Consider the following 144,179-nt stretch of genomic DNA (forward strand, 5'->3'; position numbering starts at 1 on the left):
TTGATCACCATACAACATATTCTGCAAATCCTTTGCAACTTAGCATTATGGTTTTCGGCCATTCTGAAAGATCAAAATAAAAGCAAATCAATTTTACAGAGGTAATTTAAAAATAAAATTAAATGTAACCAAAATTTTTGCAATAAGTAATTTTTGTTATTATTTTGAAACTAGAAGTCACTTTCAAGTCAAGCTAGCTGTTGGGTATAGCCTGGTTTTCTCATGGAAATAGTTGAGCCCAAACCTGGGCGGCTACAGTACCCTAGAAACTCATAAAGAAAAACAAGTTAAATGGTTGCTATTGGATTGGGCAAGGGCAATAATTGCTCACTGCTTTGTCCTCACTCAGAAAAGCTCTTCTCAAATTAGGAACAGCTAATAGAATTGGCTTTGTTGAGAAAAAAATGTCTCTTTTCAGAGGACATTTTACAATAAAATTATAACAAACGTGGCCATTTTTAGCAAATTATTCAAATAGAACATTACTTTGAATCCAAAGTAAATCTTTTAGAAAATGAAACCAGAATCAAGTGAGTACCTTTCAGAATAATCCTTGATCCTTAGAGTTTTGTATTATATGACCAGGATGTATTTAAAAGAGAAAAGCTCAGGCAATGTGCAGATCACCCCTAAATTACAGAGCAAAATAATAGCCAATTTCTCCAAAATCCTGTAAGTTCCTGCAAATTAAACTGATATAAGTGTGTTCTAGCTATATTCATGAGTGGCCACAGAAAAAATCATAAAAAAAGGAAATGTATTTCAGAAGATATTGAAAAATCAAAACTCACCTAAGTTCTCTCTAACTTGTGTCTCCTCGTGCAACTACCACAAAAACAAATTTGAATACTTTTGAATAAACGAGTCCAATCTGTCAAATTTCAAAGGGAAACCCCAAAGGGGTAGACAATCTTTGAAATAAAGCCTCACTGGGTTTTCCAATGCGATGAAATCAATCAAAATATGAAAAAATTCCCGCGTCACCAAAAAAAGTGGAGGAACTAATCAGTGTAAGAAAATCGCCATTTTGAACTTCCCGCTAGAATTCGCGCCGACGAAGTGTGCGCATGCGAAGACATTGTTAAGAACAATGCAAAACAATGACCATTGTTCGGACTTTAGATTCCATATATCCTATGTTTCTTGCAGTAAGTAATGCCTTCGTTTCAATGTCGAAGAACTCCCGGACCTCTTGAAACCGTTGTTACTAAAAGAGGTAACGAGTGGTAAAGGATGTGGTAACGAGGTGGTAACGAGTGATAACGAGGTGGCAACGAGGTAACGAGTGGTAACCAGTTGAAAACGGTGGCCCTTAGTCTCCAAATTTGAATTTCTCGATTCTGGTGTTTTTGCAACAGATGCTGATGGCTCTTGAGGTTCTGCAGCAGGACCTGGCAGATCTGGTGGATGTGCAGTAGGAATTGGAGATTTAGGCGAATGTTATGGTGGAGTTGATAGATCTGGTGAATGTGATGGTAAAGTTGGTTGTTTGGGTGAATGAAATGGTGGAATTGATGGTTCTGGTGAATGTGAATCAAAGATTGATGGTTCTGGAGGTTCTGCATCAGGAGTTGGTGATTCTGGTGAATGTGCATCAGGAGTTGGTGCTTCTGGTGAATATAATGCTTGTGTTGATGGATCTGATGAATCCAATGGTGGAGTTGTTGATTTTGGTGAATGTGCATCAGGAGTTGATGCTTCTGGTGAATGCACAGCAGGAGTTGGTGGTTCTGGTGAATGTACAGTAGGAGTTGGTGGTCCTGGTGAATGTGCAATAGGAGTTGATGTTTCTGGAGAATGTGCAGCAGGAGTTGGTGGTTCTGGTGAATGTGCAGTAGGAGTTGGTGGTTCTGGTGAATGGGCAGCAGGAGTTGTTGATTCTGGCGAATGTGCAGCAGGAGTTAGTAATTCTGGTGAATGCAATGGTGCAGTTGGTGGTTCTAGTGAATGTACAGCAGGAGTTGGTGATTCTGGTGAATGTGCAGCAAAAGTTGGTGGTTCTGTTGAATGCAATGGTGGAGTTGGTGGTTCTGGTGAATGTGCAGCAGGAGTTGGTGGTTCTGATGAAACCAATGGTGGAGTTGGTGATTTTGGTGAATGTGAATCAGGAGTCGATGTTTCTGGTGAATGTACAGCAGGAGTTGGTGGTTCTGGTGAATGTACAGCAGGAGTTGATGGTTCTGGTGAATGTACAGCAGGAGTTGGTGGTTCTGGTGAATGTACAGCAGGAATTGGCGATTCTGGTGAATGTATAGCAGGAGTTGTTGATTCTGGTGAATGTGCAACAGGAGTTGGTGATTCTGGTGAATGTACAGCAGGAGTTGGTGGTTCTGGTGAATGTACAGCAGGAGTTGATGGTTCTGGTGAATGTACAGCAGGAGTTGGTGGTTCTGATGAATGTACAGCAGGAATTGGTGATTCTGGTGAATGTATAGCAGGAGTTGGTGATTCTGGTGAATGTACAGCAGGAGTTGGTGGTTCTGGTGAATGTGCATTAGGAGTTGGTGGTTCTGGTGAATGTGCAGCAGGAGTTGATGGTTCTGGTGAATGTGATGGTAAAGTTGGTTATTTTGGAGAATGCAATGGTGGAGTTGATGGTTCTAGTGAATGTACAGCAGGAGTTGGTGATTCTGGTGAATGTATAGCAGGAGTTGGTGGTTCTGATGAAACCAATGGTGGAGTTGGTGATTTTGGTGAATGTGAATCAGGAGTCGATGTTTCTGGTGAATGTACAGCAGGAGTTGGTGGTTCTGGTGAATGTACAGCAGGAGTTGGTGGTTCTGGTGAATGTACAGCAGGAGTTGGTGGTTCTGGTGAATGTGCAGCAGGAGTTGGTGGTTCTGATGAAACCAATGGTGGAGTTGGTGATTTTGGTGAATGTGAATCAGGAGTCGATGTTTCTGGTGAATGTACAGCAGGAGTTGGTGGTTCTGGTGAATGTACAGCAGGAGTTGATGGTTCTGGTGAATGTACAGCAGGAGTTGGTGGTTCTGGTGAATGTACAGCAGGAATTGGTGATTCTGGTGAATGTATAGCAGGAGTTGGTGATTTTGGTGAATGTGAATCAGGAGTCGATGTTTCTGGTGAATGTACAGCAGGAGTTGGTGGTTCTGGTGAATGTACAGCAGGAGTTGATGGTTCTGGTGAATGTACAGCAGGAGTTGGTGGTTCTGGTGAATGTACAGCAGGAATTGGTGATTCTGGTGAATGTATAGCAGGAGTTGGTGGTTCTGGTGAATGTACAGCAGGAATTGGTGGTTCTGGTGAATGCAATGGTGAAGTTGGTGGTTCTGGTGAATGTGCAGCAGGAGTTGGTGGTTCTGGTGAACGTGTAGTAGGAGTTGATGGTTCTTGTGAATGTGATGGTAAAGTTGGTTATTTTGGTGAATGCAATGGTGGAGTTGATGTTTTTGGTGAATGTGCATCAGGAGTTGATGGTTCTCATGAATGCGATGCTAAAGTTGGTTGTTTTGGTGAATGCAATGGTGGAGTTGGTTGTTTTGGTGAATGCAATGGTGGAGTTGCTGGTTTTGGTGAATGTGCGGCAGTATTTGTAGTTCTGGTGATTTCAAAGCTTTACTTTGGCCCAACCAAAATTTTATATCAGAATTTAGATGATAGAAGTCTTATGATAACCTCATCCAAATAACATCATTGTTTATAACCTGTTCAGATTTTGTTTCCATTTCTTCCGAGTATTGATGTTTAATGTGATGAACAACAGCATCCTTGAATACTTCTTGCATGGATGGTATCTGCTTTACAATAACCCTTGCGGCAAGGACTATAAAATCCTTCTCAAGTTTATCCAGGTCATTGTTTGTCGGCAAGAATCCTTCTGGGGAAACATCCTTCATTTCTCTTTTCCTCTTGTTGTTCAAATGACTCCCGTTGACCTTGAAATATATAAAAAAAAACTCATTTAACTTTGTGTTTGTCAAAGTCTGGTGTTTTGGTTGGGTTTCTCCATCCAAATTGTCTCCAACTACAAGGGGATCAAAACCGCATTCACCTTTTCTTACTGCTTCCTCTTTCTGTAAAGAGAGAACATAGAGTTTATGTTAAAAACAAATTCTTCTTTTATTTTGAACTGCATAGATCTATATATAGTACTTTACGTTAGTATATACATGTGGAAAATAATATTCAAGTTATATACACACTAAGAATTATTGAAAGATGAAATTTTTCAGAAGTTACCCACATTTCTGCATTAGTACAAATATTTATGTTGGTTTACCTCTCTTTTCCAGTCCTTTACTTTAGAATCATGATTTTCGCCCATTTGAATTAGTTTTTTTCTGATTTCTGTTGGATGTGTGGACATTTTGGACTGGCATAACACCTCTTGTCCCTAAGATGGATTTTGAAAGAAAGTGAAAAATAATTTTTGTAATGCATTCACAAAAGACAAAAAATTTAGCAATGAAATATTCTCACAATGAAAGATTAATGGCAAAAAATTTCCAATATTTCATGCATATTAATAATAATCAATGAATTTTAGAAAAATGACTGTAAAATGTTTACTTCTGTTTTAGCTTAATGTAATCAGATGTAGTAAAATAAATGTCTGAAATATATTATAAATCAACTTTTTTGATTACATTTGACCTTAAAATTTGTTGGTTCATTTTACTGTTTATTGTATTTGTATATATTGTATATCAACTTTTAAATATCATTTATACCTTTCTTAGTAAGCCACATTGTCTGAAAAACAAACCATTCTTGTATCTCAGAGCACTTAGATGTTCATTGTGTGCAGAGACAATCGAATTGCAAATCTGTGTGGTAGAATAATATTTGTTGTCCTTGGTTAGTTTCTTGATGACTTTGGTAATTGTTGGAATTTTTGTTGTAAATTCTTTAAATACAGTATCAACTTTCAATTGTTTTATTGATTGTGCATCAGTTTTGCGCAGAATTGAATTTGTGGACATCGAAGACAAATCTGTTAGTTCTTCTAGACAACATTTCATCAGCGACTCAATGAGGTGATTTTTATACTCTGGGAGTTTCAACAAAGTTGCCATTACTTCTAAAGGTGATGGTTATAGAATATTGTAATTTTTATAAAGCAATGGCAAAAAAAGTAAAGCCCTGATAGTCTAATGATATGATAATCAAACACTAATGTTATGATTGCTCCAGGTTCGATTCCTGGTCAGGGCAAATCGTTATGCAATAAATTTGTTTTCAAAAGTTTTCAAAAATACTAATTGTTCTAAAATCAAAGTACTAAAGAGTTCTATGATAAGTTAAAGTTTAGTTTTCAAAGCACTAACCTTTTTTCATGTTTAAGGAAATTAATTTAACAGCAATAGCTTCAAGTCCATTGACAATCTTTGTTTTTATTGACCCATTCTCTATGGTTTCAATGGTTACCTAAAATATTATTAGTTAGGAACTAAAAAATATCATAAATTATTTGTCTTGTTCTGATATTTTTGAAAATGTAATCTAAATTCACAAACTTTTCTACCTCAATTTCTACTAAAATATTGTACCCAAGGACTAGGAGAATTAAAGATCAATAATCTTTTTGTCGATGTAAATATTAAAAATGATTTATGGCACTTTAGTTCACCAAAAGTTTTAAATTACCTTTACTTGCTTATAACCAATCCTAGTGTGAGATTAGCTTAAAGTCTTTGGAGCCATTTCTTTCTTTGTCTTTGATTTCTTAGAATTGGTTTGCTTTGATGTAGCAGTCTTTGATTCAGTTGTTATTTTTTCAGGATTTTTCTAAAATAAAATAAAATACTGCTTTAATAATAGTAGCGATACTTTCAGTCACCTTATTAATATATGGAAAAATCAAATAATTCCTTTAAAACCCTTCAACAACCATCATTTATGCCCTTTTATTATTAGGAATTGAATTTTTACGATAATATTGATTTTTAGCAATAAAATACAAAAATTAGGTAAAATTCTGCATTTTTGAAAAACATTATGTATTTTTGTCATCTTTTAAAACTGAAACTTAATTTTAAATATTTCTTTTTCTCAATGGCACTACATATTGAATTTTTAAAAGTAACTATTAAGAGCTTATTTGGCAATAGTTAGTTTCAATTTTTTTTATTGAAACTCGGTGAAGCGTGATGCTGCAGATCGACTCTGTGTTTTGACTGGACACACCAACCTTTTTAAAGGTACAGTATGTCTATTGCAACAGCTACTTTCAATTCAAAGTGTGTTAATATAACTTCCTCCTATATATTTGAATTAGCTTGCAAGCCTGATGATGATAAACAACTTAAAGCTTTTGTCTGCATTGACAAATCATAACACTATTTTAATGTGTAACAACTTTGAGTATTTTACAGGGGTTGCCAATACCAAAATGCTCCTCGAATCTCTTTTCTCACTGACAGCACAGCTAAAAAACACTTCTAAATCTATATTTTGTCACTACATAGTACATCAACCACAGAAATATTAATGCTTTTATATTTTCAACAACGTCAAAACAATGATTAATATTTTTTATACATGAAAGTCAAATTGACAAGACACAAGTACTAAGGACTTACTTTGGCCTCAGTGTTTAGAACATTTTTTCTAGAAACCCTGTTATTAGTTTCTCCTAAATGAACCACTTCACATGAATCTTGTTATTATTTCCACTCAAACCCTTCCTAAGAATATAAGTGAAAAAAAGTCCATTCAAAGGATGTGTTTCATTTATTTACCATTTTCCAAAGCATGTTAGGATCTTTAAACAATTTTTTTTATATAAATCAAATAAATAATTGATCTTACAATAAATTCTTAAATTTTGGCATTACCCTTAACTATCTCTTTTAAAATAACCTGTAAATTTTTGTCAATGCTTGCCTTTTCTATTCCTTTGGCACTTTGAGCCTGAAAATTTAGTATTCCAGGCTTTAAGATTGTTCTTATTCTTTGGGATTTTCGATTCTCATTGATCTTCCAAAATAGTTGTTTAAAGAGAATAAGGCAACAGTCTATTAAATAAAAATTACTCCAACATACATTTACTTTCCCTTTAGCCAGTAAAAACAGGATAAATCATCTTGTCTCTATAAGTAACAGTTTTGTTGTTGTTATAGAATCGAAGAATAGATTTGTTAGTGTTTTAGTTGGATAAGGTTTTTGTTTGCCTGAAAGATATAAAGTAAGAATATATATAACACTTTCCCCTAGTAAATAAAATATGACAGTATAGCTAAAAATATAAACCTAAGAATAAACATATAACACTTTCCCCTAGTAAATAAAATAAAATGTATATAGACCTAAAATCAAGTGAAAAGAAAATAACCAAAAGCAAAGGTTACTTCATAACAAAGTCATCAAAACGTTTTGGGGTTTTAGAAACCCTTGTGCTTCTACGTGAGCTTGGCGATTCATCAACAACAGTGCCCTCTTGAGTATTCATATTGTTCTCAGGCTCAAGAGGGGGTGTAATGTGTGGAACAGTTTGTGTTTCAGGAGAGGACTCTTCAGCGAGTACCTCAGAGTTCAAGATGTCCGTTCGTGTGTTCTGAACTGGTTCAAAGTCCCTTAATGTTTCTGGGTGTTGGGCAATATCTCGAAGATTTACAGTCGTTTCAACTCCAGATTGAAGGCGAACGTGTGCATACTCTGGATTAGCATGAATGAGAGTAGCTGACGTGACAATGGGATCATTTTTACTCTTTCTTGGTTGATTTCGAATGTAGATGGGTCCTGGCTTAACCCATGATGGAATTGAGCGTCCTGAAGTTGATTTGCGAGTGTAATTAAACATTCTCTCATGGGGTGTTTCGTTGGTGGTGGTGCAAAGTAGCGATCGGATTGAGTGTAGTGCGTCGGGAAGAACGTCTTCCCAATCTGACTGTTTTAAGTTGCGAGAATCTAAGGTTACTTGTATAGCTTTCCATAACGTCCCGTTCAGTCTCTCAACTTGACCGTTACCTTTTGGATTGTAGCGGCTAGTTTTCGAGGTGGCAATTGATTTACTCAGCAAGTACGATTGCGTTTCCTCGGATAAGAAATCTGTTCCTCGGTCATTGTGAACTATCTCGGGCATACCGAACATGGAGAAGAGGTTGTTGAAGCACTGATTGACAGTTGAACTTTTGGTGTCTTTGCACGGAAATGCGTATGGAAAACGAGAGTACTCATCAATCAATGTTAGAAGAAAACGATTTCCCCTTTTCGAAGGTGGGAGTGGTCCTTTAAAATCGATGTTCAGTTTTTGAAAAGGTGCTGTAGCGTTGATTAATGTTCCTTGAGAATTTAAGAACTTTGGTTTGTGGAACATACATGATTTACAAGTATTTGTGACTGTCTTAATTTGTTCCTGGGAGAATGGTAGGTTTCGCTGACGAACGAAGTGTGATAATCTTGTGATGCCAGGATGACAGAGTTGTTCATGAAGATTACGTAGTTCTTGGAGGGGGTGACACATTGCGGCTATCCTGGAAAAGGTATCAGCTACGAGATTCTCACTTCCTGGTCTGTACGATATGTCGTATTTGTACTGAGATAGTTCTAGACGCCATCTAGCAATTTTGGCGTTTTTAATCTTGGATCGTCTACGGTTATCAAACATGAAACTAATACTTCTTTGGTCAGTTATAAGCTTGAATTTGCGTCCAATTAAGAAATGTCTCCAATCACGAATGGATTCTACGATGGCTGCGGCTTCCTTTCAACAGAGTGGTGTTTAATTTCATTGTTTTTAAGTGTCCGTGAAAAGAAAGCAACTGGACGGCCGTTTTGGTTTAGCGTAGCAGCAATACAAAAGTCACTTGCATCTGTCTCTACGACGAAGAGTGTTTCTGGATCGATAGGTTGAAGAGTTGCATTTTTCAAGTCCTCCTTGAGTACATTGAATGCGTCTAAAACTGGTTTTGGAACTGGAAATATTGTATTCTTGTTGAGTGTACGAATTTTCTCTGAAAATTTATCAATGAATTTACTGTAGTACGAGAACATTCCTATGACGCGTTTCTGTGACTTTAGATTAGTAGGTGGTGGCATATCAAGTAAAGGTTGAAGGCGACGTTCATCTGGAGATATCGAGTTATTACTAACAATGTATCCAAGGAGCGTAATTGACTGGGTACTTGAGATAGTTTTATCTGGGTTCAACGTAAGGTTGTACTTTTCTCTAGCGGCATGAAAATTCTTGACGTTTTGATCATGCTCTTCTTTGGATCGACCGGCAATAGTAATGTTATCAACGTAAACAAAAGTATCTTTTAGATTCTCAGTTTGGACGACCTTATCCATTGTACGCTGGAAGGCGCTAACACCGTTGGTGACTCCAAAAGGTATACGGGTGAACTCCCAAAGTTGTCCATCAGCCTCGAATGCAGTGTATTTCCGGTCTGATTGTTGGATTGGTACTTGATGGTAGGCTGATTTAAGATCAAATGTGGAATAGTACTGGTATTGTGATAGTTCTTGTACCATATCGACTGAGTTTGGCATAGGGTAAGCGTCTAGTTCTGTAAAGAGATTTATAGTTTCACTGTAATCAACTACCATTCTACGTTTATGGTTACTTGTTTCTTTTGTGACGAAAGCTTGAGCTCTCCAGGGAGATATGGAGGGTTTGATGATTCCTTGCTTTTGTAATCGTAAGATTTCTGTTTTGATGAATTGACGATCAGCTGGGGATTGACGGCGAGACTTGGTAGCAACTGGCTTAGTCTTCTTTGAGAGGTATGTGAATAATGGTGGACTAGGGATACCAACTGTACAGAATGGGAGGGATGCAGCATTACTCGGTACATCTTTGGGATTGGATCGATTGCTCCGAGGACGAGGTCTTCTTTTGACCCATTGAAGTTAAAGATAACCCGTTTGTGTTTCTTAAGAGTATCTTTTCCGATGATAATGTCTCTGCATAAGTCCTTTATGACTTCTGCAACCACGCCCCTGTGTTCTCTACCGTTGAATTCAATGTTAATCACAACTTCACCTACTATTTTGGCAACGAGGTTATTGTCAGCTAGGGGTATTGTTCTGTTTTTCGGAATAACAAAAAGTTTCAATTTCTTTGCGACGGATTGTTTGATGAATGTCGATGAGCTTCCAGAATCAATCATGGCTTTAATATCTGATGCACCATCGATACGACAAGTTGTATACGAAATGTCACTGTTGCCTAGTCAGGTAAGGTATGAATCATTGAAGCCGGCTGCTCCCAGGGTATTCGGTGAGGTAGATCTACAAACTTTCGCCCAATGTCCTTTCTTTTTACAGTTTCTGCACTCAGATTCCTTGGCTGGACAATTGGATCTGGCGTGTCTCGAGTTACCACAAAAATAGCAAAGTTCCTTTGATTTCAGTTGATTTTGTTTGGTAGTATCAGAATTATCTGAAAATGAATTTTTGTTTCGATTGATGGCGCCAAGTGATGCTTCTTCACCAATTGGTAAGGCAGCAATGGTACTGTTCTCGTAGGCTGCAGATTGGCTTTGAGCTTGCTCTAGGGCTCTTGCTTGTGCGAATGCATCATCTAAAGATAATTCTCCGATATTCTCAAGGAGTCGTTGACGGATATGGGCTGATGATATGCCGTTGATAAATGCGTCTCGAACATATTGCTGTCGATACTCTTCAGCTGTAATTTGTTGAAAATTACAGTTTTTCGATAGTCGTTGTAGTTCTTGTTTAAAAGTGTCGATGGTTTGGGATGGTCCCTGTTTACATGTGATGAGCTTGTGTCTGTTGTAGACTACACTTGCTGGTTTGATGTAAGCTGCATCAAGTAACTGAATGGCATTGTCATAGTTTGCTGCTTCACTTACGATGTCGAAGATGTCAGCGGATATGTTATTGAATAACGCAAAAAGTTTCTTACGTTCAATGTTTGCAAGTTGATTTACTGCATTTTCTGCTCCCTCCGGAATGGCTGGGATAGATGTTTCAATATAGTTAGCGAATGTCATTTTCCAATGTCGATAAAGTTTTTCTGCATTTGGGTCATTTGAGTCGGTTTCAAATACTTTTGGGCGTAACAGTTTATCCATGATGATGAGGAGGCAAACAAAATTGTTATAGAATCGAAGAATAGATTTGTTAGTGTTTTAGTTGGATAAGGTTTTTGTTTGCCTGAAAGATATAAAGTAAGAATATATATAACAGTTGTAAAAGACAAATCAATTATATTGCGTTATCATTTTAACAAAATTTATGCTAGAGTAATTAGTTACTCAAAAGACTATCGTATTCTCCAAATAAACCATAAGTGTAGTTTTTACATGCTAGAACATTGATCTTTAAAGAAAAAAAGGAAAAATATAGTTCATAATAGCTCTGGAAAGCTGTCAATGGTAAAAGAACTTCAATGTACTATAGCACTTTTGTCTTTTTTCTCTATCCCTGAGGAATCAAAAATGATCCTAAACTCTGATTCCATTAACAACTAAGGAATTATACTGATTCCTAAGGAGATTCTAAGAGTAATGTATATATAATAAAAGTTCATTCAATCCTGAAAATCTAAAAAGAAATAACAACAATCATAGCCAATAGCCTTGACCAAAATGCACTAAAAAATCAATTCTTACCATCATAGGTATCTTGGTAGGGATGAGATTTTCTTTTTCAGATGAAATTTTCTCCAAAATATTTTTCCTACTTTGTGGGTGCTGCTGTAGCTGTACGTCAACAGTATTGTTTGGTGACAAGCAAAGTCTTTTTCTACTATTACCGACAACAGTGGATGAAGATGGACTTTTGCCAGGGGATTGATTCTTTGGTAAACGCTTGACTGAAAAATCTGTGAGATTCAATTTAGATGTCTTATCAAAGTTTTCAATGAGAAACTTCTTATCGTCCAAACGTTTTTGGAGATGTTTCGTAACATTTTCAGCTTTTGTAAAGCACTGTGAACACACTCTACGGACATTCTTAAACTGAGTGATGTCTATGATTTTACTCAATGTTTCTTTTGTCCTGACGGCAGCAAGGGTTGAGTATCGTCGTCCAAGAATCAAAATGTCATTTCCACAAATCAAACAATGCCTGACTGAATTTCCTTTTGGGTAGCTTTTTGTAGGAGTTCTGTGTAGTTCTCCTTTAAATTTATCGTTCATACTTATAGAAGACTTTACCAGTAGTGCATTATTTCATCAACATGTCCAGCATGTGTAGAAGAAGAAATGAAAAGGAGGCTCATTGTAGTGGGAATGACATTTTGGGCTTGGGTTGGGTATTAAAATCTAGACCCGACTTAAAATTTTTATATGAAAATATAATAATAAAAGGACATACCTTTCTTAACCAAATGTCAAGTTATGTGATAATCTGGACATATTTAATAACAAACTTAAGTTACATACAAGTCAAAGATTAATAAAATTGGAAGTGAAAACCTCTCTAACTATACTACTGAAGCCACCCTTGGTAAACAAACGCAGTAGAAGGGCCAACAACCATTCCCTCAATTCCCACACAGCACCATAACCATACAATTTCTTTAGGATAAATGGTAAATCACAGCTGATTTGTTTATATTCGCGGGAAATAATATTCCTCAGAAATCTTCGACGACAATCATTTTTGTCCAGCACGGTGGGCGACTAATGAACCCAGGATAGAACTCAGACTCCTTAGACAAAGTCAGTAACGCGGTCAGGCCAAATTCCATAATGCAAACCTTCCAGATGTTAAAATATGTCCGACCTTCAGAGCAAAGCGTGTCGTAGCATATTTCCACATCTGGTACCAGATAAGACTTAAAATACCCAGTTCAAAGGCCGGCGAAGTGAGTGAACTGGCTAGACCGTTGTATAGTGCACCCAGTGTTACTAAACTTCAACGCAAAATGGTTTATTGTACTGAATGTGTGAGTTTGATAAATGATGCCATGGCAATATTTTGTCCTAATTGTGGAACCAAAACCTATTGTCACCAGACGAGACTAAAGCAAGGTGTGACTGATGAACGTGAAATAATTGAACGCTATTTTAATGAAGGTTTATTGCCTTTATTGAAATACAACCAAAAAGTCATCATGTTAAGAATATCATGGTATCGAGATGAGCTTAAGAACACTGAAACGTCGTTTAAAGACATATAAACCTGTCAAGAAGTTTTACAGGCATCCCAGTACCTGCTTTATCTGCCTTAATATTACGTGAAATGGAAGGGCCTGGCCAAAACAAGGGATATCGAAGTATGTGTAACCACCTAAAACATTCTTTTGGTATTAGTGTAAAAAGGGATTTAGTGATGAATTTAATGAAGAAGCTTGATCCTGAGGGTGTTATGATCAGACGAAACCGACGAGCATATTCTTCCCCTGGTGCCAACCATTGCTGGCCCGGGGGGGGGGGCACTCGATCTGAAGACTACCATACGTTCGGCCCAAAATTTGGCTTCTAAAATCGGACTCTTACAGTGCAGTGAATTTCCATGAAAAATCATACCCTTACAGTGCACTTTTTCAAAAATTTTGCAATTTTCCAAGAAAATGTGGAATTTTTCCTCCAAAATTGACCAATTTTGTGCCTTTTACAAATTATCCATAAATGTGTATAATCAAGAGTATCTAAAACTTTTTTCGTTTAAGTAAATTAGACAAAAATAATTAGAGACAATATAACTTAATTTTACTCAATCATTCGCCCTTAACCCTTTCGTTTTCGGTGTACTCTAGGGAGTCCGTACGCACACGAGTCCTGTCAACGGGGGGAGGGGGCAAGAGGGTCATGGTAAAATATTGGCCTCCTCACCTCAAACCCAATGGAAATAATTCTTGCAGGAATTGATTTTCTTCGTGTTTTTCCCGCAAAATATGATTTTTTTTGAAAATTTTGTTAAAACTTTTAGGAAAATGAAAGAAATTCATCTAAAAAAGGCCAAAACCGCAAAATGTAATTTTTTCGAATTCATATTTCGACCGGTAAAACTTTTTTCAAAAGTCTGCAAGATTTTAAATATTTTTGAATTATCCATCTTAGGAAAGACCAATTTAATTTATTGTTCTACGGGCCTAAATGACTTATTTTTGGTAAAATCGAAAAATTAATAATATTGAAATTATCTGAAATTCAACTACAATAAATTTTTCACGCTAGTTATTTGTAATAATTACATTTGAAAAAAGCTTAAATTTCATTCCACAAACTGGACAAGTCTAGAATCATGCATTCCATGCGTTAAGAAATCATTTTGAACTTCATCAGATGACGAAAAAGATGAATTCATGATCCAGATATTTTTTGGAAAAAACTTTCGGTACATTACCGTACCGACCTTGCTTGATTAATGAAAATTGTATTCTTATTTTACCGACTATTGGTCTATCTCACCCCCCGTCTCGCCTTAGAACGCTTCAATAGTTTAAGGTTTCAGACATTACTTCCAACAATTTAGAGCCTTCGGTCGGCGGGGCATTTTTGGAGTAATTACGCCGGGAGGAAAAAACATCCAACCTTTTATTAATGGTTAAAAATGGTGCAATCGACACGAAACTTGGTAGGATTGTAGATACTCATACAAGGTTTGAAACAAAAAAAATGGTCACATGACTCATTTTCTGATGACGCCATAGCACTTTTTGACAAACAGTTGTCAAAATTTCGCAGAATATGGTCTGTCTTTGAGGATCTATATTTAAAGAAGATTTTTAAATTCTGTTTTGATATCCTGAATATGTCATCAGTTTTACGAAACTTTCTTTTGGTAAATCTCCATGGAGCGCCAAAATTGCCAAAAATAATTTTTTCGATTTGTTCACGTCATTCTATAGCTATGGCGTCATCAGAGAATTCATTTGAATTGTCAGGAGGTACATGTTTTTTCTTTTATAAGCATAACGTTTATAAGCATATGCAGGCTCAGTTTTGGTACCTAAACAATGGCTCTATTGTTTGAGAACAATAGAATGCTAAGCATAATGCGAGCCTGATGTAGGGGCAGACACTTCCTTATAAAAAAACAACATGTATGGGAGATAAAAAACAGGAGTATCAACAATGATTTATTAGTGAGATATTTATTGTCTTAATCTAAAGAGACTGACGGGTGATACGAAGTGCCAAATTGGATCGAGGATATCTCAGTGACTAAAATGTGCTAGTGTGATTTGCAAAAAATGTTTCTTTTTGGAAATCAAACCATGCTAAGTTTTGGGCATCCCTATTAAAAACCTTTTTCTGTAAAGAAATAGTTGAATAAGTTATTCCATCACCCCATCCCTCTTGAGATATATGCCAAAAAACCACCTTTAACCGGACTTCATGAACTATGATCATCGAATCATCCATCGCAAAACTTAATCTATAGGTCCAAAGAAAGCTGAAAATTCGTTCACAAAATCCGATTAAAGGTGGACATTTGGGCATTTCTTTCTGGACTAAGTATAAATAGAAAAGTCATCATAAATATAAACAGGATAAAAATCTAGGTGAAAAAAGGATAATGATAAACAAGTTACCTAACATGATACTAAATATCTTTCAGTGATCTAAAGTGATTATCTGATCTCTTTGAAACCGTTGCCAAACAAGTAGCACTACACTTCAAATTTCTTCAACATTTTCCAAAGGTTTTTTTTCATGAAGCAAAAATTTAAATATTCACAAAAGAATAAATACAACAGAAAGAACCTAGCATTGAAATAGATCAGAAATCTACTTGGAAAACACTTCCACGAAGAAAACAGGTTTCAGAAGAAGTGTAAAAATATAAATCTCTCTCTCTCTCTTAAAATCCTGGTATACATAGGTTGATATATAATATTTTAACAATAAAAAATAAAGAAAATCTTGATTAGCCTCTACTATCAATAATGTACTCTCAGGTGCTGAATAAACGCCCCCTCCCTGCTTGTTAATTTTTCGATTTTTTCCCAAATCCCCAGCTACTAAAGGAAAAGTTCCTTGTTTTGCTCTAATAAGCCTAAACTTAGTCTATTTTCATTTTCAGTCTATTGACACCTGAGAGTAATGTTAATAAAGAACAAGGAAGAACTAAATATATCAACTAAAATATCGGCTAATATCCAATAAAAACTTCTAACATTGATCATCTTTTCAAAAAGCAAAATTTTCAAGGGTCCCAAAAGAATAAAAGTTTAAAAAAAAAACACCGAAAAGAATCTATATTTTGAAAATCAGATGATGGTATCATATAGTGAAAATGTTTCAAAAAGGTCATTGAGAACAAAAGTAAGCCATATTGATTAACTTAAGATTCAACAATAAATAACAAAAATTTTAACATAAAAAATAAGTCTCATTCTTTACCGAAACCTGGAGAATCACATATATCCTCTAATAGGGCTTTATTAAAGTCTTCAGTACTCTACACAATATCTCTCATTTAATGGTATTTTGAACAACAGTTGACATATACTGATAAAGACACGTTCACCTTTTTCACATTCATGTGGCATTGCAAACTTCAATTTACAATTTCCAATCATTGACGGCAACACAAAACGAGATCCTGAAATAAATTTTACAAAGTCAGAGAGTGTTAGTTCTTTTTTCTGACTGATTTCCTTTTCTCCGTCAATATTTAGGACTGATAAAATGAATGGCTCGTCCTCAATCGATTGGACAAAGTTTGTAATGTTATAGTAAAAATCTTCCTGCAATTTTCTGATTTCCTCAGATTCTTTATGATAATCAATTTCTGAAAATATTTTGATAACGTCCTCTGAAGAAGGTTTTGATTTTTCCCCAAGATTTCCAAAAATTCACTAAACACTTCCTCTGAATGACATAAAAGAACAGAATGCAAATCATGAATATACATTCCACTGGCTACATCGAGAATTTCTTCTGAGCATCTACAAATAATGAAATGTTCAATAAGATTTTGAATGAAGCTATTTTTCTCTTCAATCTTGACTGATGATTTTGATACAGCATCAAATTGTTCCGGGAATTCATCAACATTAATGGCTTTTTGAAAGTCACTTTCAGTTTTTGAATTGTCAACTTTGATTTTTGCTGAATTTCGAAATCTGGCACATCATGGATAAAGAGTTGAAATTAGATTTTTTGAAAAAATATTTTTGAAACCACTGCTGGCATCAGATATCTTGGACCAGCACAACCATATAAAATGGCTAACCCAAGTAAATTTCCAAGGACATAGAATTCCTTTCTCTTTAAGCGTTCCATGTCATGCTTGAATGTAGATCCGTCACCAGCACCAGTACAAAGGAGATACTTTTTGATGTCCTCAAAAATAACAGTGAAGAATTCTCTTATAAGTCCACCTCTGTCTCTAGCGTCTTCCCCGATAAATGTTACATCAAAGGGTCTTACCGACTTTTTGAAAGCACGTTTAAGTTTCTGAAAGGTGTCAGGCCAAGCCTTATTTCTTCTGATTTCAAGTTTGAAAGAACTTGTTTGATTTAAAGTTTCATTGATTGATGTAAGTTTACTATCAAGAGTATCATCTTCTGGCGTTGTTGTATTTGTGCTAGAATGAGTTGTTTTTCTCTCTTGGGTGGTTTCTGCACATGCACTAGAAGAATTCAAATTGGATGATGGAGTTGTTTCTGCAAAATCGTTGGTTTTCACCTCATGTGGAACAGCAGAACTATATGTATGGAGGAGTGGTGGGGTTGCGTTAGAAAGGTGGTCATTATTCAATATTTCATCATCCCCGTCTATGATAATGGGATTATATCCACCGCTATTATAGAGTTCATCATTAGCATCATCAAAAAGTCATTTTGGTAAGTTTTATCTCTAGCATTAGAAGTAGCTCCAGAAATCATGTCATCATCATCATTTTCTTGTTTCTCGTCATCATCATTTTCTTGGTTCTCGTTATCATCATTTCCTTGGCTCTCTTCAGCACTTTCTGATCCTGATGTTGATAATCTTTTGAATAAAGTGTACTCTTCAAAGTCTCAGTTTCTTGGACTAAGAAGAAAACTATTTTAGAGTACGGATCTTTATAGTCGGTTAAGATAAACGCTTTCATTGTGCCAGGTATATACATCATCTCAGAATAATCATGATAAAGGAGTGTGTAGTCCTCTGTCGAACAAAAGTTTTGATCATGCTCTGCAAACCCCGGGGGGGGGGTACTAGGGCAAAATGGGTTACGGGGATGCTCCGCTGGTCAGGGTACCTTTTTTAACCTCCACGAGTCCCTGGTAGGGTCGCTAAAACACTAAAATAGAAAAATCAGTCCCTCGTAGGGTGCCTATTCTTTGGTAATCTGGGGAAAAAGTAGAAAATTTGAGAAAATTTTGGAATTTCAGTCCCATTCAGGGTCACTTTTTTCGCAAATCTCGAGTCCCACGTAGGGTCCATTTTTCGAACCTCGGCGGAGCACCCCCGTCGGTCGACAAGGGTAGTACCCCCCCTCCGGGCTGCAAACTTAGCTGCTTTCGATTTTAGTTCTGCTGCGTTTACACGGTCTAGAACCAATACAGGCAATCTTCTTCCTTGCCTTTTCCATTTTCCATCTTTAAATGTTAGCAAACCAATATTAACAGATACTTCGTTTAATTTTGCTTTTTTCGTTTTTGCTGGTTGTTTGTTGGCCAGCTTACTTTTTCTGAAACTGGTAAATTCTGAAACTGTTTTTGTTGAAGTACCTTCTGATTCTGATTCTGTAAGTTTTACCTTGGTTTTAGTTCCTTGTTCTCGTCTTTGAGGAGCACCACATGTTCTACAAAATTTGCAATCCTCAAAAGAAAGAGGGACACCACATTCAGTGCAGTGCGCCGCCATATTTATTTATTATGATTTTGAAAGTGAAAGTTTCTGACGCATTTCATAACCTAGCCTGGGAATCCATGCTATGATTTCTTCTTTGATAAACTGATGGCGAAATGTATAGCATGGTATGGGTTGCCAATTTGAATTTCCCAACTCCAAAAGACAGTTGATAACACAGCCAATCACTTTTCTCCCTATTGTTTTGAGATTATGCAAAAAATCGTAATTTATGCAAAAATCCGTAATTTATGCATCAAAACAAATCACTTTAAAAATGGCAGCCAAAAAAATATGTAAAAAGTGTTGCTTGGTGAAAAAAAAGCTCAACCAACAACAAAGTAAAGAGTGAAACTGAGTGGGAAAACACAGAAAACTACCCAGAATTTTACAATAAAAGTAAATCCAAATCAAACAGTAGGACAGAGCGATAAATATATCCTTATAATACGAGGAAAGTCGATAAAATTTAGTAGAAAACAAACATAAATGACAACCGTGAACAGTAAAAACCAACGCCTGTATATTTTCTTCGTCTTTTCTACAGCAAATCCCCCATTATGAATCCCTTTGCTACCCCTCCAAAACAGATTTGTTTACATACACTTGGCCTAACTCTTAGTTAACTCCCCAATTACAAATATAGGAAGAATGTATAGTCATAGTGGTATAGTGTGGCCAAGGAAAACATTGTTTCAAGGAGTCCCTTTTAGTCAATAAAAAGCAAAATAGAGGTTAAAATATCCTCTCGATAAATTTAGACTCTATTTGATCGACAAATCCAGAAAAGAATTGCATTCATTTAAAAGTATTTAAGCTATTATACCCAAATTAAGACAACAACGAGGAAAAACAAGTTTTAAATTTCCTAATTCAATCCCAATTTTTTGACACTGACTACTATGACGATGGCGGGAGCGTCTCGAAGAAATAAAAAACGAAAGTGAAAGTTATGTAATGACAAAAAAAATTTTTTTGACGCGTAACAATGGCGTACGAGTCTCATTGCAGACTTTGCAAAACGATATATAAAGAAGGTACAAAAGATACAGCAAATAAAGAAAATGAGTGTATTATTCTTGCCTCTAATAATGCTAATGGCAAGAAGAAAAAAAGGGAACAATTAAAACGCAGCACCAGGTATAATCTATTCAAAATCAAAAATTCTGCAGCAGAAAGTCTAAATGAACTTGGTGTTGAAATAAACGTGACCAGTAGTAGTTCCAATGAAATCATCTCAGACACTATTTGTAAATCGTGCAAGAAAAAAATAGACGCTCTGAAAAAAGCTGAGCAGATTAAAAAAGAATGGAATAATCTTCTTCAAAAAGAAAGGCATGGAGTGAAAAGAAAATCAAGTGAAAATATTGAGAATGTAGCGAAAAAATCTAAGTCGGTGAGTGACAGTACTGAGGACAATGCAATGGAAGTGGAAGAAAGTGGAGATCAAGGTGATGGTGTAATTGAACGTGAAAATCAAAGTGCTGATGGTGCAATGGAACAAGTTGAAAACGGGGTCATTACTTTTCCGTTTTATGAGGTATTTTTCAGAGCTTTCACAACTCTGTTGTGCTTAATTTATAGAGGTATCATTATTTACGATCTTTTGGAAAAATTACGCAAAAAATACATTCTCTTGGACTATTTTTACTCCTACGATTAAGCACAAAAGAGCAAGGTAATTCATTTTTGGCTTGTACAAATTTTTAATAAGTGGCTCACCCCTGAAAAAGGCAATTTGGCTTAACAACCCTAGACCTGAAATTGAAAAATTAACCAAACATATTAAAAAGTGGTATTTTAGACATTATCTGGCATCTAAAGCCTATTTTAGGGTCTAATGAAATAGGGGTCATACCTTTCCCCTATCAACCATTACAGCTACTTGAAGAGACTGGATAAGAGTTAAGTAGGGATGAGATGGCGTCAAATGTCTGAAGTCGTTGCATTTTTGCTCTTACAGATACATAACATTTGCTTGATGTCATTCCTAGTTCTTTTCCAGTCTCCTCAAGCTTTGGTGGTTTAATAGGTGTATTACGCATCTAGCATAAAAAATACAATAGGGTTCGTTGTTGTCTCTTCAAAGCATCCAGCCTCTGAACATGACCAAGACGTAAAAAGGGCTTGCTATCTTGAGATGCAAAGTGTCGAAAGAAACTCTAAAATGAAACACACCAAAGTTGAAGACATTATGAAGTTCAATGATGTGACATTTTGTGAAGAGATTAACGAACTTTGTCCGGTGCTATCAGAATCATTAAAAGGTGCACTTGGGTCGATCAATGAGGATTCTTCAAGGGCTAAAATTTGTCGGACAACAGTTTATGGTGCATTATTCAAAACACGGTAAAATGTTTTGTAAGAATCTCTCATACCAAAAATTAGTATACAAAGCAAGAGTTATCAAATTATGTCTTCATCAATTTCTCAAAAAAAATTTTGCTTTATTTTTATGTGGCAAATAAACGCCCCCCCCCCGCTTGTTATTTTTTCGAACATTTTCCAAAACCCCAAATTTACAGGGGAACATTTTTGATCAAAGTATCAATTTACTTCTTATACCCTATAGGCTCTATGTAGATATACACTTTTTTTATAAGAAAATTATGGTTGAAATATGTACCAAAGCATATAGCAAAGGTGAATTGCTAAGATCTTGCAGATTTTTCGTATGCTTATAAAGAACAGTGTAGTTTCTTGTATTAGGTATTCTAAAGGCGGTCGTGGTTGTATTGTTGCGTCAAGAAATGGCCAGTTGTGTATGGCTGCGGGTATGAAAAAGAGAGCATTTGCATGGTTTAATAGGATGGGGCTGACGAACGCTTATGGCACAGGCTTACTACGCGACAATGATTTTGCCAAAGACCATGATAAGAAAACGAAAGAATGGAGAGACGCTATTGTGGCAGTAATTCTTGGAGATGAGACCATCTTAAAGCAATTACTATTGTATCAGGTATATTTTAGAAATTGTCGGCACTAGGTAAAGACGTCAATGAAATTAAAAAGTTAAGAGGGGCTAATTCTTCTTTTTCCAAGAAATCTATTTCACTAATTTTCAAGCCTTATGCGTGTCGAAAAAGGGAGAAATTGTTTTTAGCTAATAAAATTGAAGTGATGATGCTAAGGCCATGTTTTAATCAGATCACAGATCAGAAGTTTGATTGATATGTCTGTTGTTTTATTTGTAGATCATTGGAGATAATCTTGATTTTGAAATCACAGTCGTCAAAATCGAAACAAATCGAAACAAATCGATTCACTGGTTCCATTCAATGGCGGTCCGGTTTCGGTTAACACTTTCACAAGGTAAGTCAGGGTAATAAAAAGACTAGCCTTTTGTTCACAAAATGCTATCACATTTCTTTTCACAATCTTAAAATGTTCAATTGTCACTTTTTTCCTCAGCAAATAGATCAATTGAAGAATATCAAAAATTCGAAATTCTACCCTCAGAAGATAAGCTGCTGGAAAGTTTCAAAATTTTGGTGGCAAGAATCATTGTCCAGACCCTTCCTGCTTTCAAGTTTTTGAGACCCCAAGTGTGTGGACACATCCCACACCCATTCGCAAAGGAAATGAGTCAGAAGTCTGAAGTAGTAAGGAAAAGAATTGTGTTTTTAATATAAATGTTGAGAAAGCTATGTCTACTTAAAATAATCAAATGCTTATCAGAAAATATAAGGTAAAATACACTACCATATCGAAGTAAATACCGTCCTATCCAACTACAAAATACAAGATTTAACATGAAATAAAAACATGAAAATATATAACACTTTCCTTGCAACACCTTCGTTTTAGGAACCTCTTGGCCTTCTGTTCAAGTCTGAAAACACGACGAGCGAAATCATTTCAATTGTCCAAGAACTTCAAGAGAAATATGTACCTATCGTCAAGAAAGATGACCAAACTAACGAGGTACCTATGGGTTTCATCACATTTCCACTAAGTCAAATTTGAATACAAAATGTTTGAGAAATCTATGTATACTTAAATAAATTTCCTGATACAACCTTTACCTTAGATTGTCGCACAAATCATGTTTGGTGGTGACCAGCTCACCGAGGAGCGTGCTTCGAACGCTCAAAAAGGGTTCCTAGATGGCAAAGACCAATATGACAAACTACAAGGCCTTATACCCAAATTCGAAGATTGGCATTGCAAGAGGACTCTATATGAGGTAAAATGCTGAAAATACTTACTTATATTATTATATACTACTTACTTATATAAAACTTTTAAAACCATAACATAGATTTATGCACAAAATCTATAGTAACGAAATAATAATATTATCAAAATAAAACTTTTAAAACAGATAAAATAGATTAATATGCAAAATCTACATTTCTGCATTGACACAAGAAATAATTCCTCTTTAACCCTAAGAAAATTTCAAGCAAAATTTCATTTAATTTCATAATTTCATCGTCAGGTCAAAGAAAAGATAATTCGGAATAGAAATTCAGGATCCGAAACTGGCACCACTCAATGGTCTATGAATGTCACAGATAATTCCAACGCACAGATAATTCCAACGCAAAGAAAGGGCCTCATAAATCCTTTAATGCCTATAAAGAATTCTGCGACATCGAATTGGACGCACAAGTTGCTGTTTGTACCATGACATATTTTGGGATGTCAAACATTGATGGTAAATCTATGATTCTTATTCTCAAAAACAAAAGCTTAAAAAAGTAAATTATGGTGACCTTAAAAATGGTGACTATTCCAAATTATCTACAAAACTGATAAAAAGTCTGATAACATAACATAATAAATTACATATGTTATTTGTTTTTTATCTCCAGATGACCCAATCCCTGCAGACATCAAATCAAGTACAGATCCCAAAACAAAATTCAATTGGATATATGGGCACATCGAAAAAATTCTGGAAAGGTATGGGAAATTCTCAAGTAACTTGTTCAACTTTTTCTTGCTGCTTTCTGTAAAACAATATTTTCTGAGAATGGAAATGAAAATTCAAAAATGTTACTTTTACAGGTTTACTATCAATTACGAAAACCTCATTGGCACAGTTCAGCAAAAACAAACGAGTAGGACAGCTGAAGAGCATCACTCTTTCTTTCATATGAAGCTCTTCCGATGCACCAAAGGATGTACCGGTAAAAAGACATCAGCATTCTTCACCGAAAAGGAGAGAGACGATCACGAATTTAAAATTCATAATCATGATAGGTAAGTCAATTTTAAATAAAATGAACGAAAATATAAGATAGTAAAAAAAAATCTAAAAAACTGTAAAATTTCCAAATTTTCGTAATGATCTACAATACAAAACAAGTTGTTTATTAGAAAAGTGTACTTTGGCTGAGGATGAGCATACTTTTATTTTTCTATTGTTCTAAACAATAGGCCTATTGTTCTAAATCCGAAATCCACCCTGATATTATTATAAAGGTTATTCTTATAAAACAAGGAGCGTGTAATTCAGCCACAAGAATTTTCTTTTTTTCTTATAGAAATGTCGACCAAAACTACAGACCCAAGTACCAAAAAGCATTGCTATCCATGAATCTATTACTGCGAAACATCAACGATTCTATCAAAGAGGGAGATGGCGAACGGCTACTAGAATGTTACAAACTAGCACTTTTGTTTTTTCGGTGTTATGGAAACTTCAAATATGCCCTCTCTGTCCTGAAGCTGTTATTGGCAATCAAGATATTTCCGGAAAGAGCCTTTTTTTTAATTTGGGGGCGCTTTGTCAACACCACGGGTATCAAGGGTCGAAATATTTCACTTGATCTGCACCTTGAACACCTGAACAATTTTCTGAAGGAGCTTTTGAAGGTGCTAAGGAGTAATATGAATGAAACAAATGCTGCAAGAATTTCAAGTGCTTTGAATAATATGAAAAAGCTCGTTGAAAATACAGAGCAAAACTTCGAGATCACACGAAGAAAGTCGTCTCCAAACAAGGCTAAAATCCTGGACTCAGTGCGTCACTTGGCAAAGGGGATGATGAAAGACAATCCTTTTGCAACTATTGGTCAGAGCAGTTACGATTCATTTCCAAGATTTAGTGGAGAGGTTCTGGAGGACTTAAAGATCACCCCTTTCTTGAAATGGGTCAAAAGGATCAAAACTGGAATGGAACAATTATCTCAGATTTAATCTTTGAAATTTATTTATTTATTTATTTTATTATTTTTTATTTATTCTTGTGTTTTTTTTAATGATAAAAATGACTGATGTCTAAAAGCTTGTAATGATTTTGCAATTAGCTGTTTGTTATACTGGAGAGAAAGGGCAAAACTTTTGTTTAGTTTTAAAACTCTTAGAATTAATGTGCATTCTTTATCAAGAAAATAATTATGTTATTATATAATTAACATTTTTTAGCAGACATTTTGTTATTTGTGTTCCATCTCACATCTTCCTAATTTACACACTTTTTGTTTTATAAGAATAATAAGAGTGAGATTTTGGGTTTAGAAGAAGACCTATTGCTTTGAAGAATAGAAAAATAGGAATGGTGCTCACCCTCAGCTAAGGTATGCTATTCTTATAAAAGGGTACGTCTACTTAAAGTATATTTTAATTAAAAACTATTTTTCTAGAAGGAACTCACTTCAAAACAAAAAATGAAGTCCACATTAAAAAAACTGCAATATAAAACATGTTTAAAACGAAAGATCAACTATTGTACATTATGTTTTCTTAATCAAATGATTTTAAAAGCCACACCAGTAAATAAATTTTCAAGGATTTTTCAAAATGCAATTCAAATGATGAGATAATATGAAATAAGAGTATGTTTTTATACTCAAAGATCATCATCAAAACATCACTGCCCCATGAAAAATCTGAGAAAACATATTTAGCACTATCACTTTCTGAACCAGTATATGAAGAACTATCATCATGTTCAACAGTTGAATCCACCTCTTTAAAATGTTTTACAATAATGTGAAAAACATCTTTTGCTGTAGGAAGCTCCATGTAAACTGACAAAATTTCTGTCAAACATTCTGGAGAGGAAATGAAGGGAAGATTGTAAACAATCTCTTCGATTACATCAATTGTTAAGCCGGTAGCAATTCCAGAAGGCACGGTACGGTTTTTGAAAGAGCTTTGATGAAAATTGGTAAAGATTTCTTTAATGGTTTCTTCGTCCTCTGATGTTACATTTCTGATTGAGGGCAAAGAAGGAAGTGAAAGTGTGGTTTGTATGCTGACAGTTTCAAAGGGAAAATTATCTGGACAGTCAGAACAATCACAAATTTTAGCACAATAAGAACAACAGTTATGTCCTGGAACAATTGATGGAACGACTTTGTTATTCTCATTAAATGGTGAAAACAATTCTTTCCTTAAACAAGAGGTGCTAGCATTTGAAACATAATCTTTTATTTCTTGAGCCACATTTCTAAGACTTTGTGAGTAAGTGTAGAGGACAGCATGGCAGATGTTTTGAGTGTCACGACCAGCACGACCTATCTGTTGGCAGTATTCTATACATGTAGTATGTAGTTGAGTTGGATGGACCAAAGTGAAAAACGTAAGACAAGTTTTTACAATCGATACCACAACCAAGAGAGCTTGTAGCAAAAACAACACGGATGTTACCTTCATTCTTAGTTAGAGAGTTTAAAACTAATGCCTTGTTCGGATCAAGGGTATTTGAATGGTACATCCCAACCAAACAATTCTCTGGAGTCTTCTCAACATCATCAATGTATGCAAAGCCTTTCAATAAAAATCTAACTTGAGCATACAGCCAAAAAAGCAAGGATTGAGTCCGACAGTAAATCAATATTTTAGGACAAGATCTTCTATACTCCCTTAATTGATCAACAACCCATTGAAAACATAGTGGGGATTTCTCTGGAAGGGAGACATGCGATAGACGTATATTAGGTCTGTCGCTACATGAATGAACAATCTTCAGGTTCCGTAATTTACACGTTGCAATGATTAGTTCTGTGAAGTCGATGTTCACTGTAGCACTGAGAGCCAAAATTGGTACTTTTTTCATTGCAAAACGATCGCAGGTCTCCAATTCGACTAAATGCCTCACGAAATATGTCTCCAGTTTCTGATGATGGTAGGCCCCAAGTAATTTTATGAGCTTCATCAACGACAATAGCGAGAAGATTTTTTCGAAAAATTGTAGATGACAACATATCCTTCCACTTCTTATCTTCGAGCCACATTTCTGGAGTGTCGCTGATAATATTGAATCTCCCACTGGAGAGAGTGTTATATGTTGAAGTCGCTAGAGAAGATGCCTTTAAATTCAAAGGACTCAAATCATTAGCTGAAGAAACCTGGTCATTGATTAGGGCTCTGAGGGGAGAAATAACAATTACAATCCCATTGCTGGATCTATTTGGTAGCATGGAGCAAACTGAAGTATCCGTATCCTGTAGGTAAAATAGCCAAAGTGTCTCTTCCTCGTAAGATGTGGTCAATGGCTTCAAATTGTTTTGGCTTAAAAGAGTAATGATCTCCCAATTTTTTTATGCATTGGTCATCAACTTCGGCATATAAATTGGCCATCTCCCTTTCAAGTTTTACATTTGAGTAAATATTTTTTTCTTCACTATTAATGAGAGCAGAAAAATCATTCACATTTTAGTGGTAATCAATATGTAGATCCTCTATATATACATTTAGTTTAATTGTTCTTTCTTTGTTCATTTGTTTTGTTTTTTCCCGTTACAGTAGGTGTTTAAAAATAATTTTGAGCTCAAATTTTCAAAAATCAATTTTATAAGTAAGAAGTGTGTAATTTTTTAACATTTATTAGCTGATGATTCGTGAAAGGTGAAACTGACAGTTCTAAATTGATTTATTTTTCTCAAATCATATGATCCTCTATACATAATGCTGTCTAGCAAGGCTGGAAAACTTGATCATAAAACACATTTCTTCCTTAAGACAACAAGTTTTTATACAACAAAAGAATTATTCAGCGTACAAAATTAAAACTGACCCTCGTTCTTATGTACTTATGGCGTTCCAAGTTAGGAAGGATTTTCTCAAGTTTGAGCAGTGACGGTTAAAGGCATAAAAATAGGAAAGTATCTAACAAATATATAGCTATAAACTTAACACATAAGTAGGTAAAAATTATACAAAATATCTAATAAATCCTAATCCATTTTTGTTTCATTTCACCAACTGATATTAACAAAAATTTTAGCCCACAAGTTTCATCAAAATTATCAAAATTTCCATTGTAAACGAGAAAAACTTGAGATAGATTTGAGCTTTTCGCTTTACCACACAGTACTAACTCGTTACCATATTATGTGCAACAAGCACTGCCAAACGACATCAACATTAGCATATGGTAGGTAGGTATTAACTTTTTTACATTAAATTCCAATATATTGTACCACTGTAAATACACATGAAATTTGCATCTTATTTACTTCAATCCAGCACAATTAAAAAAAACAATAAGTCCAATATTGGACTCACAACTCGAACCCGTCTTGTGTACATCAAATTATAAAAAAACACACGACGGTTCCCCTGTCTATTCATAACCTGGCTGGTTGTTGGCGAAAAAAAAAACGCGCTGCGAAAAAAAAAGTGCTGTCCCCTCTCGGCCACCGAGTCTGCTTCTAATTAAACCTTGCTTTCTGATGAATTGAGCTTCCAGGTACGATGGCCCCTAAGGCTCACCACCCACTTCCAGTTCTTATAAAATTTGTGAACTAGAACTGTCTAGGGTCATGGCCCAGAAGGCTCACAAGACACACTGCGCACTTCCGAGTTTTTTTGTGACAACACTACGCACTTCTAAAAATATTTTAGAGACGCAAAAGTCCCCTCGAAAGATAGCCGTTCTGGTCAGAAAAATAGATACCGAGTTGTAATAAATGAGTTAATGATAATAGAAAAGAGGCTCGGAAATCCCGAGTTATTTTTCTCGAGTTAAAAAAACTGAGTTACGAAAAAACCGAGTTATGACGTCATTTTTCGGAAATTTTGACGTCATTTTGTACCTTTTATATGACGTCATTCTCAATTTTGTAGGTCGTTTTTTTCCCGTGACTTTAAAATCTCGAGTTATCTCTGATGGTATCTTAACTCATTTAAATTTTCGAATCATCTCTCGTTTTTTAACTCGGTTTCGTTTCTTTTAAATTTTCGAGTTATTTTCCTTCCTGTAGATTCTCAGATTCTCGAGCTATTTTGGCGTTCACAGCAGAAGACTCAAAACACACCCACACACTTTCTAGCTTTCATGCACTAGGGTGGTCCAATGGCGGAAAATGCTAGCGGCGTTGGGCAAAAAAGAGAGTTATAATGGTGGGTTCTGGGACACTCACGCACACGCGCACGCGAACGCACATACAGAAAGTGAGTAAAAGGGCGAAATTATCCTAAAAAATAGCGATAAAATCACGCTCTCATTTAACTAAAGAGGGTATGAGTTTACCCCTCGGGTTCTGGGACACTCACACGCACGCGCACGCGAACGCACATACAGAAAGTGAGTAAAAGGGAAATTCCCGTACAGAAAGTGAGTAAAAGGGAAATCCCCGTACAGAAAGTGAGTCCGTTCAATGACGTCATCGACACTCCCGCACACGCGACCAAAAAAATTTCCGCGCGACAAAAATGATCCGCGCGATCGAAATAAATTTAAAGAAATTTTAAAAGCTGGGACAAATTTGAAAAAAATGCTGAGTCATCAAAAAAAAGTTGCCGAAAATTTGAAAAGTGAAATTTCAAATTTTGTTGAATACTTTGATGATTTGAAAATTTGGAAAGTCCTCAAAAGCAATGAGTAGAACATAAAACCGAGTAGAACCGATAAAATGTCGGTTTATTGAATTGATATATATATATTTTTGGTTGATTAGAAATTTGGAAAGTATGTGGCTAATGAGTATAAGGGAAATTCTCTGAAAAAGTTGTTAATTGGAGGTTGTACTTATATAATAAAAGATGAGTTTAGAGCTTATTAAAAAAATGTACGAGAGAATTGTTGAAACAGAGCCAGAGGTTCCAGATCGATTTAAAACACAAGAAATGTATGACAAAATTGTTGATGAAGACTATTATATGTTAGAATATGTGCCAGATCGATTTAAAACGGAGAAAATGTGTGACAAAATTGTTAATGAAGACTATTATATGCTGAAACATGTGCCAGATCGATTTAAAACGCAAGAAATGTGTGACAAAGCTGTCAAAGAAGACCCTTATATATTGAAACATGTGCCAGATCGATTTAAAACGGAGAAAATGTGTGATAAAATTGTTGATGAAGGCTTTTATATGTTGGAATATGTACCAGATCGATTTAAAACGCAAAAAATGTGTGATAAAGTTGTTGACGAATACATATTGTGGTATGTTGAAATATGTACCAGATCGATTTAAAACGGAGAAAACATGGAGAAAATGTGTGACAAAATTGTTAATGAAGACTATTATATGTTGAAATATGTACCAGATCGATTTAAAACGAAATCATTTTCGAAAGATGTTGAGAAGATCAACTTTCAACAAATTTCCAAAATTTTTGAAAGATGAAGTTTCAAATTTGTTGAAAGATATTGGAAGCTCATCTTTCGATGTCTTTCGACTTTTAGGAAGTGAACTTCTCTATTTTTCCAAGATTTGGAAAGACGAACTTACAAGTTTGTTGAATTTTGTTGAAAATTCATCTTCCAACAACTTTCTATCTTTCGAAAGACGAACTTCTATGTATTTCAAAATTTTATAAATATGAACTTTCAATTTTTGAAAAAGATGTCAAAAAGTCGTATCGACGTCTTTCAACTTTTCGAAAAATGAACTTCTCTGTATTTCAAAAGTTTCGAAATTTGAACTTTCAATTTTTTGAAAAGATCGCATATCGACGTCGTTCAACTTTTCGAAAGACGAACTTCTCTGTCTTTCAAAAGTTTTGAAATAGAAACTTTAAATTTTTCAAAAGATGTCGAAAATACTCGTATATTGACGTCTTCCAACTTTTCGAAAGGCGAACTTTTGCGTTCAACATTTTTGAAATACAGTAGACTCTCACTAATTCGAGCTTCTATGATTCGAATCTTTCTACAGTGGAACCTCTAATTAGCAGACAACATCGGGGAAAGGGGTCAGTGTCCGCTAATTAGAAGTGTCCGCCTTTTAGAAACTTTTGATCTCAGAGCAATTTTGAAATTAGGCCATCCCAGGGTGTCGAAAATACAAAATTGGGGCCTAAAGTACTTATCTGCAGACACTAGGCCATAGAAGATCAAGAGAAAGGTTATTATAACGCAACAATTTAGTTTTTAACAAATAAAAGAAAATATAGAAATATAACATCAAAATTGAAAATACAATTCGTTGAGTGGGTCAAGGGAAAACTGGAAATTTGTAGAAATAATTTGAATAATACTAAGACTAATAAGTGCTTTGAAATATGTTGGACGGTGAAAAAGAATGCGGCTATTATATTTTGATTTTTCCCCATGTTACGGACTCGGTCCGTTCTCAAGGGAATGATATTTCTATAGAAAAAAAAGCGTTTTTATACAAAATTATTTGACGTCAAATTGGACAAATACGTCATTTTAGGCGATTTCGGCTTGAAAATGGTTTGGTGTAAATGGGGCCATCTGATAGGTTGAATTTGGTCTAAAATGAACGTGTAAATCAGACTTAGGCGCTCGGTTGGAGAAGATTGAGTTCTTGGTTCAACCCATGAGGTGCGAGGGTTCTCAGTTCTTTGATCCAGAAGTTTTCTCTCTGTAGTATTATCCTTTTCATTTTTTCTATATCTGTCTCGTTGATCTGTTCGATGATGGTGAACTTTGTGTCTCTGTTGAAGTCGTGGTTGGTTTGGTGGAAATGTTTACACGCTGGGATTGTCTCTTGTCGTGGTCTGTATGCATTACTTCTATGGTTATTGAGTCTTTGATTGAATTGGATCTCGCTTTTTCCAATATATTGGATGTGACATTTGTTGCATTCCAGGAGGTAGATGATGCGAGTGCTTTTGCAGTTAACGTTGTGGAAGATCTGGTACGTCCTTTTGGTTTGTTGACTGGTGAAGGTTGAGGTTGACATTATTTGTTTACAGCAAAGGTTTCCTGTCCTTGTTAAGCAAGGCTGGCACTTTCCTTTCAGTTTTTGTTGTTTTCTTGAGACTTTGTTGTTGGATATTGATGTTTGTCCAAGTAGATCTTTCAAGTTTTTGTTGCGTCTATACGCAATGAGTGCTTTGAAATAAAAATATCTAAATTTTTTTTTCGATTTTGGACGTCTGTGACCTGTTTGATATTGAATGTTCGCTAATTGGAGAGCTAAAATAGGGGTTTTGGCCATTTCGTGCGAAAAAAAAATGTCCACTAATCAGAGGGTCCGCTAATTGGGTGTCCACCTTTTAGAAACTTTTTTATGAGGATTTGACTAGGAAACGGCCGGGGAAAATGAAATTGTCCGCTAATCAGAGGTGTCCGCCTTTTAGAGTGTCCGTTAATTAGAGGTTTTACTGAATAATTCGAACAAATCCTCAGTCACCGTCAATTTTCCTCAACAAACTCTCATACATAGTCATAAAACACTTTCAACAATTCGAACTTTTGTAATTCGAAACTTTCTATAATTCGAACAAATATTTTCGTCCCTTCGCAATGTTCTCCCGTCCCTGTTCAGTATCGTCACCCAATACGCTCCTCTGTGTCGCGAGCCCAGAGTAAACGATGTATCTGAAAGCGTCATGATTTCCCTATCCTAGGGAAGCAACTTCTCTGGGATAGGGTCCATTCCGAATGCTTCGAAGAAACCCTCTGTAATTTGTTTAATTTTTTTCCCCTTGAGGATTCGAATTAGAGAGAGTTTACTGTACACGCTTTTTTTATAAGAACAATTTTATAAGAACACGAGGTTGTTGTTTTAATGGATTTTTAAAAACAGATTTTAAGCCATTTTAAGTTCTTAATCTTAAGGAAAAAATAATAAGCGTATTAAGAACATCTACCTCGAAAAATTAAGAACAGCCCAGCCAGAGACAAAATTTACTGGTTCTTCTTATGAAAAAAGCAAAAATTTCGAAACTCGTATTTCGAATTCTCTTTTAACTTCTCGAAAGCTCGAAAGGCAAACTTCTCTGGTCTTTCCACGCCTTGTTGAAAGACGGACGTGCCAAAACTTTTTCGAACCAAAGTCCGCACTGGTCTAAAGATTTTTTGAAGCATAATTTTTGACGTTTAAAATACAAGAAGATACTAAAATATCTAAATTTCTTGTAAAATGAAATAAGTGCATTACATACACAATTTATGGTTAAATACTGTAAATATAACATCCAGCACATCTTTAGAAGTATTTTTGCAAACCCCCGGAAAAAACTTATATTATGGTCGAATGTTTTGATTGCCGGCAAAATTTCTTTTTGAATTTGGAAACTGTTGTAGTTGTCAGGTGAAGGCTTCTTCATAAAGACGAAAGACATGTATCTATTTTTCGGATCCAGCATGCGGGAATAGTGTCAGGACCTGCAGGCGACCTGGTAGGGTTGGGTATGGGTGTGGTTTGGGTGTGGTTACGTATTAGATTGGCTAGGAATTGGGTTATTATCAGTTAGGGTTAAGGTTGGAGCTCGAAACAAGCACTCTTTTGTGATTTTCTCTTAATACAGTCTGGTCTGTAGTTTGTACAATATAAATAGCCGTCAGAAACGCTTACCTGGCATGAATCCGTGGCGCAGTGGAAAAGGTATTGGGTTTCTAGACATCGGAACTTTGCATTTAGTGGTTTCGAATCCCACCGGTGGCGATCTGTCGGTAAGTCATTCAGCAAGTTAGAAAACATAGAAACTAACTCACAAAGAACCAGAAAGTCAGAAAAACTACGAACAAGAGACTGGAAAGTACGAAATAAGTCCAGATCTGTCTTTCGTCTTTATGAAGAAGCCACGACCTAGTTGTCAGGTTGTGTGAAAGGCAGTGTGGTGAGGAAGACAGCAAACCAAAGCAAAACCATGCAGTGTAAACATACAGATGTAAAATGGGAATCACAAGATGCTATGGTGAGCTCCTTTTTATATATTTCTAATAATCAACCACACTTTAAATCATACTTTTTATTCCTTACAGACACGTACATACACTTACGTTACTTAGTGATACTTCGTTGTTCATTATGTACTTTATGGTACTCATCCAATTCGTTGAATCTGATGATTGACCATTACTGTTTTATTACACCACACACAGCTTCTCAAACCTATGGGTGGTTCCAGTCAGTCAGTTCCAGTTATAGTCTGTTACCCGTCCACTGTGCAAAATTGGGTACGGGGGACGAGCCGCTGCTGGTCGACGTCAGGGTCGAATGTTTTACAAGATTACAACATTTTAGGAAATATTTTTGATATCAAATTTCTCTGACAATCCGCAAACCATTTTTAAGATTTTAGGAAGGAAATCAAATTCACATAACACACCACCAGGTACCAATTGTTATGAGGTCTTGTACTTAACTGATTAGATTGACCACCCTGAACCAAATCTGGTCACTTTTGTTTTAACTAGTTGTCTTTCCATTTTCAGGAGATAAAAGTTGGTTGCTTGGAATGAAGCCTGTCAGATCATTTTATATGGGAAAATTTTAATTCTGACTTCCCTGTTAAAATTGCTGAAGATGAGGCTCTTGTCGTGACATGGTTGAAATGAAAAATTATGTTAAATTAAACTCAACGTTGAATCAACGCCTAGCTGAAGGTAGGCATTTTAGATGTAGTTTACTTGAGTCTAAGAACACACTGTTAACGTTTTTTGTTTTTGCTGTGGAACTGAAAAAGATGACATGATTAACTACACATTTTTTAATAAGCACCACCAATTTTCTGGTCAGGCATGGGGTTGATTAGCATTTTAGTTCATTTTCTGAAAAAATTGCTTTGAATACATTAATATTATACCATATTATGCTTATTGGGTCAAAGGGCTATTGTTTGTCATAGTTAGATCATCTGAAAAGCTGTTACTTTACGAGATAATAATAAAAATTTGACAAATATGAGGCCTCGAGCCTTAGCAACCTGGTTGCTTATAAAAATGTGTAGAACAGGAAAATTATTTGTACTTTTTAAACTTTGAGGTGGCAAGCTTTACAGTGTGTGAAATTTTCATAAAACTTTCATGTTTATAGAATACATAATTGAAGTTTTTGGGATTTCATTGACAATGGATTCATTTTATCCATTGAACAAGGAACAAAATACAACAAGGTAAGTATTTTTTGTAATAAAATCCAGTAAAAAACAAGCTAAAATTTTGTTACAGTACTTGACCTAAGTTCTAAAATATTTTCGAAAATAGGTTTTGTAACCTCTTTTAGAACTGTTTAGAAATAGAAACAATCTGAATAATTTGTTTTACTATAGGGTAGTCTACTGAAAGCTGCAAAAAACTTTACGATTTTACAAACCTTTTTTAGTTATGCACCGTTTTGTATGCCTGGATTTCAATACTGATTCAATTTCTCATTGTTTTATTCAGGGTTATGACGTAGGGACAGTTACTGGCTGATTTTGAAATGCATTTGAAAAGCGATGCTGCAAAACAAAAATGTGTGTTGCTGCCATGCAATCAAGATATCTATGCTTCATGTGGTAGTTCATTTCTAGGTCGAAAATAACAACTTGATAATATTTTCATTGCAATAATTGGTTGCTGAATGATAGAAGGTATTTTTGTACTCGTTAGTGCTTAATTGTAGGGGTCAATCTATGCCATTTTCAAGGAATTACCATACTGTACCAACGGCCCCAGTCTTATAAGCAAACAACTTAACTGAGGACTGGAGTGGGATCGTGGGTCATATTTTTGGAAAATATCGTAATGTCACTTTGTAATGAACCCTCCCTTTTTATGATTTTTTTTCTGAAAAAGTGCTTAAGCCTTCATTTTTGACTACTCTATGTCCCAAGTAGTAATAATTCTCAACTTCAGTTGAGCTAGAACCTGAGTCTGTCTGTCTGTCTGTCTGTCTGTCTGTCTGTCTGTCTGTGTATGTCCCAAAACTTTGGGGCAGCCTGGACATTCAAAAATTGTCGGATTTGGCTGAAATTTTGCACACTTGTTCCTTGGGTGAATATCTGGGGGATTTTTTTCATTTTTCAAAATTTTTGATTTTTGGAGCCTGGGGACGAGTAGAAAAATATCAAAAAGAGCTAAAAGAGTCCCAGAATATGTTAATTTGAGAAGATGGAGAGACTTTTGGTTAACCTCTGAACTAATTTTTGTCAAAATTAATAAATGGTGGGGAGTGTCCAAAATTATTTTGGAAATTCGATAAGTGGGTGGGACGTTTCTTCGGGACCTTAGAGTAGGGCATTTTGGGAAAATCAACTTAACATCAGTTTTTAATGACTTGTACTTTATGGTTTTTCTACCCTTCCCTATAATTGTGCACAAAAGAGTTTATTTGGGATAGCTTTCATTATTCATAGTGTCATCTTTTTAGAGCGATCTGCATAATTTGTTAATTTATTATACAGTATTTTTATGTTTTTAATAATTTTTATTTCATTACTTTTTATATTTATAATACCGGCTAATACCCTCGGGCACTGAAGATTTTCCGCCCAAATCTTCCCTAAAACCCCACCGCCCATAATTTTGTTCCACCATCCGACCATTCAAGAAATTTTTTGAATTTTTTATAGGAATTTTTGACTTTTATTGACATTTTGCAAAGGTGTAATATATATAATTTTGTAATATAAGTGATTTGCCACTCGAATTCGAGAGTCTTGTTTTAATTATCAAAAAATTACTAGAAATAGTTTTCAAACACCCGGTATATAAGTTGAACTTTTTTGACATGATGCGAGTAATCAATTCCAGTTTCCCAAACATTGAAAGTTTGCTCTCTCTCTCTCTCTCAAACTCGCAAAGAGATCACAAATATTTTTTTATATGCATAAGGGTACTTTAAATGGTGCAGTTTACACATTATGCTTGTTTTTTTTTGTGATTTAGGAGATTAAATGCTTTGAAATTTTGTTAACTGAGGCTCATGCAATGTTTAATTTTTCCAAGAGATCAGTCTGGATATGCTTGTTAGCAGTATGCCTATAAAAATGTTTATAATTTAGTAGAATTGATCTCCATTGTAGAAAGTATTCCCAAAGTATTTAACGAGGATTTCGCACTTATGGGAATGGAAATTTCAATGTATCCTTTAATGTCCTTTGAGGCCCTATGGCCAATCTATTCCTTGATAGGGACTAAGATTCTAAAAACTTATAATTTAGATTAGTTATTATACTATTGAAAATGAAATTAAATTATAGAAATTACATGCATTTTTTATAAGAACCAGTAAATTCTTGCTCAGGCTGGGCTGTTCTTAATTTTTACAATTTTTCAGGCTTAAATTTTCTTATGATGTTCTTAGTCGCTTAGTTTCTTTACTTACGAATCTGTTAAAATCTGTTAAAATTAGTGTTTTCTTAATAATTTCTGAAATCTGTAGAGGCTAAGATTATTCTTAATTGTTCTTAGGTTTTGGCCAAATTTCAGCCTCGTGTTCTAATGAAATTGTTCTTATAAAAAAACGTGTAATTGGTTATTCAAAATTACACATTTTTTTTAATAAGGAACCTTAACTTTGATCTGAGCCTGGGGTTCCTTATTTTTACAGAGAATTTCAGCCTCAAAGTTCCTTATCGAGTTCCTTATTTACATAGCTGCTATAAGTTTGGATAACAATCTCTTACTGTTCCTTAAAACTTGTTTTCTTATTCTCAGCCTGAGCAGTTCCTAAACAATTCCTTATTTTTTGGACCATTTTCAGCCTCGAGTTCCTGATAAACGTGTTCCTTATTAAAAAAACGTGTAATTTTATTTAGACTACTTATTTTTTTAGCAAAAAGTGATCACTACCGTACTATTTTGTTTCATAATTTCTGTTATCTATGCTTTGCAAATATATGACTTGTTCGTTTTTATGTCACAGAAAAATTTTATCCGCACATATAAACACAAATTATTTAAAAGATCTCTCAATTACTTTTGACTTGTTAATGAAAGATTTCGAAAAAAGCAAAAATCATCTTCCAAAGTATTTAGAAAGATGTCGGAATATGAAATTTCAACATATTAGGAAGTTAGGAATTTCATTTTCCCAGCCTGTTTGAAAGTTTGAGAAGGCCGTCTTTCAACTTTTTTGGAAAGTTGGGAAGATGATCTGGTCGAAAGATGTTGAAAGGTAAGGTGCACATCTTTCCAATTTTTGTTGAAAGACCAACTTTCAACTCTGTCGACGGTTGTGGAAATGTGACCTTCCTACATCTTTCCGACGATTTGAAAGACATTATTTAGCCCAGTGGATCTGCCCGTCAATGTTCCGAATCTGCCTGTCAATGTTCCGAATCTGCCCGTCAATGTTCCGAATCTGCCCGTCAATGTACCGAATCTGCCCGTCAATGTTCCGAAACAGCCTGTCCATGTTCCGAATCTGTTCCGAATCTGCCTGTCCAAGTTCTGAATCTGCCGGTCAATCAGCCTGTTTATGTTGTGCCGAATGGACTTAATTTTCCATATAATAATTATCAACCTTTTTATATTAATCATCCTTATCAAAACCCGAATCCCGGTCGTGGCCGTGGCCGTGGCCGTGGTGCTGGAAATAATGCCCAAAATCTTCATCCTGGCCCTCAGGCTCGTCGAAGAGCCAATTTTAGGTCCAGGATTTTAAATATTTTTGACAAAATTTTAGATTTGTAATTTTAATAATATTTTTTCATTTTTTTTAAGTATGCTCTTTCTGTGTACAAATGTTTAGATCCAGTTGAAATTAAAATGAGTGCTATGATGTGCTAGAAACTTCTGGAATAAGTTTTAGGCTCTTCAGATACTCAATAAGCAAAATCTCAGGTCAGACACTTTCTCAACTAGTGTGAGTCAATTTTTCAGTTTTTTGTTGAAATCTTTATGATTTTGTAAAGAAAAAGTCCTTGAAAGAAAAGTTTTTCAAGTTTTTTTAGATTTTGTTAAAAGTGCATTTCTTCTAGATGTTATGACAAGTTTTTCGAGGTTTTGTAGCATTTTGTTAACATTTTCAGAGATTAAAAAGCTTTGAAGATATATTTCCACAAGTTGTCTGCCATTAACTGTAATATGTCTGGTTTCGTTTGCACCTCAAATGTTTGAATTAAATCTCTTCATTAAACTTGCAAAATGACTCTTGAATTTTACTTCTTTGAATTGAAATCTACAGTCAAGTTGTGTACACTTTCCTTTAACTATTATGTTGAAATCTTTCTTGGCTTGACTTTATTTTATTTATTATTCAATTTTAGCAAAGTTAAAACTGAAAATCAAAACAAACAAAAAAATTATCATCAAACAAGATTGTTCCCAGCTGTTCCATATCATTAGTGGTCAAGGCACTACACATGGCTGTTTCAAAACATTATGGTGAGACCTTGTGCTTCTTATTCTTCTGATACATTTTGAGGTAGCCCGTTTTTTTTCCTTTTAGGGAGTGCATACGTTACTCGTGTTACTTAACTTTATTTCGTAACCACTTTCAGGTTCATGATTTGTCACAGATGAGCACAAAGCTGTCGGTACATTGATAGACTGATTCGGTACTCTTAGGTGCCAAATAAACGGCCCCCCCCCGCTTGTTAATTTTTCGACTTTTTTCCAACCCCCCGGACCTTATTAGGACCCCGTTTATTGATTTTTAAAACAATTCCCAGCTACCAAAAGGAAAGTTCCTTGTTTTACTCTAAAAAGCCTAAATTTAGTCTATTTTGACCATTATTAGGGTTTTTTTTAGGTCCATTTTCCAACCCCCCGTTTATTTAATTTGAAAATTTTTTCCAACCCCCCCGTTTATTTGGCACCCAAGTGTACATTGATAAGCTGATCTAGAATTGTTTTGCTGTCAAGACTGAAAAACTAGTTTTTTTTGTAAATAACATTTTTCAGATTTGTTTAGATTTTAATTAACTAGAATTTTTTTTGTGAGGATTTGAATATATTAATTGAAAGTTAGTTAATTCACTGTTTTATTCTCTTGTTAGTGGTTTCCTCTTGAGAAATATTTTGATCATAAAATCGTGAAAAACAAGTCACTATGGAACACATGCATCAATTTTCGGTTCGGTATTTTAGAACTTTCGACCAAATAAAGTTAAATGAAGTTAACGATGATTTTTATTTCTTCACTTGATTTTGCTATTTCAATTAAGCTTGTTATGTCTGTCTTTTATCTTTTAGCTAGAAATAAAATATAAAAAATTATGATGGTTTTTCATGATTTGGGAATCCTGCTGATTGACCGAGGCAAACATTTAATGATTGGAAAAAATTTGTGGATTTTGATCCTTCTTCTTGCTTGGTCGACCTAGACGTTTTAAATCTATCAATTTTATTTTCATATAAGCTCCTTTTTGTATTTTACTGACCGGTCTGTAAAATACACATTGCCCAGCAAAATCTCACTCGGGTTGGATAAAAATTTATAATTTGGGTCGAGATTCATTAATACTTGTTAATATACATCAAAATAGGTCTGAAATAAAAAAAATTAAGTTGAATGCTTTTGCAATTTACAGACCAGTCTGTAAAATACACATCACCAGGCAGATTCTCAGGCCAGGATGAAAAAACAATTTTAGTAGAGATTCACTAATAATTGATAAATATACATCAAAACAAACCTGAAACACAAATAATTGCAGTAAAATGGCTGTTTTTGTATTTTACAGACCAGTCTGCAAAGTATGCATTGTTGCATTAAATCTTAGGCCGGAATAAAAATTCATAATTTCGGTTCAAATTCATTAAATTTTGATAAATTTACATCAAATTAAGCTTAAAAAAACTAAGAATTGGCGTAAAATGGCTGTTTTCGTATTTTACAGACCTGTCTGAAAATTACGCAGTGTTGCGTGAAATCTTAAGCCAGAATAAAAATTCATAATTTCAGTTCAAATTCATTAAATTTTGATAAATTTACATCAAATTAAGCTTAAAGCACTCAAAATTGGTATAAAATGGGTGTTTTTATATTAGGTCTGCAAAATACGCATTTTTCTGTGAAATCTCAGGCCGGAATAAAAATTCATAATTAGAGTAAACGCGTTTACTCATGTTAATTACAAGTCAACCTATTCCGCATTCTCAGGCTCCCGGGGCACTATTCCAGTATCAGACTTTTGGCTATACACTCAAACCACGGTAAAGAAATCCCCGTCACAGATAAATTTCATTCACATTTGAGTTTTGCCTTTCAACACATGAACATCTCAACTTTGAAAAAGATAAATTAATACTCTAATATCATACAAATATGGCTTCTTCTGCACCATCAACGTCTGGTACTGGGTTGCCAATCTACACTTCAACCTCCTCGAACATCCCAGCTTCGTCTCAAGCAACAGGCTCACAACAAACAGTCCCGATAACAATTTCGTCGTCCTCGAATCCTTTACCACGGGTCGTTCCAACAACAGCGTCAACGCCTTCAGTTAACATTACAACTCTCTTAAATAGTATTGTAGATCGCAGGATCAGCAACTTGTTTGGTAACGACAGAGGAAGGATTAGCACAACGTCAACAGTCAAATATACCAATACCCACATCCATCTATATCTCTCACTCAACCCCCGTCTACTACCACAGCAACCTCGCCAACTGTCGTTTTCCCTGACGGAATTTCAAAATTTCAAAATGGTAACCCTCAAAGTGGGAGTCCTTTCCTACAACCGAATACAAACAACAGTCAAGCAAACGTCCTTCCTCCAGTTACAGCCAGAGTTATCACATAAATCCGCAATGGTGAGTTCGTGAATTTTGAAAATTTACTCCCTGCTAACATTGGCAGGCCTGCAGCCTCGACAGTTTCCTTTAATTTTGATGAAGAGAGATTCTCTCTCACCAACAGCGAGGCCCACTGTTTAGACACTCCTAAAATGAAGAAACAGAAAGTAGTAGACTTTGCATCATGGACCATGGCATGGTCCAACTTTTTCCAAACATTGATCCAGTTTAAGCCTTACCAGGCCCAAGAACTTATCGCCTACCATACTTATATAACCCAGTTGGCACGACAGTATAATTTTCGAGCCTGGTATGCTTACGACCAGGCATAGGACGCTCTTAGCTAACAACCCCCAGACTAACTGGGGTGTTACCAATGACTATTTATTCAATTTACACGTTAGAAGTCATGCCACTCCATCAAGGTGTTACATCTGTCAGAGTCTGGATCATTTAGCTCCCAGGTGCCCCTCCACCTCTTCTGCCCCAGGTTCCTCATTTTCAGGTTTTGCAGGCTACCACCGTTCCCGTACCCCCTTTTCAGCGACACAGAGCACCCCCAGTGTTTCCCACACCTCTACATCCCGTGCTGCCACATCTTCTTCAGCGCCCACTTTCAGACCCTATCCTCAGCCGCCCTTTCCACCCCACCCCCCTCCAGCAGACGGCCAGTGCAGGGCACTCTGGCCAGATCTGCATTGCCTTCAACTGTGGGAATTGTGCCAGAGTCCAGTGCCCAAGAATCCACAAGTGCATTGTTTGTTCTTCCTTCAACCACCCAGCCACTGACTGCTCCCACCGCCAAGGGTAGTGACAGTGTCCACTTGAGAGATTTACCTTCTTTGAGTTTCCCCTTGCCTTCCTCCCCACACACCACTGTTGATCCCCACATTTTGAGTTTTTTCCTTGATGGTTACCGTCAGGACATTGTTTCTTATTCATGGGTTCACTTATGGCTTTGAGTTAGGGTTTGATGGGCCAGCTCCTGTTTGCACAAGACGTAACAACTTATCTGCTATCCATCACAGCGACGCAGTCTCTGCATCCATCCTGAAAGAGCTTCAGCGAGGTCACACAGCAGGTCCCTTCCCCAATCCCCCACTCCCTGACTTTCATTGTTCGCCACTTGGCTCTGGACCCAAGAAGGATGGTTCCCGAAGAATTATTCTAGATCTTTCTTCGCCACGCGATCACTCTGTCAACGATGGCATCCCGGAGGATCTGTGTCATGTCAAGTATTCATCATTCAACGATGCGGTAAGTATGGTGGTTTCTCTTGGAGTGGGTTGCTACATGGGTAAGATTGACATTCGGTACGCCTTCAGGCTGTGCCCAGTTCGACCAGAAGATTGGCACTTGTTGGGCTATTGTTGGCAGGATCGTTTTTTCGTTGACGTTTGTCTTCCCTTTGGCAGTCGGTCATCTCCTTGTATCTTCAACAGCTTCGCAGACGCTCTTCAATGGATTCTTGTCTCTAAGTTTGACCTATCCGGTTTGGTGCATTATTTGGACGATTTATTTCTCTGCTCTATCAACTTTGAAACGACTCGATACTACATGGATTTGGTACAGGCTGTTTTTGACATCATCGGAGTAGTAGAATGGTAGAAAGTTCCTGCGTCGACTCATCGATCTTTCCACTTCTGCGTCCAAGCTTTCACAGCACATTGACATTTCTGCTAGTGTTCGTTTAGATTTGGCCATGTGGGCTGAATTTTTGTCGTCTTGGAATGGTGTCTCTTTTCTCCCTGAAGCAGCAGTCACTTCAGATTCTATTGCACTTTTACTGATGCATCTTTTAGGGACAGTGGTTGTCCCATCCATGGCCATACGACATGTCTGACCTAACTCACATCGCAGTTCTTGAGCTTTTTGCTCTTTTTGCCACCATTTCCGCCTTTGCAATCCCTCTGACCAACAAGCAGATCACAATGTTCACAGATAATGAGGCTATCGTTGCAACCTGGTCGTGCGGCACTTCCAAGGATAAACAGCTTATGGCATTGGTTAGAGAATGTTTTTTCTTACTGCTCGTCACAACATCTCTGTTCGCTTTCTTCATGTCCCTGGTCGTCGTAACACTTTTGCTGACTTATTGTCTCGTCTTCAGGTCGAAGCTTTCAAGTCGATACGTCCCGATTGTTCACCGAATCCCACCTTGTGTCATGGCCGTCTTGGACAAGATCTTGCTTCCTTCTTGAGAGACAAGCTAGCATCTTCCACCCAAAGCACTAACATGTCAGGCGTACGATCTTATGTCAACTTTTGACAATCTTCAAGACTGAACCACTTTCCCGCCAGCCAATCTTCACTTTGCTTCTTTGCTGTTTTCTCTGCAAACAGAGGTATATCTCACAAAACCATCAAGGTCTACATACACGGCGTCCTCCATCAAAATTGCTTGACTATCAGTTGAATCTTCACGAGATGACCATTCTACAACGTTTGATCATAGGCATGAAACGACGACAAGGCAACACACTTACCAGAGCCAGTAGGAAACCTATCACCATCAATTATCTCCAACAGATATCAAATTTTTTGCACACCTCTTGTGTCACAACCCCGTCACAACAGCTGATAAATACATGCTCTTGACATCTTGTGTAGTGACGTTCTTTGGGTTACTGAGAGTCTCTGAATACACATGCACCAGTTGTTACAAATTCAACAGCAGCATACACCTGTCACGTTCTGACGTTCAGTTTAATCCCAGCTTCTCCATTATCACAATACGTATCAAAGCAAGCAAAACTGACCCCTTCCGAATGGGAACAACCATACGTATTGCAGCCACCTTTGATGCCCTTTGCCCGGTTGGTGCCATGCGAAACTACCTTGCCCTCTCCCCGAGCTATTCTGGACCCCTTTTTCAGTTCTCCAACGGTAATTTTTTAACCAGAAAAGCAATTCGCAAGCTTTTGATTACAGCCCTCCCTACTATTAGGGACATCACCACACACAGTTTCAGTATAGGTGGAGCTTCAGCCGCCTTAGCATCAGGTGCCTCAGACTCAATGATCCGTATTTTGGGCAGATGGACAAGTGATTGTTATTTGAGAATAGCTGACAATGACATTACTCAATTTCAGCAGAAAATGGCTAAGATTATCTCCACTTGGTAGTTTTCAGTGCATTTTGTTCTATTTTGATTGTGTGGCAGATACCTACTTGCGTTTTGCACTAGCTTGTTTTTTCTCTTAGTCCCTAAGTTTTAGGAAGCGCTGAGTTTGTGTGGCATGAGTAGTTTTGGTAACGATTTGGGGGTGTGGGTTACCCTGTAACCCCTTTCTCAGATCCGCTACCCATCCTCCTTATGGGATAAGATCACTCCTTAGGGGATAAGATACGCTCACCGTCCTCCATACGGTACACCGTCCTCCATACTGTTTAGGCTAAGTTTGTTATCTCTTGATGCATCCCCAATGACTCGCCAAAACTCACAATTTCTATTTTCGTTCATTTATTTTTGCAAGAATTTTCACTATTTCGGCCAAACACATTTTGTCTCTATTCCTGTTTCCCATAGTTCTTTTATCACTCGTACTCTAGTTTTACGGGACACTATTTTGACCACATTCACATAAAATATTTTGAGTCATGTTTCCTTCAGGGCATTTCGGCCACTTCATCTAAAATATTTTTGAGTCATACTGTATTTGCCTTCAGGACATAGCGGCCACCTCACTATTATTCGTTCCTCCGAGCATACCTCTATTTACATTTCACCTTGACGCAGGAATTAATTTCAGTTCAAATTCATTAATTTTTGATAAATCTACATCAAATTGAGCTTAAAACACTAAAAATTGGCATGAAAATAGCAAATTTTGAGGTTTACAGAGTAGACTGGTCTGTAAAATATATAAATCCTGGTCTGGAAAATAAAAAGAAATTTAAAAATTAAATTTACGGCCCAAGATGAAACGATGTTCAAAATTTGAACCCAAAACATCAAATTTATCAAAAGCTATGCCAAAAAATGAAGTTTTTTGGTGCCATCCAAAAAACTTGTTTTGCCTACCAAAGCTTAGTACAATTTTCTTTAAAACCAATGATTTTCACAACACAAAAAGTTTCATATCTCGGGAACCGCTTATGCTAGAAACTTCTATGACCACTCATTTTTCTCGTCTTGGAAAGCTCTTTCAGATTCCACTAGAAAAAAAGGAAAAAGAAAAACTCAAAAATCACCCTGTCCACCCTATTATTAGCTTAGAAAGTTTGAAATTACAGTTCTGTAACCGCAAAAGAGCTTTCGCTTAACTTTCACGAACCAGTCAATTCATTATCGATATTGTAGATAAAAAAACAAGGAAAATTCAATCATTAACCAGTCAATTTAGATCCATGTTTAAATTTTTAGCTCAAAGCTAATCATTCTAGTTCATCACGAACCATTTGACCATTGCTGGGTGCGCATTATTACCATACAAGTGAATTCAAACTTTTTTGATGTCGCAAGTATGTAATTATAACATAGTCAGATTTATTCACCGTCACTTGCCTTGTTACAATTTAGGTAAATATACAGGAAAAATTGAAGTTAGTTTGTTGTGAAAGTTGACAAAATGTCCTGTTTTCCAAGACCAAGACATTGTATCTCTCATTCTAAACCAACATTATGTAAACGAAATATCAAATCCAGAAAAGAATAATAAGAAAAGTTAATCATCGACCATTCCTTGTGACAATTGTACAAAAATCATCGCATAAAAACCAAAGAAAAATAGCGAAAGAGCAACAAGTTGTTGTCTATTTTTGACGCCATTTTTGTTTTGATGGTTACAAAGCAGTATGGTCCGATCAAAAATACGCTTCCGTATTCCGGGCAACGTTTCCCGATCGGCAAGGAGAATAGAGCACCGTACGCATATTTCCCCGACGTGTCTTGAAGAAATGACGTCTTCGGTCTTGGACAAAGAACACCCTACTGTTTTTCCCACCGGAGCTCGATTTAAAAAGAGAACGTCATGTAAAAAACTCACGAAATTGACCAAAACCGGCGTTAGACTTGGAGAAGGAGAAGAAGGAGAAGAAAAATTACCGTTTTAACAAATAGGGAAATATTTAAAAATGAAAATATTTGATAACCTGTGCAACTTTTAAAATGCTTATTTTAAAAATATGGAACGTTTGAAACGCACGATATAAAAACGTGATTGTTGGATTTTCTTGCAGTCTCATCACATGATATTCTTTACATAGTTATGAAAGGTTTCCCCAATGTCAGGACTAAAGATTGTGTCCCCACTTTCAAAAAAAGTTTTACTGTACTTACGAAAATTTATATTGATTAGTTGTTACTTTTCAGATAAGTGAAAAAAAAACTTTGAACGGTCTAAGCGATATTGTCTAGAAAGAAAAACAGAAGGATGGATACAACCTCGTTCCCTGTGTATTACCAGCTTTTTCTATGCTTACTGATAGCACTACACTACACTGCATGTATTCTCTGGCGACTATCAGTTAACGCAAATAAAGCCTGGAATACACGGGGACGAGGTTGGGACGAGCAATAATTTTGAAAAGTGTTGCATAATTTCATAATTTTTATCATTTTGGCAATGACAAAAATTATATTTAAATTCAAGCGTTTTAACGTGTTACAAATACGTGTAAGAAAAACAATTACAAATAAATGGTAAAATTACAAAAATTATTTTCCGTGATAAAACCTGAAAGAAAAAAAATGAACCACAGAACATCGTCACGATCGACCTTTGTTGCCGGTATCATATCAAGGGGTAATGTGTTAATGAACATCATCTGAATATATCTTTTAAAGAATCACATTCAGCGAGGTACTCGGTTTTCATCCAGTTTTAGACTGAATACACATTTCGTTAAATTCATGTTCTGAAAAACTGCTATTCCGTTCTGATTGATTTCTAAAAATCTATTATGATGATTTGTAAGAGCCGCCAAAAAGTTTTTTTAATCTTAATAAAAAGGTTTCTCCTTGCAACCTTTGCATTAATTTTCCCAAAATTGATAAATTTACAAAATTATAATTTATAAAAACTTTTTTCGATCTAAAATCAATCTTGTTTGAATTACATACAAATCCTATCAATCCATAAAAATGCTTACAAACTATAAAAAAACCTAGGTACTTTACTCCATTTCTCAATCCTCTTGCAACCATTTGCCAACCAAGTCACGAATCTTTTGACCAGCAGCTTGTAATTCTTGTGAGTCATCAGCCGAGCTAGGATACATGTTGGTACAGTGAGCCGTTCCTATAGAAACCAAGAAATACAAAATTTGTTTTAAAACCTGTATGAACCAAAACAGTGGTGGAGATCGCACCGTTACAGCTGAATCTTTATCTGACAACCAGATGGTGAAATTTTCATCCGACGTCACAGATTTTAAACAATAGCCGAGCCGTCGAGTAGACAAGGGTTTCATGTCCCACGTCAATGCACCCATCAGCATATTCGCATCAGTGGGGTGTGTGACCCTGGTTTTCGAGGGTGCTGCTTTAAATGCATCTGATCAAAACAACGTGATACAAGGCTGATTGGCTGATTTGGACCCTGTCAGATGCAAAATCTGTTATTTTCCCATATTAAAAAAAGTAATTAAATGTTCATGATTACCCTATCTTTTATAAATTTAGATCTGTCAGATATTTTTTAGCCTCCTTTTTTGCGCCAAGGTGATTAGCAAGGGCTAGGATTTGTTTCTCATTCGATATTGGTCATTAAGTCCTGGTTTCTTGAGAGAAATAAAATGGGTACCATTACTCTGATACAAGAGTGTGGGTAGATTAGACAGACATTGTGACGTGCCTTTGCACTCGCGTGAGCATTGCTCTCCCAGTGTCGTTCGAGTGTCATGGTATACGCCATGGCTTGGCAGCTCGCGTCTGTCAAGTCGCAGTGTCTGTCAGCGCCGTGATTCCTACTCCTTCGTGGATAGGACCCATTCCGAATGCCTTCGGAGGGCTCATATCTATCTATCTATCTATTTATAAAATGACATAGTTTAGAATTAGATTTATCAAAATTACTGCTTTTTAGAAAAGGAGTCACGTATATATTTTATGCATTTTCTTTTGTTTTTAGAATATTTTTAATCGATTTTAATTACTCTCGAAAAAACTGAATATTTAGATTCAGATAGAAATTTGTGAAATTTGATAAAACAATTGTTATTTTCATAAGCTTGATAATGGTGATACCACCGAAATATATCGCCTAACTGTTTTTTTTGTTAAAAAAGTCCATCCCATTCTCAATCCGAGTGCTAACATTATCTACATTTTCATGTTATTTGATGATGATTTTGACTGGGTTGGTCTGTGCTGTTGTTGAAAAAGGTTTCTGTCGTGATGTGTTTCTTATGAAATTCATTTCTTTATTGCTTTTATTTTTATTTTTTTTATTTATTCTTTATTTAACGTTGGTACAAAACAAAATAGTACAAAAGACTAATTCAAACCAACATGACAATCTAATATTTACTTAATAGTAAATAATATAGGATAAAAATTCTAAAAACATTAAAAGATTGAGCACAGTTTGCAAGAACAATATATTTTTGCTTTCAAAATTTTTGTTTTAAAGCATTCTAATGATTCAGATGTTTTGGTCTCATTGGGCAATCTATTCCAAGCCTGTCCTGCCCGATAGTTAAAGGAGTTCAAGCAAACTGCATTTTTTGGCAGTGGAAGTTTAATTTGAGCGCCTCTTCTAAGTTTTGGAAGACGTGGGGAATCGTTATCCTCATCATCACTCCCTGTTTCACGCTGGATAATTTCAAACTGGTCCCAGCCTAGTTTATTTCCGATATTATTGACGCTCTTATAAACTTCCACTAACATGAGTTGGAGGTTTTGAGTATGGATAGACGCACAATTTGCTTTAACCAAAAGCTCGTCATAATCAAGATTTAGAAGATTTTCTTTAGCTCTAAGAGCTCTGTAGTGAGCTTCAGTCAAAAGATTATGTGCCATCTTACTGCAAAACATCCAAATGAGAGGGAAATACTTAAAGGTAGATAATATAAAACTATTAAATAATAAGTCTGCCTGATCTTGGTTCAAATATGATCTCATTCTCAGGATAGATCTAGTTTTTTGAGAGGCTTTCTTACATAGATCCTGAATATGAGTATAAAATGATAAAGCACTGTCGATAGTTATACCAAGAAGAAGAGCATTCTCAGAAGATATTAGTGAAAAATTTCCTATGTCAATAGATATATTTGCATTTTTAGTACCTGGAAATAACATCTGGAACTTCTCCGGATTGGCTACAAGAGAGTTATGTTCAAACCAAGCGAGAATAACTTGCAAGTCTAATTTTAAGGCTTCAATGACTTCTTGCAAGGAAGAAGCACATTTATGAAGAGTATTATCATCGGCGAAGTTACAGAGGTCATCTTCATTTACAAAATAAAATAAATCATTGATAAAAACATTGAAAAGGATTGGACCTAAAACAGATCCTTGAGGCACTCCAAATAGCAAAGGTAGCCAACTACTGTAAGATGAACCCACTCTGACCCTGTGTTTCCTATTTGAAAGATAGCTATGGATAAGAGCGAGGCTTTTATTTCCAAGTCCATACGCAAAGTTTAGCGATTAGAAGATCATGAGGCAGGCAGTCAAAGGCTTTAGACAAATCCATCAGAATTGCTCCAATTTTCTCAGAATTAGAAAGCGACATCTGCCATTTTCGCAACATGTTAAGTAAAGCACTCTGTGTGCTATACTGTTTGCGAAAACCACAGAGTTTAGTAGAGAGGAAGGATTCGAGAAAAATGTTTAATTGTTTCGATATTAGTTTTTCAAAGATTTTTGCCGGGGAAGGGAGCAAACTGACGGGTCTGTAGTTATCCTTGTCGTGCTTGCTTTTCTTTTTATGGACTGGGATAATATCAGCCTGCTTCAAGCTATCAGGAAAATGTTGTGATTCAAGACTGTGGTTGAAACACGATGTCAGTGTGGGAGCACAAACAAATTTGGCTAACTTTATGATCTTAGTAGGAATATCACCACTGACTGACTTAGAATCGTTCAGGCTATTTATAAGCTTAAGTGTTTCTGAATTTGTTACTAGTGAAAGCTCAAACGTGTCAATATCTTGCCTATTTTCGCGAATTTTTATAATGCTTGGATGACAAGAGAATTTATCTATGGCTGAATTGACGTTGTCCGAGATTTCACCATTAACAGAATTCCAACGAGGAACGTCTAAGCGTTCAGTTACAGTGTGATAGTGCTCATTGAAGGTTTCAGCAATATCTATATTTCGAGATAAAATGCTATCATCCTCAATGAGCTGAATTCTCTCATCAACAAAATTGACCTTATTTGAAAAGAAAGGCTTGAATGTGTCCCAGAAGCCTTTAGGAGATTATTTTGGGTCACTTTTACTGAAGAGAGATTTCTTGGCTTTCCTATTCATATTGACGACAAAATTTCTCTGACGCTTATAACGAGCAACATCTTCAGGATTTTTGGTATTATTTGCTATGTTTTTTAGTTTTGATCGGAGCATAATGGCTTTCCTGAGTTCTTTGGTTACATGCTGCTTATTATTAGCGCGGATTAACCTTGTCTTTGATGGTGCATGCTCATTTAATAAATTTACAAAAATTTTCTCAAATAAGCTATAATCTACAATATTTCTATCTTTAAGTTGACAATTTAGTTCGTTTAAAAATATAACAGAATTGAAATTTTTATAATCCCTAAACTTCCTTCGTACAGGGGGTAATTTTACATAAGTAGATTTCATCATAGTATGGATAAGAAGGTGATAGTCACTTGAGCCCGTTTCTAAGGCACCTGTAAATTGAAAGGAATGCTTCCTGTTTGTTAAAATTAAGTCAATGCAGGTGCCATTTTCTGACTTAAAACAGTTTTTTTGTTTGATCAGATTGTAGAGATCATTAGCATTCATGAAATTTTTTAGTAATTCGTTATCAGGTTCCAAGTTAAAATCACCTACCACCATAAAATTATTATAAGATCTACTATAAAAATCTAAGCCTGCAGAAAGAACTGATAAAAATTTTTGGATTTTTTCTTTAGTTTTGTGAATTGTAGGATTTCTATAGATCATAAAAACGCACCACTTAGTTTTCCTAAGATTGATTTCAAAAGGAATGACCTCGATACCTTTAGGGAAAACAAAAGATGTAAGCTGATGCATCAAAATATCAGATCTTGCATAAACCAGCAGACCTCCACTTGACTCAGTATAGTCTAAGCGCAGGGGTGTTTTGTAACCTGGAAGAATAAGACGGCTGGTTGTAAAAGCGTCATCAAGCTTAGTTTCAGAGATAGCTAAAACATCTATATTATTTTCCAAAAAAGTATCAAGGCCTTTCAACTTATGGCGTACTGAATTTATATTTATATATCCTATTGTAAGATTTAAAGGGTATTTCAATTTTTGATTTCGGAGATTTGTAATGGGCGAACAATCAGTATCTTTGAGAATGACAAATTCATTTGGTGTACTATCCAGTCACATCTTCCCAAGAAAAGATTTAAAATTTAATGCCAATCTTTTCAATCCCTTTCGATTCATGTGAAGTTTTCTTCTTGCTAAATAAACATGAGTTATCTACATTACCATGCTCAACCAATCCAATGTTTCTATCACTGCAAAACTTCCGCAGCTCTTCATTTTTCAACTTTACTTTACTAAAACTTCCTTGAAAGTCATTTCGCAAACACAGCTCAGAAAAATAAATTTGGGTTTCAGGACTTATTCCTTTAACAGTTTTGACGAGAAGATCAAGATTTTCGGTTGTATTAGCGATTGATTTAGTAAGGTCGTTTGTCCCCACGTGAATGATCAACTTGTCCGGCTTTTTTCGAGCGTTAGGTTTAATATAGTCAACCATATCAAGAGAGGTTGACCCTCCAAAAGATTTTACCACGGTACAAAACTCTTTGCTCGATACCCCATCACCGTCGACTCCATTTAACAAGCTTTATTTTAACATACAAAGATAGAAGAGTACATATTATGTCATAAGGTTGTCATTAAGTCTGAGAATGTCACTAAGTTAAATGGCATCTAGTAACCTAATTCACATCCTGAATCTTTCTAGATCTTTTAAGTAGCGATTTTTTGCAAACTCTTTAGCCAAAGGTCTATATCACCAGCCCTGTAGTTCTGGAACCCTTTTTAGATATTATTAGAATAAAGGAAAAGTTGGAATAGTTGATTATAAAATGTTTTTCTCTTAACAGTCTGCTGCTATGGCTAAGCAAAAACATATAGCGGGTGCGCCACAAAAAAGTTTCTCTTTAAAAATAATTTTCTCAAAATCTAAAATTTTTAAAAAAGCCATTCCTATTTCATTAGAAAGAAGAAAGATAAACTTAAATTTTTCTGAAAGTGCTCAAAAATGTTAAAAATCTACTTTTTCGTTCCTGTATTTTTGCATACAATTCAAGATGGCGGATGGAAAGGCAAAAAGGTCTATCGAATTACAATCATTCGATTGTGTTCAATTGTGTTCAATTGATTCGGCGTTCGATTGACATCGTCTGGTTATAAAAAAACATATAATATAATAAGTTGACCAAAATTTCCAAACCCACCTTATTTATTTCAAATAATATTAAAAAAATAAATAAGGTGGGTTTGGAAATTTTGGTCAACTTAATTATACATGTTTATTTTATAAGAACATCCAATATTTTATAAATAATTTGGTCCCCCACAGCTACCGTGAGATCGGGTAACTTGCATCAGTGGAGGCTAATATGCATAGCCCTGAAATGAATGACCTGGCTGGTCCTTAAAATACAAGGTTAAATCAAAACAAAAATGGTAGAGTAGAGCTCCGAGCGAAGCTGCGTAATTCATTTGTTTTGAAATTTTGCTGCTTTGATTGGTCAGTCATTTGAGGGCTATGCATGTTAGCCTCCACTGATGATGCAAGTTACCCGACTTCACGGTACATTTCTCATCAGTTTCAGTAACCAGTTTTTAGGAAAATTATAGACTATGGGGTCCCATCCATTTGTAATCAAAAAGGGGGTGAAGCTATGTGAAGGATGTCTAGTTTGACAGCATTACAACCAACAACTTTAAAATACTTTTGCGATCTTTTGTGATTCCAACCTTGATAATGCTTTCCCAACGTTACAACCAACCTTGAATAACTACAGAGTGCAAACGATTACCAAGACGTAAGAAACGTCTCTACAAACGAGCTAAACGAACAAGACTGTATACTGACTGGAATAGATACAAAGCAATTGTAAAAGAATGCAAACAAGCATGTCGATCAGCCCATGACAACTACGTTAGAGATAAAATTATTGATTCGTCCAACTCCAAGAAGCTCTACAAATACATCAAAAGTAAGAACTCTGATAATATCTCTGTTGCTCCTCTCAAGAAAGGTGATAACTTTGTGGTAAATGATCAAGAAAAAACTATTGAGACAATCGATATACAAGAAAACGGAGTACTGAACCTTCTGAGAAAACTAGACTCCTCGAAAGCCACTGGCCTCGACAAGATACCATCTCGATTCCTAAAAGAATTTGCTCTTGAACTCACACCAGCATTGACATTGTTCTTTGTAAACTCATTAAGCCAAGGAGATCTGCCATCTGATTGGCGTCATGCATTTATTGTACCAGTCTATAAAGGGAGTAACAAAATAAGAAGTTCACCTGAGAGTTATCGTCCAGTATCGCTTACATCAATCTGTTGTAAAGTAATGGAACATATTATCTACAGTGGTATCAGGAAACACCTAAACAAAAACAACATCCTATGTGACGAGCAACACGGTTTCCGAAACAACGGATCTTGAGAATCGCAACTCCTTATCACAGTCAACGACTTTGCAGTAGGCTTGAATGATAAACAAGAAATTGAATCAATTCTGTTAGACTTTTCAAAAGCCTTTATGATAACAGGGGGGTTTGTACTTTTACGGTGTGACGGGATTGGCCCTTTTTTAGTACGGTATTACGGGATTTGACGAAAAAAAAGACGGGAAGACGGTATTTTAAAATCAGACGGTGACGGGATTTGGCCGTATTTTTTGTCATTATGCCGGTATTTGAACCTGTACAAACCGGTGTGACGGTGTTATTATTTTTTTCAATTTTCGGGATTCCGGGATTCAGCAAAAACTTTGACGGGAAAACGGTATTTCGAACCCCTACAAACCCCCCATAACATCCTTAATAATGTTTTGATAACTCGAATCTTGAGGGATGGCATGGGGGCTGTTCTAAACACGTTGAAATTTCTTTGAGCGAAGGAGTCTTGTCGATTAATTCAAAAACGGAAAGGATTTTACTTTGCTGAGCTCCTGTGTCTATATTATACAATCCATCCGTCGATAATTTTTTTATCGTTGCATTTCTCTTATCTTCTGCAAGATCATTCCCTTCTTCCACAAGACCATTACCCTCTTCCACAAGACCACTCCTATCATCCACAAGACCACTCCCATCATCCACAAGACCACTCCCCTCTTCCACAAGACCACTCCCCTCTTCCACAAGACCACTCCCCTCTTCCACAAGACCACTCTACTCTTCCACAAGACCACCCCCATCTTCCATAAGCCCACTCTCCATTTCCACAAGACCACTCCCCTCTTCCACAAGACTGACCCCCTCTTCAACAGGACAACTTCCCTCTTCCACAAGGTTACACTCTACTGACGAACTCTCCTCGATTGCATGTGTTTGTTTACTTTTAGAGAGATAGTTCATCATTTGATTTTTAAGTTTTTCCTCCTCTGCCAACCAACTGCTGTAATGACCCATTTTTTTTTGGATGTATCGAAACTATATACTTGTTGTAATATGTTTTTGACTAGTCTGATATGTTCCTATGGATATGTTTTATAAAAGTACACAAAACACATGCCATTTGCCCCTAGTAGAGGTTCTTTCCTGAAGCTGGTCGAATGTATGCTATCGTTGATACATCAGACCAGACATAATATAAAACTTCATTTTATTGGCTTTCCAAAAATGTATAGTTTTAAGTATGTTTATTTGCAAATAAGGTTGCAAGCTACCCTATTTTGATTGAAGGTAGACAATTTTTTACTGTTACTGGATTTTCAGGGAAAAGTTTGTTTACATATTGATCGGCACATAAAATACAGACCAGATCGTTTATGGCGCGAAAACTGCCCTTAGCCTGTGAATGCCGACGTGTTTTACCCAATCAGCGCCGAGATCAGCGCAGTCTATCCAGGCTATCTCGTTCCCGCCATGAAAATTGCTAGTACTCATTCTTCTATAATGGGCGCCATAGTGCACTAAAAGTGAAAGTTGGTCTGGTGGAAAGGTTGGGCTGTTGTGGTTGAGACTGGTTGAGTAGTTGTTGGATGTTTTAACCAGGTACTTTCTGGGTTTGGATGATAACTGATACCTGGATCATATGTAAGTAGTTTTTAAACTTTTATATCTATTCCTGCTGATAATATAATAGGACTTTTTTTTAAAAAAAATACAGAATTACCGTTTGGTCTAAAATGTCGACATCCCTCCTCTAATTCAGTCACCGTTTTTAACAGCTGAAATTGATAGAAAGGTTGAAACTGTTTTCCTTTGCTTAGTTGTCATAGAAGAATAATCCTTTTTCAATCAGTGATTCCAACTTTTATATTATTCCTGTCTCTAAAGAAGGGTGTCGGAAATAGACAAGAGATGTTGATATTAGACCAACTTACGGTATGAGTGGTTGTTAGCTGTGCTAGGTAAGTTTTATTTGCTTTGGGGGTTCTGTTCTGGGGGGTTTTGCACTTTTACGGTGTGACAGGATTGGCCCTTTTTTAGTACAATATTACGGGATTTGACGAAAAAAAAGACAGGAAAACGGTATTTTAAAATCAGACGACGACAGTCAATACAATTTTATTCTACATTAATCAATCAAGGTTTTTTCCCTTGACATGCTGCTATATGTTAAAGAGATAATTAATTATCTCAGTTACCGTCAACTGCCAGTCTGGGAAATCCTCTCAATTGCACGCTTATGTTCTGAGGCCGTAAGCGCGCAATTGCACGGTTATCAAAATGGCAGAAGTTTTAAGCGTGTAATTACACGCTTATCGAAATTGTTCTAAAATGGGTGGTAAGCGGTAAGCGTGCAATTGCACCCTTTATTATTCTGACACGCAATTCCTTCCGAAAGCTCTGTTGAATTTCAAAAGCCTAGGGCAGTTTTACTCAAAATTTATCGTAGAAGAAGATTCCGTAAATATGGATTGCCCGTTAAACCATGCCTTCGCCCGAATTACAGAATTCTGAACCCCTTGAAATCCCTAAGCAATTTCAACCAAGGCGGGAGCAGGTGTAAATTATAACCATGCAAATGTGCGCTTACGCCCTCGGAACATAACTGTGCAATTGAGAGGATTTCCCAGACTGACTGCTCCAACTTGGGACGGCCATTCCACAGCCATTTCACCAAACCTCCAAAGTCATTTGATTTGAGTTTAATGAACCGTGTATTAAAAAATACACAATTTCTCATTTGATTTTACAGTAAGTGAAAATACAGACCAGATATCCCAAGTTGGAGCAGTTGATAGTATTTTTCAATATGAAAAGGGAACTATGCAAGTTGTATTTAGCCGTCTAATCAATATTTTGGATTCTGAACATTTTCTGAGAAAAGAGTTTTGATGGTTTTCCTTATAAAGTAAGTTTCTCCAGACTATTGTGGTATGTAATAGTTACCAGAGAGTTGCAAGTACAATACAAGAAATATTTTACGAGTTCGGAAACTTTTTTGTATAATATACTGTATTAAAAAATCAGAATGAGTAAAACTTTTCTGTACTGTACACAGGCTTATGTCTAAAATCTTTTTCACAAGCATGAACTTTTGCAAATAAAGATTAGTTGCATGTGTTTGTACCTTCGAGCTAAGCGTGGGAGCACTTTGATAACATGATCAGTAACTAGATAAAAGTGCTAATTTATTTGACTGGTTTAAGAGTTCTATACATGTTTTTATAAGCATAACACTCATAAGCATATTAAGGCTCAGATTTGCAGATTTCCTAAGCATAAAAAATTTGGCTCATGGGGTGATTCGTAAGCATATAATAGACATACACAAGCCTGACCAAGGGGCAGACACTTGCTTATAAAAACATGTAGGTGTTGAGTTTTCCTTTCAGAAATTTAAAGAGTCAAGGTGTACACAAAACCTTATAATTTCTCCCGTCCTGAATCAAAAGCTTTTGTTCATAGCAAAAATTGAAAAAAAACAGATAATAATGGCTAGAAGTCAAGAAGCCTTACTCAGACGGATGTTGAAAAAAAAAAGTTACGTAAAGGATAAAAAGAAAAACGATAAACATGAAATGAATAATCTGAAAGAAAGGAATGAACTGCAGCAAAAAGAAACTGAGAAAGTCGTACAAGAAAAGCAAAAAGTTCTTGCAGAAAATGAAAAAGTGGAGGAAGAAAAGCAGCAAGCTATTAAAGAGAAAGAAAATGTTATCAAAGAAAATGAAATGATTGAAGAAAAAAACCAAAAGCTTGAAGCTGAAAAACAAAAACTCATCCTTGAAAAAGAAAAAGTGTTGGCTGAAAACAAGCAAATGCAAAATTTTGTTAATACCACCCAGAGAAAGCTTGTTTCCATGAACAGCAAATGCCTTAGCTCTTTTTCCAAACAAATAATTAGGGGCAAAGAAAAACACATCACCACAACAACGCACAACAACCTATCAGAAGATGTAGTCGAACAAACAAATATTTCAATTGGCTCTGGCACATTCGGTGAAGTGAAAATTGGCAGAATGAGGTTGCTAAACATCGAATGTGCCATAAAAATCGGAAAATCCATTGATTATTTTAATGCCAATCATGAAGCTTCAATTTTGCAATGTTTACAAAATTCAAAATATTTCCCTCATCTTTTCGGCATCCTCCACAAGAAAAAAATTGTCATGGAGTATGTAAAGTTCAACGAAAGCTCAATGACGGTATACAAAGCTAGGAGAGAAGGCATATTTAATCAAGACAAATGGACCCAAATATGTTATGATATGTTGAACGCCTTAATTCATATGCATAGACAGAACATTCTACATAATGATTTGAAAAATAATAATGTTTTGATCAGGTCAAACTCAATCCCGGTAATCATAGATTTTGGTAAGGCAACCCTAAGAAACAAACCAGAAATTTACAACCTAACTGCTAAACAAAGAGAACGTTATAATTCAAACCACCCATACCTAGCCTATGAATTGAGAAATCTTCCATGCATGAAAACTTCAGTATCCACAGACATTTTTTCATTGGGCTATATTTATAATTTTGTTGCAGACAAGGATAATGAAGTACTTCAAGATTTGCAGCGCAGAATGCAGACACAAGAGAGGGCAAGACGAATAACATCTGTTGATTCATTAAAAATATTTAAACATTGGGCTAAAAAATCTCAAGCAGAATAGATTTTTAAAAGTATTTTTATTATGAGACTATATGGTACAATTTTTTCTTTGTTTTACCTTTTTAATACAGTTCATGGCTACTCCGGTGGCTAGAACAACAAGGCCACTTAGGTGGCTAGTTTTCTGTATGGTAGTACTCAAATTCTTTCCCTCTCTATCGAAATTTTCTTCATAAATAACTTTTTGTCTAAGAGTTTTTTTTCAATTTTTTACAGTTCACGGCTACTCTGGTGGCTAGAACAACAAGGCCATTTAGGTGGCTAGTTTTCTGTATGGTACTCAAAGTCTTTCCCTCTCTATTCTAAAAATTTTTCATAAATCACTTATTGTCTACAGGCCTAAGAGTTCTTTTCAAATTTTGATACAGTTCATGGCTACTCCGGTGGCTGGTACAACAAGGCCATTTAGGTGGCTAGTTTTCTGTACTCAAATTCTTTCCCTCTCTATCGAAATTTTCTTCATAAATAACTTTTTGTCTAAGAGTTTTTTTCAATTTTTTTACAGTTCACGGCTACTCTGCATGGTTTCAGCCCCCCCTTAAAATAAGGGGGGACTTAAATTTTTGAAAAAAGCTTTAAGGGGTCAAATTTTTGGAAAATCTGAAGTAAGGGGGGGCTAGGGCTTAAGGGCACCAAAGAAACAAATAAATATTATCTGAGGAGGAGTAATTTTTGACAGTTGAGAAGAATTTCCTATTCTTATTTAAGACTCAATTCTTTTCTCAAGAATCTGTATTTCAGCCAAATGCATTAAAATTTGATTTTTTTTCAAATTGGAATGTTTCTAAAATCTAATCGAATATCTTGTAAAATCGAATGTTTTCTAAAATCGAATGTTTCCTGAAATTGAAAAAATGATCTCTTTAAAAACAAACCTTTGTTTATATTTTATGTTCGCTCTGTCAGATTTATGTTATGGAGAAATATTTACAAATATGGTGTAGAAAAATTGCAAAATCTAATAAACTTTTTTAGCTGCTCATAAGATTCTTATCAAGGTTTACAAGTTATGTTTGCTGTTGGTAAAAAAGATGAAAAATTGTTGTTTTTTGTTGAGCGAATGAAGTTCGATGACAATGGAAATCTTTCTTCCTTCACTACTATCAACGGCGAGGTTCATAACATCGAGCTTAACTTCACACATCGTCCTACACGTGGTCCTAGAAGGTTGGATGTTCTTCAGAAGGATGCCAAATCTCTTAAGAAAAATCTTGTTGCCAACCTTGTCCAGAATATCTCTGACCAAAGTCAGCAAGGAACCTTGGTCGAATATGCCTCTGCTTTAGATCTTCATCGACGGATTGGCTTAAATGAAAGAGTCAAACTCCTGGAAGAGCTGGCACAGATCTATTGTAAGGAATATGTTCATTCAGTGAATGAAAAATCAGATCATTGGGTTGATTACAAAATATCAATCAAATATCCAAAAAAGATTGATTATACTGTTGAGGAAGTTGTGAAAGAATTTAAGAATTTGTATCCTGTTATTAACAGGCGTTGGGTAAATCAAGACAGAGCTAAAGACATCAAGTCGGGGAACTTCAAGTTCTGGAAAATTATAACTGCTCACTTCAGTATTTCCCATCCAAACCTGTGTCGATTGGTTCAAATTGTCTTTAGTATTGCCATCAATACTGGACCACTAGAAAGGTCATATTCAAAGCTTGCTAAGCTTTGCTACAAAGACCGAAATAAGCTTACAACCACTCACATGGAAACGCAATACATTCTCGCGGTACTAAAAGGTAAAGAATTTGACTATTCAGCTGCTCGTTTGGAAATGGAGAAATGAAATTGTTATGATGATGATGATGGTGAGAAAATAAACACTGTTCTTTTGTTACGATTTATTCATGCTGAATTCAGCCCTTAATTTTGTTTTTTTTTGCCTGTCGTTATGTTATCAGACACTGTCGTCACAGACAGAACAATAGACAAGGACAGAAAATGTAAGGCAATGGACAATCTGCCTTGTACTCTTGAAATATAGATTAATAAATAATTTTCAATTATCTGTTTATATACTAAATAACTGTCCATCCTAGGAGTTGCACCTAGCAACAAAGTCTGTCTTTTTAACTTGTCTAGTGCACCTGTCAATGAGTATAATATTAAAATACCTTGCCTAAACCTTTTGTTTAATTGAAAACCTTTCAGCCTTTCCTTTTATACAAACTACTTTCAATCTTAACTTTTTAGCAACAAAAATGTTCCATTGATATTTTTAAAGAGTATTATATAATGTTTATTTTGTGAGAAGCTTTACTATATTTTGTTCATAAGAGACATTGTAAAATTTTTAATATATGATAGCAGTGATCTTTTACTTATTTTGTTGTTAGAAAAATATTTGCTTTGATAAAAACCGTACTCATGATACACAATATTCTCTAAATTTGCTGCATTTCTTCAAACTTGAAACATTTAAAATTTAAGGGGGGACATTAAAATATTGGAGTGAAAATTAAGGGGGGAGTACCTTTTAAGGGGCAGCTTTAATAAATTTTGGAAGATAAGGGGGGGGAAATGGATAAGGGGTAAATTTCTGTTTTAAGGGGGGGACTGAAATCATGGATGAAACCATGCTCTGGTGGCTAGAACAACAAGGCAATTTAGGTGGCTAGTTTTCAGTATGGTACTAAAATTTCTCATAAATCACTTTTTGTCTGCAGGCCTAAGAGTTTTTTTCAATTTTTGATACAGTTCATGGTTACTCTGGTGGCTAGAACAACAAGGCCACTTAGGTGGCTAGTTTTCTGTATGGTAGTACTCAAATTCTTTCCCTCTATCCAGCTCTATCACAATTTTTTCATAAATTACTTTTTGTCTAAGAGTTGTTTTCAATTTTTTTACAGTTCATGGCTACTCTGGTGGCTAAAACAACAAGGCCGTTTAGGTGGCTAGTTTTCTGCATGGTACTCAAAGTCTTTCCCTCTTTATCCGTAAAAATTTTCATAAATCACTTTTTGTGTGCCTAAGAGTTTTTCAAATTCTTTTAACAGTTCATGGCTACTCTGGTGGCTAGAACAACAGGGCCACTTAGGTGGCTAGTTTTCTGTATAATACTCTCCCTTTTTTTCCAAAAAAATTTTCATAAATTATTTTTTGTTTGCCTTAGAGTTTTTTTCGTTTTTTGAAAACCTCTCTTTCTTAAAAAAAATTTCATAAAGTACTTTTTTTCCCTGAAAGTCTTTCTTACATTTTCTATAGTTCATGGCTACTCTGGTGACTAGAACAACAAAGCCACTTGTGGCTAGTTTTATGTATTGTAAAGTCTCTCTTTATTTTAAATAATTTTTATAAAACACAAGAGCCTTTTTAAACTTTTTTATTGTTCATGGCTACTCCAGTGGCTAGAACAACAAAGCCACTTAGGTACAATTAGTACTCAGAAAGTCTCTCATTAACTATTGTTAAGGTTGGTAAAAAGTTCTCTGTTTAGAAGTCTTTAACAATTCTGATAAGTACATAACATTTTTAAATTAGAGAGCATAACTGTCATATTTTAAATCAGTGTTTTTTTTTCCTGTTTTACATTTTTTGAATGAAAAGTTCCTTATAACAATTTTCAAAATCAAAATTGTCAGATAGGCAAGATAAATTTGATTTGTTGTTTATTATAATGGATTTGAAATAGCTAGGAATAATGGATTTGATCTTGTGGCTAGGCAATCAACAGCAAAATATCTAAAATCTTAGGTATCACAAAATTTAACTTTAAACTGCTTTAAAACAACCAATCAAATTGGTCTTACTTAATGTAGTTGTTAATATGTATTGAATATTTATTGTTTAATTATTAAAGCTATTTATAGGTGGTTATCACATTCCAAAAAATTAATCTGGTTCTTTGAGGTTCCACCACGTCAATTTGTTTCATTTTAATTCTATCATCCCCAACCTTGGAAATGAGAGTTTTACAGGCAAATTCTATGTATTTTGATTGTAGAGCACAGTCGGAAAGTATCTAAAAGGCAATAGATAGAATTTTGCAAGACATTTTTCTCTTCTTAGATAGCAATTATAGTTACCATTTCTAGATGGTTTGCTTAGTGAAATTTGAAAAGTTTATTCTTATGCATGCAGTCTATCAGTCCAACTTTGGCATCCGTTTTTTTTTATATTTAGGTGGAAAAGCTATTAGATTTATATGAAATAGAATTGAGAATTTTATCTTGATGATGATTTAAGAAATGGTTGGATAGTAAGCTATGCTATTTTGAGCTTGACAGGTATATACATACCAGGTGTGTCAAAAAAAACGCCCCTATTTTTCGATTTTCGACGTACAAATTTCTATCCAACATAGGCAAGTGAAATTTTAAGGGAGGACTTGAAATTTAATTTTTAACCCTTGGTGAGAATTATTCATTTGTATGTTCATTTAAAATGACTTTATGACGATTTGGCTGACTTACGTCAATTTTTCTCTGTTCACAGATTTGGATAGTTAAGCTTTCCCGTATGGAACAAGAAACCAAAATACGCTTCGTTTTTACCTTCTTATTTTGTCTCACTACTTTTAAAACACCAAAATGGCATTATTTTTTTGTTTCATAGGTTAAGTTCTGTTCCAAGGTCAATAATTGATAGATTCTAGCTAGTTCCAGTTAGGCCATTTTTTAACGTCGATTGCGACGACAAAAAAAGACTCTCAAATCGTCAATGATGCAGAAACGAACTGATGTTATTACCTTTTGTGCATGAAAATCATTAGGTTTTCAATTCAAGAGTTTTGCAAAAAGGTAAAGTAGCAGAACAGAGTTTGTAGAATATAATATGATCGATTAAATAATGGAAATGAAACGAATTGATGAAATTTTGTTTTCCTAAGAAATGCTTTACATTGCCTTGAACACCTTGAGATGTTACCATAACACTGCGAAAAGATTCCAAAACCCCTTTAATTTGAAAAAAAAGATAAGTTTGACATAAAAAGATTTTGGCTTAGTAGTAGTGTTCCCTTCTACATCTCGCTTCAATTTCAATTTTACTTTAAAACTGTTTTTACAGCTGATAGGAAAGCTAGAATGTAAAGGTTTAACGTCTTCTTTGACGTCAATTAATTGCTTCTGTGAACAACACAAAAAGTATTGATCTTGCGAGAATGTTCATAACTTTTAATTTATTTGAGGCAACTCTGCCAAACTTCTAGAAATGTTTGGAAATAAAATGTACAATACTCACAAAAAAATCCAGCAGCCCAACTAAATAGAAAAATGTACGTCAAAAATCGAAAAATAGGAGCGTTTTTTTTTACACACCCGGTATACTATTTTTCAAATTACCAGATTAAGGCGTGCAGACTTTTAAAAAGCAATTATCTTACTACAAGACTTCAAAAACAATGACATAATAGCATATCTCATCTTTGCTACCTAATACCCTTGTCTTCAAATGTCGTCACCAAAACCTAAAAACTTTCTCAATGACACATGCCTTTCTTTGCTTTAAAATAATAAGATTTATGTTCATTTTTTTATAGGAGCAATCCAGTAATAAGATGCCTACATTTTAATTTATTTTGTATGATTTGAACGATGGATTTGCTGATATGGGTTAGTTGTTAAACAGGTATACACATAATTTTGACTGAATTTTGATAATATAGAAAAATACAAATTATAGGGAGTCGCTTTAACTCGAACTTCTTTGACTCGAACTTCTTTAACTTGACAAGTTTTATGGTCCCTTCACCAATTCACTTTATTTTCAAGAATACAGCTTTTAATGAACCAGAAGAAAATTAATTTTATCCGGATAAATATAAAACAGTTGTAGCCAACAAACATCCATGTTCAAACTCTTACACACAATAAGCTTACCATGGATTTCAGATAAATTTTTAGACATACCCAGTACATAGTCCGGCAGCACCTTTTGATTTTTCATGAAAAGTTCAAGTAATGCTATAGAGTTTGATCTTTTTTCTTTATTCAGAAAACCAGTTATGCCGTCCATATTGGATCCTTTCTGTTGTGGCTTCGGAAAGATTATTTTGATTGAGTGTTGTGATCGTAATAGAGTTAATAAGAATTCTAGTGTTGTTGATATTAGTAATGTTTTAAAGTCTGGTCTTGAGCACTTTGTAGAGTTGATGAATGAAGGGAATGGTTTCGATGTTAAGCGTAAGTGGTTCAACGACAATACAAAGAAAATAAAAACTTGTTTGGAGACTCTTGGTAAGAGGGCGCATGCAACCAGGAAGCAGTTGATGGATGGATTTTCTAGCACAGCTTGGCTGAAACTGTCTGTAGCTCAAAGAGGTCGCCATAGTTTATTTGAATGCAAAGGTTGCTTGAACAATGAGAATTTGAGATCGATGTTGCGTCTGTTTCCCATCAACAAGGATGGTCCATTTCTCAAGAAAGCGGAAGATGGGGGGTTGTTTAAGCCGTCAAAGGAGGAAATGAGAGCGTTGGCAGTAGAAAGAATCGGCGAACTTAATGAGGAGTTTTCTGCCAATCACGGGTGTAGTTTTGAAGAGGCACTTGGCAACTTAAGTAGTCACTTAAAAAGGAAAGAAAAGACGAACATGGCTCGGGAACTTAAAAAGACGGTTGAACAACATGATTTGGAAACAATAGTTTTGAGGTTTGATTTTTTATCTAAGCATAAGCCTAGAGAGATTTTTCAGCCTTCCGAGTTAAGAGTGAAGTGTTATCCTTTTTTATCCAGTAAAAAACTTAGATTTTACTTAAGACTTTAATGTTTTGTTTTTAAGTAAGAGTGGTATTGTTTGCTTACTCATCAATCAGAAAATCGGAACTGTTTTATTTCTCATTTTATCTAGATTCGTATTTTCTATGTTTGATACTTGGACTTTTTCTAGGGCCTATGGTAATGACGTTTCAATGAGTGCTCGTCTAAAAGAAAGAACCATCAAGCCGATGGAGTCAAAGGCCAATGCTATTTCGAAAAGTGTGCGTCGTGAAAACAATGAAGGCGTTTGATTTGATTCAATCCGTAATTCCAAAAAACGGCGTTACTTTTTCTTGCTTCTAGGGCTTTTAAACTACTATATCCTAACCTACTTGGGAATAGATCGTAAATATCATTTAAGGAAACCTAATTAAAAAACTTTGATGGGATAAATTTCGCGGATTTTGGTGTCATCCGCGAGATTAAGTGCCAATGGAAATTCGGAAAGGCCTTATCCGCGGTATATTGTTTAGAGAAATTTGAAAAATATTCAAAATAACTACTTTTGAAATACTTACTCATACTAGCATCGAAGGAGCGTTAATAATGCGTATTTCGACAACCAATATGCATAATTTGGCGTAAAAAGGTACAAAATCGTGTAAAAGTGCCATCCGCGAAAGCTTAAACTTTTGTGGATGAGCGCAACCGGGGAAGCTTAGAAAATTTATCCTATTGAAGTATCTATTGTAAAACTGCAAATAAAAATATAGAGCGGATTCGCAGCGTGATATGTTGATTAAGATTTCTATCGGACAAGGATTTCATACAAGATGAGCATGCCCATATCAGAAGGAAGGCGTGCAGATGACGGGTGGTTAAGCTCACACCGTAAACATTCGAATCGATTTTCGCTACACGTTAGGAAGGAGTAGTTTACCTTGGACGAGGGTCAAGTACACAGATCTGTAAAGCCCAAAAGGCTAGATCTGCGGCCTTTATAGAAAAGTGAAGCAAGTTTTGGTAGGATCTCCTACCAAAGAAATTACGTGACAACAAGCAATTTTGCTGGTTTGAGAGATAGCGTTTGCCGCCTACTTTTTTATCTCGCGCTCCGAAAACAATTAAAATGCTAGATCCTATCCATCGACACAAAATTTAAAAAGTCAAATTTTTACTACACTTTATTTTGCTGGAGAAAGTTTAAAGTTGCCTATCCAGCCCTTCGTGCTTTACAACTATCTATGGATAATATCCTTAATAAGAAATTGCCAAAATCGTGGTTTTGTGCAAATCCGTGCAAAAATTGCGATGGCTTAAAGCAAGACATCTAGTTATTCGGGCTTTTTAAATCAATGGTTATAATATTTCTGCTTCATAGAAATAAAATTAATAATATAATTTTTTAAGGCGAAAGAACGTCCGTACAGACCAATGTTGAATCTCCAGATATATATATATTTTGGCCAGATGTCCTGCTAACGATCAGCAGCTAATGTATAGTGAAATTCGTCTAGAGGACATCAAAGAATTTTCAAAGAACCCGGCCGTCTTAAACGGAGTAAAAGTCAAAGACAACCTGAGATTTTTCAAAGGTAAATAAGTTTTGATTTTTGGCGACCCGACCTCTACTCATCTATTTCTTTCCAGAATGGCGGAGGAGGGGGTTGGAATAAAATGTCCTAGGTGGAAAATTTTAAACTAATTAGCGGGGGAGGGGGAGGACGCTTATTAAATACCCGAGAGAACTTACGCCATATTAATGGAGTCTTGACTTTAACTTCTTAGGTGACGCTCCTGCATGTCAATTAGAGATCGGACACCAGAAAGGAGGAGATTTTTTCTGCTGGGGTTGCGCTATGTATGCGAACAACTACGTGATGGCAGCGAAAAATTTAAGAATACAAGAACGGATTGATAAACTGACACTGACATGGTAGGGAGAAGACAAAAAGTTCGTGTGTTTGTTCGTTTTTTATGGAGAATCTTTTAACGCTTATGTTTTTAAAGCGAGCAAAATTTGATCGAGAGATCGACCTGAGCCTAGATATGCTTATCACAGTGAATTATAAGCCCGAAGGGCTAGAATCGAATCTCCTTGGTAGGATTTGAAGCCAACAATTCCTACCAAAGTTGCGCGGCCCGCCTGGTTTTTACACAAATGGCAGATTGAAACTAAAATTTACCGCTAAATTTCGAAAAAAATTTCACTCGAAAACAAAAGAATTGCTAGATTCAATCCGTCGTCAAAAACACGGCGCATATTTTAAGGCTTCACTTTTTCTTGCCTGAGAAAGGTTAGAGATTTGATTATTATACTTCAATGGCTTTTTAACAGGGGTGTAGGAAAAAACAAAAATTTACGACTGGAATTTATTTTCATTTTATACGTACTCTAAAAAGTGTGTCAACGAACAAAAGTCGAGTTTCCTGGCGAGGATCGATCGTGACCAAATCGCTTCTGAGTTGATTCAACGCGATATCAAGTATGCAGATGGGGAACTGAAACCATCTCTCCTATTCAAATTGGTCGAAGAGATGGCAGGAATCCAACGTTTGCCAGCCCTAATGTTCCATGTCCCTCAACGAACACTGAAAGAATGTAATTTAGATCGGTATGAGGTAGTTCCAATCGAGCCATTACATGCCATTAAGGGCCATATCGCCAATCTCTACGAACTGCTACCGGGCACGCTGAGCAGAAATGAAAATAGTCTCTTGCAGGATGCAATAGACGTGTCGTTCAAAAAAGACACGAAGACTGGAGCCGTCTATCGAAAGAGCCTTGTTGATGTATGTGGCTTGGTTTACCACAAGATCGATCCAGATGTTTACGAGCTACTTTTGCAACTGGTTGAAATCCAGGAAATCATTTATTCAAACGAGGCCAATCGGACCAGCTCGCGAATCTTTCGGTACCACAACACGGCGTTCTTGCACGCACTAGCTGTCAAGAGAATTCTGCCACAACCAAGTAAGATAAAGAAGAAGATGACAACTCGTAAACTTCATGGTCAATACTTTCACTCATTAACTGGGCATGGTCCAATGCTATATCGTATCGTCTCTTTACCATCTGTGAATGCCGAGGACGAAGAACGAGTTTTTCATCCGTTGAAGAAATTAGCCGTGATTGCGTCAAATCATCATCCTGACAATGTTCTTCTGAACTTGTTCATCAGGTATCAAGTCAGAGGTGATTTCCATGCAGAGTTGACCTATGGTGAAAACATCGAGCATGAAAAATACGTCAGCACAAACAAAGATATGCTACCGTCCTTCAAAGGTTCCCTGGTTTCATTTGAAGTGATCGAGTCAATGCCATGGACATATCAATTACACCTTGAAGGAATTGCTGATTTTTTACTTAATGAAAACTCATGGTCGGAAACTAAGAAGGGGATCTTATTTCACGATTTAGACGTGAATTTGTTCAAAGAAAAGGAGATTCATCATTTCAGGTATCGAGATAATGGAACTTTTTTTACGGACGGTTTTAGAAAGGCTACTCTCGGTTACCTAGTAAAAGTCCCTCCCCCGCTAATTCATTATTCAAAAAATTTCCAATGGGGAATTTTCATTCCAACCTCCCGCTCTTTTTTATTTTTGGCATTTCTTCCATTTAGCAAAATACGAGACACGATCTTTTTTTAACAATACTACACAGCTTCTAAATTAAAACGTTTTTTTTTTTGCTTAATATAGACAAAAGCATGTAGTCCCTTCTTTTTTTATTCTACTTTTATTGAAATTTTCCACCCCCTGTTCTGTTCAAGATTTTAATGAGATGCCTTTCAAAGTATACTTTTTGTTGTATAGATTATATTGCAAAAACAAAAAAACAAAAACAAGAAACGGGTCATATTGTTCTTTTTTCTCCAGATCTTTCACAGTGAGCGAAGAAAGACAGTATGTTAAAGATTGTTGGGAGAAGTTAAAGATGCAGCGACAGGATCGAATCCCCGCGTTCGTCATTATAGATGAAGAAGGGGAAAAGACACTGCTTCACATTTTAGGACAAAAGAACCCACATAAAGAGGCAAGTTTGATTTGTTTAGGAGGCAACCATTTCAGTAAAAACTAAGTCAAAAATACAAGCTTGATTGATTCAAAACAACTTTAAAAGTCCATTCGATTTAAATGTGCACTTAATCTTTTTTGCTGGCCATTTTTCAACAAATGCTCCAATCCTAACATATCATATACCATTGGAAAGATAATAAAGAACACTATAATTTTTGCGGAAAATAATTCAAATAATTTTATAAAGTGATGATAAAAATGAAATTCAATGACAAAATTGTCATTTCAGATTCCTCTAACATCTACACCAAACAAATCCAGCAAAAAAAAAACAAGAAAGGGTAAATAAAAAATACATTTCTGATTATTACATTATACAAGCAAGCACGTTTTTGATATTATTAGAACAGACTAAAAAGAATAGTTCGCCTAAAAAATAGCACTGTTTTCCTTATCATTTTTGTCAGGTCATGAAAATCAAATCGAAATAAGCATGGAACAATCCCACATAAATGGAAGTGAAATTCAAGACAGTGTGGACATTGACTCAGAATTGAAAGAGGGTATGAAGATTACAAACAAAAAGTTCCTGTTTTCACTTGCTATCCAATATCATTGTAGAAAGTAGTACAAGCTTTGAATTTTAAAGAACTTCGCTCTACTGAAATTTTTTTGTAATTGGGTATAATTATTATCTATAAAAATTATTTTAAGGATCAACATTAGATTCATTCAGACAAGGAATGGCTGGCATGGGGATCAAGAACACCTCAATTATAACATGCGAAGGTAAATATTTACCTTTTCCCCTTACATTTGCTGTGTACCAACTGTATCCTTGTCTGTCCAGATAATTGCACCTAAAATAATAGCAATAATGTGATACTTATTTTTCCTTAGATGAACAAATCGGTGCTGCTGAACAAATCAAATGTACTGAGTTGGATGTAGTCTGCAAATGTTGCCAGAAAGCAGTTTGTACCGAACAAGGTAGCTAAGCAGAGCTAAGAGTTTTTCAATTGTAAAGCCTAAAATTCAAGAGTCTGTTTTGGTCCCAAAACGAATTCTGCTTTAGATTTTATGTGAATTTGACAAAGAAAAAAATTTCCAATTTTACCTGTTTTAACTGGGTCCTCAAAGTCACACAATGCTGAAACTGTAGATCGTCCCACCCATACAAACACGCCTGCAGGAAAAGACGAAGAAGGTAGGTTAATTTTTTGAGACACTGGTTGTTTCACTATCATCTAAATTAAAAAATTCCAATAAAAATTTGAAACAACATATTGATAATGAGACTCATTATTTTTTAGATGAACCTGAAGTTTACTTGGTGAGAAGAGAAACAAAAACAAAAACAGGACAAGCGTTAAGATTGGAATTTCCTAAATTAGAGAAAGATATTATAAGTTACGAAGAACTAAGGAAGAAGTTTGAAAAAAACAATGATATTTACAAAAAAGATCTTCAGAACGTAGCAGCACAGTGGGAGGTACGAATTGTTGTAAAGCTTGGCGAGGCAAAGAAAAGCTTAAAAAAATTTGAAGAGAGGACCATCGAGACATACACACCAAATTTGAACAATGAGTATGTGAAATTAAAAAATAATGTTAAGGCTCTAATGGCACTAAAGAGACATTTTTCTAAATAAATCAATTTTTAAATATATCAATTAATTTTGTATTTATATGTTCCAAATTAGTTACTTATATAATTATTATTTATATTTATATATTTAAATATTTACTTTTAATCTATAAACTTCACTTTTAGTTTACTAGATTGGTATTTTCACTATGAGGGACTTTACATACAAAATTCAGCAAAATTCTTCAAACAATTTTCAAGTTCAAGGTCACCTTGGTGGCTAGAACAAGCATGGCCATTTCAATGCCTAGCTCAGTTTTTTTCTTCATGTACTTCAAGTATAACTTTCCTTGATTATTCATTTGTTTCTTACATAAATCATGATGTACATATTAGAATTTCAATATTTACTTTTAGTTTTATAATTTCATACTTTGTTTTGTGTCACTTATTTTTACTTTCAAAATAGTTTAATATTGGTTGCATTTTCACTTTGAAGTGAGACTTTGAGATACAAAATTCCACAAGAATTCTTTCAGCTATTTTTCAAGTTCAAGGTCACCTTGGTGGCTATAACAAGCATGGCCATTTCAATGGCTAGCTCAGTTTTTTTCTTCATGTACTTCAAGTATAACTTTCCTTGATTATTCATTTGTTTCTTACATAAATCATGATGTACATATTGGAATTTCAATATTTACTTTTAGTTTTATAATTTCATACTTTGTTCTGTGTCACTTATTTTTACTTTCAAAATAGTTTAATATTGGTTGCATTTTCACTTTGAAGTGAGACTTTGAGATACAAAATTCCACAAAAATTCTTTCAGCTATTTTACAAGTTCATGGTCACCTTGGTGGCTAGAACAAGCATGGTCATATCAATGGCTAGCTTGGCATCTTAGATACTACTTCCGGTTATCTTTTATGTAATTCAAGCATGTAATGATTTCCCTCATTCAATTTCTAACTTTAAGAAATAGCTGGACAAATTGTATGAAATTGTAATATTTATCTATCAAATTCAAGGCCACCATGGTGGCTAGAATAGGCAAGGTCATTCTGATGGCTAGATTGACTTTCATATTCAATTTTTATTTCATTTTCATACTCTCCATATTTATTTATTAGCTTTACGTTGAGAGCTGCTGTGTTCTCTGTAAGATTTATCAAAAACAAAAAAATTTTCAGTGATCGCTTAGATTGCAAAAAACTATTTCTCAATATTTTCCTGCAATATTCCCCATAGTATATTACAGTGTGCAACTATCTTAGTTACTTTGGACAGAATGTTCAAAAGTAGACGCAAAGCAATTAGTATGAATTTATGGTCTTTGACATAGAAAGTGTCTACTTTTGCATCTATTGTTTCATTTCCAAAACAAATTTAAAACGCATGCGTATATTTTTATTTTATATCGTTATTTTTCACAAAACACAAAAAGGAATGAAAACGTAGGGCTGGTACAATCACTTTCGGTCGGGGTTGTGGATGGTGAAATTTGCGGTTCTTTTTTAATATTGCAAAGTAGGCACTTTTCCCCCTCCTTCTTACAATTGAGACAGAAATCTCAGTAATCTGTGTGCATCTTATCAAAACCTGTTACCTTAATCAATTTTGTCTGTTAATTTAATTCTTAAATTTTCTAAAAATTTAAATGCCTGCAACGTGTACTGACCATCTACGATTGGTTATTCCGAAGGTCATAAACTCTATTTGTAAGTCAAAAAACAGCCAAAGACCAAAGCACTTTTAAATAATTTCGTAGCAGAATTAAACAGAATTCCTACAATTAACCAGACAATGTCATTCAAACGAAACAAACGCAGAATTCATTGAACGCAATACACCTTATCGGAAATTCCACAAAAACAATAGCGCTAAAATGGATCCGTTGAAATTGGGAGGTAAACATAAATGGCAGCGCGAGTAGCGGCGGTATGGCTTGCAATTCATGGAGTACGCTCGCGTAGTATACGGCCCAGCTTCAACACTACATTTCCGTCACGTAAATATACTACATGAATTCCATGCCTGTAAAAAAGTTCCCGCGTAAAACAAGAACTCATTTGCTTATATCTGGCTTGTTTATGTTCCTAAAAATACACTGAATTTGAAAAAAAACAAACAGAACAAAGCTTTCAAGATGCTAGCAGAAGCTATTAGAAAGAGAAAAACAACAACTTCGGTGGTTCATCAGTTGATTTGGAGGCTCTTTCGGCACCAATATTTTGGGTGTTTTGTAAGGCTTTTTGCCTGAAAACCGCAATATCGAGCTTTGTTTACCTCCCAAAAAGTGTTGCGTAGCAACAACGCGAGGAGGTGGAATTTCCGATAAGGTGTATTGAATATTGCAATTCAATTTTCGAACGTAATCGAATATTGCCCAGAATTTGCTGTTCGATTGCTTCGATTACGTTCAATTCTATGAAAAGTACATACGCTCAAAAATGGCAAATATTTGATTCACCCTCCCCCTTGTACGCTTTTGTACGCTTTAAGTGTGCCGCCCCTTCAGCGTACGTATGCTTTTCAGTACACTCCCCTAACTAAAGTCAAAACTTGAAACTCATGTAACAGTAGAATATGTAGGTATCCAATCGTATTTATAACAAAGTCTCAAGAAATTAAAAGAATCTAAAAATGAACAAAAATACCAGAGGAGAAATGAAAAATAACCATATTCGATTGCGTTCGACAATCGATTTTCAATCGGTCGATTGCGTTCAATTTGGTTCGACTGGTTTGATCGTCGATTCCATTCGATTGAGATCGTCTGGGTACTTCTCCTCAAAGGCCCCCTCCCCCTCGTACAGACGCTTTTGGTAGTACCCCCTCCCCCTCTCGAGCGTACGTACTTTTTGTTTTGAATCGTCCCATATTTATACATAGTACCCAGGAATCAACCGTTCGATTGACAATTATTTAATCGCGTTCGATTGGTTCAATTATTGACACCGTCTGGAATATAATTATCCCGTAGCGTACATACATATGGCGTACAACAATGATGCCTGTCTGCAAAGAATTGAGTCAACCAAAGAGAATCCTCAGACATAAACACTGGGTTGTTTGTTTTGCTTTTCATGGATGGAAATAACTTATTGATTGTATCAAGTGAGTCTTGACTTGTTTAAAAGAAAATATTTTGATATGATTGTGGTGGTTTGTCTAATCAAATTATCAGGCACACACCCTAGCTACAATAGCAAGACATCACTCTAAATGTCTGACCCGATGCTAAAAGATTAAAGAAAATTACAGAAATTTCCCTTCTCTTAGTGCTTATTTATAGGGAAAGTTTTAACATTTAACAGAAAGGGTAAGTAAATATAGAGTCACTAACCTTTAATCTGTGCATCCAAGAAGTTTTCCACTTTCCTTTTACACTTGCATTTGTCCAGATTTCCAAGATTAGAAAGAAATTCTACAGACCAAATCAAAATTTACACATTTCGCCCGGGTAGTCTGGGTCGACCTAATGGTTTTTGCCTATTGAATTAATTAACGGGTACGCTTCACGGCGGGCGGGCGCGAATGCAAAAATGCGGAGTTACTAATGATATCTCGGCGCCATATTTCCGTAGAGTGTGCAGTTGACATTTACTTTGGAAAATATTTTTCTTAATTATTTAATCTTTCTTAAAGCTATTGTGGATTACCAGGGAAGATTCATCAACTGTTTCACATTATTTCCAGGTTGTGTCCACGACGCACGTGTATATGCCAATTCGCCGATTGGATATGACATCGATAAAAGACCCCAGGACATAATGTCAGATGATGATTTTTCGATTGGCGATGCTGCATATCCACTTTCCGTGAGGATGATAACGCCTTTTCGAATTTCAGACTCAATGACTGCAAAGCAAAAGCGATTTAATTTTACTCAGTCATCAGCTCGATGCGTTGTAGAAAGGGCTTTTGGTATAATGAAATCTCGTTTTCGTCGACTCCAGTTTATTGATTCCGACAATATCAAAAAAATGTGCTATATTATAATGGCTGGATGTGTTTTACACAACATGTCTTTTGAATTAAATGAAAAACCCAATGATTTAGAAATACCAACAGGTAACGAACTGAAAACTTTGAGTGCTGATCCAAACGATTGTGACATTTTTGAGTGTGTTAATGATGATTGTATAACTGTTTTGGGGGTGTCTAAGGAAGATGCCATTAAACGACGACAAACAATAATGAATAAGCTTTGATATTATTTTGAGTAAAATTAGATGAAATATATTTAGGATTGTTTCAAATTCAGACATTTAATAAATGTAGTTTATTGTTTAAATGCAATGGTATTGAGATATTTTTTTTCAGTTTTCAAACTACAATATATTACACTACAGTTACAGTGGAAAAACAACACTGGAATATAGTTAAAATTTTGATAAGATATCAAGAATATTTATAAACTCGTATACAATTGCTATTTTGAATAAAACATTTTTATATTAACATGATTCAAGAAGTTTTAATGAAAATTAATGTTTTGATAATGAAATTATATATTCATATGTATAACTTTATATTGTTTATATGTATATAGGTATAACTTATAATTTGATTCAATAAAAATATGAGAACTCTGCATATTTTAGAGTCTTGAATTTATTAAAACTAGATTCTTTAGACATAGTTTCATCACACAATGTGACGTTTCTAAACCACAGACAAAAAGGCATCTATGTAAAGCGAGAACGCTTTTTATTCAAGTAAACGAAACAGTTAACATAAACTGGAAATCAAAAGAGAAAAGGTCAATTGGTATTAAAACAAAAGAGACAAAACAATCCTCATCGTCAGTATTACTGTTGTTATTATTAATAATGTTATTTTCTTCAATTTTGGGACGACCCATTAACTGTCGTAGAAAGTTCTTTTTTTCTCGGTATGCTGTCTTTTTTGTTCTGATATCAATTGACAAATTTGGTTCGACTTGTAGGATACGCTGTCAAACTTAGATTTGTGCTCTTTATAAGCCGAAAGTAATGATCTGATTTCAAAGTCTTTCCAGTTGAACGTATCAAGATAAATAGAGGTTGCGAAGTTTGGGAAGTTTCTTGAGCTTGAGGTTCAGGATCACGAGCAGCTATTTCCGGGGCCAAAGACGGTGAAAGTGGCTCGTCGTTTTCTTCCTAAGAGGACGAGACCGGAGTCCCATAGATTTGGCTCTCGGAAACATCGTCATCTTCATCAACAAACCAAATAAACAAACACAACAATGAACATACACACATCAAATTTTATAAGAACAGTGAAAAAACTCTCTTGTTGCAAGAAAACTTGTAATTAAGTTCCTTATTTTCTTTTTTACGTTTTTCCTCTTAGATTTTTCAGTTTTTTTCAGCCATTTTCTGTTCAATTTTCTTGCTTTTTCTTGCTGTTGTCACTTCGCCAGCTAACGTTTTCTCGAGAACTTCGTTTCTTAGAAATGGCGTCCTAGATAGCTGCGAGGAGGCAGTTCAGGGAATCTCCTTTCTTGTGCATGTGCATTAGGCAATTTTTTATGCGAAAGCCGCCGATGAACTCCACCGCCGTTACATCTTAAGTTCGCTTTTATTTTACCCATAACTGGTTTCTACCTCCATTTTAGAAAAACGAAGAAAATCTGTGACACTTGAAGATTTGGAAAATATCGAGGAATGCACAACATTCATTTCGTTAAAGATAAACGATGACATTGGTACTTTTTAACATTTTTAAATTCTTTTCTCTATTATTATTTAGAAGACAAATAAATTCAACCCTCAATTTAGTCGAAAGATTCATTCTCAAGTAGAGTAAAAAATGCAGTCTGCGTTAGTTTATTTACACGAGAAATACAAATTTGAAACCTAATATTTTTGGTAAAAATAGTTCAAAGGTATTGCTTTGCAACCCTCATTTCGCTAAAAGGTAACAGAGTCCAATGTGTTTCAGTGGATCATCGCACACTGGGTAACTGGTGTAGACTGGGTTTTGTACTCTATTAACAGTTATATGTATTAATTTTGTGATATTATTAGTTCCATGACCTTCAACGAGCTGCTGGGTATATTGTAAACAAGTGTCCAGGATTTTCTCCACTTCTCTATTTCCTATCTTCTATTCCACTTCTTTCTGTCTTTGTGGCATTCGTACCAAAGTTATCTTATAATTTTTCTGAACATTCTTTGGAATATCGTCCACAGGTCGCCTCGAATAACCAAATTCAATTAGCAACTCATTGTCCTATCCATTTAGCCGCCGAGGCATGGCAGAAAGTGCTGTTGACAGGTTCTTATACCGTGTATTTTACAGACCAAGATTTTCCTGACTCGCTAATATACGCTAAAATTAGTCTCGCTGAAATTTCTAGGATTAAATAGTAGGTTGACTTTCTAAAACAAAATTCATATCATCATCCAGGTTTGTATTTTTAATATATTTATTGTAAATATTATTGCATTGGATTTTCTTTTACAGGTCTATAGGTACATAAATACACTTCATCCTGTTCAGCCTACATATAATAAAGAAAACCTTTGGCGGATAATGGGTTTCAAGGATTCAAAATTAAGGTTTGAAAATGTTTAAAATACCCCCTTTTATGACCTAATTAATAGTGAAAAGTAAAATCACTTTCCACCCAGGACATTCTTGTTCCGAGCCCCCCCCGCTTATTATTTCTTAGGGAAAATGTTTTTGAAACTCCCGTTTTCGTCCTTATTCTGCTGTATTTGCCCCCTTTTCAAAAGTTTTCCACCCAGGACATTTTTTGTCCCCCCCCTCTCCCGCTTATTATATTAAGTTTTGAGATTTTTCCACCCATCCCGTATATTAGGTACCTGAGAGTAATGACCCCCCAATTTATGACTTTTGTCCCAAGAGTCTGAAAAACCATCATTTTCCTAGGGAAAATCACTCAAATTACTCCAACATCCCTTTATTTTGACCCCCCCCCCATTTTATGATTTTTCTACCAGAGTTTTCAGCCTCCTGCATATTCTACCCCCTACAATTAAGCACTGAAGTGTATTAGGTCAAATTGCTTTTTAATAAACTAGGAATTAAAACCAATCCAACTATTTTGACCATGGGAAATTAAATTCAAACTCTTCAGAAAATTCGGCACCTGGGTTAAGCGGCTAGGTAAAAATGAAACCGATAATCTATTATGCCTAATTGTAGGGTATCTAATAAAATGCGCAGGAGGTAGGACATGGCTAAAAAGGACCGAATTTCAAAGTTTTTTCGAAAGCCAATTTTAGACAAGACAGGTCAAGAAAGTAACGGGCAAATTATGGTTAAAAACCTTTTAAGGATTTCAGATTATCTCTCCTCCTCCAAAATTTTTAAACATTCGAAATTTCTTTATGTAAACGCCAAAGAGAATTGAAGTGAAATTAAACACTTTGAATTCAATAAAATCATTTTTTCGGTCCTATTTTTTCTAAAGTCAAGATAAAGAAAGATTTATTGCTATCTATCTCAAAGATGCAAGCTATAACACAAAAGGAAAAGTCTAATAAATCTCGAACAATAAATTATTAACCCATCCATAATCAAAGAGCCACATCAAGTGGGGAAAAAGGATTCTATATTAGATAAGAAACTATTTGTTTGGTATGGAAAAATAGCCTTGTCGACTTCAAAGGAATCCAAATTTTTATGGTTTAAAACAAACCTAAATCATACAAAGGAAAAGTAAAAAATCGGGTGCATGTCACTAGTCCGACACTTTCTAGTCCGACAGTAAAATAGTCCGAATCTATAAAATAAATTTAAAATTTGGAAGTCTTTTTTTCCGACGTCACTTTTGTCCGAAAACGAAAGATTTTTGGGTGTCAAATGTTGAATAAGGGTTTTTCACTGAGATAATATTAATAAAAGTTGATTTTGGCGGAATTTTGACATAATTAGAAATAAAGGAACAATCAGGGTTGTAAATCACTAAAGAAGAGTCGTAAAAACAGCTAAATCCAATTTCTTGACTCTTGAAAGCCTAATCCTAACAAGCTTACCAAAATTTAAGAAAAGTCGGGTTTAGGGGCCTAACCTCAAAATCGGAACTTTGGATTTTTATAAAATATGTGACTCCTCTCCCGCGATTTATATTACGTTCCTTATATGTTTTTTTTTTACTCGTTGTTGGACAAAATATGGTAAAGCGCGCAAAAAATCAAGCCAATGTTGACCATTTCATAAATGTAGACAATCTTAAAAACCTGGATCCAAGATCTTACTGGAAGAGCATCAAAGTAAATAAAGCTTCAACACAAAAACTATTCACTATCAACGGAAAGACCACAAGCTCAGAAATCACAACAGAATTCCACAATCACTTTGAAAATCTTTTGAACACACCACGAACTCAAAATATCGATAACACAAAATCGAGAACCAGACTCCAGGAACTACTAACTACCTTAGAAAGATCTACTTCCACTGACTTTTACATCTCGGAATGTGACGTTAAACAAGCTATACTTTCTCTATCAAAAAATAAAACTCGGGATCCTTTCAATCTTAGAGCTGAACACTACATCCATGCTTCAAATGACGTGTTTATCCAACATATTACAGAATTAATCAATAAACTCTTTCAAACTACCACAATTCCATCGGCGCTGTGTACATCCTAATCATCCCTCTTGTCAAAAACCACAAAAACCCTTTCAGATCCCAACAACTACCGTGGCATTAGCATCATCCCAATTATAACTAAGATTGCTGAACTAGTCATAATAAAGAAATGTCCAAACATAAAGAACAATAATCCATCTCAATTCGGCTTCGTTAACGGGTCTTCAACAATCCACGCAGAAATCCTCATCCAAGATACGATCCATTATTACAATAAGAATGATTCTCCTGTGTACGTTTGTAGTCTCGATGCAGAGAAAGCTTTTGACTGTTGCAATTGGCAGGTGTTATTTGAAAAGTTATCAGTCAGAGAAGACATCCCAAATGAAATCCTCAAATTTTTGATAAAACTCTACTTAAACAGTGAATCAGCAATCATGTACAACGGTCATAAAACAAAATCTTTCAATCTCAGTCAAGGAGTTAGGCAGGGCTCACTACTCTCACCCTACCTGTATAACTTTTACACAGAAGATCTGCTTGCAAAGATCAAAGATTTAAAAATTGGAGCAACCTTGGGAAATGGACTGAATACTTCAATAATTGCATATGCTGATGACCTAATTCTGCTCAGCCCAACGCTAAGATCCCTTCAAGTTATGATAGACAAATGCATTGAGTACGGCCAGGAACATGGGCTCAAATTCAACCATTCGAAAACACAATTCTGCATTTCGGGAAAGTGTCAACTACCTAAACCCACCTTAACTATGTACAACACACAAATCCTTCCGAAACAACAACTCGAACACTTGGGTTTTAAATGGAAAACCGAAAGAAATATCCTCAAACTTAACCATCACAAAGATGTACGTTTATCTGAACTTTGGGCCGTTACTTCCTCCTTGATCTCAGTAGGAATCAGAAACACTCACCCAAACACCATAGTACATGTCTTCAACACCGTTGTTATACCAAAGCTGCTCTACGGATTAGAAATTGTTAAACTGTCCAACTCCGACATCGCACAACTAGAAGCCCAAGCTAGGTCAAGCCTCAAAGCACTTATGGGAGTCTCCAAGCACAGTCGAAATCTTATCAGTCAGATCTACAAAATACCAGACACTTCAGCATTAATCAAGAAACGTGCAATGCTACTACCACATCAACTACTCAAATGCAACATGTTACGAAACTATCTTCTACACCTAGCAACCCTGGATAGCGCTCAAAGATCCTACTCTTCAATCGATACAGTCTTTCAATTGTATGCTCAAAATGACTTGTCCATTGTCTCTACCCTAATAGGAAACAAACCAAATATACAGTTTATGAAGCTACCTGAAGAGTCAGAAAACCTTGAAATCACCAGCTGCAAAACTCACTTAGAAAACTGGCACGTATACGAACATAGAGTTGCATTCAAGGCCCTCCTAGAGGCAAAAATTCAAAGATGAATCTAGTTTATTTTATGATATATTGGTCTACTGAATAATATAATTATACAATGTTAGGTTTTATATCACTTAAGGTCACTACATACTCCTTGTGAGCTTTCACTCCCAACTAATCCATTTGCATTTTCCATAGCTCCAGGACAGAATTCTTCAGGACCTCTATTCGTCCTGTTTCTGCCTGTTTTGTCCTATGTTTACATTTTCGGGGAATCTCCTGCTGAATATTAGTATCTCAATCGGTTAGGTTCTACTTTGTTTTTTGTTTATCTAGAGGGAGATTCCTACAGTCCGGACGGAACGTAATCTCGGGAGAAACAACCCTCACCTGCGGATAGGCCCCGTAACGGAGTGTTGTTTCTTCCCAGAGCCCGCTTTTCGCCCTTAGTGGTCTACTGATCACTATTCTGTTCGCACGCACTTTAAAAAACGAAAACTTATTTTTTTTCTAGATATATTTAGGATTTTTCTCTTCTTTTTTTTTTTTAAATGTAAATATTTACCCTCAGAGACTTATTATATATACTGATATATACCAGATTATTGGTGGCAAAAGAGAACAAGAAAAAAAAAAAATTGTTGTCGGAATACTGACGCATTCGTCAAACCCAACGTCGGACATTTATACTGTCGGACTAGAAAGTGTCGGACTACTGACGACCTCCCAAAAAATCATCTGATCTGGGTTTCCTAGTACTGTCTTTTAATAAACTTTCATCAGTCAACAGTAAAACCAACACAAACTTACTTTAAAGGTCAACTCCAGATAGGAAAAATTCTTTCCTTTTGCTGTTTTGAGCTGTCGTTTCGAAGGCACGAGGTGTTAGGAAGAAAGAGCCGGCGCGAGTTTGAAACTTCCAAACCAGATGGGATTATTATTAAAATACCGAACAAGTTCTTTATAGGATGGTTCTCATTATTTTTCATTCAGCAATTTATTACAATTTAGAACTTCGACTTCCGTAAACCGGTTTAAACCAGTGTTGAAACTGGTGGCGCTCGCTACTTCCACCGGTGTTCCATGGTTTGTTATGGTGTCAGTGACACGAAAATTCAACAAGTTAGCACCGGTGGAAGCAAAACACCAGTGTTAACCGGTAGGTAGTAAAATGAACACCGGTAGGTATTCTAGTGTGTTGAAAATCGCGTGGCATGACACAAATGTTTATAGGATGTTTTTATAAAATATATGATTGGTGTTGAAACAAATATGTTACTTTCGTTTGAGGTACGAATTAGAAAATAAACACAATTTTTTCCCAAGTATGCGTTTTTTTATTTTTAGAACAGATACCCCCATTTTCCAGGGTTCCAATTTTCTACCTAGAACAGATCAAATAATCACTATTCGTTACTAGAACAGATCGTGTTTATCCAGCCCAATCAAAGCTAAAGCCAATAGAGTTGATACTATTTTCTGATAAAGGAATAGAACAGATCATAAAAATTACTTTTCTTGTAAGTATCTGTTCTTACTTGCCAGCTGGAAATAATGTTAGAACAAATCCCTAATTTCCAGCTGGAAACCTTTATAACAGATAACGACATTCCAGCTGGAAAACTTATAGAGCAGATCAAATCAATGACCAAAGCGGCCAGCAGGGGCAAGGTTTAGAACAGATAGTATTTTCCCAGCTGGACCAAAATTGGGAACCATATATTTTACGGAAAAGATCGACCATAAATTTTGCTTAGAACTGATGGAAAATTTCCAGGTGGCAGATTTTTATGTAAAAACAGATCAATAATTTCTAGGTAGACAAATTTCCTGTTTTTCTTAGAACATATCGCTATTTTCAGCTGGAACATGCCTTTAGAGCATCAATCAATCACGTTGTTCTAGGATCAATGGCGCAATGAGCAATGACATGAACCAAACTTTGTTAGATTACATGAGAAAAAAGCAAACGCGCACATCTGATTGGGGTCTCCATCTAACATCATTAGAAAGTATGCTGAAGTGGTTTCATGCGTATGAACACGCCAACTATCACTACTAAGTCTTAAAACATCAATTGTGGACACGGTTGATGTTTTTTATCCACAGTCAATCATTTTTATGGACAGTCAATCATTTTTATGGACGGGCAATATCCAAACATCGACTGTCAATACTTTTCATCAACTGTCAATATCCAGATATCAACAGTCAATATCCAGACATCAGCAGTCAATATCCAGACATCAGCAGTCAATATCCAAACATCGACTGTCAATATCCAAACATCGACTGTCAATACTTTTCATCAACTGTTGAGATTATTTAATTGACTGCTGATGTCTGGATATTGACTGTTGATATCTGGATATTGACAGTTGATGAAAAGTATTGACAGTCGATGTTTGGATATTGCCCGTCCATAAAAATGATTGACTGTCCATAAAAATGATTGACTGTGGATAAAAAACATCAACCGTGTCCACAATTGATGTTTTCAGGCCTAGTAGTGTATGTTCGTATACTCGCCATTTCAAATATTGTTTGTCAAGTCAACAAAACTGAGTTAGAGGAGGGAGATTTCTTTCGCGTGAAAACGTACTGTCGGCTCTTTCAATATGCTACCACCCGGCCATGTTATTGAGCAAACAATAAACAAGGATCAGAAAGGACTGGGTGGCATCATTGGTTTCAGTACCTCAGAGCATACTTTCCAACAACGGATTTTAACAAGCCATATCGCTGCCGAGATTTCAGCCGACTTGAAGGAAATTCTAACTACCGGTTCAAAACTTAAAGATCTAAATATAACGATGCGATCCCGTGACGAAGAAGACATCATCAAGTGCCAGTGGTCAAACCAAGGTTTTTCGTCTGAGACGGAAAACGAATTTTACATAGCAATTTCAGTACATAATTGGGCATGTCCAACTATTTGTTGAAATGGCTGCTATCATAGCATAAATGCGTCAAAATGAATAGAACGCTGTTCCACAAGCTGGTATCTCTCGAGAACATGGATTTGTCGTATCTTTTATCAAAAATGAATTTTACTGTTGATGAAATTCTCAATTTCAAAACGCTATTCAAACCAACCTCCTCGATGGTGCAAACTCCTGCTTCTTCAAGAAGAAAACGTTCACTTTCCATGATTCTGTTTTCCAGAAGCGTATTTGAATCGAAAGAAAAATCAAGTACGAATTCATTTGTTCTTACGATCCATACAGTATTTTGCCCCGTAGTAACTGAGTATAATAAACCTAAGTGCCCTTGAGCTGGAAAAAAATGTACCTTAACTGGATTAACTTTTTGCTTATCATCAAATCAAATAATTTATAATAACTTGATTACTTTTGCTATCAATGCTTTTGCAATTGTAAATAAGTATTTCCTCAAAAACGAAGAATAACTTTTTCCCTCTTCCACGCTGTATGTATTGAGCACTGAAATTATATTGTTTACTCTTTGTTCCTCCTTTCCATTTTATTGCAAAGATGTTCTTAATCATATATTGATGTTCGTTACATTTTTCACTCTTCCTCGCCGAGAAAAAGTGTCTCAGGTCAGAATGTAGAAAACGATGGCTAGACAGTGAGGATTTTCCAAAATTTGATCGTGACAAGGATAAAGTGGAAAAAGAAAGGGGTGAGCGAAGTTGATCCAAATGAAATACGTGTCCAAGTCCTTGATCACATGCAATATCGTAGAAAGGTATTTATTTCATTTTCACATACACATATATATTCTTTTAACTCGAACCCTGAGAAATCTTTTTGATATAACCTTAATTTGTATTCTTTTGAAATGGTATTCAGATTGCACAGAAATATTTCAAAAAAAGTGCTCAATAACTACAACTACTGTCGCATCATGTTTACTTTCAATATAATAACTTTGTATATTCTTCAATAGGAAACTGTTAAAGGAAGGAAAGATCAGTCATCAATAAAAGACATCACAAAGAAACTTGAAAAGGTAATCCTTTTTATTTCAATTTGACAGTATTCTCGACTTAGTACTTTTTTTTGAAGTAAGGAAAATGTTGAAGGAAATTGAAAAAAAAATAGAAAATGAGTTCCAGAGATATGGAAGAATATTTTACTTGCTTTTTTTAACTTTTTAATTAAATTCTCAAAGCATTCTAAGAGTGGGGGGTTCATTAGTCAGAAAGTCTGCCGTATACTATCTTCGCTTTTTTGATTTGATTGATAGCGCTTCGATAGAACGTCAGAGGGAACCTCTCGACAGATTTCTGTCGGCGCATGCGTCAACTCTTGGAATTATTCAAATTGCCGTGGTTGTTGAACCGAAGAAAACATTATTAGGCGATTACACTCTAATTTATTTTAGTGAAAACAACCGCGGTCTAATTATTGGATTTGAGCGCCGTAAATCAAAACAAATCAGTTTAGTGAATGGAAGGAGAAGCAGCCAAGTTAAAAGTTAAAAAATATTAGAAGCAAGAAGTGAATTAAAAATGGAAAAATTGAAGAAGAAACACATCAGATTTCACGTTGAAAAGATCATGGAGGTCTTTGATTTTTCTATCAAAGAAAAACAGTTTGATGCAGTGTGCAATATCATACGTGGCAACGATACTTTGTGCATTTTACCAACGTCATTTGGAAAAAGTTTAATTTATCAAATGCGGCTGTGCTAGCCAAAAATTTAGGCTTGGCATCTTCTCCTTTGGTAATCGTGGTTTCACCACTGGTTGCATTGATCAAGGACCAAATTTATGAGGCTAACAGCTCACCACTTGGTTTGAAAGCTTGTGCAATCCAAGAAGATATGAAGGGTTTCAACATGGTTTTTGGCACCCCAGAGACATGGCTCCAAAACAAACAGGCTCAAAACTTTTTGAAGTCATCTTTGGTCAAGAAAAACTTGGTTTGTTTGGTGGTTGATGAGGTTCACAAGGTTACTTGGTACGATTTTAAAGCATTTCTATCTCATCTGTTTTATAGCATAGGTCGATATAGTTCACAATATTTCTTCAGAGCAAACAAGAAAAATCTTTCTCCAGCATACTGTACTCTTCTAGTCATTAAACCATGATATATGAGTCTAACATCTGTTGTAGCTGGTTTTTACAAATATCTTGACACAATAAGTATATATGTATTATTATTACCTTAAATTTTTTTTTCAGGGGTGAAGCATCCAAGACCTTTGGAAAGACAGAAGCTGCCTTTAGAGAATCCTTTGCCCGGATATCAGAATTACGCTCTATATGTAGGTCTGATTTACCAGTTTTGGCTATCAGTGCCACGGTTAATGCTGACTTAACTGAACTTGTCATGAACAGTGTTGAACTGTCCAAATCTGTGAGAATTGTTGCCGCTTGCAGTGACAGACCCAATATTAAACTGAATATTGTGAACATTAAAGACAAAGACAACTACGCCTCTTTACGATGGCTCGTCAAGCTTGGAAGTAATTTTAAAGTACTTATTTATTGCAGGTCAATGGAATTATGTGGTCGTCTATACACTGTTCTAATATCATTTTTTCGTGAACATTTTGAGAACCCTGAAAGTATTGTGGCAATGTTTCATGCAGAAACCCCTTCTTCATGTAAGGACGAGGTATTGAAATCTTTGCGGGTTGAGAATTCAACAAAAAGGATCATAATTTGTACGAGTGCCCTTGAATGTGGTGTAAATGTTAAGAATGTTCGTTATGTTTTACATTATGGACCCTCATACGACGTTGTTGATTATTGTCAACAAATTGGGAGGGCTGGTAGAAATACTAATCAACAATGTCATGCCATACTTTATACATATGCAAATGCTAAAAGAAATGTATCTATGAATCTGAAATCTTACATGCAAAGTACTACATGCTTGAGATCAGCACTTTACTCACAATTTAACGAGATTAATAACGCAATTCAATCACTGGAATCAAAACATAATTGCTGCACAATATGTTCTATTACATGCGTCTGTGGTGATTGTCCGATACAAATATTTGAGGTATTTTATTTTTGAGTATAAATTTTGTAGAAATTAAAATTTTATTCTTGCAAAAGAATTGATCCGGGCACTCTCCATTAACAGTACTTCTGTCTTTGAAAGTGTTACTTGAAGAAGTCTTCAAAAAATTAACTGTTAATTACAGGTTTTCTTTATGTGATAGTAACTGATAGGCCATAATGTAAAATATAAACTTTGGTAAAATTTTGTAGGGTAAATTTTGTGGTATCAGGGGGGGGGGGTCAGTAGTAAATTCTCAGACATAATCAGGTTGACTATACCGTGGTGGTGTGACAAAAAATGGAAACAAATTTTTACTACCCAGGGTAGTAAAAATAATAAATAGGTGGTATCTATGTGTAAATTTTTGAAAACTTTTACTACTACTGCTACTACTACTACCCTGGCATAATCTGCTCAAATTTATGCATTAATGATACTTCCTTAGTGCTTAGTCCTTAGTCTTTCAATGAGTTTTTGGGAAAAGTTTTGTGTGTTTTTTTTTTAATCTTTTACTCATGGCACCCAAATTCAATGCCTGCAAAATTCAATCCCATTGAAGTACATCTTTTGTAATGATTTTATTTTCTTAACAGGAGAGAGAAGCTCGAAAAATGATGCATGGTTCCAATGTTAGACATTGCTCAGATGAACAAAGACAAATAATTAAAGATATGGTTGTAGGATACCAAGAGAGTCCACTGGATTGTGTGTCCCCCAAGCATTGCAACTGGTTTAACTTACGAAAAGATCGATAGGATTGTTGCTAATATTGAAAAAATCAACTCAAAAGCGTTTCTGGTCAAAATTGGTATTGTAGAGAACAAAACAGCAAACAAAATATTACAGATTCTAAATATGGTATTTAATGATATGGAAATTTCTGAAGACACACCTATTGAAAGTATGGTTTTGGATAAAAATTTCTTTTCGGATAATGATTCTCTGGCATCTTTGATATTTACTGATAGTGATGATGAGTGAAATTTAGATTTTTTTACATTTTTTTTATTTATTTTTTCATTGTATATAAAGTATTTCAAACAAAGAATTTTTATTTGAAACAAGAAATAAGCTCGATTTGATTAAGAAAATTTTCAAAAAAAAATTTAGACAAAATTATTTACACAAAAATTTCATAATTTTTCAAACTGCTGTGGACCAATCTGGATTTAGCCGTTCTGCCTTCAAATGCTTTATCATATTAAAATAATTCTAAAATGTTAAGATTGGTCTTGAGGTAATTTGAAAGGTCCTAAGTTTTCTTTAGTTTATTAATTGTTCTTGTAAATTATTGACTAATGAAAGGAGACTTCTCTTGTAGCACTTGTATCGGTTTCGAGTTCATCACTATCAGAGTCAGAATCGTCACTTTCAGAGTCCGATTCTTCACTCCAACGTCAGTTTCTCGTCGATTTCCTCCTCTTCCTCGTCGTCAAATACATAAATGTTTTCCTTCAATTCGCGACGTTTTCTCGAAACCTGTCATAAAATTATCATTTAAACAAACAAAAAATTCGCTTGTTGAATTTACCAAATGATTCGTATTCTCTGCCAGCTTTTCTCTCGAATGTGGGCAATCGGCAACATATGCGAGTGAAAGTTTCTTGATGTCTTTAGCTGAAGCTTTTGATCTTTTAGATCCTCGTATTTCTTTAATTTGCAATGTGTCCCCGAAATTTTGACTTTTTTTGTAGATTTTTATTGAAAAGGCTAGTCTCTTAGCATTTTCTTTGTTTAAACTGCTATGTAAAGGTTTTAAAAGTCCTCAAAAATCTGTTCAGATGCTCAAGATGTAAGTCGCGTGATATGTTTCGACCACGAAAAACCATGGGTATTAACAAATCTGCCCCAAATTCACTTGAATGCCTTTTCAGGCTTATTTTCTATGGTTGTAAGTAAATTCAATATTGCGAGTCCATATTTATGATGTCTTGTCGCCCTGAAGTAAAGAAGGACTATTTGTACGAATTCATTAATCGCTCTCCGTCTCCTTCTCTAATTGCATCGTGAATGTTCTGAGCAATAAATTCATGGTTAGTAATGCTTCTTGGTAATTCATCACGTAGTCCTGGTTTGAATTATCTTCCACATTAGAATCCCTGAACAAAGAAATGAAAATTATCAAACTTTTTTTGATTATTTTTTCTAAGTTTGATCTTGTACAATCGAAGAGGGGTTACCATAGCTGTAGAAGATTTTTATATTATGAGAAAAGTTTTTAGTGATCAAATCAAACAATATAATTATCATTATTATCTATTGAACAGAGGCTGCAGAAAAAAAATTCTAACTGACACAGATAAAGTTCTATGAGACTCACCGATAAAAAGAATGTATCATTTGTTCGTGAAGATTTCGCTCTTGTTCGTTTTGGAAGGGTTGATGATTGCATTTAACGCAAAAGAAAAAACGTGCTTTTGGTTTTTCTGGGTCAGTTGAAGGTCGTTCTTTTTCTTTTTCGGTTTGATATATAACGGTGAAGCTTAAAGAAAAAAAGCGTGTTGATTATACATATATTTCAGCAGAGCTTCAAATCCGAGTCCAAAATGGATACACCTTTTTCTAAGCATTTAGAGTTGTTTTAGTTATGCTTAGCCATAATTTTTCATAGGTTTAGATTTATACTTATCATAAGCTCACTTTTCCGAATAAATCCCATTTTGCTACAGATTTTAATAAAAACCAGATTTCTTAATTCGAGAAGAGAAACGACGAAAAAATATCACGATAAAATACGCTTGCTTTATAATGGACATAAAACAGGTGAATAAGAATAGAATTTCGATTAGTACAGTACTAGGAGCTTTCAGATGATGATAATTCTCTATCCTTACTTTTCGACAATGTATCGCGCAATTTTCTGTACGTATTCTTGTATCATTTCTGGTTTTCCATTTTTTATTTCATCTGGTATCGGGTCATCTAGAAAGAAAATTGTTATCTTTATTCGAACAATATAATTTTTTTATATATAACACTTTAAGATAAATCAACCGTTAGCGATTCCAGAAGGCAAAATAAAAATCTTTTAAGTTCTTACAAAGAAAGTATAATACCTTCAAAATTTTTCATGTTTAAATAACTCATCGTTATTGCTGCAATTTGACCATCAAGCTCTTTATCGGTGTACTCTGTGTAAGCGTTCATTGCCTTGTGTGGCCCTTTTTTGGCGTTTGAAGTCTTCATCACGTTCATCGCCCACGTCACGGCATATCACGTTCGCTCGAGAATCGAAGAATCTTGCCTTAAAAAGCAATCCCACACATAATGTCCGAGCTCCAACATGTCTGAAAAATCAAATGAAGAATTCCAAAGATATGAAATAATTCAAAAGTATTTAATTCAATTCTTCTGAAATAAAACTGTCAGAGACATAGAAACTTTATTTCATCGTGATCATACAATCGTATTGTTATCTCTATTCTCTCCTATCAACAATCAGATTAACATTTGAAATAATATAAAAGGTAAAAGGTTTACTTGTATGGAGCATTAACGCCTTTAATTGCTCCATTTATGGCATGCGTTAAAACTGGGCAAATTCTTTCTACTTCTTTATAAAAGGCAAAATCATTAAATGTGACCAGTGAGTCAACAGAAGTATCTTTCATGAACGTCTGTTGCTCAAGTTTTCCAATCTCGGATTCACAAACTTCCGCGACCTTTTTCTTGAATTCTTCAGCCTCCTTCGCTTGCCTTTCTTGCTCCTGAATTAACTGATTGAAATGAAAAATTTTTAATAACATCGTAATATGCACTTGTTTAATGAGCCCCAAAGGGGGGGGGGTTTGTAGGGGTTCGAACTACCGTTTTCCCGTCAAAGTTTTTGCTGAATCCCGGAATCCCGAAAATTGAAAAAATAATAACACCGTCATGCCGGCTTGGACAGGGCAAAAATGTACCTAAATACCGTCACCGTCTGATTTTAAAATACCGTTTTCCCGTCCCTTTTTTCGTCAAATCCCGTAATACCGTACTAAAAAAGGGCCAATCCCGTCACACCGTAAAAGTACAACCCCCCCCCAAAGCGATTGGCGTGATGGCGTGAAAAATATGCATGATCATGAAAATTTGCATCAGCCGTGATCGTTAAAATCAGTTTTTTGTTTGAGGCCTGATGGCGTGAATTTTGGGTCCGCTTGGGGGCCTCTCTAATTGGGGAAAACATTCGAGTAATGATTAAATACCTTGTCCTATAAGCTTCTAAAAATAACATAAAACAAGTAATACTTTAATGGACCTACCTATTTATAAAACGAATAATTAGAATTTAATGGAAGTAATGTATGATTTTAAATTTCGATTTATATATCTATTGGAACGGAGAAAGCAATTAAGAAACGCATCGATGTTTAACGGTGAAAGAAAAATAATATCGACACTTAAATCAATCATTCAGAGAAAATTAAAACTGAGAAAATCTCAAAAAACCGCTTTTTTCGGGACATTTCCGGTTCTACCGGCCGGAAAAATTTTTTTTTCGAAAATTGGGCTCTGTCACATTTTGGGCATTGCCATTTTACATCATTGTGCAAAAAATCATGAAAATCTGTCGAGTATAAGTTGAAAAAATGAAGGAAAACCGTTTTACGCCGGTTTTCGCCTGTTCCGGCGATTTTTAAGGAGTTCCGGATTCAAAGGATGATTTTTTTGGAAATCAAACAATGCTAAGTTTTGGGCATCATCATAAAGAACATTTTTCTGTAAAGAAACATTAAATAAGTTGAAAAAATGTGACGGAAATGTGAAAAAAACGACGATTTCCGGCACATTTCCGGTTCTACAGACCGGAAAAAATTTTTTTTCGGCAAACGGTTTTCGACACCTTTTCGGCAGTACTAATGTGCATCTATGTGCAAAAAATCGCAAAAAACTAATGATAAAATCTCGAGAAAATCTCAAAAAACCGCTTTTTTCGGGACATTTCCGGTTCTACCGGCCGGAAAAATTTTTTTTTCGAAAATCGGGCTCCGTCACATTCGAGGGTTTATAGTAATGCACCTTTGTGCAAAAAATCAGAAAAATTGAATGAGCCAATCTCGAGAAAAGTTGGTAACTAACTAACTAACGAACACGGGTTAATTTATAGGACCTCCACCCCACCGGGGTAGGTCCAAAAATGCCCCTAACAGTGCTTTCCTATACTAAATTTACATCATACATACCTGACTTTCATCTGAGTCTGAAGTATCGCCATCGATGTCAACATGTCGCCTCTTTTGTGAGGTTGACCTTCTCCATTTTATTCGCAAAGGGTCACTTTTTTCAATGTGTTTTAGACCATTAAAGCATTCACGACAAACTGTGGTTGTTTCCATTAATCCATCATTTTTGAAAAAAGTAATGCCGCAATTTCTTAAACGCCCAATAAAATTATCAGTAATCGTATTTCTAGGAGATTGGTTCGTTTCATATTTTCCCAAACATAACCTACAGAATGAGCCCGGCATTTCATTGATCAAGTAAACCAAAAATGAGGAGCTAAAACACATGTTTTGGAAATTTCTTTTTCCTCCGCTTGCAACTTGGTACTCAGTCTTTTTTTGTCTCTCCTGTAATTTCTTGGATGATATCAGTGTATTGCAGTATCAATTATGAAAAAAGCACGCAAAGGGAGGGTCATTATTTTGGGCTTTCACTGATGTATGTTTTTTATTTGTCAACCAATTAATTCCTCTTTTCTTCACACTAGGACGAAAAATGAGGTCGGACAAGCTTATTGTTGCGATTTTCTCCTCTCTGATTACTCACAGCTGCTCTTTTTTCGCTCGCGCGGTTATTCTTTTAAGGCACGGCTGCTTTTTAGCTCTTACGGCGGAGAGTACTTTCTCGACAAATAAGGCAAAAGCATCAGAAAACATATCAATCTTTCCGTCGTATAAGTAAAAGAGTAGAAAGTGAAAGAGCCTTGGTTTCACGCAAATGTTAGTTTATGCTGTTTTTTACCATAAATGAGATGTAAAGCAGTAAACCAGGGGGATGTAAATAAACCATCTCTTCAAAAACAGAAATGGTAGACCGAGATACGCTTAAATCGAAGGTTTTGGTTTTGAGTACAAGAATTCGTGCTGGTGTAGAGAGTTAAATTCAGCGTTTTTTCAGTTGTTTTAATGGTATTTTGATACGATTTTTACAGCAAATTTTGTTCGGTAAGGACGACTCTTCTTTTGGTAAATTAATTTAGAAAAAAATAGGGGAAAACAAGTTAAATTACTTCTTTTTTTTAAAGTTCTTTTCTCACTTTAACAATGTTTATGGTACTGTTTTCAGAAAAGAAAAATCACTTTAAATGTTATGTTTACATTTATTTCTGCCATTTTAAAATGAATAATTATGTTGTCAGACCCTCTAATTATGCGAAGACCATAGTTATAAATTAAAAAAAGAGGGAATTCTGATTGGTTTTAAATTCAAATTTGGTGTGACAGTTGAGAAGTTCAGTTATATAATTTGTGGGTTCCACTGGACTCTCTATTTTTTCCACCAACAGATTATCAAAGGCAAAAAATAGTTGAGCTCCAGACCCTGGACTAGGGGTTCATGGTTGGCGGAGGAGCGGAATCGGCCCTTTTCTTTTTTTGGTGTAATTTGGCGAAAATTGGACAATTTTTAGTGCGGAAAAACGGAATTTAGCAAGTTTTGCGGAATTTCGGAATCGAGTACCCCCTGAAAGCCTCCCCCATTCTAAAGCTTCTATTAGGTTTCGGATAAAGATTTAAAGTAGTTCCTAAGAAATAATACTTCTTCATACAAAGGAATTCAAATATTTCATACATTGATTGCAGCGTATATTTTGAACTCCAGGAAGGGGCGCTTATTCGAATATTGTTATTGATTGAATAAGATATTGAGTAGATACTTGTGTCTTAAAAAGAAAGAAAGCGCTTAAGAATAAAATGATAGAAATTGTCAATTGGATTTTTCCAATTTTTCTTTTATTCGTCCTTTTTTGAAAAACCAACCCTTTGAAACAGTTAAGTTTAAGCAGATTCCGAATTTGTTGATATACGCATTTCTGAAATAAAAAAATAAGCGCAGCGGGGCGCCCCGCGAATAAGCGCCCCCTTCAGAGCCTAAAACATTAAATAAGCGCCGTGTCAATTCAGTCTCAGTCAACAGGCAAAACACCATGACTACTTCTATTGCTAAGTCCACATCACACACTATTACTTCCTCCAGAATCGAACAAACCTAACTGTTCACTCCGATCCACTTCCTCCACAGTGTTGCAACAAGGTTTTGTGAATATGGACGGAAACCTTAGGATTAGATGGTCATTTGAACCAAAAACCCTCTTACTGGCAAGACGGAAATGATATATTTGTATCTCAACTGGACGGATATCCGTCTACAGACGGAAAAGTTGCAACACTGCCTCCAGCACCATTACCAGCTCAACCAAATCCAAATCTTCAATCAAATGAATCTCCTCCAGCGAACCCTACTCTTCAATTCACCTCTTTTATTACTGTTTCTTCCTTTTCCATACATATTAATAAATTTTCAAACAAATTCCTTACCTTTTGTCAGCCAGACAATCTCGGCAAACACCACCGTCGCATAGTTTTGAATTGGAGTCGAAATGACCACCACCTATACTCGAGGAAATCAATGAGGTGAAATTTGCGAGTTTGTAGTTTTTTTCCGTGTTTAAGTCCAAACAGAGCTTTACGTCGAAAATACATTCGAATTTTCAAACGTAAACAGCGCTTTGAAAATCGAATGTTTTTGATTGTTCACACGAGCGCGCAAATGTTTTCGAATGCTTTGAAACAATTTATTTTAGTAAGTACGTTCAATCTGGACAGTCTGGAAAATGTTATTTGTCTTTATCTTTCGAAATCATTGAGATCTTTTTTTCTGAGAGGGGACTCTGATATTTTCTTTTTCTAAATGTTGTATATTCTTTTCATGAAACAGAGTGAAAATGTATTTTCTTTCAAAGAATTATGATTTATAATCAGGAAACACTTCTTAGTAATTTTTACTGTATTTTGGATGCACAAGTTTATTGGGAGGGCATTATTTCTGCCCAGAGTTATAGCTTCAGTTTTGATTTTTATTCACTTCTTTGTAGTTTACAATTCTATATTTTATTCTCCAAAAAGCTTTAGATTTTTTTTGGTGTTGTCAATGATGATAATGATGTAAGTGCAATTTAAGAACGAAGAAGATGGGAAGAAGAAAAAACCGAGCTTTCTTCAGTTTTGAGATGTTTTTGAATTTGAAATGCGTGCTGGAGCTCAACTGCAATAAAACAAAGGTTAGTTAACTTTTATTAATTGCGGATTCTTGATATTATTCAAGTCGCAGATGACGAGCAAGAGAATTCTCTCAATGTCAACTGAAGAAGAAGTTGTGAGACTTCTACCACCTCAAAATTGGTCGAAATTCATGGAGAATCTAGCCTGACTCAGCTCATTATTATTTGCTGGCAAATGCTAAACCCCCTTCATTCACCTCACTACAGATGATGAGCATAATATCCCTGTTCTGGCAGAAAGTAGATTAAAATGCTATGTTATGATATTATGTATGGTCTATAAAGAGAATGGGAGTAAAAGATGGGTATTTATGCTAACCATCCCTGTCTCACGGAAAGTATCTTCTTTATCTCTAAGGAATGATGACACAAACCTTGATTTATATTATATTTATTTATATTCTTTCTTTTTCTTCTTCAGGATGTGGAAAAAATTGATTTCAGATGGTTTTGGAGTCATTTTTTTCTGGATGAGCAACAGAAAGTTTAAAATATACTGTGCATTGTGTTTCAAAAAGTCACCTTGTTTTGTTGTTCTAAATCTGATATCTAGTCCTTCTAGTTCATTCCCTTGAGAACGGATCGAGTCCGAAACATGTCGGGAAAAATCAAAATATAATAGCCGCATTCTTTTTCACCGTCCAACACATAGTCCTTCTAGTTTAGATACATCCCTGTCCTATGAATGACCTATAAAATATTTCACAAGAAGAATAAAATTCATTTCTTTCCTTTCAATTTTTGAAAGTTTCTTGATTTTAGAAGTTCATTTTGGGACATTTCGCCGTTTTTTCTTTCCCGCCTCCTTCTTAAAAAAATTCACTTTTTTCTACGCCAATCAGATTCCCGTCTTTTTCCCGATCAGCCAATCACAGTGGCTTGTAGAGGGCATTACGTAATTCTTTGTCTGGTCTGTAATTTTGATGTTTCCTCGAATCTAGTGATTTTCTTTAGCAGAGTATGAAAATGCAGCGATTGTATTTTCTATCAAAAGGCCATTTTAGATTTTCTTGAAAGCCAGATAAATTGCAGACCAAACCGTGGGTCGGGGTTATTTTTTCATTGTCCTTATCTCGATAACAGGAGATCAAAGTCTGGACTTCCTTGGACAAAATAACTTCCTGAAGAAAATATTTAAGCCTTAAAATTAGCCCCGACCCTAGATCAAGTGCCCCTATGTGCAGGCCACCCTAAACAGTTGTTTTTAACCCTTAACTCTCGGCCGAGTCGTTGCTTTCTTTGATAAACAGCAATTTTGGGACCTTACTTCAGTGGTCGTTTACTCGCAGTTTTTGACAGTTTTAACAAAAGATTTTGCCCTAAACTTCAGTTAAAAGGTTATATTTTCACATTAAATCAATTACACAATATTCCGAACTTAAATTTGAGCTCAATACTCTTCATTATAAAAATCGCAAATTTTGATAAATTTTGCAGACCAGAAAATTCACCTCATTGACACACTCAAGTAGTTGAAAGTTTGAACGATTCAGTGATAGTAAAGGCAGTTTCATTAAAAAAAGATTTGAATCAGGATTTAAACCCCAGCCAACAGACATCCTATATCAGTCAAAGTGCATAGTCAGATGGTGTTGGTGGTCAACTACTATTGCGATAGTACAAGAAAAGTGTATGACAACAAAAACAACATAGAGGCAAGGAAATCAGTATTGACTTTACCAAAGATAGAGAAAAATGTTTTAAGAAGAAAAATCCCTTCATCATCCCACAAGTGACGAATCTATGAATGCGTTAGAGGAGGAATTTTTAGCAACGATAGAAAAAGAAGAAGAAAAACTGAAAAAGGAAAAACATTTAGCATGGGAAATTCCACTTTACATCTGGGATTACTTCCCTGACGATGCCAAACCTATAAAAAACTGTCTTGATTTAAGCAGCTATAAAACTATGGACGGAATTATAAAGCAAAGAATGAGGTCAAAAGTATACAGTGCCAGACAAAGAGAAAATGTTCGGTATATTTGCCAATAATCCAGAAAGCATTATAATTAAACTAGGTCTTGCATGTACAGGCCTTTAAAGATCTTAAAAAACTTTTAAAAAGTAACTAATCTTAGAACAAGTAACAAGCTCAAACAAAAAGTATCCTATTGCCCACTACTCTAAAGTTACATTACCCACCAACTGAAAGGATGGATGAAAAAATAAACCTTTCACTTTCAAACATGCGAAATTACTATGTTTCCAATTTTTTTCGGACACTTTGGTGTGATTTTCGGACAAATATGACGGTCTCATAATCACCTATACTTGCAATATATCTCTAATCTTAATTTTTTGAGAGCTTTCCAAAAATATACAACAGGTCTCCGTTTTCTCGAGCTAAAATTTTCATTAATTTTTAACCCTATTATTTTTGCCTGAGACCGTCATATTTGTCCGAAAATCACACCAAAGTGTCCGAAAAAAAAATTGGAAACATAGTAATTTCGATTCCCCTACCCCTTAGCTTTCCAAAAATGTATAATAAGTGCTTCTAACAAAACAGTCGAGCGATTTTACAAAATGCCCTCTACTATATTTGACTATTTGCTTCTACACTACTGTGTCTCACGGGCCCTGCAGGTTATGAAATGATTAAGGCTAATTTTGGTTGTGGTTTACCACACATATCGACTGCTCGGTGATCAGTACTAAAACAAAGAAAAACTGTCAAAGGTGAATTATATTCTAATGCGCTAAAAATCATCTGCAAAAATGGCAAGCACCATCAATAGGGTCGAGTATGACCCTTCAATAAATTGCTTTGTCGTTTTTTTGCTTATCATTGAAATTAAGTAATGGTGCCGATGGAGCTGGTCCTTTTCTTAAAGCAATTACCATGAATACACAACTTTTCAGTCGGGCTTACGGTAACCACGTTACCAAACTACTGGAGCTTTTTTTTATGCAAATTGCTTGAAGATTCGCTAGTTTATCATGGACTTTTTCAAAGAGTACCACATATCAATGGCTAAAGAGAAACACCAAGGAAGTGTTTTTTCGATGAAGCACTATCACCTATAGCCTAGAAATCTAAGCTAGTTTGATTTGTTTCATAACAAAACGGTAAAATCACACCACACAACTTTTTATAATTTTTTTTAATTTTTCTTATTTCTATCTTCTGATTGGCTCTTATTCTAAGAGAATATAAACAAACTCTCCGTTTTACAGCTTATGCGCTCCTTTTGTACTATAGAAATAGACATTTATTGTAGAGTGTTGCGACGGAGAGTGAAGAAAAAATGTGTCCATTTTCTTCAAAAGGTTATGTGTGTGTTTTATAAAACAGTCAACAAGAGAAAAAAATTGTTTCTTTGAGTGAAAATTTTGTGATTTGACATGAAAGTAATATATCATAATATTTTTACAGAGTTTTTCATAAAAATTAACCTTCCACTATATAAAGAAAATTACTTTGGAAGTAACTACACTAGATTAAAATACTGTATGTACAGTATAATAAAATAATTTTAATCCCAAAAAAATTACGAAGTCTTGGATTCCTTCGTAAAACTGTCACCAAAGTCTGTCTCAAAATAATTTGCAGTTGGAGATAAAAATGGCTGTAACTTTTGATAGAATTTGAATCGAGCTCTTTAAAAATATATTTGTGAGTGGAATATTATCAAGTAAAAATTTGAGAAAATGAAAAATGAAGAAGAAAAAAATCAATTTCTTGTAGAAATGTGGTATAATTACCATTTTCACAGGAGTGATTTTTCAATCTTAGATCATCATCACTGTCAAAAAATCTATCAAAAATATTCATTCAATCAAAAGATATCAAACAAAGTTTATTGCTGGTTGACTCTATAAAGTTGTAAAAAACGACAAAAAAACAGCCTTTTGTCGATCAACCAGCAATAAACTTTGTTTGATATCTTTTGATTGAATGAATATGTAAAAAAAAAAAATTTTTAACGAGCACAAAATCGCAACTTGATTCGAATTATTTCTATCAAAAGTTACAGCCATTTTTGTCTCCAGCTGCAAATTATTTTGAGAAAGACTTTTTTTTAAATAAGCAACGTTCTGACCAATCAGAAGCCTAACCTGCGTTCAGATTTTGAACGTGTGCTTTCCCTAAGCCAGAATTCCAAGGCAAACTTAAAACCCGTAAATATAAAAAATCTTTAAAGCGCCGAAAACGCTATATTGCCATTAGCCGTGTCCTAGCCTTGTGAATACGGGCTTAGTTAACTAGGCTATATCACCTATAGAGCGTACAGGGTAATTTCCAAGCACATTTTTACCACCACTATTTGGTGGCAAAAACTCAATTTCGAAAAGAATGTGAAAGGTAAATAATGCAAGATAGAGAAATGACGGTACAAAAAGTTGAAGAAAAATCAACTCAATCTGTTGTAATGAGTCTAACTAGTAGTTAAATGATTTTAGCCAAACGAGAGGGGTCGAGAATCAAAATTTTCTCCGTCGGCGCAAAACATGGGAGTACCTTTAAAAAGTAACTGATTCTTTGCCATTTCATTCTTTAAACCTAGGTTCTATACTCCAAAAATTTGGACAAGCTTTCTCACTTGAGCAGATGATGACCTTTGTTTAAACCACGCTGACCTTTATACATTATACTGTTCCAGAGTTGATAAAATTTGATCTCATTGCCCTTTTTCCCAGACCTGGCTATATTTCTATCAATCACAGTATACAATGGATTCATCTGATCAAGTGATACTACGGTCCAATATATTTATTAATCATATGAATATTTTGCATCCCAGTGAATTTCATATTTCAAAATTCCCACCCTACTGGGTGCTCAACAGAGAGGCACAGAGACAGGGATGTAATAGGAGCATTTTTTAATTTATAGACACGCCTTTTAATAAAACAGGATCAAACGAGATCCACATTGGAACTAGGCATTTATCTCCTAGATGAGCTTTACATATTTCTGTATATATTTAAGCTGTAAATTGGTGCAAATAGGATCATTTTCTAAGTTTACTGAAAACTACCGTGATTCTTATCGTTTTTGATTTTATGATTTATCAGGATTTATTATAGCCTGGATATTCAACCACAAAATTTTAGAAAAAATAAGTTTGACCTCAGCCAGACAAAGTTCTAAAATCATAGAGCTTGGTTTACCGAGAAATCACGTGAATCCCTGTTGACAGATTTTCCTGCATGAATCCAATGGCTGCAAATAAATATATGCACATAATGTCATGCATAATTTCAAGATGGTGCCCCAGCAGTGATAAATCAATTTAGAATGGCAGCCTTGACCATAAAATATAGACAGTGTGGTGGAAAGTCTGTTAGACAGAAAAAGTGCAAAGTGAATTTTGGAGAAAAAAAATATCAAAACAAAACTTCCAACCCAAAACAGCACGACTAGATTGGTAAACAGAAAAGAAGAATTGAAGCAAAATAAAGATATACATTTAGTTCTTTATCCGATGCAACCAAGTCATTAAGAAGATTAAAACAACAAGAATATCTAAGTAAGCATGAAAAGAAAACAACAGAACAACCAGAACATCTAAAAATTCCCATGTTTTGATCTTCCCACTTCTTCTCTACCATTATTGTTATTTTTATTTGGATGAGTGGTCAAACACCCAAGTGAGATAATTAGGCATTCTATTGTTATTTGCTTAGAAGAAGAAAAATCAGGGAGATTTGCAAAGCAGCATATGCGCCTTGCTGATCGCCCGTGCGATCCATCCAAATACTTAGTCGGACACTTCAAGTCAGCTCGCATAATTTCTTATACCCGCTCTACCATTCAGATCTCTGATTCGCTTGGACCCAACCCCGGGGGGGGGGTACTATTGTTAGATAGGGCAAGATGGGTTACGGGGATGCTCCGCTGGACAGGGTACCTTTTTTAAACTCCACGAGTCCCAGGTAGGGTCGCAAAAACACCAAAATAGAAAAATCAGTCCCTCGTAGGGTGCCTATTTCTGGAAAATTTGGGAAAAAGTAGAAAATTTGATAAAATTTTGGAATTTCAGTCCCATTCAGGGTCACTTTTTCCGCAAATTTCGAGTCCCACGTAGGGTCCAATTTTCGAACCTCAGCGGAGCACCCCCGTCGGTCGACAAGGGTAGTACCCCCCGGGGACCCAACCAATCAGAATATCCGCGTAATCATCCTCAGATCAGAATGCAGACGATCTAGGTAAACCAGACCGTAAACATAAGAAATATCAAAATCATTGCTACTAATTTAGCAAATTGTTTGATACACCAAAAAAGGTTTGTGGTGATAGAAAGTATAGTTTGGTCCTTATTTTAAATTAGCTTTGTTCAACGATATGGAAATGAGATTAGTTTATTCAGTTCAAATAAAAGTATTGCTTTTCCTTTTTTTTCCTTATCAAAAGATAGGGATTAACACCAACATTCACATTAAACTCCTCTAAAACATTTCAAATGAAGATTGTTTTTTATAATAAGGTAGAATATTTTGGCTACTCAGATGCAAGAAATCAACTATTTAGGACGTTTAGAGGGCAAAAGTTTTCTTCGTCTTGCTACTACTATCATTATAGAAGTATATTTCGCAGATCTATTGACCTCTATGAAACAATCTCATTTAAATTTAAAGTTTATACCACTGCACTGAAACTCAATTTTAAAACTAAAAAGTGGTCAAATTACCGTGAGCGTATCCGTTTGATTTTGCAAACCATTTTCTTTCTACATATTTGGAGACTATGGCTGATAGCGATAGCGAACGTAGTGCAGTGGTATAGCATCCGACTACGGTTCGCAAGGTTGTGGGTTCAATCCCAAGCGGGGTCATACTAAAGATTCCCAAAATGGTACTTGATGCCTCTCTGCTTGATGCTCAACAATTAAGAGAATGATCGAGGGTTAATGGAGCAATCCAGGGAGAATGAGTGGCGGGTAGATAGCTTGAAAGAGGAGCCTTCGCAGACTTACTTACTTATGACTGGAGGCAAACCTCTACATCAAACAGGATCACTTACTTCATCACTCAAAATGCATACGGCCATTTTCTCATCAAACTTGTCCACGATGTCATCCTTGTTTGGACATATGAATCACAATATTGTGAGCAAACCTTTCGATTGCCATATTCAATGATTTCCACGTTCTCAACTGTTGTAAACCTTTCCCTGAAAAGTGAGTGTTTAGTTTTAGCCTATAACTTATCATTTTAATGAGTTATCTGAAAAAAGCTAAAAATGATATCTACATGAATTTCAGAGTACACCCAACACACAATTTAGAATTTCTGTTCTGTTGCTACAGCAAAGTCAAATTTGGATCTAACTCTAAAAATTATCTCTTAGGAAACCTTGAATGAATGCTTCAGCTACATTTCCTATCCAAGGCTTAACCCTATTAGCCGCAGCCTTTTTTGAGTTTTGTAGCCCGAGGGGGGGGGGGTAGAATCTACCACCTCTATTATTTTTTATCTAGAAGAGCAATGACTATGAAAATTGGTACAGATGTTCTCAATCATGACACAAATTTTCAGGAAGAAAAACAAAATTTCTACCTGTCGGAAAAAAGCAAAAATTTAATTTCAACAAGTACTCTTAAGGCGAGACCAATTTAATTTGTTGTTCTACGGGCAGATCGTTAACAAAATATGGGTCGGTCGGTAAAACAAGAATAAATTTTTCATTTATCAAGGTTGGTAAAGTACCGAAAATGTTTTCCAAAAAATATTCGGATTCAAAAATTCGCTTTTTTATCTTCGATGAAGATCATAATAAAATCTTAGTGTAGAGAATGCATGATTTTCTAAATTTTTAAATTTCTTGAATTAATTTTCAGCTTTATTCAAATTTAATTCTTACAAATATAACTAGTGTGTAAAATATATTGTAATGGAAATTCAATATTATTATTTTTTTAATTTTAGCAAAAATACGGTTGGTCAGGCACGTAGAACAACAAATTAAATTGGTCTTGCCTAATAAGATTTTATTAAAAGTCAGAAGTTTCAAGTTGTTTCAATAATTTTTCTCTGAGATATACACAAAAGAACACCAGCGTGGTAGATTCTACCCCCCTGGGGCTAACAGGGTTAGGTAATCATTTTTCCTAAAGTTAAACATAGATAGACTCTTGCATACAAATGATCCGGCCAACAGAATGTACTGCCACTACGAGTGCACACAATACACGGGTTTCGAATTAAATTTTTTGCTTAGCTTTAGCTTTGATCCCATGTAAATTTGCACGAAAAATATCAAGTAAACAGAACGAAAATTGGCCGTGTATCAAGCAATTTTAGCTCATTTTTCCATTTTGACAGACTTTATGGGTCATTATGAAAACAAAAAACATTAAAATAAAAAGTCAATCGTTTAATCATATTTCTTTTATTGAATCTAAAATAGAAAAACATCTTTTGAATGAACACCTGGCTTTCAAAAGAGAAGAAAGGAAATCTATCAACCTTTTATAAGGCATTTCCCCTTATCGCTCCTTTTATTTACTTGATTTTTTCTCTCGCGCCAGATTTAATTCGAAACCCGTGTATTACCGCTTTACCAGCACTTAAAACAAAAATATCTTTGTCAGAATTGCGTGCCGATAACACGATCTCTAATGAGTAAAATAGGTGAGAACTCGTATCATATGATGCAGAGGGAGATTGAGAAGAAGAACGATATCGAAAGCATCTTAACCAATAAAATGGCTGACTTTGAGATAAAACCAAGCAGATTATAAAAGAAGAAATAAAGCAAGCAATGAAATACACAGAAAAAACATCAGAAAAACATACGCTGAAATAACTAAGAAACACGAGAATAATTTCAAATCAGCAGTGACAGAACACCAACAAGAAAATAAGAATGAAGAAAGAGACGTCGAATCAAGAAAACGAAACATTATTATACATGGAATGGTGGAATTAGAGGGAGATACGAAAGAGGTGCAACAGGAACAAGACAAAATAGATATGGAAGGTATACTAGGTAACATTGTCGTCCAAGATATCAAACCGTCCCACCATCGCATTGGACAAAACAGAAAAGGGCTACAATGGCTTCCAATCAAGTTGATCTTAAAAAGTATGGAGGAAAAAGAACGGATAATGCAAAATCTGCATAAGCTGAAACGATTCAACGAAAGAAAAATTATTAAACATATGTGCCAAAAGGCGAAATTAATGAATTTAGAAAATCAATTTCGTTTGGCATGTAAGAGAATGCCCTAGAAACCTTCGTCTAGTTCGAAAACCTAGGACAAAGACGTCTTCTCTGTCCATATCTTCTAACAGCTGGACGACAGATGAAGATTAGACAATATTTTATAAATCTAAAATTATCTTAGAGGTCGATAGACCTGTAAAATATAATACATAAAATATGAAATCAAACTATGTAAGGGTTAGAAAGAGACTAGGGAGACCTTTTTGTATCCCCCCAACGAAAAATTTAAATCTAGCCTTGCAATGCTACCATGCCTAAGTGTAGCAAGGCAAATTGAGGGAAACAAAATGTAGTTTTACAAACTATTGTTATCCTGCAACAATCATAATATTACCAAAGCATGTAGACGTAATCTCGCCAAACAATTTTGGAATCCTTAACCGTGCCATCGTGGAGGAGTTCAAATATTATGAGGTCTTATTAAAAATCACTTAAAGGGCACACATGAAAAGTGGCCAAAGGTAAAGCTCATAACAGAGGTCTTAGAAAGAAGATCTTATTAAAAGAGCACTTATGTGAGGTATGGCGTTCCATATCACTGGAACAAAAGAGGAAACTGGGACGACTTTCAAATATCAACAGCTGTTAAGTTAGATGGTAGCATATTCAGAGTCAGATAAAAATGATTAAGATCTTTGATTTTAATCAAGATATTCATTTTGTAATATCAACTCAGTAGTTCTTACAAATGATCATACTCGCACAGGTTCACGATAGTCTGTTTAGTCAAATTGGTTTGTTTGATGGCGTGACGGTTCCTTCAGTGTGATGGCAGGATCTATGATTTTAAGCGTGATCCATGACTGAAAAGAAATTTGTTAGTGTGACGGCATGTAATACTGTAATGGAATGACTTGACAGTAGGGATATCGATAATAAATTTTAAACACTTTTCAGCTCTAAATGTACTTGGATGACAATTTCCAACCTCCCGTATTTAAAAAAAAAGAGCCTATCCTAGACCACAGTAGCTTGTTTTCAGCACACTTTTATTAACGTATGGATTTGAAAGACACGAAAATTGTCACAAATCGATCCAAGATGGGGAATGAAACCTCTTCTGAGATTTTGCAAAATTTATCTAGAACATGCTCTGAAGAGAATGACAAGCATTTGAATGAAGATCTTATTCTTCCTATTCGACAGACTCTTCAAGAAAGGGCCGCAACGGCCTGTACAACTGATAAAGAAGAACATCTTACAAATATTGCTTTTAAACTTAAACATGAAAATAACTTAAAAAGAAAGTTGACTTCTTGTGAAGAGGTAACTGCAGCTTATCATCAAAAGCTGGGAGAACTTAAATCTCTTCCAGGTACATTTTCTGAGTCTATTAAAGATAGACAAATAGCACGTCTAGAGTTAGATATATTCAAAAAATGGTATTTAGAAGAGGAAAAAGAACTTAATGATTTAAAGATCAAACAAAGAAAAAAACTTAGACAAAAAACTCAACAGGAGAGAGACTGCACTTAAGGAAAAAAAAGAAAACAATAATGCTCAAAGAAAAGAGAACATTGACTCAACTTCTTGAATTCAAGCTTGATTCTTGCAATGAAACCAGTACAGAAATCAAATTTGATAATATTGATAACTAGCCGGTAACTGGCGGCGTAGCTGAACACACTAAAAGTCCTTTGGATGTTGAAGCTGGCTTAAAAAAGCGATCAAATAAAAAAAAGAAATCTCTACAACGTTTAACTTCCTTCCCCGGTTGTCTTATCTTTTAACCATATTTGGATCGTGTACTGTCCCCCCGTGACATAATTTTTTGTTTAAGTCAAAAGTTATCAGAAAGAGCGTTGTTTACTGTACCAGTGTCATTTGAAACGACTCTGCAGGTAGTTATTTTTTTCGCTTCGCTCGCATTAAATATACCGTCCAGTTTAAATGACAATTTTTCAGGAAAAAGTGCGAAGGTCACAAGAATAGTGCAACTCTTTGTTTTTATCAGATCGAAAAAAAGACAATTCCAGGTTGCTTTTTTAACCCCTTGACATAACTTTTCAAAAAAAAATGACGTGTACACTTTTTAACAGTAACAACGACTTGAATATTATTATAAAAAGAAAGAAGTGAACTCATTTTTTCTTATGCTATATATCGCCCTTTAAATGTTGTTGCTGTCCACAAACTTTTTGATTTTTATGTTTTGAAATATTATTTTCTATGAAATGAAATTGTTTTGTTTTGAAAAGAATTCGAATCTCATTAATAAATACGATCGTTAAATACATTCGAAGACATTTAAAACAAAAGAAGAGAGAAAAAGGCAAGTCTTGGCAGAAATTAAAATTACAAAATGTAGATGGGCCTTAAATTTCAAAACAAAGGCTGAAGAAAGTCTAAACCAAGCCAATAGAACAAATTTGAGGAGCAAGAGACTAAAAGTCATAAATTTAAAACACAAACAAAGCGAAAACAAAAGTGGTGACACACAGGCACACAAAGTACCGCTTTTAATATATAGATATTGGAGAAAAAAAAGCTCTCAAAAAGATATTGAGAACATTGAAAAAAAAATTGAAAGCGTGTATTCAAATGTGAAAACTTTAAATTGTGAAAACAGAGAATTGCAACAGAGAATTGCAACAGCTTGTTGCACCTTTGCAAGATGATGAAGTAGTCACATTTCATGATGGTAGATACCGTAATGAAATCCGTGAGGTCATTACGGAACTACTGCATTTAAATGTTATTAAAAATATTGATGGTGTCATTGAATGCATACTAAAAAAAACTAACAAATAAGGATATCAGAAAGCTCCCTTCAACTGGAGTTAAGTGTCGAATACAAAATGAAGCTGTGATTGTTGCACAGTTACAAATTGGGGAGGCTCTTCTTGATGAAACAAATAAAATTGTTTCAGCTCAATAGGTAAGAGGACAGTGTCATTTGGACTCAATGAGGTAGCTGGTGGGGATGCTTGGGGCAGTTATGAAGTATTTCATAGAGTCAATTGGGAGCTTGCTGAAGTGATTTCGAATGGTGAGGGTGATAAATCTGAAAAAAAATTCAAAAATGATTGAAAATATAAGAAGCACTACGTCTGACCTTGGTCCAGTGAACCTGTTATTTAATGAAACTGGGGGATGACTGTTTACCAACTGCCATAGACAAGTGGAATGAAATGACTGAAATGGCCAATTCTTTTTGTAAATTGCATCTTTTGGCTAATTTTGCTTCTGAAACTGATAAGGTTTTAAATTCTTTCGAAAAGCTCATTATCAGATGATTTTGATACAGTGTTTGCTTTCAATACCAAAGAATCTGGTGCTGCACGCATTGTGTAAACTGCTTGTAAAGCTTTTCACGCAAGAGTCAGTGATGAAGCAGGTGTTGCCTCTTATTTTGAGTCCTATTTATCTGGACTAAGAGATTCCTCGAAATTTATCCCCTTCATTGGGAACAGGTTTAACATCCTTTATCAATGGAGCTGCACTTTTTACCCCCATATTTCAATCAAGGATTTTATTAAGAAGTGGCCACATCCAAACAATCTTTTGAAGGCAGTTGAGGAAGATATCTCAAACAAACTTCCTTGCAGAGGTAAGAACTCTAATTACTATAGACAAATTGTTGGCTGGTCCTCTGTGGCGCATCATTGAAGAAAAAAAGTCAATTCTTTAATGAAACCTTCTGAACCTGAAAATACAGTTATCAGAGCTTGCTAAAGATGCTTCCAGAGTTTTTCGGGACAGAAGGATTTTTACACTGGACGATATGATAAGGATGTAGTTCTTAAATGCCTTTTCAAAGAAACTGATGAGGAGTTTGACATTATTGACCCGGCAATCTCTTGAAATAATTATCTATCCAAAATTGATTATTTTAGAAATACAGTGCCGTGATCAATTACCAGGAGGCAAATACTGGAACGTAGATTGAAATAAACAAAATGTACCAACAACAAATAAGGCCTCAGAAAGTGAATTTGCTATTCCTGACCTGCTTGTGCCGACTCAAAATTATTTTGATTTGTGATAGCCTACTGGATTTTTCATGATTTTTTCTTCTATTTTATTTACTTTGGACTTTTGTTTACTTTATTGTATGTTCGGGAAGAAAATTGATGCTGATGACCACGTCGGTGGACCTGTGTCGCAGGTGACCCTGTTTTCTTCTTGGTACATAAGTCAGTCCAGCAACAAGGGTCGAAACTGAGCTACTTATGTACCCTTACAATAGTGGTACCGGATTTGTCATTTTATTGGATTTGTCTTTTCATGTGTATGTCGGATGGAAATGGTTATTTAGGTGTGTGGCATTGGGTCGATGGATGTGTACTAAGTGGCAGTTTTTACACTAGGTTTGGATAGTGGTAGTATTTGAGCATTTGTTTTGAACTATTTCCATCGATGATCTTTACTATTGATTTTTTCTTATATATTTTTCTTTGGATTGATTTGCTATTTTTGGGTTCAGTTGTTAAACTTTTTCTTTTGGAAAGGTAGTTTTTGGCCTTCATTAACAGCTCTGTATTGCTTTCTTCATGTTCATACAAAACCTAATGCTAGTATACAAACCATACAAGCGTCTAAAATGTGGTCAAGAAATGACACAAATAATCGGCTTGAAAGTAAAAATATTGAGGAACGTGATGAAATATTAGATAAGGCCCAAAAGTTAGCTCCTTAAATGAAAGCAAAATATGACGAACGGAAAATTACTTTAGTCTCTGCGAGGAAAGAAAGATTGGAACAAAAACAAAAATAGAAGATTGAAATTAAAGAGAAAGCAGCAGCGAAAAAAGCCTTAGCAATCAACAATCTAGTCCAAGCAGGGCACAAAGTATGGCTAATAGAACAGGAAGCTGAAAAAAAAACCTTAATTATATTGAAGAAGATAAAAACAAGTGCCAGATTATTTTGCTATAAATTGCATTTTACAAAGACGTAATGGATATGTTCTGTTAATTTGATTATTTTTTAAAGAAGATTGAAAAGTTGAAATAGTTGAAAATTATATAAAACAAGATGAGAACAATAACACACAAAAAAGCAACTCAAATATGGCTAAATATTAACTGAAATGAAATCGACGGAAAGATCAAAATTGATAATTTAAGGATTTAAAGGAGAAAGTGATTAACTCAAGTGGTTTGTAGAGAGTAAGGGAGGACCACTACAAAACTCAAAAAATGTTTTTATTGAACATTTATTTAGATTTTCTCCAGATGGCATTTACTTGGCCTAGAGAATTCTGATCTCCTAATGGTATTTTATACCTAGATATTCTCCCGACTTTATTCAACTTTCTCCAGATGGTATTACTTGGCCAAGAGAATTCTCATCTCCTGATGGTATTTTATACCTAGAGATCCTTCAGATTTCAAGAATTTATTCAATTTTCTCCAGATGGCATCTCTTGGCCTAGATAATTCTGATCTCCTGCTGCAGTTAATTTTGTATTGCCTATTATTACTGAAATAAATGTGTCAAGTGTTGTTTGTTGTCTTTCATAATGGTTTAAGAATTAAAAAAGTCTTGTCTGACATGCAACTTTCTTTGAACTGTAATTTTTGCATGCAAAGTTGGGTAATTTTTAATTATTGTTTATATTCATCTAAATGTTGATTTGTTTGTTTCTTTAGATCTATAACTAAAACAAAAATACCATGGCTGTCATCAGTATTGTCCTTTATAATTCAACCACCATGAGTCTTTTGACACAGGACGATCTGGAGAGTCGGAAGAGTGGAATCTAGTGAGGTTATTTGTGAAAATTGGTCAGCTTTGGTCCATCGAACCGGATGCAACACGACGAAATAGACATTCCGGACAATGAGGAACGGCCGAAGTTTGATGTATGTAGTCTTGTAGGCTTCATCTTGAAATAGCAAAATAAACCAGAGGAGATAATGGTGGAAGATAACATCAACTGCATGAAAGATCGGATAGTGACCCTAGAGAAGGAAGTGGAAAAATTGGATGAGGTGACTGAGCTAAAGTCTAAAATCCTGAAACCCGAGAATCTATCCAAGCACAAGTTTCGGCAACTTTGTCCGGCAAATACAGCACAATGCTGTTGCAATCAACCCGACACTCTTGAAAAGTGTAAAGCTCCTTGTTGGTGTAGTTGTTCGAACCACGCAGGAAAAGAAACAACATGAAGACATGGAAAATCATTTTCAGACTCCTTGTGATTCCAAGCAAATAAAGAGGACTGTATTTTTCTATTAAATTTCACAAGATGTTTCTTCTATAAGCTCAAATTTCAACTAAATAAAAACGCTAACTTCACAACAAAAAACATGCTTTATATACTACTTGATCACGTGACTTCATCAATTATTCACACTCCCCAGCCAGCGGTACAGCGTTTCGTAACCGTTTCTTTCTTGAAAGTTTCTAAGGGATAAAGTTTATTCACGGGGCGAGTAATCAAAGTTCTAGTCTTTCCAACAAATATCTTAGCACCACGAGTACCAATCAGTTCTCGTACGCGACCGAGTCGCCATTTGTGTCGTGGTTGTTTGTCGTCGTAAATTAAAACTACGTCATTGAAGCGAATTAACTGTCCTCCAGGGCGATTTTGTATGGTGTATTGACGTAAGGTGTTCAAATATTCCTTTCGCCAACGGTTCCAGAAAAGATCAATCACAGTTTGAAGATACTTGTGACGTTTCGACAGTTCAATTTCGTCATTCAAATTTACTACGTTTTCGTTTGTATTTCGTAGCCTCAACTTTCGACCAAATAATAAATAATAAATGATTAGGCGTCAATGGTTCCTCTAAATTATCATCGTCAAGTTCATTCAAAGGACGCGAATTTACAATGTCTTCAGTTTCTGCAAGGACAGTTTGAAATTCAGTAAAACTAAGGCAGGCGTTGCCAATAGTTTTCTTTAGACAACGTTTAACAGTCTTTCAAACATTCCTCCATGCCACGGAGCCTCGGCAATGTTGAAACTCCAATCAATATTACGTGAAGTGGCGAAGGATTGCACTTATTGAGCAATGAACATAGTCCCGTTATCACTCAAGACTTTCTGAGGGCATCCTCGTCTAGCAATAAAACGAATAAGGCTAGAAACGAATGCTGTAGCTGTTGCATCTTGGACAAGATCAAGCACCACACCTCTAGTAGTAGCGCAGGTGTATAGTGCAGTGTAGGATTTGTAGAGTTCATCTTCTAATTCGTCTTCAATGTAAACGTTCTTACAAAGGATAGGACCGAAATAATCAACACCAGTACCACTGAAGGGTACATCGTCTCTCAAACGAAGTTTTGGAAGGTCAGTTTCTTCTGGACAACGATAATGTCTAGGGTTGAACTTTTTACAAGGGCACGGATATTTTGCGAGAACGCCTCTTACGAAGCTACGACCGCGCGTAATCCAAAAACGATTTCTAATTTCAGCAAGTGTTCGTCGAGCACCGAGGTGTTGTACTAGTCTATGACAATCAATTGTAATCAATTCAGCGAGTTTGTGTTCTCTGTTTATAACAATAGGAGATCTGGTTTCGTATGGAATATCTGCGTTTTTAATACGGTCATTTGTACATAATAGACTTTTTGTATCGAGGGTAACGTTCAAGCATTTTTCTAACTGTTGTCGGTCTTCTTGATCTATTATTGTCTGGTTCTTTTTGATCCATCGAAACTCCGCCTCTCGTATCTCGTCAACATTCAGTTCTGACGTCATAACTCTTTCTTCTTTAGGTACTCGAATATTTCTCAAAAATCTCAAAACATAACCTGTTATTCTGTACAGCTTTTGTAAACACAAGAACTTCTCAATAACAATAACTTTTCCAATTAAATGGTGTACCTCATTAATATTAATGAGAACATTTCTTTTCCTCTCTCTCAAACTCAATCAGGGAATCCCCTCCCAGTGAAGGAAGATTCTTTTCGTGTAAAGTTTTCTCAATGTTCTCCAACAGGAAAGATGGTGCTTGCCACCACAAATCGTCGTGAACGGAATTCTCTTTGCGTGTCGTCAAATCAGCAGGATTGGCGTCCGTACTATAATAATTCCACAAAGATGGCGAAACAATTTTACGAATTTTGTCAACTCGATTTTCAACAAAAGTTTTAAACTCTTTGTGAATAGCTTTGATCCAACTAAGTGTGATCATTGAATCACTCCAACAAAAATAGCCATCAATAAACATTTCTCTCGATAACGACGAATTAACATTTTCAATTGAAGTTGATAAAATAAAATTTCCAAGTAACTCTTTTCGTGGAATCGTAAACTCTTGCTTTTTCAATGGAACGACACGCGATTTCGACGTAACAAAATTAATAATAGCATTCTCACATTTGGTAACTCCTTTAATATATACACAACAGCCATAAGCTAAATCAGCAGCATCGGAGAAACCGTGTAAATAAATTTTCTCAATCGGGTCATCAATCGAGCAACCAGTAAAATAATATCTATTCACAACAATAGCTGGACCATTCATAAAACTTTGAACAACTTTCAACCACTTTGTACAAATTTCGTTTGGGAGTGTTTCATCCCAGCCAACATTCAATAAACAAATTTCACGAAAAAGCAATTTCAAGCCAATAGTCAATGGCTGAACGAAACCAATTGGATCGTAGATTCCAGCAATAATTTTCAAAATTTCTCTCTTTGTTGGCATTTCTTCTTTGACGTTCTCGAATAGTCCTTTGACGGACAAAATCAATTTGTCGTCAAGCTCATTCCAGACAATACCAAGAACTTTACTATTTTGTATTCTACTTTTTCTTTCTTATTTATTTCTTTTTCTTCTTTCTCATTTATTATTTCTCTTAGTTCTTGACTTTTCGGGCGCCACTTTCTCAGAGGAAAGCTCGCTTCCATAAATCTCAATTTGAATTTCTTGTACAAATCGAGACCATTTTCAACACTACTAGTTCCGGTGTTTAAATCATCAACGTAGAAATGATCACGGACCTTTCTACTGAACTCAGGATCAAGTTGCTCATATTTCTTGGCAACTTTTCTCACACACCCATTTAGCAAAAATTGCGAACTTGTAACACCCCAGATAATACAAGTAAAACGAAATGTTTGAATTTCTGGAAATTTAGCATAAGAATTTTTGTACCATAAAAATCTCATAAAATCACGATGTGCAGGATCAATTTCAATCTGGGTGTATGCTTTTTCAATATCAGCACACATAGCAATGAGATGTGAAAATTTAATAACGAGTCAAATATCAAAGGGTTTAAGCACGGACCCTTGTATAAAACATCATTAAGACTGACGCCGTCACGATACTTAGCACTTGCATCAAACACGACCCTGACTTTGGTTGTAATTTTATCAGGTCTCACCACTTCTCGATGTGGTAGATACGTCACCATGTGGGGCTCGCCTGGGTCATCGTCAAGTACGAGCTCGATCACCCCTTTACTCAGTTGATCATCAAAAACAGCACTGTACTGTTCAAAAAGTTCTGGATTCTTTCCAATACGATTGTGTAACGAGTCTAAGCGTTTCTTGCTCAATAAATAATGGTCGGGTAGCGAAGATTGCCACAAATTCTTTGATTATGAAACATAAACTTTGAAGTCCTATCTTAGCTATATTCTTGGTAAACAAAACAATTCGTTTGCTTATTTCCCTATCTCACTTTGATAACCTAGATTTTAAAATTTTATTAATTTTTTTAGATACATAGCTTTTAATTTTATATTGGACATGCGTAGGTTTTTATGACTCATAGGTTACATTAGGTTAGCTCAAGTCTAGTTCTAATTAACTCCTATAACAAAACTAAATCTCACTTAAGCCACATAAGCTTATTACGCTTTACTTTTTTTCTCTGGTTAACTATCCTTCAGAAATCTCTGCACTAATAATTATTTTATCTCTATTTACAGCATATACATAATTTTAATACATTTTAACTATTTTTCATTTGTAATATAGTCCTTAGTTGCAGGTCCACATCAGCTTAGTCTGCCTTTTTAACCTGCTTTATCAAATAAATAAAATAATAAAAAAAAAAAATAATCTTTGAACGGAAGTTTTACAACAAACCTTCCTTCAGCAAAATAGTTCTCATCGTTAAACTTGTCATAAACGGAGCGTTCATTCTCCTTGATACCGATAGTTTCTAAGTCCCAAAAGTTTTTCACTTCCTCTGACAGGAGTTTATCCTCACGAGTTTCACAAACAATTTTCATAACGTGGGTTGACACAACATTGGTACTACTTTCTGGAAATTTCATTGGGCCACTCAAAACGTACCCAAATAACGATTTCAATAAAGTCAATCCACTTTTATCTTTCTTAACATCACCTGTCATAAGCTCCCAATAATAATCTCCTCCTATCAATACGTCAATAGATTTTTCCACAGTTTTGTCATTCTCAGCAAGGGTATATTGCTTCAAATGCGGAAATTCCTCTAAGACAGTTCCTATATCTTGTCCGCTGACGGGGGCACAGATTGTTGGTACAGAAAAAGCTTTAATTTTGACGGTGGAATCTCCTTTCAAACTCAATTCATATTCTTTCACGAAGGAAAAGTTTTTACACACATGTTTACTTGGCGAATGGGCGATAAATTCAAATCTTTAACAACTTTCTCAGTAATGTTGGTTTGCTGAGCACCGGAGTCAAACAGTACACAAACTCCACAAGCTTTATTATCACTTTCTGCAATTCCGTTGGCGGTTTGCAATAAAACAGTTCCTGAATCATCAACTAAATTTTGACTTTTCTCAATAATAACAGCAGTTTGTAATTCTGTGAGGGAGAGTGTTTCATCATTTTTCTCCTCACTTTTCTAATTCAGTTTTTTCTCCTTTTGTGTTTGTTTGTTGACATAACGCGGTAGGGTGATTCCCCGAGGTCCCACGGTTTCAAACAATTGAAACAACAATGGTTTTTCTTCAAATTTCTCTGCGAGCACTATTTGTCATAACAATAGTACATTGACCACTGTAATGATCTGTGCTTTGGCAAAATCTGCAAAACTTTTTTCTTTGTTGTGCACCTCCAAAGTTCATTGAGGAGCGTTTTTTCGAAATCGAATTTTCTGTTTAGGGACCTTTCAAATAATCAAAGTTTTCTCTTGCTAGAATTTCCTCATTAATAGCTTTCAAAAATTGAGTTATGTCCCAAGTGTTACTTCCAAGAGTTCTACTGAGATGTAAATGAACGACATTTGGTAATTTCTCTAAAACAATAAGTATCAACATCGGACCCAAAGTTTCTTTCTCAATTCCGGTTGATTTTAAAGCACGGACGTTGCTTTCGACTGTGTCATACAATTTTCGAATTTCTTTAGCTGAGCCGTTACTTGGTTTTTCTAATTTAATCAGTTTATTCATAAGACTCGAACGGATGAGTTGCGAATTTCCATAACGTTCAGTTAGGAGTTGCCAGGCTTTATCATAATTTTCTCCACTAAGTGGAAGTCCTTGAATTGCTTACTGAGCTTCATCTCGAACGTATCCTTGCCAATACGTGAATTTTTCAATGTCAGACAGTTTCGAATTTTCGTGGATGGTCGCAGTTAACGTGTCTCTAAACGAATTCCATTCTTACGGGTCTCCTTTGAATTTCGGGATTTCGATTTTCGGCAAGCGGACACCGTCGTTCTTTCTTTCGATGATCGGTTGCTGTACTGTGGCAGTGATTGTACCCGTAGCGATCGGCGTGACGTTTACGTTAGCGTAAGGTGCTTCAAGTTTTTGTTCTAATCGTTTAAGTTTTGAAACGTACTTCTGTACTTTCAGTTCAAATTCAGTGTTGGCATTCAGTTCATCAGCCATTTCCTCGCCGTCAGACAGGAGTTCCAAAATCTTTTCGTCAAGTTTTTTAATTGTGTCGTGCTTACTTTGTATCGTGATGATATTGCCATTCAATTCATCCATTACATCGTATCGTTGTGTTTCGGTGAGCGTATCGTAATTCGGGTTGTCGAACTTGGCAAACAATTTACTAGCGTTCAGTCGGTAAGCGTTTCTGCTTTTCTTCAATTTGGCAAGGTCAGCCATATTTTCAAAATCAAATCAATAATCACGTGTAATCAAAATCAATCGAATCAAATCTCAAATATCATTGATCGGTAACAAATCCAAAATCACATCAAAATTTCAATCTCCGAACCGCGTATCAAAAATCAAATCTCATAACAACAAATCAATTCCAATATCCGGCTCGAAGGACCATGTGATTCCAAGCAAATAAAGAGGACTGTATTTTTCTATTAAATTTCACAAGATGTTTCTTCTATAAGCTCAAATTGCAACTAAATAATAACGCTAACTTCACATCAAAAAACATGCTTTATATATTACTTGATCACGTGACAATTATTCACACTCCTGATTGGAATTGTATCAACACCAAACCAAGTCAGCTCTCATGACACAACAAGTGAAATTTTGTTTGCAAGACAACCAATGCAATATTAAACAACTATTTAGTCTGTGTGTCATTACCACAAACATCAATAATACCCTCAAGCAAACAGAAGTGGTGTACTGATCAGACTCTTGCTCATTCTTAGTGGATGAACTGAACCCAGGACCCATTGGCAATAGACGTGTGAAGTATCCTTGCGGAATCTGTGAAAAAGCTGTCCGAAACAACCAAGATTGTATTTCATGTGATAAATGTTAGCAATGGTTTCACACAACATGCATAAGTATGACAGACATCATTTTTAATTCTTATGTGAATGATAAAGAACTCGAGTGGACTTGTCAAATGCGAAATGCCAGACATTAACTCGTCTTATCTTGATACATCCTTATCATCAAATGGAAGTAGTGATAGTGATATTAAACCTGACAAAGTGAAAGCAAAATACCTTCGTTTAATGAATGTCAATTTCCAATGTATCCGGGGCAAAACAGAACTTTTTCACAAAAGGATGCTTGAAGTAAACCTTGACATTATAATTGGCTTACAAACTCGTGTAGGCCTTTCAAGAGATTCTGAATTACACCTCCCCATCCATCCTGATGGTGAGGATGGATGGGGAGGTGTTATTATTATAACTAAACTTTCCCTAAGTGCAGAAGAGATTTTCAATTCAAAAGATACATAGTCTATAGCCATCAAAAAACCAGTTATTATAGTTTCAGCATATCGCCCACCAAAAAAAAACTCCCGTACTTTGAACTTTTAACAAAGGACATCAAATCAATTATCTCAAAATTCAAAACCAGCACAGTCTGGATATGTGGTGACTGGAATCTGCCTGCTATCGACTGGTAAACTAATTCAATTGTAAATCACAATAATTCGAAAGCTATCAATGAAACAGTAATAAACATGATATATTACTGTAACCTCGACCAAATTATTAACTACCCTACACAACAGAACAATACTCTAGACAAATAACTTTTCACTTGTATCCAACATCAATGATATACCAGGAATAAGTGTTACTGATGTTATGTGTCACCCGTTCAGGCAACGTGCAAACAAGAGAACAGTCCACTTATGGAATAAGGAAAATATTCCTCTGCTAAAACAAGAACTTCAAATCAAACACGCAGAAGGGATGTCCTCCATCGACAACACGTGGAGTGACTTCAAATCTGAAGAAAGCAAAAAGAGAAAACGAAGAAAGTAAAAAAAGTCGGCCTAGAACCCGGTGCGGAATACCGCTTTCGAGCGACCGTACTTGCTGAGAGAAAAAGAAGAATGATTTGAAAGTTAAAAGACACCAACCAAATCCATCAAAAAAACCAACAACAAAACCAAATCCAAAATGCTCACAACCAACCACAAATTAGCGCTCAAACACCACCTCAAATGCTTCCACCTCAAATGCTGTCACAAATACCACCAAATACTTATTCCATCACAATCGATGCAGCCAAGATTTTTTCCACCTAAAATACAATATTTACAGCAGCCACACACAAACTTTTGTTATATTTGGAAACAATAATTTAGATTAATATTTATTCATTTTACTTTTTAACTATTGAATTTGATTTTCTTTACTTTGATTCTTTCATTTTCGATTTTAAAAGTTTTAGTGTTCTTTATAAATCTTGATGGTCTTAATAAATTCTTGGCAGTTGTAATAAATTCGCGGTGGTCTTAATACATTCGTGGTGCCCCTATGATAGTGAAATATATTTGGCCTGTATATTTCAAAGACATTTTATTTACATCTCAAATGCTTTTCAAAAAGCATTCCATCTACAACCCGTCAAGCATTTCAAATACCATCCATGAAATGTTTCTGGATGGTAAAGTTTGGATTGTATTCGAAATGTGTATCCAAAAAACTTTTCATGCACAATCCAAATACATTTCAAAAGTGCATTTCAAAAGCATTCCACGCAATGTGTCTGGATGGGATTGCTTGGATTGTACTTGAAACGTATCCTAAAAACTTTTCATGCATATTCCAAATACATTTCAGCATATTTCAAATACATTTCAAAATTGGATTTCAAATTTCCATGGAATGTGTATGGATGGTATCGTTTTGGTTGTACTTGAAACGTTTATTGAAAAATTCTTTCATATTGCACAATCCAAATACATCACAAAAAGTTCAAAAGCATTCCGCAAGGGCGCAGGAACAGCTGAAATTGGTTAGATTTGTTTAAAATTCACCAGGAAAAGTCGAAAATGTGTCTCCAGCCACCCTTCAGTCTATTCCATAATTTTTTCAATAATTTAAATCTGAATACATTTCAAGAGTGACTCTAAAAGTTTAATGACTTAACCAAAATTTTGTGATTTTGTCAAGGTTGGCTTCACATTCGTCTAATGCCATTAAAATCAGCTTTCACAGGCGGTGAAAGAGCTTTTTAGAGTAAGAAAAAATTATTTACAAAAATTTTTCAAGAAAATATTACTTAATCGAAGACGAGAACTTGATGACAAGTGTATTTCAAGAAATAAAAATCAGAACCATTGCCACCGGTTAAAATTTTATGATTTTGATTTTATGAATCAGCAAAATGATTAAACTTCACAAATTTGAGAAATTTAGTATTGCAAAAGGTAATCCTACAAATCCTAGTATCTATCGTCATACCATTGCTTACTTTCGTTTTTGCTTTGTTTTATCCTGGGAATCCAAGCGTTAAACTTTTTTCACAGTCTAGTTTATGATATTTTTGCTGCTGGTTTAACGCTTGGCGCAGGTAACTCGCCTGCAGGGAGATTTTTCCCTGCAATGCAGGTTCGGCCTGATTGGCCAGCTTTCGGCGTATTACTTAGCAGTACTTTCGCGCGCATTTTGATTATTTCGATGCGCGCGCATAATTTATGGAAAAAGCTGACTCTGCAGAAAAAAGGAAAACAAATGAAAATGAAAACATAGATTCATTTCAAAACAAAATGGCTGTTGGCTGGAAGTCTAAATACATGTGGCTGATGTTTTTATTTGGTTTTTAGTAGCTTTGAAGGTCTTTATAGATTGTGGAGGAGTTTTATGGTAAGTTGATTATGTGTGTTTGCCTGGGTTTCCAAAGTTCAGAAACTGTCAACAAGGGTTCACACACAGACTGTTTATAACATTCTGTGTCAGACTAATCTACCTGCACCAAGCTCTATAATTTTAGAACTTTGTGAGGTGAGGTATTTTTTGTTTTTTCTAAAATTATGAGCTTGGATTCCCAGGCTAGCTTTGTTTGTGTTTTTAAATGACTTTTAGTCTCTTGCTCCACAAATTTGTTCCATTGGCTTGGTTTAGACTTTCTTCAGCCTTTGTTTTGAAATTTAAGGCCCATCTACATTTTGTAATTTTAATTTCTGCCAAGACTTGCCTTTTTCTCTCTTCTTTTGTTTTAAATGTCTTCGAATGTATTTAACGATCGTATTTATTAATGACATTCGAATTCTTTTCAAAACAATTTCATTTCATAGAAAATAATATTTCAAAAGTAAATTAAAACATAAAAATCAAAAAGTTTGTGGACAACAACAACATTTAAAGGGCGATATATAGCATAAGAAAAAAAAATTAGTTCACTTCTTTCTTCTTATAAAAATATTCAAGTCGTTGTTGCAAATTTTTTTTCCGTGATCGGTTAGAAGAATCTTTCATAGTTGGAAGATTCTTTTAACATTAGAAGAATCTTCACTATTAAGGTTGGAAGAATCTCGCCTCGCTGTTCGTGTTTCGTCTAATCAGTCCTTCCAGAAATGACGTCAATTGTGTGCGCGTAAAACAAAAAATTATAAACATTTGATTAAAAAATTGTGCTGTCTGGCTGGTAACCTATATACTATGACTTTGTTAAATACTTATTTTCTGTTTTTAGATTAAAATACGGATTCAACTGATGATGTAATTGAGCTCCCTTCTACTGTGAAAGAAAACAATAAATGCGACAGGCTTTCAACTGTTTTACAGAGAAATAGCGGTAAATTCTAAATATTCATTTTCAGAGTTAAATATTCATTTTTCTGCAAATGATGTGTAGCTGCGAAGCCCATTTACACATGTTAACGACAAGAATAAAAGAGGAATACACCATTTTTATGAGAAAAAAACTGTTAGGCTAGGCATTGAGGCTTTTGGTATCAAAAGGTTATGAAAATATGTTTTTTCAATAAGAAATTCAAAAGCTTAAAAGTAGACTCTGAAACATCCAATCACCAAGGATAGGAAATTCTTACAAAATGCTCAAGAAGTATCGGAAATTTTAATAAGAGCATTATTTTTAATGTTATAATCCTAAAGAGTTAAAAAGATTTTTTACTAATGATCTTTTAATAAAATAATCGTGTAAACATCTATCATTTTAGAAAGACCTTGCAATTCCCGATGATGAAGGTGTCCAGTTGTCCATTGGGGAAATGTCGAAATTTGCTGGTGGATTATGGAGGAGGAAGAGAGAAATGTAAGGCTAGGCTTTTTGCCATAGGCTTTAAAATTTATGAAAAAGATGAAGATTTTTTATAAAAATAAAGTACTGATTGTGTTCACATTTCGATTTTCCAAATTTTGCTTTCATATTGTATAATCACTGTGATTTAAGATTAAAAAAAGTAATAATAAAAGTCAGAAAAAAATAGAGAAAATTATAAACAAAGGGCCATAAAAATGGAAGAAAGTGTCACAATAAACTTGCTTTTAATTTTACTAATAACAATAAACTTTTTTATTTACTGAAATTTTAGAACTGGAAAAAAGAAGCCAAGCAACCAGCAAACAATGATATGCTCGAAATGCGAAAAAGTGTTCACTCCACCAAAGTTTTTGAGGCATCATGTTAAAAGATGTAGGGAGGTGGAATGCGATGTATGTCACAAAACGTTTAAGAACTTGGTTTTGCTGGAAAAGCAGAAAATAACTCACGAAAAAAAAATTCAAGTGTGAATTGTGTCCGAAAGAGTTTGGCTTTATGAGTTCATTGAAGAAGCACAATTTAACACACGAGCCACCAAGTCTCAAATGTTCATAGTGCACTGGAATGTTCCGGACTGTTTCAAATTTGAACAGACACTTAAAAACTCATGCAGTATGAATGAAAATAGATAAGTGTGTAAAAAAGCGGATATATCCTATATATAACAAAGTACAGCTAAATATAATTCAATATGAGACTATAAATTTGTGTATTTGCTGCGCCAACTCTCATTTATTAGAAATAAATGCAATGTCAAGCGATATAAAACTACTTTTGTTTCTTTATTTTCTGTGCAGACAAGAACTTAGCCTTAGAAGCCATGGTTCTGCCAGCTTTCTTTGAAGCTGCTACGTTATCAGCCACATTTTTTGAAAAGTTGTGCTGTCTCTTTTGTTAATGAAGGGGTTCTTCTTAACTGATGAGCCTTTTGCTTCTGGGTTTCTGTTACCATTGCCCGTTTTTCTGCATTTTACAGATTCTGGCTGATCGTATATTTTTCCTTGTCTTGCTCTCTTTATCAAAGATGTAGAAGTGATCTTCAAACTTGTGTTTTGACTGGTTGCAAAGGTATGAAAAGCACTGGACAGTCTTGAAGATTGACCTTTGTATTTTTTCAACTCTCTCACAAAATTTAATCACACCCCGTAATAGATTGCTATCCTGTGTTGCTTTGATAACTTTAAATAAAGTGGTATCCACTTTTTGCAGCTCATCCATAACCTCCTGCTTGTTTATGACATCAATAGATCTTCTCAAGTCGATGGGTTGGGCTAAAATAAATAAATGTAATTAATTTTGAGAACTGCTATCACTCAATTCCAGAAGAAGAAAAGACTAAAGTTTTTTTTTATCCAATTATTTAAGGTATGAAATCTTTTTCAAGAGTTTTTGGTAAGAATCCCTTCTACCCTTCTACCCCAGCGCAATATATACTTAATGGTCGCTCTCTTATAAATAATTCAAATTCGAAACATACCCTGTTTGTCCTTGCACTTCAGTGAAGATGGTTCAGGTGATGACTCGACCTCTTGTGTTATATTTGGTTCTATTTGATCAATTTCATTCTGAGCCGTTTGCTCCGTCCAGTTATGCAAACCATCATAGTAATGTTCAGGCAAGTATTCCCCGATAGCTAGGTAAGAGTACTCTCTTCTCTGACTTGATGAGAGATATGGAAGGAATGCTGATCCATTTTTGTTTATGTGGAGCCAGATAACATATTAGCGAGTTTATGTAAATTCGATTTCTAGTGCTTCGGCGAGTGCAGGGGCTGGTGACGTCACAACGGCCTGGGTAAGCAAATTCGACTTATCGGGAAATCTTGGTGTCAATTTTGCTTCAGACGGTAAAAACAACAAAATTACTGTCTGCCTGTTTCGGTTAGGATCTAAACCCGAAAATGTTTATTTTCTCCGGGAAAGCTTGCACCTTTGGCGAAAACATAAACAAAAATTTTTTTTCCTAGAAACCAGAAAGTGTTTTGTGCAGGTCCTGATCTGATCCAAAACTTTACTTTGTTTTGCACAAAAATGGACAATTTTTTCGAAACTTTCAAACTGTAAGTATCATAATCATCATCTTTTAGTGATAAGAATTTTGTTTGTTTTTGCTTTCTGTTCTTTTTCTTAAATAAAGTCAAGTAGTGTTTTAAAAAAACATAGTTTGCCGTAAGAAAATGAATGAAATTAGCTTAATATCAATCTTTAAACATTTTTTTGATTATATATTTTTTCTTTTTTAGCTCTGCTTCAAAAGAAAATCAACCACCAACACCACCCCACTTCGAAATCATTACCACCACACCAACGTCATTAAAGAAATTCCAAACAGTCACCCAACATGATGCCACCTGTCAATTTGACAAATCTTTTTACAAATTCTGCCAGGAAACCCTTCAATGTTCCATTTCGTTCCAATGTTCCTGTGTCTGTACCTTTTAGTCCATTGATTTTTCCTGCTGCCAATGTTATTGTTCCTGTTTGCCGTCCCTCTGTAGCTGTATCAACTGTTGCCCACCCTGCTGTGTTTTCAACCAGTCAAAGTAATGTTGTGGATATGTCTTGCTGTGTTTCGTCTCTGTCGTCATCATCGTTTGAAGTCAACAACAACAAACAACCATCATCAAAACCTCCATCTCGATTTACATTTGATGAGCAGGTTTCCTTATGCAAAGAGGTCATGATGACAAATTTATTTTCTTTTCCAAAAGGTTCTCCAAAAAGAACACCTATTTGGGAAGAATTGACAAGCAAGATAAGATGTCTTTGACAATAGGAAGGCCCCTTAAACGTCGATTTATACGGAAACATTTTAATGAACTTTCGAGTGGGTTCAAAATAAAACAAAATTGACAAATTAAAGGTAGTGGCATGAATGACTCTACCCCAACAGAACTGGATGAATTATTGCAAAATTTGTGGGACATTGAAAATTACGGAAAACTTGAAAAAGAAGCATCGCAAGCAAAAGAAGAAAAGACAAAATTAAAGAGGAAAACATTGTGTGAAACTATTGGAGAGACAAAAACTAGAGAGGAAGCACCTAAGAAACCACGTCAGGAAAGATCAGACAAAAAGGTGGAAAATCGAGAGACTGTATTAAATTTTGTGAGGAATAAATCAGAGAGGGAACTAGATTTGCGAGAGAAGGAATTGGCCATCAAAGAGAGAGAGTTGGCTCTAAAAGAAGAACTGTACAGGCAAAACACATTCTTGATAAAGTCTATGCAACAGACAATTGATGACCAGAAAGAAAATTATAGACAAACTTTTGAATAACAGAGAAGCTTGATTTTCCAGGCCCTCTATCTTCAAAATTTTGCCTTTAATTTTCTTTCAGTTCATTAAGTCTGGATCTTTTTTTTAAACTTTTTATCGTTAACAAAACTTAAAAACAAAATTAAACAAATTATGTGTCTGCATCGACTAAATCAGGATTGTGTTTTGTCTGCTGCTTTCAGACGTGATGTCTAACCTCTGTTCAACAAGTTTTTACTACACTCATACAAACGCCTGATTGCAAACAACTCTCGGCACGTTTTATCGCATCCAATCAGATTCTAGTATTTTGTCATTTTAATTGCTCTTGGGAATAACGTAAATGTTATTATTTTTGCCTTTTGATAACAAACTATTTTTCTTGCCTTGGGACTACGAAAAGTCTTCGGCAAAGGCAATCATGTTTTTACTGAGTTTGTTTGCAACCAAGATAATAGTACGCATCTTTAAATTTATTCTATTTACTATGTATTTAAATTTGTATTTATTTTAAATCGATTTATGTATATGTTATTGAATTGTACAAGGTAGAAAGAAATTATTATTTTATTAATTTTAAGAATTTAAGAATTATTTATTGTTAAATTGATATATTTATGATATGGATTATAGTTAAGATCATTTAAGTCTTGATATTTTGTTGTAATTTAAGGTAAAAGATATCATTTTTATAAGCCTGAAACTATATTTTTAAAAATTCAAAATATCTATTGTTTGATTTCAAATATTTTAGTAGAAGAATACTGTAATGTAGTACAGTACGAAAAGAAACTTAATCAATCAATATCTTGTAATCTGCTTATCTCTTATCCCTGAACCTTTGATTATTCGAATAGTATTTGTTTTCCTAAAATTTAGACCATTAAAGGATCATGTACTTTTCTAAATTATGAAAAATGTTAGTAGATTTTTTGTAAAATCTTACTTTTTCTTACCTGGGGCTCTTGGAAAATGTTTCTTCTAAATCTGTAAGGTGCCATTCATCTAATTGATACCAGTGACTGCTAGGGAAAAGGGGAAAGGGGGGCATGGGAAAGATAAGGGGGGCAAGTAAGATTTGTTTTTTTAAGAGATTTGTGGTTTTAAAAAAAACCGTTTTGTATATCCATGATGTCACCCCTTCCACTTATTGTCGTTGTTGAGGAGGATGTGGTGGTTGAGGTGGCTGCTGTGGTGGATGAGGCGGCTGTTGTGGTGGTTGAGGCAGTTGTTGTGGTGGTTGAGGCGGCTGTTGTGGTGGTTGAAGTGGTTGAGGCGGTTGTTGTGGTGGTTGAGGTGGCTGTGGGCGTAGATAGTCAATCAACGTTGGTGGTTGGCAATTAAAATAGTTGAACGTGTTCGAGCCATAGAGGATAGTGTGGAGGTTTGTCAAAAGAGCTGAAACAACATATTGCTTGGCAACAGGTGAACCACTCTTTTGCATGGCCTAGTAAAAAATCAAAAAAGCCTTTTAGAGAAAAGTTCAAAAACCTGAATACTATATATAAAATATTCAGTCCATTGAAAACCAGAAAAATGTTTAAATCTTAATTAAAAGGTTTTGAATATTGTATGTCCTGTATGAATAAAGACTACTAGCCGGTACCCGGCGTCGCACGCCGGTTAAGCTGTAGCTGAACGCACTAATAAAAGTCCTTTGGATGTTGAGGCTAGCTTAAAAAAACGATCAAATGAACAAAAAGATATCTTCAAAGTTTGACTCTAACCCTCGAAAGCATCCAGCGAGGTCCTTTTTTTAAACATCTGTTTCCCAGGCATAGCCTTCCTGGAAAATTTGATCTGTTGGCCAAAAATTTCAAAAATCTTATTCCTAGAAATGGAGATCTGTTTCTCCTCAAAACCTAAATTTTTAATCTCAAAGTATCTTCCCTAGAAAATTTGATCTGTTTTCACAAATTTCAGAATTAAAATTTTGATATGTTCTCCCAAGCTTATAAGAAATAGGATATCTGTTTCCCTCTCCTGGAAATGTTCATCTGTTTCCTTTGCTTTTTGTGATTGATATCTGTTTTCCCCCAGAAAGTTCAATCTGTTTCCAATGCAATATTATTTTTTGGAAACAGATATCTGTTTCCCAATTTATTATGTCATCTCCTAGAAATATTGATCTGTTTCTCTCTGATGACGTCATCAGCTGGAGTGGGGAAACAGATAGCTATAAGGAAAAGGTCTTTCCTAGAAAGTCGGATCTGTTTCCCCATTTTTCAAAAAACGCTCTCTCCTGAAAAAGGCAAACAGATATATTTCGGGGAAATGGGCTCGTTGGCTACTTCTGAACCCTTCTGAGATCTTTTTCTCGCTTCGCTCGCATTAATTAAATACGCCGTCCAGTTTTCGACTATTTGAGAAAATCTCATGCTAAAGAGGAGTGAAATGTAGAAATGACAATTCTTCAGGAAAAAGCGGGAAATCCACAAAGAATAATGCAACTTTGTTTTTATCAGATTTAAAAAGATAAATAATAAGTCAATTCTAAATTGCTTTTTTAAAACCCTTGTCATAACTTTCCACGTGTAAAATGACGTACACAGTTTTTAACAGTATCAACCACTTAAATGTTTTTATATGAAGAAAGAGATGGACTTATTTCTTCTCTTGCTTTTTATCGCCCTTTGAATTCTGTTATTGTTCGACAAACTTTAATTTTTATGTTTTGATTTACATTTGAAATGTTCTTTTCTATAAAAGAAACTTGTTTTGTTTTGAAAAGAATTCGAATGTCATTAATAAATACGATCGTTAACAGGTTAAAATACATTCGAAAACATTTCAAACAAAAGAAAAGAGAAAAACAGGATCGGGGAAAGCTGGGGAGAAATTAAAATTACTAAATGTAGATGGCCCTTAAATTTCAAAACAAAGGCTGAATAAAGTCTAAACAGAGGCTAGGCTCTATCCGATCTGTCAATCAAAACAAACTTATCGAGAACAAAACATTGCTTGCGAAATCGAAAGGCGCGAATCCAATAGAACAAATTTGTGGAGCAAGAGACTAAAAGTCATAATTTTAAAACACAAACAAAGCGAAAACGAAAGTGGTGACACAAAGACACAAAGCACCGCTATTAATATATAGATTATACCTTATGGTCAGTAAATTTGAACTTCTCTATGACTTGACCAAAAGCCCACTCCACAGTCACTCTTGCCCTTGACATGTCCCGATTATATATCGCCTGGTTGTTGGCTGGATCTCTGAAACCAGTTTGTAAATGGGCACTAAACGGGTACCCTCCATCTCCATAAATGCATAGGAGCTCACCATTACTGCCATAAGAAAATTGTTGTAGCTGTTGCAGCAGGCCAGACTGCCACAGCATGTTAGAGTCATGTCGAGCTCCTTCTATAGGGCCAAAGAAATTAGCTATAAGACCATTGGCAGCGGTCACAGCTTGATACTTGAGTGCATGTTTTCTTTTATGCCCATTGTAGAACAACCTTTGGTCCTCCTGGGGTCTGGCGATACCCCTGACCGTGCCATCGACAAACCCCCAGCAGTTGTCCAAAGGAGCCCCTTTCGTATGCACACGTTCTGCGTATAAAGAAAGGTTTTCCCGGGACTACCAAGGTTGCTCAAACGATTGAAGGAGCCAACTGTAGCGATCGTAAAAATGACTCAGTATGAAATTGAACATGCTACAAAGGTGAGGCTCTGACCTGCCAAACTTTGGTAACAGATCGGAGTACCTGCATGGAAATGCAAGTCTTCGACACAACAAACAAAAGAGCTCAACACTACTAGTGTGAATGTAGGCTGGCCTAGGCAAAACCACCTCATTGTCATCAACCCCCAGCATGGCAGCAATCCTTAGCACATCCCTCTTCCGGAATCTGCAGTCCACCCAGCATTCTTTATCACTCCACAAGTTAAAATTGAAGTTCCCCCACCTAGCACCATAGCCATTACCAACTGCACCAACAAAATTTACCTCTGTGGCATAAGCCAGCATGAGGTATTCTTCATCAGAAATAACCCCATTGACATAGGCATTTGCCAGTTCAGTGCCAACATCTCTTCCAACCATGATAACCTAATTAAAAATTTTAACTTACTGTTTTCAATATCGAAAGAATAAAGTCTCAAAGAAAAAGCTTTGAGGGCTTCTTTATTCTTTTGACATTGGCAACGAAGCAAACAAACCCTAGCAAAACTAAAAAAAAACACAGACGGCAAAAACAACATCGCGCTTGCTCGAGGGCTCAATGTCACCTTTGGATCGTGTTTTCGTGACGTAGTCACTCGCCGTAGCGCTAGAAATCAAATTTACATAATCTCGCTATTGATGTTTACAGACAGCGCCAGATTGCCCTACATGACATTCACACACTCCTAGGTCAGTATCCACGTAATATCTCTTCTCAGGATCTTCTTCACTGCTTATCAAATAGGAAGAATTGTTGACAATTTCAAGACTATTGATCATTTCTGTCTGCTTTCGTTTAATTTTGAAACCAGCTCCATCTCCTTTCTCTTTAGAACGTCCCATAAAACGTCTGCTGTAGATACCTATACTTAGAATCAAAATAAAGATTTACCTGCTAATTAATTTGATTGTAATAGTTGCTTTAATGAACTGAGCATCTTAGGGTAGCTCTAAATAAAGGTTAAGATTGAAAATATCCTTTACGATAGACTTTTGGTTCCATGCTGATAAAAAGTGTATGAAAGTGTTATGAAATACATGTAACCTGATTGAAATATAAACTAATTAATGAATTTCCTTTGCTATGTTAATCAGCTTTGTTTTATAATGATCTTCTAGTTCATTCACAATTTTATCTAGCAGGCCATTGATATTGATCTCCTCGGTTCTGTTTAGTACGGAATCTTTTAATACAAGAAATTGAGCTTCGACCATATTATTCGTATTGTGCCCACGAACGCTATATTCCTTTCTAAAACAAGAAAGTACATTCAAAATAAAAAAATGGGAATGGAATTTTACCTGTTTTTATTATCCCTAGGAGGACTGGAATTAAATTTTGTGATTTATTTACAACCCTTAGAAGAGTTATGAAGATTTTGAAGGGACCATTAAGAGCGGCACATCAAACTTAACCGTACCCCCTGGTTCTAAAATACAACTAATTAATTATTGGAGCTAAAAACAGTAGGTTCTTTAAAAGATAAATACCTGTATAAAAAACACCATGCCTCTTTCAGGTCATAGACATCATCAAGGTACGAAATCAAATTGATGTACTTGCTGACTATTTCCGAGCTTTTTAAGTCATCAAATGCACTTTGTAAATCATCCACATCCTCAGTTATAAACACAAGTTATTTAAATCTCATCATAATTTCTGAATCATAATGAAGAAAAAAATCATATTTACTTCTCACTTTCTTCAGTTAGATAAGGTATAAGGTTGTAATTCAGCTATAGCAGCTCAAAACATCTAGAGTATTGGGGTGGTATCTTATATCCTGATTCTTAGAAATTTTGATTTTTGGCAAAAAAGTTCTTATAGTATCTTTCTTTGTGGGTAAAAATATTTATAAAACCCTTTCTATACATATGTTCTATCAGTTGAAGCAATGCAATGGTTTTTATCAAAGAGCCAATGTCACACTTGTTGGAGAAGGTGGAAAACACATAGAAGAAGACAAGCATTAGGCCATACATACTTTAGGGCATTCTTAGCTCTGAGCAGATGTCGGTCATGAAGACTTCTGGGCCCCTTACAGGATGCCCAAAAAAAGCTGTGTCAGGCAGGATTAACTTTAACATTTCCAGAGCTTTAATCGGGGTGTCAGTTGTCTCGTCGCTCGTGATAATTACAGCCAATGGTAGAGCTCCAACTGGACTATGAGTCACCATGAAGAAAAATCGAAGGTTATACTCTTCCAAGCCACCAGTTGAATCAAAGAAGGAAAGCTCTGAAGATGATCGTACCTGAAAAAGAAAATAAAGGAAATCAAACATAACGAAACCATAAAAGATTCAGTGTTTATCATTTTACAGTATTACCCGATACTCTCAAAAATTTCTAACTTGTAAATCTAAAAAGGATCTTCAACAACTTCAACAACACATCCAACATTATTTCTGGGAGCTATACACCTCATACCTTTTCATGAATCCTTAGCATAGGTGGAGTTAACATGACAAATATCAAAGCATCATTCTCTTCCTAAATTCTTGTAAGGCAAATTTCTATTTATTATCCAATTCTGTCAACTTCTGTATGCGTTCTGAAATTGAAATTTATCAATTCTATAAGATTTAACAAATTCAAAACTGCATTCACTAAAACCCTTGCCTAGGCCCCTTATGGTAAAATGCAAACCTTTGCAAACAAATCTATCAGTATCGATGAATCAAATAGAAGATTATTTAACAGAACATGATCCACCTTTAAAGTGTTGGAATATTGATTTCATATTTCGTGTACCATACTTGCTTTCATTACATGTTTTGAACAAAAGGTTGAAATCACTTCTTCTGGGCATACGTGATCTATCTGACATTGCAATATGAAATTCAATATCACTATTGGAATTTGACTTTGTTTCACTGATAAGCTCTTTGTAAGCCAGACTTGGTGTATAACCTTTCTCAAATGATTGTAAAACTTTTGCTTTGGTAATGGAGTGTATGTCACTGAATGTCAGTGTTTGAAGAGATGTGGTGGAGTGGTTGTGAGTCCATTGTATTTCATCATTTCAGCATTTCATTTTATAAAGTCATTCGTTGGTGCTCTGCTATGTCTGATAATCATACTATAAGGGCAGTTATTGTTCTTCATTCTTTTGGAAGGATTTGATTTCAAAATTCTATGCATATCAAAAGTGCTTTCATAAAACATTTTAAGTTGACATCTGTAGTATTCATATGAAGAAAATTCGTTTTTATCGGACAGTTCTTTGCGATGCTGGATTCGCAATGTCTCTTTTGATTTGCAGCAGTATTCCTCAACAAAGTCCTTTGTCGAGCAGAAATTACACTCTATGAGAGCTTTGAAGCTGTTCGTTGATCCAATGATGTAGATGATCCAATGATCCAAAATGTTGTAGTCCACGATGGAAAAAAGGTCAGCTAAGTTTTTCTCAAGCTCAAGCTTACTGACAGTTAATGAAGAAGAGAAACGATTTTTCAAATCTGAAACCCGCTTCAAAATTGCAACATTGGAAACCATATTTGTTTTGGCAATTAGAAATGTTCCCAAAAATATCTTAAGGCCAAAGAAAAAAAAATGTCTTGTTTTCGGAAATGCGGGTGATGAAAAAAAAACTCACCCGGCCGGCCGCAAAATATTTTTCTTTTACATTTTTGGATTTTTCTTACACCCTTGATTTTTCTATTTAAGGAGAAATACAAAACTTATATGTGTGTTTGCTTCGTTCTTTGATTTTCTTTGTAGGAATAGAGACTTTTTATATTTGCAAAAAACATAAGCAACCAGGTTTCCAAGGCTTGAGCCCTCAAATTAGCCAAATATTCAGTTCGAAAAAAAAAAAATTTCTTCCACTTCGCAAATTTTTTTTTTTTTTGCGGCCCGTTGACCGTTCAAAAAAGAAGTTCACCCGGCCGATTTCCGGAAACAAGACATTTTTTTTTGGACTTACCAGGCTTAAATATCGGCAGAACCAAAGTCAACTGAAGTCAAAGATTCTTCCAAGCTTAATAGTGGAGATTCTTCCAACCTTTGAAGATTCTTCCGAGCTTAATAGTGAAGATTCTTCCAACCTTCAAAGATTGTGGGAATACTCTCTGATCTCTTGATGGTATTTTATACCTAGAGATAGAGATCCTTCAGATTTCCAGAATTTATTCACTTTTCTCCAGATGGCATCTCTTGGCCTAGATAATTTTGATCTCCTGATGGTATTTTATACCTAGAGATATTCCAGATTTCTAGACTTTATTCAATTTTCTCTAGATGGCGTCAATTGGCCTAGAGAATTCTGATCTCCTGCTGCAGTTAACTTTGTATTGCCTATATTACTGAAATAAATATGTGCCAAGTGTTGTTTGTTGTCTTTCATAATCGTTTAAGAATTAAAAAAGTCTTGTCTGACATACAACTTTCTTTGAACTGTAATTTTTGCGTGCAAAGTTGGGTAATTTTCAATTATTGTTTATATTCATCTAAATGTTAATTTGTTTGTTTCTGCAACTAAAACAAAAATACCATGGCTGTCATCAGTATTGTCCCTCATAATTCAACCATCATGAGTCTTTTGACACAGGACGATCGGGATAGTGACGGGAATCTAGAGAGGTTATTTGTGAAAATTGGTCAGCTTTGGTCCATCAAACCGGATGCAACAGGGCTGGCCTACTTTGAAGTTGGTAGACCCGTGATAATAAGGATGACAGAGGACGAAATAGATATTCCGGACAATGACGAATAGCCCTGTTTGCTGTATGTAGTCTTATAGTCTTGTAGGCTTCATCTTGATAGAGTAAAATAAACCAGAGGAGATAACGGTGGAAGATATATGTTAAATTTGTTAATTAATTTTTTGAAGTTCTCTTCTCTCTACAAGATGACGAAACTACCCTCCAAATTTAAGGTCAATATCTTAACCACATCAAAAGTTATTGGATTTTGAATTTGAAAAACCATCAAAAAGTGTATATCTCAGTGCCATTTCATATGCCATTTCTGGGCTAAATTGTCAACCTCAAATGTCTAAAAAGGTGCTATTCTAACGGAACCAAAATCTCAACATCTCTGGGACCGCTTATCATTAGGAGGTGTATGACCCCTCATTTTTTTCTTTTTTGAAGCTCTATAAGATGAACTAGGTTTGATTGCCACCAGAATAGTTTCAATTTGACCCTGGAATGGCTACCATGTTTCTTAAAAGTGTGTTTCTTAAAATAAAATAAAAACCTGTAGTTTTAACAGCCTGTACATTTTACATCATATCATTTTATCACAGGAAACATATTTATATATCTGAAGAAGCTAATTAAATTCAGAAACAACGCATGTTAAGCTAAACATAAAAAACATTAAAACCAAAAAAGAAATATCACCAACTCAAAAAGACAAGGAAAAGACAAACTCTCAACTAAAACAAACAAGTGATACGGACCTACCTGGTTATGCTTTTAACAAATATAATTGATATCTACGTGAGCATGACCGTTAAACAATCATTCAGAACACAAATAGTGACGATCTATTAAAATTAGTCGTTTGTTTCTTATAAAAAATACGTTTAGAAACCAAAATTTCATGCTCTTGAAATAATCTTTCATATTCAAGACTTCGTGAGCAAAAAAAAACATCTTTCTCATTAAAAAATTGAGTAATTTGGTTAAGAACATTGATGTATGATTATTAATAGTGATTCTTATAAATAAAGATGCGTTTTTTTAGCTGAAAAATTCTTTTTTTACAAAAATCTGCTTGAGCCATCTTTTACCTACTTTCATGTAAAAAATCAGAAAAAAACAATCATCCAATTTTTCACAAAGTCCAAAAAACCCTTTTTTTAGCCGTTTTTAGGCCCAAATTTGCCCAAAAACATTTTTTTTCGAAAATCGGGCTCCGTCACATTTCAGGGTTTAAAGTTATGCATCTTTGTGCAAAAAATCATAAAGAATGAAAGAGCCAATCTCGAGAAAAGCTAATACCTAACCTAAGTAATTGATAATGTGCTTATAAAAAAATATCGAATTTGGCCAGTTTTTCTATAAAAACACGGTAAGCAACCAAAATTTCATGTCTAAGCACACATACTCTCTAAAAGTAAGCCCTCATGAGCAAAAAAAACATCTATGTCATAAAAAAATTGAGTAATTTGACTAAGAACATTGATCTATGCTTATTAATAGTGATTCTTATAGATAAATATGCGTTTTTTGAGCCAACAAATTTTTTTTGCAAAAATCTGCTTGAGCCATCTTTTACCTATGATGGTACCCTACTTTCATACAAAAAATTAGAAAAAATTAATGATCCAATTTTTCACAAAGTCTAAAAAACCCGTTTTTTAGCCGTTTTTTGGCCCGAATTGGCCCAAAAAATTTTTTTTTCGAAAATCGGGCTCCGTCACATTTTGGCCACCACCATTTTGCACCTTTGTACCAAAAATCAAAAGACTCCTATGATTCAATCCTGAGAAAAGTTGGTAACAGACGAACGAACGAACGAACGGACGGACGAACGGACAAACACAGGTTAATTTATAGGACCTCCACCGGGGTAGGTCCAAAAATATAAGGTGTGATCATGAGTAAGCATGCCCTGCTACTTAAGTCACCCGTCATCTAACCAAAAGAGAAGATATTAGGAATGAAAGAAGCAATATTGAAAAGTTTGAAAAGTTGCCCTAGAACCCGGTTAGGCGTGCCGTATCCGAGTGGTCGTACGACTGAAAGGGAAGAAGGAAATAATGAATTAGCCTGGATATCCAAGCTCAATATTTTAGAAAAAACTAAATTTACCTCAATATACAAAGTTCCAAAATTATAGAGCTTGGTCTCCCTAAAGAATGAAAGTGCAAACCCATGTTTCCAAAACTTTCCCTAGCCAACCCAGGGCAGCAAAACAGAAATTAATAAAAGCAGCCTTACAATATCTAAAACCAAAACATCCAAAGATTACGCCAGAGTCCATGAACAAGTTTGCATGCATTATCATGACCAACTATCAGACCATGTTTTCTTAGAAAATGAACTTGCCTCAGTTTTCTTCTTTTTCATGTTTTCATGTAACAGAAAGCTCTATCTTCACTAGCAAGTGGAGGACTATCCTATTTTTGCTTCAGAATTGCTCCGCGTCGTGTAGATTGGTCCTTGCGGCTTTAGCGAAGTGAGCGCAAGCAAGCGGACTGCATTCTCATATGGAGAATGCAAATCGCTCTAGGGAGACCAGGCCGTAAACCAAAACATAAAATATAAAAAACTAGACTGTGAAATAGTTTACAGCATGGATATCCTGGCTAATGACGAATTAAAGTGCAGATGCCTTGAATTTGGAACCATGGATGTCAATATCTTAGGATGGAATCACTGTTGACAACTTTGAATTTTTCAAATGCTTTTCATGATAGCTATACATGGATGAAGTATGATTTTTTCACATAAACACATGTTATATCGATACGAATGAACTTCTTTAACCAAATTAACTAGAGTGCGTCGCTACCTTAATGTAGTTGATCTTTGGACAAACACTGTATTTAGGGAGCTCCCAAGGAACATCTATTCAATGAACTTTTTGTTCCCAAAGGAACTAAATGAATTGTTCACTGTTTGAGAGAGAGAGTGTACATAATGCAAATGAATTAATCATTCTTTTCTTGTGCTTTTACGAATAGTTCCTTGTCTAGGGAATAAAGTGTTCATAGTGTGTAGGAATTTAGTGTCCTCTCATTCTTATTGTGTGTTGGTTACAAAAACGGGTATCATTTTCTTTTAACTAAGATCAATTTGATCTTTTTATTAACTCAAATTGTTCTCTACCATGGGAATTTTAATTTCCAATCGTACCTTATTGGTGGTATCTGCTATGCACGCAGGTTTCTCATTGGGCATTTTTTAAAGGGGGTTTGAGAGATGCTTCTCCCTTTTCTAATTCAATGTAAATTTTATACCCCCTTAACAGCGTTGAAGTTGTAAATTACATAAAAAGGGAAAACTTTGCTCCTTTCATTCACGATGCGTCGCTCAAGGCGACTGCAAGTCAACTGGAAGACTTTAGTTGGTTCCGCTCATGGAAAAAGAACGCTAAAATTACGTCCAAATGGGCAAAACCTTTACACTTGTTCAATAAAACTTTGTTTACATGGAGATTGCAAAAGTTGCCGCGGATTGAGAAAACACATAAACGTGAAGCACCCATGGTATTATTATTTTGATGAACAACCCGAGGTTAAACGTGAAGACATGGTTGGCACATTTAGAGTTACAAAACGAGCTTGGACTGCCGGTAAGCCGTCTTTTTCACTCGATAAAGGTATATATAGGAGAGTCCCGGCAAATTAAAAAACGATCAATGAAATATTTTATGCAGGCCATGGGAAACAATGAAAATGACATTGAGCTGACAAACGAATTTGTTGATTGCTGTCTGTCATCAGCTTCAATTTTTATTTCATTTTTGAAAACTTTAGAGTCTAGTTGGAAGGTTGGTCCTTCAGGTGCATTGAACTACGTGAAAGCTCTTAGTGACTTTATCGATTTTAGAAAGGCAAACAGTGTATCTGATAATATTCTACGTTGCTTTACTTTTGTAGAGGTGTATCTAAGGAGAGCAACTGAAAACCTTCGTAAAAGAAAGAACCTTGATTGTAATCGTAACCTCCATTTGGAAAGTCTAATTGCTAGAAATAGTTGGGCCACGTTAGAAGACATGGAACAAGTCATACCTCATCACATTGGACAGTTCAAAACGATCATCCAAAAGTCTGCCAATAGTGAAGAAGCTAGACTTTTAACAAAAGGCGAACTGGTATTTTGCATTCGATTCATTACCACTTTATTGTTCCTGAGAGTGAAATGTTCGAGACCTATGACTTATCAATTTCTTACCGTCTGAATGGTAAACAAAGCAAGAGGGAATGATGGATTTGTAGACCAGAAAGAGTTTAAAATTGCATCAAGGTATCGATATTTAATCAAAATAGATCCATTATAATTGATACACCGAATCAAAATTTTCTTAATAAAAGCTATTATAGATGATTACATATCATCATCATGAAAGTAAAAGTCAACAAATGTATTTGTGTTGAATATGATGAAAAACAGAAAAAACACAATCATTCTCTTGTCTCCCGAATAGACGTCCCCCCGCTAATTGTTAAATGAAAAAAAATCCATCCCCCCGCTCTTATTAAGATCCGCTAATTAAATTTGAACAGTTTAATATTTTATTACAGTGTAGATAGACCTTAAACTTGTTAAAATCTTCCTTTTTTAAGTATTGGTTCTTATTTTACGTGTTCAATTGTTAAAGTTTCTTTCTTTGTTGTTGAAAATGATATCAGTTTAAAAAAATTCTGTCTTCGAATTACCCCCCCCCTCTTATTCCACCCCCCCCCCCCACTCTTTGTTTTATATTTTCAGGTACATTTTTGACACTTTAATCTTATCGGACGACACAATTGAAATAATCGACTTGTATTTGGAACACATGAGACCTCGTTTAAATCCGCAATGTGATTTCCTACTGCTCTCAACAAACGGCACTCAATTTCAGTCACTGACTTCTGCTATGACAATTCTCGTTCGTCAAGCAATTGGCAAACACATCAATCCAACACGGTACAGGCAAATAATCGAAACGGAAAGCAGCGAACGACTCAATCTAGAAGAGCAACATTTTATTACTGAGGATCAAAAGCACAGTTCGACAGTTGCAAAGGTACATTACAAGAAGACGCAATCCAGAATCGTTGCAGTTGAAGGAAAGAAATGCATGGACAAGAGACAAAGGAAGCGCGAACGGACGTTAACAAAAACCTGGTAAGCATGTTCAATAACATCTCTTGCTCATTCGACAACGAGGTTCTGAGCCAGAGTCAGCGTATAATAGAGGGAGGAGAACCTAGTCTTAGTGGTTCAAGTTCTCACATCAATCAGACGACGAATCAAACCGAGAGAGATCCGTATCAGCCAATAAGAGAATCACACACAGTGGAAGGTGAAGATATTGTCAGCAAACAGCTCTCGTCATGTTTTAGATGTACCAACAGATAATGTTGCCGTCAAAAGAGAAGTTGCTGAACAATAAGTTAATAAGAGACAAACAAAGAATGTGAAATTTACTCACTGCAAAAAATAATTTCTTAAAGAAAAAGAATTATCTTATCTTAAGAAATCCCAAGAAAATATTTCTTTTCATTAGAATAGAAATATTGATTTAAGAAAAAGTACGTCACAGTTAATAAGCTTTCTTAAGACAGTTTAAAGTATTTAAGAAAAATATCGACTTAAGAAAATTATTAATAAAAAGAGAAAGATTTTCTTAGTCTTTCTTAACCTAATAAATGAATTAGAAAGATTTTCTTAATCTTACTTAATTTAAGAAAACAGATTTTTTTTTCTTGGTTTTCTTAACGTAAGAAAATAGATTTTCTGTTTTTTTTTTGGTTTTCTTGATGTAAGAAAATTTTACTCCTCTGATTTGAAATTTTCTTAATGTAAGAATTCTTTATTAAAGCAAAAAGGTTTCTAGCCGCACGCTCATTAGTTTTTTCTTTACGGTTGTTAGTGTCCGCGCGACAAGCTAGAAAATACACATGCAATCATTAGTCTAATCAAAACTTACCGTGCGGTTGATCATTGGTTTTAAGGTATATTTATTACGTAATTTCTACTGAACTACTTAATTATTCAATAGAGGGCGTCCTCTTTTAAAAAGGTCTATTATACCCCCTTCTCAAAGACCCGGTAGAATCTTTTTAGCCAGTGGGTGGAAAAGACGGACTGAAATTAGATGGGGATCGATATTCCCTTATTCTTTATGACAGGGGATTTAGTTTCAAAGTCAGAAAATTCAGTGGGGATGGAAAAAATAGTATAATATTTTACAGTGAAAATTGGTTTATTTGATTATTTCCTTTGGGACGAAAATTTGGGTATAATCTTCCACCGAGGACGGTATTTTGGCCAATTTTTCAGTAAGAAGGGTTCCCAGTCGGTCTGAGAGAAGGGGTGTAATTATGGAAATTAGAATTCCTAAGTTTGGCGGGATACAGATTTTAGTGTTTTTCCCTCTCCCGACCAAACACCATTTAATCCCCAGGCAGTTAGCATCCCGCCATATCAGTAATTTCATTACGTTATCTTTCTGCACTTGGAGTCCCTACGTCACCATACACCATAATGGCGTCGTTTTTGAAAAATTGGTCTTCAGTGAAAATTTTCCCTCTATTGAAAAAACATATATGGGAGTGATTTGAAATTAGTCATTGTTAAAATCGGTTAACATAATCCAAGGTTTCTTCAAAATCATAATCTTGAAAACGCTGATATATAAATACCCTAGCCATACAAAGTCGATAATAGCTATAATAATATAGTATGAAAACAAAATAATTTAGCCTAAATTATTTGAAAATATTCGTAGCATGTGAGAGAAAAGTCTTTGACAAAACTTTTGCATGTAATGAATTTCTCCCGACAATCACTTTTCAAGATGTAGCAAAAAGAGCAGTGACCATAGACAAATCCTAGATTATGGGGTAAAAACATGATTGGTGAAATAAAGTTTGAGTAGTTGTACCTACAATACTATGAGAAAGAGTGTTGATGCCCCCACCAGGCTGGTACCAAAACCAAAAAGAGCCTAACGAATAGAGCAGAATTTTGAATGCGAATGATCTTTGGCAAACGGTAAACTTAGCGACATAATGATTATCCAACTTAAACATCGATATGAAAATAATGGGAAAACATAGCGAAAGTTTGTTACGTGCTATACGCTGCCTACACACGCCAGTAAGAGAGAGAACGTTCTTAAGTCAAGAATGCTATATCAAAAACTATAATAGTAACTATTTCATTAACGGGTTATTCCCACAAATATGTTCACTGATAATATCGCAAAGGTCATATTTTAAAGGAACAAATCGATCATCAGCTTGGTTTTTTACAACTTGATAAATATTGTAGTCTAAGAGACCAGTAAACGGTTTCATTTGCTCTTGACTGAATTCAGGGGATACTTGGTATCCGACAAAGTCGTTATCAAAACGAAATGTCTCTAACATACTTAACACAAATATAGGAACTTTTGCGCATATGATTTTTACAAGCTTCCCAAACATTGGGAGCTCTGTATTGGAATCTGCGTCTACTGCGAGGAAACAATGCCCAGCTATGTATTTGGTACCATTTAAAGTTATCCAGTTCAGGTAGCTCGAATGTACTGGAAAATCATCAAATGGGTGTTTTTTTGCGAATCAGGTCCATCTCTGCAGGTGGAATAGACTTTCCAGGACCATCCTCTCGTGAAGAACAGAGAAATGAACTCGTGGCTGTATGTTTTAGGTACCTGTTCGCAAGTGATGTTTCCAAATGAGAAAAATTACAAAAAGGTAAGAAGGACTTGAATGTTTTATGCATAGCTTCGAAGCGCATACACGAGTAGCGTACTGGAGGGCCAAAGCGTGGAATAAGGGAAGGTGTTTCAAGTAAGTAATGATGCTTCGGAATCAAATTTTCTTGAGGAAAGATACTTTTGAAGACACTGCAATGTTCTTCAATGATTTGACTCAAGTATCCAATAGTGCCAAATGTAAATAATAGGGATCTATGTTAAAAATTGATTTTTTGAATCATAAACTGATTACCCCTTCAAAATGTGCCAAAACATGTATAATTTCAGAAAAAGAAGAAAAAATTCGGTAATGGCCACGCCCATCTCGGAATATCACTGCTAGGTTGCCTAAAAAAAGAATTCTCAAAAACCTATCAAGTTACCCCTCATTTGAAAGGTAATTTAATGTAGATTAAGAAAAACATCATGACTATGCAACATAAATGAAGTGATAAGGTTGTAGAGTACATTATATTGCTCTTGAAAGAGGCTTTTTTAGTGTAATCCTGTAATGTCTTAAAAGTTCATACTTTCGTAATTAATTCATACTTTCATTAAATTTTTTGGGAGACCTACATAAAATAAACATAAGTGCTTATTTTCTACTGATATTATACATTTTGAATCTACAGGATCATTATAAAAATTTAAAAACTAAGCAAGGATAAAGGAGCTATTTGACAAATAAGAAATTTCAAGAACAGTCGAAGTTAGAACGTCCGTCAACCTCTCAAACCTTATACTGAACACATGTTGTATAGACTTTAGCATAAAAGGATTTCATCTAAAAGATATTTTACAGAGTTTGAAGGGTACTTCCTTTGTATTTAGATTTTAAATCTAATAAATTTAAATTGAAATATTTTTGACAACATTTTATCCTCGCAGTTCCAAGATATTGGACTTTAGTCGCAATTACTTGGTCGACAGATGTCTTATTTATTTCAGCTTTTTCAGGAATGTCCAGTTGTGTCCGCTTTTATCAGTTCGTATCATGTATGAAACTGTTTAATGGTTGAAACTTTTCTACTACTCCTAAATGCCATTTTGTCTCATTACCCTCGTGCTAAAAGGCGATATCACAAGTTTTGTCTTTCTGTACTGCTTCATCCCCTTGAGCTTGTAAAGGAGAATTGAGTTCCAGTTTTAGTGATTTACTATCATCCCTCTTACCCACAATTCCATGCATAACATTTCTAAAATCTCCAATAGTTATCTAAGGGCAACAACGTGCAGTTAAGAGCTCAATTTTTCAACATACTCTTTCGTGGAGAGGTTGCGATAATCTTCTCTCAAACGAAAGACTGCAACTGTTCGCTTGAGAGACAAGACATGCATGTAATTTTAGCATATTATACATCCTTTTGTTCTTAAGTTTATCGTCCAAGTTTGTTTCTACATACTTCTTAATTTCTTCTTCTGAGGTAAATGGGTCTGGGATACTTTCCTTTTTTAAAGTCTCCAATAATGAGAACTTTTTTTACTCTTCACTCAAACTTGCCTTTTCTTTTTCAGGAAAGGCTTCAGTTTTCTGCTGCTTGACTTTATCAGCCCATTCAAGTTTAATTACCTTGACTTCTTTGGAGGGTTTTATAAATTTTTTACGTTATTAGTTTTAAGTTATTTGGATTTGCTTGCTCAAGAATGTCATCTTTTTATTGAGTACCAGCTCTTGAAAAATACTGCTATTCTATGACAAAAAGTCTGATTTACTCAACTCTGTATGATTTTTTTGAAAGTATTGATCAAAGTATAACGATTTTGATAGGGAAATGATTGTAAGAGCTTAATAAACTCATCATGTGTTTTTAGAGAAAAAATCACAAAATCATCATTTTTTAGCAGGCATAACTTTTTATAACCTCATTTTTAGCCACTACTTATGACCTTTTTTGGAATCTGCATGAAATTCTCTTTCCAATGAGGGGTCACATGACTATCTTTTGACAAAGAAAAAAATCACTCCTAGGGCGGCCCCTTTGAGCTGTCGGTGGACCCTAAAAGCCCAGGTAGGGAAACCAAAAATGGTTCCTACCCTAAAAATTGATGTTTTTTCAAGTTTTTTTAACCTATGGCACATTTTAAGAGGGTAATCAGCATGATCTGTTCCTAACATAAATCCCTATAAATAAAGGCGAAAAAGCCAATGCAACAATCCTTGAAAGTGATGATAAGAATTGAAAATAGACATTATCCACTGGAAGAAAGACATCCAGTAGATAAGGAATAATTTTTAAAAGGATTCGAGCATTTTCTGCACTGTACTTAATTTTTCGATCATCTGTGGTGAAAATACTTGACTTCAACGCCTCGGGCTTACTCTTTTTATCAGAATAAGAAAATTCGAAAGTTTGCAATAAGTAATTGAATTCTTCCAATGTGAAAAATTTGTCTTTAATTAAGGCTTCTAAACAAAGTTTTATTTCATAAGGTACAACGCCTTCTAACAGATCGTGCATAATATCGTTGGGTAATTGCTTTGTAACATCAAAATCATTCAAAAATGACAAAGCTGATCTACCAATAATACCGTAATTAACTTGAATTTGATCTTTTGCGGTACCATTTGGTAGTGTTTCAATAATGTGACAAACTCTGCAATGTTCTTGTTTTGATCGATTAACAAACAAGGTTGGTTTCAAATTCCCTCGTATGTCTTCGGCAGTGGCAAAACAACGACGACATTTACGTAGGGCAAAACCGATGCCAACTTTGAAACCGCCAATTTGATGTTGGCCTTCATTATCTCCAATACACAAAATAACATTTCCAAAGCAAAGCTGCTCTTTGCCATTTATAGTAAAAAAATATCCTCGAAAAAGCTTATCCATATCATCCAGAAATGGTTTCATGACAGCCTCAAAACCATATTTATTCAGCTTAATCTTGTTTACTGATATTAACAAATTAATTGCACTGAGTTTGGATCGATACTTAGGAGGAATGTTGCACAGGGTCCAGTAAAAATTGACCATATTGTGTTTAGTATTTCTGTTGCCAATTGGATTACACAATCCAACCCCATCTTGGAAAAGTAAAATAGTGAAAACAGGTTCTTCCCTATCAGAATATTGGGAGTTCTTAAAAAAGGATCCATCAAAAATGTCATAAAAAACACCTTCCCTGAAAACTTAGGCTTTTGTAATAATACTGTGGCCATTTCGTCATTCGATAACAAATGTTGAATCTTATCAATTATCGATATGTAAACACATGTCTCAGGAACTTCTTTCAATTCTAACTCTTTTGTTTTTGGTGATTGCACTTGTTTCAATATCTTTCCAAGTTCAACCTCTATTGGCTTTGTAAAAATAATATGCTCTTCAAGGTATTTATCTTGCATGTACTTGGTGTGTAGACCAAAAAATGGATTAGAATATATTTGGGTTGATTCACAAACTGCAGCAATTGTTGCTTCATCTAATGATAGTTTTTTCATTTTATCACATACATCTTCAGATACCAAATCGACAGTTGAAGCAATGATCTTAGAATTTCTTTTAATGATTTCGTCTACAACAACCTGAAAACAATACAAATAATAGTAAACTGAAGCTATCAAAAACAAAGATAATTTTCTCCAGTTTTCTCCATATTT

At 35.2% G+C, this 144,179-nt stretch overlaps 5 protein-coding genes and 1 long non-coding RNA gene across 6 annotated transcripts; 2 read left to right on the forward strand and 4 right to left on the reverse strand.

Moving 5' to 3' along the window:
- The first annotated feature begins 1,155 nt into the window (after positions 1-1,155).
- Positions 1,156-3,649, forward strand: LOC136806006 (spidroin-1-like). The gene is made up of 6 exons (XM_067062587.1): positions 1,156-1,216; positions 1,689-1,823; positions 1,932-2,183; positions 2,499-2,789; positions 3,006-3,149; positions 3,282-3,649. Exons 1-6 carry the CDS (start codon positions 1,156-1,158, stop codon positions 3,647-3,649), a joined length of 1,251 nt encoding a protein of 416 aa, XP_066918688.1.
- A 54,040-nt stretch (positions 3,650-57,689) lies between these two features.
- Positions 57,690-58,877, forward strand: LOC136806008 (uncharacterized). The gene has a single exon (XM_067062588.1). The coding sequence runs from the start codon at positions 57,690-57,692 to the stop codon at positions 58,875-58,877; it is 1,188 nt and encodes a 395-aa protein (XP_066918689.1).
- Positions 58,878-89,029: 30,152 nt separating this feature from the next.
- On the reverse strand, positions 89,030-90,250 carry LOC136806009 (uncharacterized). Its single transcript, XM_067062589.1, has 4 exons — positions 90,114-90,250; positions 89,892-89,979; positions 89,378-89,539; positions 89,030-89,156 (listed from the first exon to the last, which is right to left on the reverse strand). The coding sequence occupies exons 1-4, from the start codon at positions 90,241-90,243 to the stop codon at positions 89,030-89,032; spliced, it is 507 nt and encodes a 168-aa protein (XP_066918690.1). The 5' UTR covers positions 90,244-90,250.
- Positions 90,251-90,279: 29 nt separating this feature from the next.
- LOC136805975 (uncharacterized) lies at positions 90,280-92,497 on the reverse strand. The gene is made up of 3 exons (XR_010846477.1): positions 92,223-92,497; positions 90,538-90,773; positions 90,280-90,344 (listed from the first exon to the last, which is right to left on the reverse strand). It is a non-coding gene; the product is annotated as an uncharacterized lncRNA (long non-coding RNA).
- An 18,947-nt stretch (positions 92,498-111,444) lies between these two features.
- Positions 111,445-112,143, reverse strand: LOC136806010 (uncharacterized). Its single transcript, XM_067062590.1, has one exon. The coding sequence runs from the start codon at positions 112,141-112,143 to the stop codon at positions 111,445-111,447; it is 699 nt and encodes a 232-aa protein (XP_066918691.1).
- Positions 112,144-112,279: 136 nt separating this feature from the next.
- On the reverse strand, positions 112,280-116,453 carry LOC136806011 (uncharacterized). The gene is made up of 4 exons (XM_067062592.1): positions 116,002-116,453; positions 114,480-114,882; positions 113,681-113,987; positions 112,280-113,121 (listed from the first exon to the last, which is right to left on the reverse strand). Exons 1-4 carry the CDS (start codon positions 116,451-116,453, stop codon positions 112,280-112,282), a joined length of 2,004 nt encoding a protein of 667 aa, XP_066918693.1.
- Positions 116,454-144,179: the final 27,726 nt, after the last annotated feature.

This window comes from Clytia hemisphaerica, unplaced genomic scaffold, assembly GCF_902728285.1.
Source record: "Clytia hemisphaerica strain Z4C2 unplaced genomic scaffold, Clytia hemisphaerica genome assembly, whole genome shotgun sequence".
Lineage (NCBI taxonomy): Eukaryota > Metazoa > Cnidaria > Hydrozoa > Leptothecata > Clytiidae > Clytia > Clytia hemisphaerica.

Bases quoted from the DNA above. Each gene is read 5' to 3' on its own strand.
- LOC136806010 (XM_067062590.1), bottom strand. From the start codon at position 112,143: ATGACGTCAGAACTGAATGTTGACGAGATACGAGAGGCGGAGTTTCGA.
- LOC136806009 (XM_067062589.1), bottom strand. From the start codon at position 90,243: ATGAAGACTTCAAACGCCAAAAAAGGGCCACACAAGGCAATGAACGCT. The intron at 89,980-90,113 runs GTATTATACTTT...TTTTCTTTCTAG, and splicing joins AAACATGAAAAATTTTGAAG to ATGACCCGATACCAGATGAA. The intron at 89,157-89,377 runs GTGAGTCTCATA...TTCTTTGTTCAG, and splicing joins ATGATACATTCTTTTTATCG to GGATTCTAATGTGGAAGATA.
- LOC136806011 (XM_067062592.1), bottom strand. From the start codon at position 116,453: ATGGCTGACCTTGCCAAATTGAAGAAAAGCAGAAACGCTTACCGACTG. The intron at 113,988-114,479 runs GTAAAACTTCCG...TCATAATCAAAG, and splicing joins TTGCTGAAGGAAGGTTTGTT to AATTTGTGGCAATCTTCGCT. The intron at 113,122-113,680 runs GTCCGTGCTTAA...TGTCCGTCAAAG, and splicing joins TAATGATGTTTTATACAAGG to GACTATTCGAGAACGTCAAA.
- LOC136806008 (XM_067062588.1), top strand. From the start codon at position 57,690: ATGGCTAGAAGTCAAGAAGCCTTACTCAGACGGATGTTGAAAAAAAAA.
- LOC136806006 (XM_067062587.1), top strand. From the start codon at position 1,156: ATGCCTTCGTTTCAATGTCGAAGAACTCCCGGACCTCTTGAAACCGTT. The intron at 2,790-3,005 runs GTACAGCAGGAG...GTGAATGTACAG, and splicing joins AGTTGGTGGTTCTGGTGAAT to CAGGAATTGGTGATTCTGGT. The intron at 3,150-3,281 runs GTACAGCAGGAG...GCAATGGTGAAG, and splicing joins AGTTGATGGTTCTGGTGAAT to TTGGTGGTTCTGGTGAATGT.